This window comes from Eschscholzia californica, unplaced genomic scaffold (genome assembly GCF_041429995.1).
Source record: "Eschscholzia californica isolate CP2 unplaced genomic scaffold, dmEscCali1.0.p SCAF_1, whole genome shotgun sequence".
Taxonomy (NCBI): Eukaryota; Viridiplantae; Streptophyta; class Magnoliopsida; order Ranunculales; family Papaveraceae; genus Eschscholzia; species Eschscholzia californica.
The window spans coordinates 83930963-84036862 of NW_028238198.1; the positions used below are offsets into that span (position 1 = coordinate 83930963).

A 105900-nucleotide genomic window follows, 5' to 3' on the forward strand; every position below is an offset into this window, starting at 1 on the left:
ACTCGACCACTCCATACTTCTTTATCAACAATAAATTAACCGTATTGTTTCTAATCTCACTACTTAGGCAAGGGCATTCTCCAATTACATCCAAGTCGCAATCACTCCAGTCAGTGGTAGGTAATGGTAGTTTATTAAATTTCTCGTCAGAAACGTTGAAAGAGTACACGAAGTCTTCAGTAATCCAATAAAAACTTCCATAAACAAACACCCAAACGAATTCATTTAGAGTATCAAATTTTATGGTTCGCCATGAATTTGATCCCAATGTATAGGCTTGTACTTTAGAATCATAGAGTGGAGGAAACCTTACTTCTCTTACCAATAAGTAGTCATCAATGACAGGATCATAACTAAAACCATAATGTTGATTAAATATTTCTTCGCCTTGAAATTTTGTTGGTGAAGGAATTTCCTTGAATTCACTTGTAGATGGATTCACAATGACAAATTCATGGAATTAGTTTTTATGCAAATCAATCCGTTACAAGAACCTATAATATCAAACCCATTATTACCAAGGGATTGGGAAGAAAATTTAATAGGGTTATCATATGAAGATGGTAATGAAGACGGATTATAAGCAATTGAGTAAAGGTGTTTACCACCACTAAGGATAAAATTTAAGTTGTTGTGTTGGAAAGAGTATTGCATTCTAAGAAAATTAGGGTTTGTTATTAGATTGGACCAGGAATTGCTTACACACCTAAATCTGATTAGAGATTTTAAAGGTACCCACAAGAGGATGTTGAAGATGATATCATCTTTTATACCATCTGGTAGGAGGATCTTCTTCTTCATAGCTCTAGGGCTTATCCTCACCCAATGATGCAACGCGTAGTAAGCAAGAGATTAAAAAGTATAGAGAGCGCTCCTCTATGATAGATTAAATCAAACAAAACTTTATTCAAAAACTAAACTCCCTTAACAATGAAAATAAAAGATCTATTTATAGGCTTCAAATCCTAAAATAATAGAAGTCTAAAATTACTAAAACTCTAAAATATTCAGAATCTAGAAACTACTAAAAACTAGGAAAACAACCAAAATCGAGAAACTATCAAAAGCTAAGAAAATAACTAAAACTGGAAAACTGCTAAAAACTAGGAAATCTTCTCTAAGAGCATCTCCAATGCAAAACTCATAAAAATCTCTATTCATCCTATGTCTAGTTCCAATTGAGATTCTTACTCCTAGGTGGTCCTAGTAGAGATCCTCAATTTTTTTTGTCTCCAATGCAAAACTCTAAACTTATCTTATTTACTTATGTGGCGTAGTTATTTTTGTCAATAAATAATTAGTTATTTTAGAAAATATAGAAGACTCGATTTCTATTAGTTGAAAATCAAATAGAGCGTCCTCTTGAGATATCTCTATTCCACCCTCGACACGTCACCTTAGAGATCCAAATAGAGTGTTGCATTGGAGATGAGTTTTAAGAAAAAACTCTAAAAATCCTAGGTGACACTCAGAGTTTCTAAGATTGAGTGTTGCATTGGAGATGCTCTAAAGCAACTAATATTCATATTAAGTGAAAAACAAACGGACTAAAATTGTCCTTCCGCACTTATTAAGGGAAAATCACTTAATAATTGCAAAAATCAAACACCCTCTAAGTTTCTAAGTCCAACATCAAACCCTAAAACAAATAAAGCCATCCAAGACCATAATCTGAATAGTAGCGCCCTCTAAAGAGCCTTGATTTTATTGTCTAATTCAAGCCTACCAACATTGACTTGTGACAACTACATTCACTACAATTTCAAAATAGAATTAGAGCCAATGGAACAAGAAAAAAATAAGCATCAAAGCCCACCATAAAAAAGGGCCAGTTAACCATTCAGCTACAAAACCAACATGAGCCCTTACTCAATATTTCCTTTTTCTTTTCTGTCGGACAGTACTTCCTCTGTCGGATGCCTCTGTTGACATTAGTTCTATTGTCGGCATGTAAGTGCCAGATTGAAGAGAAAATGTACTTCTCCCATAAGTCCCCCTAATATACATTTTAGGGGTATGGGGAACCTTCACCAATCGAAGTGTTTCTTGCTCAGAGTCGTATACAACTAAACTGTTTTCTCCACCATTTAGATTAACAGTGATGAGGATATGCGAACCCCTACAAATTTCAACCATAATTCCGCATGGAATATCCATCGGCATATAATTAAGTGACAGTTTAATCCAAGACTCGACTACTCCATATTTCTTCATCAACCATAAATGAATAGTATTGTTTTCTATCTTAGTAAGTAGGCAAGGGCATTCTCCAAATACACCGAATATTATTGAAAACCTTACTGCATTCTCCCAGTTCTCCAGGTTATCAGGTAATGGTAGCTTATTGAATTTCTCATCAGTAACGTTAAAAGAATATACGAAGTCTAAGTCTTTAGTAATCCAATACAAACTTCCATAAACAAACACCCCACGGAATTTGTTCCGCTCTAAAATAAGATCAGATAAAACATCGAGATGAATGGTTCGCCATGAATTTGATCCCAAGGTATAGACTTGCACTTTAGAACCATAGAGTGAAGAAAACCAAACAATTCTTACCACCAAGTAGCTATCAATGAGAGGATCATAACTAAAACGATATTCATGATTAAATTGTTCTTCACCTTGAAATGTAGGTGGTGACTGAATTTCCTTGAACTCAGTTGTCGACGGATTCAAAAGGATAAGTCCATGGGAACAAGTTTCTATGCAAATTAAACCATTACAATAACCAATAATATCAAACCCATTAGTATTACCAAGGGATTGGGATGCGAATTCAATTGGCTTGTCATATGAAGATGGTAGTGATGATGATGATGGATTATAAGCAATTGAGTAAAGATGTGTACCAAACCCACAAGTAAGGAAAAGATTTAAGTTGTTGTGTTGGAAAGAGTACTGCATTCTAAGAAAATTAGGGTTTGTTATTAGATTGGACCAGGAATTGCTTACACACCTAAATCGGATTAGAGATTTTAAAGGTACCCACAAGAGGATGTTGAAAATGATATCATCTTTTATACCATCTGGTAGTAGGATCTTCTTCATAGCTCTAGGGTTTATCCTCACCCAAGCAGGATAACTTATAAAAAGGAAGGGAAGATGGAAAAACAAAAACTAGGGTCTGTTAAAGATGAAGATACATACCTCAACACATTTAGTACAAAAACCCTAGCAGATTCAGGAGCTTAAATCCCGACTGAAATCGATTAAAAACCCTCCAATATCTTATTTTCGCGTGAAGAAGAGAGGGAGCAGCTGGGGTTACATTCTGAACCGTTGATTAGAAGCACGCCGGGGGGATCCTCCTCTTTGGAGGCTCCTCTCTATCTTTAAAACTGTTTTTCGGAGAGAGTATCAAAGGAGATCTTGTTTTACGGCGGAGGTGTCCCTCTGCCGGAATTTCCTTCACAATTGAGGGAGAGTTGTCCCTATGACCCAAAAAACAACCCCTAATAACACTTTTAATCCTCTCTAATCCTGTAAAGTTATAAAAACCAAAATATTAATACAAATAGATATCTAGTCCATTTGGGTCCATCTAAAGAGAAAACATAAATTCCTAGAATACCAAACAATTTATAATACCTAAACTAACCTTCCATATATATAAGATCACATCTAAGCTCAAATCAACTAAAATTCGTTTCCCTTTTTATCTCCCTGTTTCTCTCTCTAATTACCGGCTCTAAAGGAAGAAAGAAATCGTGATCTTCCTCAAATTTGTAACTGAAACCTTCTTGTCTTATCTTTCCATCTCTACATCTTAATCTTCTGAAACTATCCTCCATTAAAAAAGAAACCTGAGTTTCTTAATCAGGTAAAACACAAACCTATTTTTATGTTTTCTAGTTATGTTTCGATTGAAAATCTTCCACTAACTTGTTTTATGATCATTAGAGCTATTCAAGATCATCATCTTAATTGTTAATCAGGTAAACAATTTTCTTACTTGATGATTCTGTTTCAAATCGAGAAAGTTATTATTGTCTATCTCTCTCTAAAGATTTTATTAATGATCACGATCTTGATGAGATTAATACTTCATTTCTAAATCTTACAAATTGAGTTTACTTATTGTTTGCAATCAATCGTCATATCAGTTATCAATAGATTTGTAGTTTATGCAAAGTATGATATTCAAATTTTCTTGAAATCTGGTTTTTTTTTTTCGTACAGATTGATGAAACGAGATTTTTTTCGTACGGTTACTCATAACAGAATTAACATTATATATACTTTAGAATAAATTACCATAATGTAACGTAAATTATACTCCATCCGTCTCAAATTAAGAGACCCAGTTTCCCTTTTGGTTTGTCCCAAAATAAGAGACTCATTTCCCTTTTTATCATATAAAATTCATTAAATTTCCAACATTACCCTTTATCTCTATATTACACGTTTGTGCTCAAATATATATTGGTCAACAACCAAAAAGGTAACTAAATCAAAATTACTTAACTAAGAATACTTACTTAATTTTTTTTTACTACGAATATTTTGTTCTTTAATTTTATTCGATTAATACATGCACCAATTAAAAAGAAACAAACAAATCAAATTAAAAGACAATGACATCAATTGTTTAAAATTGACTAACAAATACGTGGAAGTAAGAATGATGGGCCTAGAAAGTTTCCTAAATAGGTCACCACCCGCAAGTATACGGGCGTCAAGTGATAATTCCGGTAAGTCCGGTTCGTTCCTCAGAGACTAAGTTAATCTATTCTAAATCCTATGACTAATAAGGTTTTCCTTGAAATTGGTTTTTTTTTCTTTGTGATAGAATACTTAAAATACTAAAATAACGAGGGCAATTAATAACGATGAGAGTAAATCAGTGAGATGGAAGTCTAGGGTTTGAATCCATTATAACTAGGCATAAATATCGACCTAAATCTTATATCGTGTATGACTCACTATGATTGATTTTCTACGACTCTAACTATTGCCTATCAACTATCAAGTATTCTTCATTAAAGGACTTAACCTAAATATGACGAATCAAGACTTATGAAGCATAGACAATGAAAGATTTACACACGTTTTCAACATTCACCTATTAACTAAGGAGTATTGGCCATTAAAGAGATTATCTAAATATGACTAATCAACTCGGAAACATAAATGAAGAAGAAATCATGAGAATTTATGGAAAATCAATGCATGAGTTGCTTATCAAAATACTAAGATATTAAGTGAAAATTTATATAAAATCATAATTTCATCGAAACCCTAGATTAGATAAATTAGTTACTCATAACTAAAGAGATCATATTCATGGTGGGAGAGATAAAAATTAATAACATTAAAGAAAGAAAAAGATTCGGAGAAGAAAACACCTTTTTTCGCTTTTTTTTCCTTCTGCGCAGCCAAACAGAACCTTAGGGAAAATTATTTTCTCTGGTTTTTCTCTTTCCTTCTCTGTTTTCTATTTCTTTCTCACTCTAAACTTTATCTTTATCTCTCTAAACAATAATATAGCTCTCTCTTTCTCTATCTAACAGAAACAAGAAAGGAAGAAGAAGAAAAAGATGATTTAAACTTGATTTTATAAATTGATTTCGATCTTTCTCTCTCTACAGAAAACAATAGTTCTCTCTCTCTTTAACTCTCTCAATCTATTCCTCTCTCTCTCACAAAGAGAAGGACGACAGAAGAAGAAAAAGAAAACAAAAAAAATACTCTTCCCCCCCCCCCCCCCCACAAATCCGAGATACCTCCTCTGTTTTATAGAACCCAGCTGTTCTCCTCTTTCCTCCTGTGTTTAAACAAAGAAAAAATATCTTCAGTGATACCTTGTTTCTCTATTTAGCCGAGAATACCCGTTTCTCTCTCTATCTCCATTATCTTCTATCAATCCCTTTCTTTCCTTTTATGGCCGAGCTCTTCCTCTCTGTTTTCTTTCCTTCTCTATGAAAATCTCTTTCTCTCACTACATTCTCCTCTTTCACAATCTCTCGATTAGTTTTCTTTCTTAAGAAAACTTTCTCCATTTCTCTCTTTCTATATACGGTTAAAAGAGATGAGAGAAAGGAAAAGATTTGTTACCATTCTCATTTAGGCAAAGATTGACCAGTACATGGCGTCTATCACAACTGTTGTCTTTATCCATTTAATAGGGACGCTATAGTGTTACGCGGACTACTGAGAAATACAAAGAGAACCGTCTGATCTTCATGGGAATCGCGACATTCGTCGGATATACAAGGGAGTATGGAAGCCTGGATGCGCCCGAGTACCGTATCATGCTTCCAGGTAAGCCCCGAGAGCCATCCCATGGAGCCCGAAGCTGTACCACACACAAATCTTACCGTCCATCTCCTTTGCTGGAACCCGCCACGTGTTGATGAGAGCTCTATATTGACCTTCGGTCAATTAATTTTTACTTAAATTTTGACTAATCATAATTCTCCTTTCCGAACTCTGATTGGACTCCCGTTTTCGCCGTTGGATTCGTTTTGAACTCTACTTTCATCTGAGTATTAAAGTCGACCAGGATTAGCATAACCAACAAATGACCAAAATGCCCCTCAATTGTGTCTTTCTTCCAATTTTAGCAATTTTTCGCACCGAACTCCGTAAAAGATACCTGGAAAAGAGAAACAAGTAATTCATGAGAGTAACTGCTCAAAATAGACTAACTAGCCCAAATTAAGAGATTCAAATGAGGCATCTTCATGACTCATCAAAGAACTTTGTCAGACCATTGTTCCAAACTTGATTCTGCAGAAATTCTAAGACATTATCTAGTAAAACACGGTCACATTCAAGTTGAGAAGGAAGATTTCCATTGTTTTCTAATTGTCCTTTACTCATGTGTGGGATCTTATAGTTATTGCCCCCGTGCACTTTCATTATCTCGATCATACATTGTTGCATAGTTAGAAAATTACGATTGAGGATCTTTGACGGTAAGTTGTTGAATGACTTCTCCACTGCATAAATCAACTCATCAATGTTCTTAGGTCCTTCTTGATGTTGTAATGACTGAATAGCTCGAAAAAAATCCAAGATCTAAAACGTTCAAATCCGGACTATTTGGTGGCTGGCAACCCAATTGAATATCAAGTCCAATGTTTGAGACGGCTTGGCGAAACTCAACATCATTTGAGTTAATGTGAGGTTTTGCATTATCTTGTTGAATATAAATGGTATCCGAGAGACTATCAAGCGGTCATTTTTCTTTTATTGTCGGCAAAATTTTTTCAATCAAGAAAGATCGAATAACATCTTTATTTACAGATGTTATTGGTTTCGTCTTTAAAGTACCGGCAACACGATTTGTATTGTTTTTCTTTGCCGGCACTTTACATACCAATGGAAAAATTCCAATTTTTCCTGAAAATAGTTCATTACCTTCGAAATCAGTTTTTGGTCTACCGACAGCTGCAATAAACATAACCTTACTAATAAACCGTTTACTTTGACAAGTACGATGCGGTTCTTCTTCTCCGGGGAGGAGGTAGTATTTTTGAGTTTCTTTGGTCATGTAAAACCATTTCTCATCAATATGGATATAGTTGTACATATTGCGAAAAACTGGATTGGTAGTAAGACTATTTGGATCAAGCATCGACAAACAAAACCGAAGAAGCCTTTTCCTTGTTTTCATTTGTCAAAGACGGTTTTATAGCATTTGAGTGTGGTACAAGCATACCTTCTTTTATTCGTCTATGAAGTGTATCTTTCGAAACATGCAAATCATTTGACATGGAACGAATATTTGTGCGCCTTTGTGGACGAAGCTCTTTAATTTTAGCAGGATCTATTTGAATTCTTTTTCGACCAACACGCCTAGAAAATCGGTGAGATACGTCAACAACTTCTCCTTTAGCGATGCATTCTTGAGCACGATTTCAAATTCGATGTATGGTTTTTCTATCGTGAGAAAATAAAGTTGTCGTTTCACTAATTGTACCTTTCCGTAGTTTGCCATTATCACTTCTTATCCAGAGGTAATCTAGAATATTTTGACGTTCTTGATTTGAAACTTTTTTCTTAGAACCAAAGTTAGAGGGATTCAAGTGGAGATCGGACATCGAGAACTAAGAGATTTAGAAAGTATGGACTTGAATTTCTAGTTGGGTAAACAAAAATTTACTCTAGCTAAAGGGTACACTGTGTATGAAGATGAAAGTCATGACATATATAGAGCTCAATTTTTTGTATTCTTTGTCTAAATCAAGTTTTGGCGGCATACTTTTTTATTGATTAAATCTAATTTTACTCTCAAAAACAAAATTTAAGTTTCAACCAAATTTTACCTCCAAAAATTTTTATTTAAGTTGGATCTAAATTTACCTCCAAAAAAATTTCAAGTTTCAACAATTTTTTTTGTGAAAATATTTGTGGTAATGTAGGAATTCTATAGAAGTCTATTTGTATTTGCTTGATTATTGGTAACAATCTAACTTGGAAGAAAAAATACCATCCAATTTAAAAGAAAAATACCATCTAATATTAGGAACAATTTATGTTGTTACCCAAAATAATTTGACCATTAAGTTGAAATCTAATTTTCCTCCACCTATTTTCGGTAAAGAAATTCATTTTAGATTTAGTCTAAAAAAAGAATCACACGAATCTAAACATTAAATGAGGGTATAAGTGGAAGAAAAAATACGTGAAAATTTTGAAGGATTTTAGGTCTGGGTCTCTTAATTTGAGACGGAGGGAGTATAAACTTCTCCCCTACGATGTTTATCAAATTGAGAACATGATATATGTCCTGGTTCTGCAAATTATATATACTTTTTCACGAATGACATTAACATTATATTATTTTGTATAAACAATACGTAATTTATGGAACATCATGTATGATTTAATATCAAAACAGTTCTCGTTTCATTATTAGAACATCTTTGAAAAGTACATGTAATTTATTCAAATATTCATATAATTTACTGTAAATAATATACTTGTATATATAATTTATCTGAATTAATCTATCTCACTTTGTTATCACAGATGGAGTTCCAGGCAGAATCATCAAATCAAAATAAGGAAATCAAACTGAAATCAGATGGTTGGGATAAGATATTTACAGAACCAGGACAGTTATTTTCTGGGGGTGCAAAAGCTTTTCGATATGCTCTTAGGCGATATGTTCTTATGTGAATACTTACCAGGAACATATAATGCTCGTGGCAAATTATGATGAGCCACAAACATTTGATGAAGGGTCAAAAACACTTCCACCGTTGATTCGTCGAAGACCTGGTAGGCCATGAACAGTACGGATCGAGAGCTCAGGCAACATTCCGAGGAAATTGAGGATATGTGGTAGGTGTAAGCAACCTGCCTACCACAATCAGGCCACATGTAGGGTTAATATTTGATTTTATTTCTCCCGTTATCGTATCTACAATGTAATTCATGTTCTACTGGTAACAATCTAATGAGTAAAATTTCATTATTTTTGATAAATGTCTCATTATTATTACAAATTATACATAATACCGTATTTAGAGTTTAGGCACTTCACAGTTATTAGTCAATTTTTTTGCTATTATCATTTGTTATTTATCATAAATTACCAAATACTATTGCAAACCATGAATAGTTATGTGGAAATTATACATACTTTACACAACATGATGTTATACCAGACAGAAATTATATATCATTTAAATGACAAATTAAACATTTATAGTTCCTGAACATATTTAATTATGTCATAAAATAGCAAACATTCAAACACTTAGAGTGAATACATTTGAGTTTTTTTTGCAGGAACTATTTTATCCACTATTGCTTTTCTTTTTTGTGGACTCTTTCTAACAGGAGTATTATCTTTCGCAGCTTTTGGTGTCGTTTTTGTTTTAGGTGCCATAGAACTCTTCTGCAAGAAAATTTTCAAAAAGTTTAGATACTTTCAGAACCCAAAAAACACTTCTAATAATAAATTATATGTAATTTGTACAACATAAGCAACAAAATTAGTAACGATATGAAATAACAAATCAAAACCCCTAAAACACACAAAATGTTCACTAAATTAACAAAATATCAAAACCAAACCCTAATCCCCAAAAAGAATGTATCATAAAAAACGAATCATAAATTATAGTTTTTCACAAAAAAGTTTCGATACTTTATCAAACAGATCTCAACAAAATTGATTTTGACGAAGCTTTGAACATAAAAAAAACTTTATCACAACATAAAATACCCTAAAAATCAACCCAAAATCTCACCATACTGTTGAAACAAACTTCTTAATGATGAAAAATAAACATGCAAGCTCGTTTTTATATAGATTTTCACCTGAAAGTGATGATGGTTCAAAACCAAAACGATTCGTTAAATCTTTTCGTTTTAATGCATTTGGTATCTATTCACCTGAATCGGAAGCTTGAAAGATTATGAAGGTTGAAGATTAAAGTCTGTATCTTACCTTCTGGTAGATGGCTGTTCGGATTTCTCGTCAGGATTTTGGTCAGTTTCGATTTGGGAAATTTCTGATCTTTGCCAAAAGAGTAAAGATGTAGAGAGAGAAGATCGTGAAAGAGATTTTGTTTTGAAAGGAAATAGCCCAAAAATCACGGTAATTTTAACCGTTACATTCGCTCGGCCCCACAAATTACAAATCCCGCTCAAATAGAAAAAGGCACACAACTGGGAATTAAATAGATATGGTCAGGTTTTTTTGATCAATTTGTAAAAGTTCAATTTTTCAATTTTTTTTGTCCTATATACCCACCGACCCTTTCTAATAATACCTATTACTATATATTTAATGATAACTTTATTTAAAGTAAGTTCAACTTTTTCATTGTAAATTAAAAAAGTTAACGAGAATATTAGAATCCATGTTATTTTTGAAAGTCAAGCTCTAAGTAATGATGTTCCTTTAAAAAGTTGGGCTTTCAAAATAGGTCATTCATTTTAAAACGGAGGGAGTATTAATTTACTTTTTTTTTTACATCTTTCTTCGTCTCTTAGTGATGAGGAAGGGAGAACAATTGCAGTTGATAGGATGGCAGTTCTTTGATCTTTATTGGTTCTTCTACTTCCATTTCACCAAATCGAAGATGTCTTACATAAGGGAATGATAGATGGACGTCATACAACAACTTTGATTTGATTTTTAAACGAAGATTCGTTTGTGGCGGTGCGACCTGTTGGAGGATTTCGTTTGTGGTGATGCGGTATGATTTTTGGTTGTGGTGGTGGTGGTCAGGTCTGATGGTGTCTTCAGCGGTGGTGGTGGTCGCGTCTGGTGGTGATTTATGTGGTGGCGGTGGTGGTCGGGTCTGGTGGTGGTTATGTGGTGATGGTGGTCGGGCCTGGTGGTGTTTTATATGGTGGTGGTCGGCCATGGTGGTGTTTTATGTGGTGGTGGTGGTGGTGTGGAGAAAGGACATCATCATACATATTGCGTTTTCAGGATCTCTCAAGAAGATAAAGTTATGAAATAACTCAATCTTCTTCTTTAAAATCAAATGTCAATGTCTCCGGTGACATGCATATTTCGATCTCCTCCGAGAAACTTGGTGGTGTTCTTGATGCAACTGTCAATCGTCTCTACTTGCTGCATCCTTCTTCATTTAAGTATAATAATGTTCACGACCTTAAGGATCTTCTCTTTCGTGATCTTTAGGATCTTTTTATTTTTGACATTTAGGGTCTTTTTATTTTATTTTTGCAATATTGTAATCTTTTCCTTTTATGTTGTCTTTACTTTTATAAGTTTCATGTTGTAATTTAGTTTAGTAAATCCATGTTGTACTCAAAAGAGTCAAAAGTTTCAAAACCATGTAATGTGTTAGATTGAATTCCTACGTATGAATGAGAATTTTGGTTTAACTCAAAAAAAAAACCACGCCAGAGACCAAAAACGGAAACCCGAGGGTTAAGTTGCAAATCGAATAAACCAATGCTTCCTCGTAATTCTTTGCTCTTCCCCAAATAGGTACCAGATTTAAGAGAAACTAGACTTTCTGCGTAAGCCCATTCAATAAAATCCTTAGGCCATGTTTGGCGCGCGGGAATGGAATGTGATTCCTGGGAATCACATTCCTGTAACATGATCTCTGGGAATCAGATTACTGTAGTTTGATATTTGGTTTGACCAAGAATGAGAATTTGATTCCTAACATATTCCTAATTAAATGTTTGGTTCGTATAGGAACAAGAATGTAAATATTATTTGTAAAAGTTCACTTTTACCTTTACTTAAACTATATAAAATACATATCAACTTTTTTTTTGCATAAAATATACACATCAACTTTTTTATATATTAAAATCAGTATTATCTTTTCAAATTCGTAGATATGAAATAATAACATGATACATCAAAGGGTTATAATTTAAAGATAATAAATAAATGTCTTAATAAAAATTTTGTTTGTAAACTTTAATTTATCTAAAATAAAATTTTGTTTGTAAACTTAAATAGAAATTTATATAAAATTAAATTTTGTTCATAAACATAAGTAGTACTTATTAATACCAGATCCTACAAAAAATATGGTAATTCAATATTTTGTTAAGGATATATTTGTCAATAACTATTAATATATGTGATTCCGGGGGAATGGGAATCACAAACCCACCTCCCCTGGGTTTGCTATTCCCCTTTTTGAGGGAATCACATTTCCGGACCCACACTATTCTCGCAAGCCAAACAATTCCATTCCCGCACCATTCCCGCGCGTCAAATATGGCCTTAGGATTACCAGATACGTCGATAATTCTACCTCTTCCGTTCTCATACTTGTATGACAAAGTATAGTTGATGATTCTACCTCTTCCATGCTCATTGCAGTCCCAACGGCCATATAGTTGAACCACAAATAATATGTTTCCCTTATTGAAAGATAGCATTTGTTTAGTCTGAGATATACTAAATAGTGGATAAACCATAAATGTTCTAGTCCATGATTCCCCATGTAATTGAGGATTTTCATCATCTTTAGATAGTGGCAGGGATGGAATAACCTTGTATTAAGTAGTATAGAAGAATTCAAAAGAATTAGGTCACCAAAAAGAACATGTTTTATGCAAAGAAAGCCATTACAAGAACCAATATTTTCCTTTCATAAAAAAAAAAAAAGAACCAATATTTTCAGCCAATAATGTGTTAAGGATATGGACTTTAAGTTTAGGAAAAGATGGTGATGATGGATAATAAGGAATTGAGAAGAAGTGGGTTATTTCCCAAATAGCCTCCGAGTTTATGACTAGTTTCGGACGTGTCCCTTAGTTATGACCAGTAATTCTTTCACATAGTTAACTCCCCCCCTCTCTCACATATCATCTCTTTGTCCTTCTCTTCTTTTTTATCTGTCTAGAACTTCACTTTTCATTAGATACTCAAATATGTACTCAGATTCAACCAAATTATTTAGTTTAAGTTACTAACCAGTTTCCTTTGTCGTCTACTAAATTTTGTTTTTTTAAAGTGCCGTCTACTAATAATGTTGTATTTTTTTCATAAAAAAAGGTTCAATTTAGATTGATTGGACGGGTTCATGTGATACTAGCTACTTCTACTGCTTGACGGTTTATGTTATCGTTCAATCTACGAGGAAATTACATCCATAAAGAGAAAAAAGTGAGTTGTAAATATAATTCAAACGTAAAATTTCAAAAAGGAGTGAGTAAACAAAAGAGAGAAAAGAAAAAAGAAAAAGATGCTTCACCCCCAATCTCTACTTGAAGATTTTTTTAATTTTTTTTTCCTTTAAATTCTTTGTTCTTTCCAAATAGGTACCAGATTTAAGAGAAACTAGACTTCTTACATAAGCCGATTCAACAAAACCCATAGGATTACTGGGTACGCCCATAATTCTACCTCTTCCATTCTCATACTTGTATGAGAAAGTATAGTTGATATATCTACCTCTTCCATGCTCATTGCAGTCCCGACCACCATAAAGTTGAACCACAAATAATATGTTTCCGTTACTGAAAGATAGTATCCGTTTAGTCGGAGTCTGAGATATACCAAATCGTGGATAAACAATAAACATTCTAGTCCACGATTCTACCACTCCATACTCATTCATCACCGACAATTCAACACCATCGTAGGCAACGTTATCGAATAGGCAAAGACAATCTCCTAACACACTCAACTCTGTCCGAAACCTGGTAGGTGACCACTTAGCTGGTAAGGGTAGCTCACGAAATTTCTCATCGACAATGTCGAAAGAGAATATGAAGTTCTTGTAGTGAGGGATCCAATGAAAAGCACCATTAAAGAACAATGCCGATAAGCAAATAGTACTCCGTTGGATATTAAGAATATATGGAATATCGGTTTGAATGGTTCGCCATGAATTCAATCCCAAGGTATAGACTTGAACTTTAGAAACATTGAGTGAAAAATAACTCACAACTCTTACCAATTTGTAATCATCAATCACATTGTCATAACCAAGCCCATATGATTGAGAATATTCATTATCTTTAGGTAGGGGTAGTGATGGAATAACTTTGTATTAAGTAGTAGATGGATTCAAAAGGATTAGGTCATCTAAAAGAACAAGTTTAATGCAAAGCAAGCCATTACAAGAACCAATAATATCAGCCTCTAATGATTTAAAGATATCGACTTTTTGTTTATTAAAAGAGGGTGAAGATGGATCATAAGGAATGGAGAAGAAATGGGAGTGCCTAAAGTCGTAGGGGTCGACATAGTCATTGCAAAGCAAGAGATTGAATTTGTTGTTTTTGACAGAGTAATCTAATTGCATCTTAACAAAATTAGGGTTTGTAATTAGGTTAAACCATGACTTGGATACACACCTGAATCGGCCTAGAGATTTCACAGGACAGTTTAAAAGGATGTTGAAGATGATGTCCTCTGATGGGCTCATCATTGTTCTGACTCACACCCCCTGCTTGCTTCTGGAACTGAGTTTGACTCGCTTCACTGATACATGTGCAGATGATGTTTCACACAGAAATTGAATTTATTGGCTCAGTAAAAGTAGATACAAAGATCTTGCTTGATTCTTTGAAAGGGAGATTTGTGTTTATCCAACTTTTAGAGCAAAACGAGTCAGGATGGGGTTAGGGGTTGGAAAAAAAGGTCAGCAGCCCAGATCCGCCCACCGACTGGCCAAGTCCGATGTGTTCACGGACGTCTAGTGTCCAAGACGGGCACTATCCGTCCGGACTGCCAACTTTAGGCGGACAGACACGGACAAGAAGCTCTCGTTTCTAGAAGGATAAAGAAGTTTCCCCATTTCTTTCTTGCTTGCTTTTCTCCCGAAGTGGTCTTTGTTGGGTATTAGTCAATGTGATCTTCCGTTCCGGTCGGTAGACGATTTTCTTTTGTTTCATGAAGATTTTGATAAATCTGACATCCATTTGTGGTGTTCTTCAAAATTTCATAACAATGCTCGAATTTAAAAGCGTTGCCTCAATAATTCTTAGGTCCGTGCTATGTTGTATTCTCGTTATGTATCAATGTCATGTAATGGTAATAGCTAATTAAACCCATATTTTTACATTGTTTTGTTTAACAAGCAAAGAGAAGTTAAACATCAAAATCTGCAGCTGAGTAGGAAGATTAACACATCTTCTAGCTTGATGCCAAATTATATAGACATTTAAAAAAAAAATTGATATAATTATGTATGTTTGTTAGTACAACTTTGCTTGGTTGTAAATGTATATTTCAACAATCAAAAATTAATTTGGCCAATTTATTTCTCATCTAAACATTCAAAGAAGAAATAAGTAGACCAAAAGAGACCATAAAAAGTTTTAAACGAGAAAGTAGTTGAATTGACCAGAGTGACAGACTACTTCTTCATCTACAAATTCTTCTTCGTCAAAACGTAGTAACAAAGACACCGACCGTGTATATGATAGATCCATGGGAAACTATTCAACAAATTTTATTTTCTTACTATTCCTTTGTTCTTCCTCAAATAAGTACTAGCTCATATGATAGTAAACTGTAGTCTTTACTCCCTTCATATAGTTGAACCACAAATAAGATAATCTGTCCCATTCTTGAAAGATTGTATTGTTCTCCAATAAACCTTTGTTAGTGGATAAATGATAAACATTCAACTCCAAGATTCTACCACTCCATACTCTTTCCTCAACCATAATTCAAACGATCCTGATGGACGTTATCGAATTGGCAAAGGCACCATCCTAACACACTCAAATTGTACTCGTCCGGTAATCTTTCTCAGGTAATGATAGCTAGCTCATAGGATTTCTCTTCAACAATGTCAACAAAAATACGGCGTTCTTGGAGATAGGAATCCAATGAAAAGCTCTATAGAAGAACACCGGCAAGCAAGTACAAGTAGAAGTAGTACCCTATCCAAAGTTAAGAGTATACGTAATTACAAGATGAAACATATATCTAGGACATTATTCGTGCTTAACTTTAAGTGGGAGATGGAATTTGTTTGTATTCAATAGTAGATGGATTAAAAAAGATAACGTTTTCGAAATCAATACTTGATATGCAGAGCAAAACAATACACGACCCAATAATTTATGCAAGGATATTATTTTTGATGAAAGTATTTTAAAGATCTATTTTCTGTTTGGATATGGAAAGATGAAGACGAAATGTAATGATTTAGAAAGCAAGAGATTGAATTTGTTGTTTTGAACAGAGTAATCTAGAAGATTTCTAATAGAAGTATAAAACCAGGGCTGGTCCTGATTTTTGTACGGTCCCAAACGAATAAGAAAAATGTCGCCTTAATTATGGTGTATATGCATTTTACAGAAAAAACTACAAGTACCTTACAATGTTTATTACACTAGCCTGTAGACAAAGTAAACTGGTAATTATAAAAACTTCAGTATTGTTTGATGAGACACGGTTTTCTTTCCATTAACTGATTTACTCGTAATAGGAAACTAATCATAAGTTGACATAAACTCTAGAAACCCTGAAGGTCTCAGGTTCGATTCACAGAGGAGGTGGAATCCATGATTATTGAATTTGAGTTATTAAAGGTATAAGTAATAAGTTTGTTGGGTTTTAGGTCTCTTTAGTTAGTATGTTGTTGGGTTTTAGGCCTCTTTCATTCCTAGTTTAACTTAGGCAGTCATGGGTGCTTATCACCTCTTAATAATGTATCAATGTCATGTAATGACTAACGTAAATAGTGGTCCATATTCTAAAGAAAAAAAAAATAGTAGTATAATTATTCTAGCAACATTCAAATGACTAAATTGGCTTTGGTCCATTTCATATTTGAAAATCTGATTTGTGTACGATATCGACTTGATTCAAATTTGAGAATATGTTTTGTTTATCTCGACTCTTGAAAATACGAACTCATTCATATGACTTATCTAAAGGGTTGTTTCAAAACTGTAGGTCAGAAGTTTGAAATGATTATTTTGTTCTTTACCGAACAAATCCAATTCAAGGTAATCCAATTCAAATAAGTTAATGGTGTGTTTGGTTGCAGGATTCCTATCAAAAGTGGGATTTAGTAGGAATCATGAATCCTTAGTCTCTTTGGCTACCAAGAATCCTAGGACTCTTGAATCCTAAGGATTCTTAATTCCAAAATTTGTATTATACTAAAATCCCACCCTACCCTACCTCCTAGGATTTGATAGGATTTTGGATTAATTTATCTAAATTTCAAACTAAAATAAAAAAAAAAAAATTTCCTTCGACAAAATAATTATTTTTAAAATATTCTTTATTTTCAAAAACTAAAATCATTTTTTTCCCGAAAATCATTTTTTTCAAAAATCAATTTTTTCCCCGAAAATCATCTTTTCTTCAAAATATTACTTTTTTTTCTCAAAAATCAGTTTTCCCCAAAAATCATTCTTTCCCCGAAAATCATTTTCTTTTCTCGAAAATCATTTTTTCTTCAAAAAATTGTTTTTCTCCAAAACCCGTTTTTTCCCAAAATCTGATATTTCCTCTCGAATGAAACGATATTTGAAAAAACGAGTTTCGAGAACAAGGTTTATTCAATATTTTTTCTAAAGAAGCGTATAAAAATACTCAAATAATAGTAAATCATAATATTCTTATTAGTTGCCAAACAAACCAAAACATATTACTTGGATTCATGAATTCGCAGAATCATGAATTCCGAGGACTAATGAATCCACGGATTCATGATTCCGTCATCCAAAGACACCATAAGATTAGACAAGCATAAATTAAGACAAAGAAAACAAAAGAAAAAAAAAACACACTTATAGAACATTGAAGTCGGTGGAAAGATGAAACAGAACAAAGAGAGTATGATTATAATGTGATGGACTCCGAGGCCGATCGAAAGGCTATTAGTTATTACTAGGATTTTCATATATATACTCAATTCTCTCACCAGTTCCCACCACCACCATTTTGTTCTTCACACTTCTTCTCCCTTTTGTTGTTGTTCTAAATCTCACTCTCTTGGGCTATCAATTACGAACAAAAACCATGCGAAAGAAAAGGTCTACAACCTAATGTTTAAATCATGAGAATAATTTGAGATACGATCTAACAATAACATATTCAGATACTTATACTGCAGTATAATAAGCTTACACAAACTAATACAAGTACCCCTCTGTAATAGCTCTCTCTCTCTCTAAGTGGTTTGTTCTGTTTGTCAATGCGCACCTCTTGGTCCCATCTTGCTACCTTCTGCAGTATTTTGTATATTTTCAACTGGAAGAACAGGTGGAATGTCAGATAACCCACTATCTCCTCTTCGGTCACGAGGTGGTGTAAGAGAAGTGGTATTTGATGCTGATTGATAGAAGGTAGTCACTGGGTCATCATGAAGGGGGATGGAAACATCTAGACTTGAGTCAGTAAGAGTCGGGTTATCCGAAAATGGCATACCCATGTTGGAAAAACTAGGTATTGAATGAAATGCTGGATTAGTTAATCCAGTCATTCTCTTAACGGTTTCTTCCGCCATCTTCACCTGTTTAAATTCAGATCAATATGCAATATCAGTGATGATTGTCTCAAAAACAAAGATAGACCCATAATATAGAAACAGTATGGTTGACTTGTCTACCTTTGCTCTCACTGTTTCAAAATCTGCTTTCAAAACTCTATTGTCAACTGCAGCTTCAGTGTACTTATGATTAACATCAGTGAGACGCTTTACTAGAGAAGAGTTTTCAAGTCTTAATTGTGCCACCTACACCACAATGGCCTCTAACTTTGGTCAGCTACCGATTATCCCATTAAACGAGCATCCCCCTAATTCAGCTCCTGGGCGCTTTGGTGTTTTTTTTACTGTTCAGTTCTACCCTATTGACTCCCTCACGTATATCTCTTCACAGAAGGTCAATTTGAGACGGACAAAAGGGTAATTTTCATGCAGAACAGAGCACCAAATGGCACCAAAGTTGTTAACTGAACCGTTAAGAGGATAAGAACAATGGGAGAAACAATCCTAAATAATATCTCTTCCAGAAATACTAAATGGTAAATGGAACAATGCTCAAGCTTCCGCCTTTTTAACATAATAAGCCCATAAACTTCTAGCACCTTTTTAACATAGTACTCCCACTATATGCTTTTTGGTTGAGAATTGTGGTTAAACGCCCATGGTTCTTGAAGTCGGAATGATAGAAAAAGTAACCACATATTTGAAGCAACTAGAAGTAAGACAGATACCAGACCTGTGCCTCAAGTTCACTCAGATGAATGCTCAGTCCTGGCATATAATTGAGGGGCAGTTCAATCCAATACTCGACCACTCCATACTTCTTTCTCACCAATAACTTAAGGAAGGGCATTCTCCAATTACACCCAAGTTGGTACCACTCCAGTTAGCAGGTAATGGTAGTTTATGGATTTTCTCATTAGAAACGTTCAAAGAGTATACAAAGTCTTTAGTAATCCAATAAAAATTTCCATAAACAAACACCCCACGGAATCGGTACCCCTCTGTGAATTATCGATCTTGAGTGATTGGGAGAGAGAGAGAGAGTGAATCTAGCAGAGAGAGAGAGAGAGAGAGAGAAAGATTGGTAAAATATTTTTTGTGTATTGATACAATGTGAGTACAACCTATTTATAGAAGTACAATAGTAATCCTAATACAATTAGGAATCCTAGTTTGATACATACAAAACTCATATCATGGTTATCTTAATTAGTGATAAACCATGCAAACCTAAACTACTATAACCGGCCGGATCGGTGTGACCCAGCCGGGTCGGGTAGCCCATACGGCTACCCTAATACTCCCCCTCAAGTTGGAGCAGTAATGTCAATGAGGCCCAACTTACGGATATTCTTCTGAAAGGCTTCAGCTCCTAGCGGCTTCGTAAAGATGTCAGCAATTTGTTGGGAAGTTGGCGTATATTGAGGGAGAATGAGATTAGTCTTTATCTTCTCACGAACTAGATGGCAGTCGATCTCAATGTGCTTGGTACGTTCGTGAAATACTGGACTGTCAGCAATATGCAAAGCTGCTTTGTTGTCACAATGTACAAACATTGGATGATTGTGGGGTATCCCGAAATCGTGTACGAGAGATTTGAGCCATTGCAGTTCACAGGTTAATGTGGCTAGGGCTCTATATTCTGTTTCAGCAGATGATCTTGCAACAATGTGTTGCTTCTTGGATTTCCAAGAAAGTGGACTATCTCCTAACATAGTAAAATAGCCAGTAGTCAAACAACGGGTGGTAGGACTAGGGGTGGGAATCGGTCCGAACGGACGGGAAACATACACTAACTTAACCGGTCCGGGCGGAACGGGCACAATTCTTAAGTGTCCACTCGGACGTCCGAACAAAACGGGCACAATTCCTAAGTGTCCACTCGGACGTCCGGACAAAACGGACGGACATTTCGGATTTTTCTCCAACAAAGTGCCTGTCCGTGACCGTTTTGATAGTCGGGCAAACCGGGCATTGGTCGGTCAGACCCGGTCACTAATGAACAAATAAAAAAAAAATTATTCAAAATTAAAACTCTTTAGTAGCTAAATACAACTTTCTAAACTCCCACTTTACAATTCCAAAAAGTAAATGATGATATAACCATTGATATTTCTCATGGATTATGATCGATTTTATTCTTCTTCACATGGATTACGATCGGTGTATTGTGAATTTCTAAAGTAAATGATGAGATATTGAGATTTTGGAGGAGAGAAAGACTAGAGAAGTAGAGAGGCGAAGACAAGATTAAGAAAAGTGATTTCTAAGGTTATATATTTTTACTCTTGAAATCTAACGGTTGTAGCTAACCCTAGAGATCTAAAGTCTTAAAATCAATCATATAGGCGAATGGGTATAGCGAGCAGGATAAACGGAAAGGTATGGACGGGTTCGGTCGGGCGGACTCGGTCGCATCACCGGGTAAGGACCTATGCCCACGTCCGTCCGCTTAAGCTCTTTCGATCGGGCGGGTACGGACCGATTCGGGCATCGGACAGCCACGGACCCTTCGGACTCGGACGGTCGTGGGCGGGTCTCGGATTTTCGGGCCAAAATCCCACCCCTAGGTAGGACAACCTGCCCAATCAGAATCACAGTATCCCGAAATTGTCAAGGAACTGGAAGCAGAGAGGAAAATTCCTTTACCGATCGAACCTTTTAGGTACCGGAGAACGCGATGAGCGACGTAGAGATGGAGATCGGTCGAGTTCTGAAGAAACTGACTCAGATTGTTTACTGCAAAACATATATCTGGTCTGGTTACAGTTAAATAGAGGAGACGGTCGATAAGACGGCGATAGGAAGAGGGATCTTCTAAGGGGGAACCATCAGTCTCTGAGAGAGGGGACTTTTGTTCCATAGGAAATGAAGAAATCTTCGCCGCCGTGAGGCCGGAATCTTTGAGAATGTCGAGAATGTATTTTCTTTGACAAAGAAAAATACCATGAGAAGAGCGGAAAACTTCTATTCCCAAAAAATATTGTAGACGTCTAAGGTCTTTGAGAGAGAATTTGTTTGCCAAGAATGTTTTTAACGCGGAAATAGCCTTGGTATCGTTTCCGGTAATAACTATGTCATCGACATATACCAAAACATATATGCGGACGGATTTGTGAGTGTAAGTAAATAGAGAATAATCACTGAGAGATTGTGTGAAACCGTGAGAGATGAGAACGATAGAAAATTTCGAAAACCATTGACGAGAGGCTTGTTTAAGGCCATACAGAGATTTATTAAGTTTGTAGACACGAGTCTCCCCCTTAATGGAGAAATCCGGTGGAAGTTTCATGTAGACTTCCTCATCGAGATCGCCTTGCAAAAAGGCATTGTTCACATCAAGCTGATGGAGGGGCCATTCATTGATGGTCGCGATAGAGAGAAGGACTTGAACAGTAACCAGTTTGGAGACTGGTGCGAAAGTGTCGTGGTAGTCAAGTCCTTCGATTTGAGTATATCCTTTCGCTACTAGGCAAGCTTTGTGACGTTCAACCGAACCGTCAGATCGGAACTTTATCTTGTAAACCCATTTACAACTAATGGGTTTCTTATTTGGAGGGAGTTGCATGAGAGTCCAAGTTTTATTGGATTCTAATGCCTTGATTTCTTGAGACATGGCATCTCACTAATGAGGAGAAGTCATAATTGAAATTTTTAGGCTCGGACGTCGATAAGACAGATGTGAGAAAAACCTGATGAGAGTCCGAAAAATCGGATACCGAGAGACAGTGAGACAGTGGATGTCGGACCGGACTTGTAGGATCGAAAAAAGGAACCGATGTTTGATTACACACGAAATCGTCAAGATGAGCTGGCCGGCGGTGAGTCCGTTTTGGCCGTGAGATGACTGCTATCGGATCGACAGTAGGTGTTTCGAGAGGGGCACTGTCGACAGGGACAGTAGAAGTGGCGTCTATAGCAGAATCGTGGAGTGGAATAGCCGCTGTTGGATCAGTGGTGGTGCCTCTGGAATCAGCAACTGGGCTGACAGTGGACTTGTTGTCAACAGCGGTGTGAGGAGTGCCTTCAGGAGGAATCCGGCCTAACGAAGGGTCGGTTGATAGAGGCGCTTTCGAAACGGAAGGAGGCCCACTGATGGCCGCGGGTTGTGGATCAGGTGGATGAAGGCGCTCCTTTGTAGAAGAGTCGAGACCTGATTGGTTCGGGGAGAAGCCGAAGGTACCGTCGTCTGGAATGGAGACGAACAGTCGGATGATGGAAGAGTCTGGAGGAGGATCGTGCATGGGAAACACGTTATCATGAAAAGTAACGTGACGAGAGGTGATAATTTTGTTTGAAGAAGGATCAAAAACACGATAACCTTTTTGTCCATACGGGTATCCAACAAAAATACCCAAAATCGTTCGAGAATCTAATTTTGATTTTATATTGTTGTTGTGGACGAAACAACGACATCCAAAGACCCGAAGATGATCGATGGTCGGAGGAGAACCAAGGAGTTCATGGGGAGATTTGCCATGTAAAAGAGGAGTGGGAAGTTTATTTATTAAATCAACTGCCGTGAGGACACATTCTCCCCCAAAAGAGAGAGGGAGATTCGCTTGAAGGCGAAGTGATCGTGCCACATCAAGAATGTGACGATGTTTCCGTTCAACCACCCCATTCTGTTGAGGGGTGTATGTACAACTTCGTTGGTGTAGGATACCGAGATTTTGAAACCAACGTTGTAAGTCACGGGACATGAATTCAGAACCATTATCGGAACAGAATTTTTAAAGAGACGGGAAGAAGGGGTCGCCTGACCCGTAATGAACGGAAGAGATTCGTATCCGTAGTTGAGTATTGATGTAATTGTAAAAGTTAGATAATAGACGTTTGGTGTCGGATTTCGAGTGCATGAGAAATACCCACGTACATCGGGAATAGTCATCAACCAATGTAAGGAAAAATAGACAACCAGAGAGAGGGGACGGAAAAAGGTCCCCATATATCGGCATGAATTAATTCGAAATGTCGAGAAGTACGTGAAGTACTACGTGTGAAAGGGAGTCGTGGTTGTTTAGATAAAGGACAAATAAAACACTGACTCAAACTATTATTGACTAATTTCGAATTAACACATGGAAATTTGTCTAAAATAAACTTAAAACGATAAAAAGAAGGATGGCCACGACGCCAGTGTCAAACATCAAAATTACTACTACTACTAGATACTGAAATAGAAAAAACTTTAGGCTCCGTCCTTAGAAAGTACAAGCCATCCAGTTGATCACCAATTCCAATCGTCTGAATCTTCTTTGGGTCCTGAAAGACACAAGAAGATCAGTTAAAAGTGACATCACATGATAACGATTTGGTAATTTGGGAGACAGAGATTAAATTGAATTTGAAAGTAGGAATGTGTAAAAGAGACCGTGCCGATATGAAAAACTCGACAACGGGACCCATCTGGTAGTTTGACAAAATATGTCGGAGGAGCAAGGACATAATTTGTGAAAGAAGAAAGAGAAAAGCAAATATGCTTTGTCGCCCCTGAATCAACAACCCACGGAGATGGGGGAAGCAAAGTACATGTTAGATTGATTGGCGGGTCAAGAAAGGCCGAAGGATCATCGAATATACCTGCCAAGTTCACCGAAGTATCCTTGGGGGTGCCTGCAGACGAGTTCGTACGATTGTTGGTCGGGTTGCTGACGTGGGCGCTTTGCTGGTCCAGGAGTGTGTTCAGAAAATCGAACTGCTCCTGGGACATTGTTGTTGCTAAAGGCGCCCCTGAACCGGTTGAAACTGAGACGATTGCTGATGTCGGGTGGCCGCGATTCCTTGGCGGATAGCCATGGATTTTGTAACAAGTCAAACGGGTATGTCAGTGGATCTGACAGTGATCACAGAAGGGGCGGGCTCGCATCTGTCGTGGTCGGTCTTGGCGGTCCATCTTCTCGGTCCGAGAAGGGTCAAACCGAGAGACGGCAAGTGAAGCCGCTTCGGTTTAGTGAGATGTATCATGGATGATATTTTGTTGAGTTTCTTCTTTCTTGATCAAACTATGAATCTTTAAGAGAGAAGGAAATGGGTCCATGAGGAGAATTTGACTACGAATAGCCGAAAAACAGTCATGGAGACCTTGAAGAAACTCCATGGCCTGATCTTGATTTGTTCGATCGAGAATTGATTTGCCTTGTCCACAAAGACAAGGTTCCAGAACCATAAGTGACTGTAGTTCTTCTTGAAGTGTTTTAAGCTTCGTGAAATAGGTAGAAACATCCATTCCATCTTGCTTAAGAGATGAGATTGCACGTTTAAGTTGGAATACTTTAGGTGCATTAGTTTGATGAAATCGTTCATAGAGATTTTGCCAAATAGCGGCAGCCGATTCATCATAGAAAATGGATTAACAAATATCCGGAGTAACCGAATTAACTAACCAACTTGATACTAAATCATTGCAACGTCCCCATGCATGTAATTCGGAGGGAGATGATGGTTTTGGGATTGTTCCATCAAGAAAACCGAATTTATTTTTAGCCCTTAAAGCCATCTTCATCCCACGAGGCCAAGAGGCATAGTTATCTCTATTTAATAGTGGGGTGATGATAATTGATGTAGGAGAATCCGAATGATGGACATCGAAGATAGTAATCGGAGTAGTTTGAATAGCTTCGGAAGATGTGTCATGAGATGAAGCCATGATGAACAAATTGAGAAAAAAAAAATATTAAACCAGGATTTTGAATAATTAAACTTGCTCTATTACCATGTGAATTATCGATCTTGAGTGATCGGGAGAGAGAGAGAGAGAGTGAGTGAATCGAGCAGAGAGAGAGAGAGAGAGAGATTGGTAAACTATTTCTTGTGTATTGATACAATGTGAGTACAACCTATTTATAGAAGTACAATAGTAATCCTAATACAATTAGGAATCCTAGTTTGATACATACAAAACTCATATCATGGTTATCTTAATTAGTGATAAACCATGCAAACCTAAACTACTATAACCGGCCGGGTCGGTGTGACCCAGCCGGGTCGGGTAGCCCATACGGCTACCCTAATAAATATAAGATTAGACAGAATATCGAATTGTATGGTTCGCCATGAATTTGATCCTAAGGTATAGACTTATACTTTAGTATCATAGAGTGAAAGAAAGTTTACTACTCTTACCGATACGTAGTCATCAATGAGAGGATCATAACTAAAAGCAGATTCGTGAGGAAATTGTTCTTCGTCTTGAAATTTTGTTGGTGAAGGAATTTTCTTGAATTCAGTTGTAGATGGATTCACAATGACAAATTCATTGGAATACGTTTTTATGCAAAGCAAACCATTACAAGAAGCAATAATAACAAACCAATTATCAAGGAATTGGGAAGAGAGTTTAATAGGCTTATCATATGAAGATGGTAATGAAGATGATGGATTATAAGCAATTGAGTAAAGGTGGTAAATTGTCGATGGGTGTTCACCAACAAAGATAAAATTTAAGTTGTTGCGTTGGTAAGAGGATTGCATTCTAAGAAAATTAGGGTTTGTTATAGGATTGGACCAAGAATTGCTTACACACATAAATGGGATTAGAGATTTTAAAGGTACCTTCAGAAGGATGCTAAAGATTATATCATCTTTTATACCATCTGGTAGTAGGATCTTCTTCATAGCTTTAGGGTTTACCCTCCTCACCCAAGCAGGATGAGTCACAAGGAAGGGAAGATGGAAAAAAAAAAAACTAATATCTTAGTTAAGTGTGGAGAAGAAAGGGACCAACTAGGGTTTTTCGTTTTGGGAGAGAGAGGGGTTCTATACGTGAAAATTTGGGTTATATTAAGAATGAACCGTTTATTGGCATCAGCGGCCAAAACTGAAACGCGCCAAAATGAAGACCAGAGGATTTTACAAGGGGGAAACCAAAACAAAGATGGGTTATTTCCCAAATAGCCCCCTAATTTTGACCAGTTTTCCATGTGGTCCCTTAATTTATCTAAAATACCTATATGGTCTACTTTTCTTCCTTTCTCTTTTTTATATCTCTCTTAGAACTTCACTTTCATTAGATACTCAAATATGTATTCAGATTCAACCCAATGATTCAGTTTAATGGTGTGTTTGGATGGCGGAATCATGAATCCGCGGATTCATGAGTCTTTGGGATTCATGATTCTACGAATTCATAAATCTAAGTAATATTTTTTTGGCTTGTTTGGCAACTAAGAATCCTATGATTTATTATTATTTGAGTATTTTTAAACGTCTTTAGAAAAAATATGATTTTTTTGAAAAAAATAATGATTTTGTAGAAGGAAATATTTTTTTTTGTTGATTTTAAGTTTGAAATTTAAGTTCATTAATCCAAAATCCTAGCAAATCCTAGGGGGTAAAGTGCGATTTTGGTTCGATACAAATTTTGGAATTAGGAATCCTTAAGATTCAAGAGTCCTAGGATTCTTGGTAGCCAAACAGACCAAGGATTCATGATTCCTACCAAATTCCACTTTTGATAGGAATCTTACTTAGGAATCCTGCAACCAAACACACCATAAGTTACTTCTCATTTTCCTTTGTTCGGCAACTAATCATGTTGTATTTTTTGCAAATTGCCCTTCAGAAAAAGGTTCAAGTTAGATTGCATGGACAAGTTCATGTGATACTGGCTACTTCTACCACTTGATGGCTTATGTTGTCGTTCAATCAACGAGGAAATTACATCCATAAAGGGAAAAAGTAAGTTGTAAATATAATTCAAACATAAAATCTCAAAAAGAAGTGAGTAAACAAAAGAGAAAAGAAAAATGAAACAGATGCTTCACCACCAATCTCTACTTGGAGATCTCTTTCCTTCGTAGTTCTTTGCTCTTCCCCAAATAGGTACCAGATTTAAGAGAAACTAGACTTTCTACGTAAGCCGATTCAACGAAACCCTTAGGAGTACCAGATACGTCGATAATTCTACATCTTCCAGTCTCATACTTGTATGACAAAGTATAGTTGATGATTCTACCTCTTCCATGCTCATTGCAGTCCCAACGAGCACATAGTTGAACCACAAATAAGATGTTTCCATTATTGAAAGATAGCATTCGTTTAGGCTGATGTATACAAGATAGTGGATAAACGATAAACATTCTAGTCCACGATTCTACCACTCCATACTCATTCATCACCCACAATTCAACACCATTGCTTAAAACGTAGTTGAATATGCAAAGACACCCTCCTAACAGACTCAACTCTGTTTGGAACCTGGTAGGTGACCAATTAGCTGCTGGTAAGGGTAGCTCACGAAATTTCTCATCGACAATGTCGAAAGAGAATATGAATTTCGTATCGAGAGGGATCCAATGAAAAGCACCATTGAAGAACAATATCGGTAAGCAAGTAGTACTCTGCTGTCGGACATTAAGAATATACGGAATATCGGTTTGAATGGTTTGCCATGAATTCAATCCAAGTGTATAGACTTGTACTTTGGAAACATTGAGTGAAAAATAACTCACAACTCTTACTAATTTGTAGTCATCAATCACATTGTCATACCCAAACCCATAAAATTGAGAATATCCATCATCTTTAAATAGTGGTAGTGATGGAATAACCTTGTATTCAGTAGTAGATGGATTCAAAAGGATTAGGTCATCGAAAAGAACAAATTTAATGCAAAGCAAGCCATTACAAGAACCAATAATATCAGCCACTAATGAGTTAAAGATATCCACTTTTTGTTTATTAAAAGACGGTGATGATGGGTCACAAGGAATGGAAAAGAAGTGGCAGTGCCTCAAGCCGTAACTGTCGACATTTTCATTACCAAGCAAGAGATTGAATTTGGTGTTTTTGACAGAGTAATCTAATTGCATCTTAACAAAATTAGGGTTTGTAATTAGGTTAAACCATGACTTGGATACACACCTGAATCGGCCTAGAGATTTCACAGGACAGTTTAAAAGGATGTTGAAGATGATGTCCTCTGATGGGTTCATCATTGTTCTGACTCACACCCCCTGCTTGCTTCTGGAACTGAGTTTGACTCGCTTCACTGATGCATGTGCAGATGATGCTTCACAATGAAATTGAATTTATTCAGCATCTGGTTTTAGGCCATTTATCTAGTTGGACTATAGGCCATGTTATGTTTGAGTGGGCTATAGGCCAGGTCATGTTAGAGTTTGAGTGGGCGAGTAGCAAGCTTATCATATCTTTGATGTATTCAATGCCAATTGTACGACAATGTAATCGGTTTCCAAAAAAAAAAAAAAAAAAATATTCAGCATCTGGAAGTGAGAGTCGTGTTTATCCAACTTTTAGAGTAAAAATCCACCCTTGGTGCAGCGGGTAGACACCCCGCTTAAACTCAGAAAGTCGTGGGATCGAGTCTCAGTGGAAGTAATTTGCCATCAAAATTTATCCTATGTAATTTTGGTAATCTATAAAGCAAATAATATACTATAATAAATTAGACAGTTGTCGTACTCATCACATCTTCATGATTTATCAATGCCTTGTAACGAGATCGTAGTCGATTTCTCAAAAAACAAAAAACTTTTATAGCAAAACTAATATGATGGGGTTGGCCCGGTTATTTTAGGAGCCCTAAATTTTTTCGATTTTGATGTCGGGCTCCCAAATAAGGAACTCCCAATTCAATGTGTTGGTACAAAATGTTGCGGTTCGAAACTATTAGTAAATAGTTAGAACAACTAATAAACCTTAAATGTCCACTTACTACCGAATTCGGAGCACAATATTGTTCCACGAATATATTTTTTGGTATGAAGAACAGGTTGCATGGGAGACATGTTGGGTGAATTTTGTCCATCAAGTTACCCCATCAAATTACCCTAATTGCATCCGCTTATATTCTAGATTTTCTCTTTGTGACAACGTCGTTTCTTGAAGGTCTTTTTTTCTCAACTTCCAGCTTCTTTCCCATTTCAAAACTAAAATGTCATAAAGGAGGAGGAACTTTCTCCAGTTTTGCCTTTATTTTTATTTTTTTTGCTTGTTTTTCTCCCAAGCGGTCTTTGTTGAGCACTTACACAGTGTGATCCTTCGTCCGAGTCGATAGAAAGTTTTCTTTTGTTTGATGAAGATTTTGATAGTCTGACATCCATTTGCGGTGGTCTTCAAAATTTTATAATAATGCTCGAACTTAAAAGCTTTGCCGCTATTGTTTTCGAGTTAACAATGTCTGTCTGCATCTCTTGCGACCGTAGCTGCTAAAGTTTCATGGGGTTTAAGCGATCCATCCATGTTTATTTTGATAACTTCCTCGGCGGGGGAGACCATCAGATGGATCCCCAATTAAAAGTAAGATATTAATTTCTGAGTTGAGGATTGAACTGTCGGGAAGTTAAACTTTCTTAGTATTAATATGAGATATTGAAAATTGGTTGCAAGGACAAATCAGAAGTAATTCCAGTTCCCATTTCAAAATTAAGAAAATCAGAAGTAATTCCAGTTCCCATTTCAAAATTAAAAGGCTATTAGTTATTACTAGGATTTTTCGTATATATACCCGATTCTCTCACCAGTCCCCACAACCACCATTTTGTTCTTCACACTTCTCCCTTTTGTTTGTTGTTCTAAATCTCACTCTCTTGGGCTATCAATTACAAACAAAAACCACGAGAAAGAAAAGGTCTGCAACCTAATGTTTCAATGATGAGAATAATTTGAGATACGATCTAACAATAACATATTCAGATACTTATATTGCAGTAGAATAAGCTTACACAAACTAATACAAGGTCTCTCGCTCTCCCTTGGTTCTGTTTGTCAATGCTCTCCACTGCTTGAGTGGTTTCTCTCTCCTCCCCAACCGGTTCCATTCCACTGCACATGAGCACCTCTTGGTCCCATCTTGCTACCTTCTCCAGTATTTTGCAGATTTTCAACTGGAAGAACAGGTGGAATGTCAGATAACCCACTATCTCCTCTTCGGTCACGAGGTGGTGTAAGAGAAGTAGTATTTGATGCTGATTGATAGAAGGTAGTCTCTGGGTCATCGTGAAGGGGGATGGAAACATCTAGACTTGAGTCAGTAAGCGTCGGGCTATCCGAAAACGGCATACCCATGTTGGAAAAACTAGGTATTGAATGAAATGCTGGATTAGTTAATCCAGTCATTCTCTTAACGGTTTCTTCAGCCATCTTCACCTGTTAAAATTCAATTCAATATGCAATATCAGTGATGATCGTCTCAAGAACAAAGATAGACCCATAATATCGAAAAAGTACGGCTGACTTTTCTACCTTTGCTCTCACTGTTTCAACATCTGCTTTCAAAACTCTATTGTCAACGGCAGCTTCAGTGTACTTATGATTAACATCAGTGAGACGCTTTACTAGCGAAGAGTTTTCAAGTCTTAACTGTGCCACCTACACCACAATGGAGAAAAAAACGTTAGTTACAAAATGGCCTCTAACTTTGGTCAGCTGCCGATTGTCCCATTAAACGAGCATCCGCCAAAACTACTAATTCAGCTCCTGGGCTCTTTGGTGCTTTTTTACTGTTCAGTTTTACCCTATTGACTCCCTCACGTATATCTCTTCACAGAAGGTCAAGGAGAGGCGGGCAAAAGGGTAATTTTCATGCAGAACAGAACACCAAATGGCACCAAAGTTGTTAACTGGACCATTAGAGGATAAGAACAATGGCAGAAACAATCCTAAATAGTATCTCTTCCAGAAATACTAAATGCTAAATGGAACAATGCTCATGCTTCCGCCTTTTTAACATAATAAGCCCATAAACTTCTAGCACCTTTTTAACATAGTACTCCGATTATATGCTTTTTGGTTGAGAATTTTGGTTAACCGCCCAAGGTTCTTGAAGTCGGAATGATAGAAAAAGTCACCACGTATTTGAAGCAACTAGAAGTAAGACAGATACCAGACCTGTGCCTCAAGTTCACTCAGATGTGCTTGTTTTCTTCTTCTAGAGCGTCTGGCTGATTCTCTATTTGACAGCATCCTGAATACATTTAACGAACAAATTCAAGAAATAGAAGTTTTTAAGAAAAAATAACTAGAGAATCTAACAAACATGTTAATGAAGAACCTTGAATCTGCAGATTAACCAATTGGAACAGAAACTAAGTTATGCAGAGATGCACTGCTAAGGATTTAGAAGTGTGCCACTTCTAAACTTCTGCATTATTAAAGATAGTGTTTGATAGCTCATAAACCAGCAATACATGTCAGATGCCAAGAACATCGACAAACAGAAGTCTAAGAAAATAGCAAGTAAATTGATGGTTGATGCGAGAAATGAAATAACTACGTGATGTTCAGATAAAACATATTATGAGATATTGAGATGTGCAGTAACCAAGGGAAACCTACCAACTATTAGAGCCATCACTACAAATGATATTAATAACTATAGTTACCTCCTCACACGTCTCACATCCGAAGGATCCATGTTATCTGTCATTTCTGTTTCCCCTTCAAGATCTTCATCATCTGACATCTCTCTTGAAGAACCACTAGTTGCTGGCCTTACCTGTACTGCTGAAATTTTCTGCATAGCAGGTAAGGATGGAATGCTTGTTGCCCCGCCAACGGCCTTATTTTGAGCACTGGAAAACTTATACCCAGATCCTGCACAGTTAAAAAATGAACCTTAAAGCGTTTAAGTTTTAACTTGTACATAATTTGTATTATCCACCCAGTGATGAATATAAAGCTCTCAGTATGTTCACACAAACCAATTATGCACAAATCATCTTTGTTTCACATTAATTTTGTAATTTTGGTGGAAACTGAAATAATATCTAAAATTGTAGCTTTCCTTACTCGCTTCAAGTTGCAACAGAAAATGAAGTCTAATTTCTTCTTAATTTAGTCTGCAAGTAAAAAATTTACTCATTCTGGTGGAATTGTGCCAAAATTTAGTATCATACTACCTATTCTAACTGCTTGCAACATATTAACAAAATATCATGCAGGAACCATCTTGACCACGCATGCCGCTAAACTGAAAAGTTCTCACAAAAAGAAAAAACACACCTTTAGTAGAAGCTTGAGATTCCAACTGCATGGCATTTGAAACTTGTGCTACAGTGTCGGGTGAACATTTAGTATCTTGAGGTTTTACAATGGACGCCTGCTAAGACAGACAAAATTACTTTTTGAGCTTCACAAATCGCAAGTATACATGATCAATATAAAGGAAACAAAGGGGAAAAGTCCAATTGACTCAATGGTGAATTGGATGTGGATCTGTCTGGAGAAACCTTCCGTCATTAGCAGTAATGGTGTGCAAGCAAGTGCAATATTGGTGGTAGATCGATATCTTGGGAAAAGTTCTCATTGACAGCAGGTTTCTTGAGTGGATCTTTTACACATGTATCTTGTCAATTGGTATTAGACCTTCAGCCACGACATCACAGGTTTCAGTCTTACAGACTTACGGGCATGTTCCATTAAAACATGACGGCGTTATGTAAGGGTTAGTGTTGTGGAGTCGACATTGTGAGAGTGATGGAGAATCAACACTGGTGCAATACGTTTCCTATACGGGCCAATCACGGCATGATGGAAGACACCGACATATAAATATGCTCAGCTCTCAGGCATTAATCCATTGTAAGGTGATTTTTAGGGGTGAATCTACCCATTTGTTCATATAACAAGCAGTAGTGATAAGTGCTCACATGAGATACAGTTCATGCAAAAAAAAATTGAACTTAATTCCCAAATTCTCTGCCCCTACCCCATGTAAATTAGTATTAGGTAAAATAATGTTGTAGTAGTCTAAAACAAGAAAACCACTAACCTAAGCAATATGAATAGAACCAATAAATTTCATTAGAATCAAGAAAAATAGAACCCTAAATCCAACAAATCAACTAAAACCCACAAACACAAATCAACTAAATAATCCAAAAACACAATCAAAACCCAAAAAAAGGAGAATTTTTTTTAAAACCAATACCCTAGTCAACGCAGCAGCAGCAGCGCATTCCTGGGTTAGTCGACGCTTGAGAAAAGCCTGGTACTCCTTAGAATCAACAGGAACATTAAAAGAAGGATCAGGGTTATGATCCTTGATCTCCACAACATCTTCATCTCCATGATCGGTGGTTCTTCTGGAAGAAGGTGATGGGGAGAGATAGGAAGAAGGGGAAGGAATAAGAAATGAAGGAAGAGGATGAGGGGTTGTTGAAGAAGAAGAGAGAGAAGATGGGGAAGTTACAGTTTGTTGAAGGAATCTTTGAAAAGCCCATTCAGATGAACTTCGATTCATTCCTGTTGGATCTTCAACTGGTGATCGAGTTTGTGGTGGTGTTGATTGCCAAAATGGATCAGAGATTTCTTCAACTGAGAACACCCTCTCCATCTCTCTCTCTCTCTCTCTCTCTCTCTCTATAGTTTTCCCACCCACTTTCGCTCACTTATGGTGTTTGTGATTTCGGTGTATTGTCAGTGGACGAATTCCAGTCCATGGTTGGGTGAAGTTGGCCGCTTTTTGTCCTGCTCTGCCCACGTAACACTAATAACTAACCAGAGTCATTGAGCCAACCCCGGCCCCCGGGTAGCCGAGCTGGTAGTGCATCTATTCTGCAATAAGGATCTCCGAAATTCGATTCCATGAAAGTACAAATCCAGAATTTATTGAATTTGAGTATAAATAAAATTGTTAGATGCGTTTTTAAGCTAATTGTTTAGTTAGTCTTTAGGCTCGTTACTTTTTTTTTGAGAAATCGACTACGAAGATCGTTAGTCGTTACAAGGCATTGATACTTCGAGACGATGTGACAAGCACAATAACTGCTGAAATACTACTAGTGAGCCTAAAGTCTGGCGAATGAAATAGCCCATAGCAATGAAATGGCCTAAAGCCTACATACGCACTGACCAACTGGGCTACCAGTGGTTGCCTTTAGGCTCGTTACTGTAAAGGTTTAAATTCGACAATTATCATGTTTCTCACATCATATTGATGTATTAATGGCACACTAAAATTGGGTCAGTTCCAAGGCAGTTTAGCAAGCCTAACCACAACCATCCTTTTCAATTCTACAACCAATTAGGCTTAATGTCTGGCCACGGCACAACACGGTCCGCCCGCTTAATGGTCGTCCTAACAGCCCACACCAAGCGATAACGGCCAATCGAGCAAGTCAAGTTGTATGAGATCTACCCTGCAAAAACAGTTGGGGCTATATACTAGTAATGTTGAATCCAAGAAGATCCACCATCTATTTATATGTCATGTTTGATGAGCAAAGATAGAATGCGAGTATGCCACTACTAGGAATCATATTTCAAAATGTTATTTGGTGTGCGGAATTGCATGAGAATTCACGTTGGGAAACCCAGAGCTAGGAGTGGGTGGGTTTGCGATTATTTCAGTTGGAATCATAAAATCATATAGTACAAGATTCCCATATGGGTTATTGGAATCGAATAGAAGAAAATCGACTTATCGGATTAATAAAGCTTTGTAAGAATGTAAATCAATTAAAGAAAGTTCAAGCTTATTTAGTGATAAATGGGCAATCTCAAAACAGTTTCTTGTTGACAAAACTTGTTAGAGAATTTACAAGTTTGGGTGATTTAAAACATGCTAGAGACATTATAGAACATGTTGATAAACCAAATGTTTACTTATGGACAGCTATAATCAGGGGCTACTCTCTTCGACCCGAATCGAAGTCTTCTTGTAGAGAAGCTTTATTGATTTATACTCGAATGCATCAATCAATTGATAAAGCAATGGTTGAAGATATAGCCTTCAAATTTACGTTATCGTCTGTGTTGAAGGCGTGTGCAGGTTTAATGGCTCTATCAGATGGAATTCAGGTTCATACTCATATTACTAAATATGGGTATCAAACTGATATTCGAATTCAGACTTCTTTGGTTGATTTTTATGCAAGATTTGGGTTAATGGAAGAAGCTCAAAGGGTATTTGATAAAATGACTGAACGAGATGTTCAAGCATGGAATACAATGATCATAGGGCACACAAAGTGTAGAAATATGGAAGATGCTATGTTGTTGTTTCGACGAATGTCGGAGAAGAATTTGTTTACGTGGGAGGCGATGATTACTGGGTATGCGGATAACGGTTTGATGGATAAAGCACAAGAGCTTTTCGATGAGTTAATGGGAGGAGAGATGAAGATAAATCCAGTCATTCATACAGCTATGATCATGGGTTATGCAAAATGCAGTAACATTTTAACTGCAAGGTTAATCTTCGATAAGATGGTGGAAAGGGATACACCATCATGGAATGCAATGATACATGCATATAATCGAGTAGGACTTTTTGATGAAGCTATAGATCTCTTCCGACTTATGATAAAGGTCGAATCAGGAAATGTTCGACCAAACCAGACAACAATTTCTGTAGTAGTTTCTGCTTGTGCGCACCTGGGTTCGATTGAGTTGGCGAAATGGATCAAAGACTACATTAATACTAACAAGAATGAGCTAATGAATACCCACACGGTGACAGCTCTAATCGATATGCATTCTAAATGTGGAGAACCAGGTGAAGCTTATGAGATATTCAAGAACTGGAAAAACAAAGACTTGGTTTGTTATAGTTCAATGATGGCAGCGTTCGGTATGCACGGATACGGACTCGAGGCTCTAAAGATTTTCTCTCACCTTCTGGACGACAGGTTAAAGCCCGATGGGATTTGCTTCATTGTGGTTTTATCTGCTTGTAGTCATGCAGGTTTGGTCGATGAAGGGCTCAAGTTCTTCGAGTCGATGCAAAATCAATACCGAATAGCTCCGACCTCTGACCATTATATGTGCATGGTTGATCTGTTGGGCCGGGCTGGGCAGATTGAAGCTGCATATAAGATCATTACTGAAGTCATGCCTCCTGTTAAACCTCATGCTGGTGTTTGGGGAGCTCTACTAAGTGCCTGTAGAATTCACAACAATGTCCAAATTGGTGAAGTAGCAGGATGGAATTTGCTACAGATAGAACCTGAAAATGCTGGGAATTACGTGCTTCTTTCAAACATATATGCTAAAGCTCAGAGATGGGGTGATTTCTCAAAGGTGAGATCGTTAATGAGAAGCCGAGGGATGAAGAAACCACCAGGTTGGAGTTGGATCGAAATAAGTGGTAAAATCCACAAATTCATGACAGGAAATGTGAAAAATCATCTAATGGAAATTATGATGCAAGTATTGGCTGGAGATTTAACGGATCAAGGATGCAATTGTGGCATAGACCACGAAGACTAATCATTTTTATTGTTAAACGACATTACTCACTAAATCTTGTCGATGGAAGATTACAAACTGATACGAAGATCCATCTGATAAACATTAATTAATACTAAGCTCAAAGATTATTCTTTCCCGGTTTCGACATTGTAAAGATATTTGAAGAATATAAGAATTACAGTGTATAACGTGACAGTATAAAACTCTCGTCAAGGTAGTGCAGCTTTTAGAGACTTTGTGAAGGTTGCTAGTTCCTTCAGCCCTTCCTCGGGAGACTTTGCTTCGCCCAACAACTTCACCATAGCACTACCGACAATCACACCATCTGCTCCCCATCCAGCTACCTGCTCCAAACAGGATACATGATTAATGGTTAGTTGCCGATATCAGGAAGTGATGGTACTCATATGGTTTAAAATTTCAGATTCCGGTTTTGAAATTTACGAATTCAGTTATCATTTTTTCAACTAATGGAGGTTTGATTTGATTTTAAACCTTAGCTGCCACTTAAAGTTAGTAAATAGACAAGATTGGCCATCTAGACGCATCAGAAACTAACCTGTTTAACATGCTCTGGTTTGGATATGCCGAAGCCAACCGCCACCGGTTTATTTGTTGCCTGTTAAAAAGTTCAAGAAAACTAGGCAGTGAGGTGAGGGAAGTATTTAGTGGAGCCTAAAAGATCTATAAAGAAAAAATCAGCATTTGGCAGACAATGTAGTGAATGAATAATGAAGTCGAACTTTTCAGCCAACGAACCACTTCTGGGATAATAGTATAATGTGGCTGTAACAATCAAGTCTGTTTTCTACGAATCTTTCCTTCTAGTTCGTAGCGAGTTAACTATAAATTATCTCAGGCTCAGGGGTTGCCCGAGGCTGCCTAAGCTGACCTCTGTGTTTCTAATGGACATTGTTGCACAGCGTGTAATGTGCGAGTGAACCGAGTCATCTAAATAGTTGACTCGCTTAAGTAATTTGGTTCATATCTTAACATTCGTTTTCTCTTTCAAAATAGAGAGCAGGGGTGTCAGTTCTTCTGCTAGAACGGAAGATTAGGGTTCTGATCTGATCGACCATAATCTGTTCAAAAAGACACATAGCTATATGATTTTCCTTCTTAATTTCATTGAAGAAACGTCTCAACATGCCCGAAAAGAACCCCTTCAGAAAAAGTGTAGAAATATTAAATGAGACAAACCTCCTTAATTTCCTGAAGAAGTGATTGAACACGTGAGCTAACAGATGATCGAGCGCCAGTAACACCTATTGAGCTCACCTATGGGATAAGAATCAACGATTAGAATAACAATTCAGTAACAAAAGCAACCAACATTTTGTAGAAAATAAAAAAGGAAATTCTCTCAAGGGATACGAAGCTGCTGAGGGTCACCCGTACTCTCAAAGGCTAGAATCCTCTTATTGATATGACCCAATAATCTTTTTAGAAGGCCTATATATTCGTAAGGAACAAATACTTTCTCGTTAGTTCTAGCAGAGACTAAAATTTCTTGCAGCCCTAGGTCGACTACAGCTTATGCAAGTTCATTTCAGAATCATAAAAGTTCTATACTAGGTTTTCCGAAGTTTATTCAAGTTTCAAAGTTAAAGCCTATATATTGGTTCCAGACTACGAGTTTCACATCAGTGAGTTTTCAACATGGCAAAACGACTAGAAAAGGCCAACCAAGTGAATAATCAAACCTCAAGAATATGTTCAATTAATATACTGCAGAAAGGAACTTACAAGATACACAAATCCTTCTGAAGCTTCAACAATGGGCTTCATCCGATCTTCCGGAGTAGTGGGTGTCGTGAGCAGTACCTTCAAATTTCAATCAAGTAAGTGAGCCAACTTAGATTTTGGTAGATTAAAGTAAGGGAACAAAGGAAATAAAGCAAGTAAATAAGTAATCAGCTTCGTTAAGTAATTCTTGTAGTACTCAGTGAGCAGAAAATGAGTCTCTACTTGCAAAACATATATATACATAGGGCAACTACATGCTTGTAATTTTTATGGCCAGTGTTCCAAGGAAATAAGCGAAGTTTCCGGGGCAATAAGTTTTGGGTGGAAACAAATTTTTTTTGTTTCCTCCAAACATCACCCTTTCAATTTTTTATTCTTTCTTCTTCTCCTTTCGCCTCAACCAAATTCCGGCGACTTCCACCATTAATGCCAGCGACCTTCACCGGATTCTGGCGACCTCAACTAGTTCTCTCTTCTTTCTTTTTTTTTCTTTCTTCTCTCTCTTTCCTTCTCTCTTAGCCTCTCTCCCTCTTATCCCATCTCCCTCTCACGAAAGTTCCGGCGAAGGGGATCTCGCTTCGCCGGAAACTCGTCTGGATCTGAAGGAACCAGATCCAGACGAAGGAAACCCCTTCGCCGGAACAACAAAAAAAAGAGAGAGAGAAGAAAAGAAGGGAGAAGGGAAGGAGAGAGAAAGAGAGGTTGATAGAGGAGAAGAGAGAAATTCCGACCGGCTAACTTTTTTCCGGCGACTTGAGGGGGAGGGAGTGTTTGGTTTGAGATTTTTTAGGTTTGCACCGTCTTCCCCGGAAACATTTCCGCTTTCCCCAAAACAGTGGCCATTTTTATCTTTGGGGATGCTAGACCATCGTTATAATTACTTTTTTACAATTTTGGTAAATAAAAAATTTCTTTACAAAAAATAATTAAAATTGAATGAAATTTTGGTTGAGAGGAAATTTCAAAACAAAAATCTTGGTATGTCAAAAATCTAAATTTTAAATCAAAGTCAGCTTATTTTATTGTCTTGATTTCAAAAATCATTTGTTTCTTTCTGTGGTTGTTGATTGTCGTTAATATTGATTTTACTGTCCTTTAATATAAAATCAAATATGGCATATTCTCTCTTATTCCTTTGATATTCCTTCTTATATCAACGGTTAGATCTTCAAATCTGATATAGTTGTTGGATTCCTGAGACTTTGTTATCAAAATCTAGACTGTCCATGTCGAATGTCTACATTATGTCACATAATAACTGGACTTCCAACACTATATGAAAGGGTCCTCCCTTTTGGTTTATACACAGAAAAAATCTACTACTTTATCTCTTATTTCTTCTACATAGTTCTCTTCTCAAGTTTTACTTCTTTTCATACATTGTCAAGATCTTACAGATTAGAGACAAAGAATGTTATTGAATTTCTGATTGACTGTTGAATTCTAGAGGCAAACGTCCAATTAACTGCACAGCATTTCTAAGAAGAGAGCAGGGGTGAATTCTGTCTTAAGGACAACATGTTGAACACGTGCCTCAGTCGATTTTTTCATTTTTCACTTCTCTGTGGTTGCAGGAATTTTTTTTCACGACATTAGACTTCTCTGTCTTCTACAAAATAGATAAGTTGTCTAATTTTTCATTCAAGTTTACATAAAACAGATAGAGAAAATTATTTTCAGTAGTATATAACTAACAATCCTAAGACAAATTTCTTTTTTCACTTTTATTCGGTTTCAATTTCTCTTCTCTGTTTTCATCAAAAGAAACCCAATTTTACTTACTTACCAAGTTGCTTATTTGTTTAATATGGACTACAAAATGAGTTTTGAGAAATCAGATTTTTTTTTTTCTTTTGATCAAACTGAGAAGAGAAAATAAAACAGAATAGAATTGAAGAATAAACTTTTGTCTTAAGATTGTTAGTTATATACTACTAAAAATAATTTTCTCTATCTGTTTTATATAAACTTGGATGAAAAATTAGACAACTTATCTATTTTGTGGAAGACAGAGAAGTCTAATATCCTGAAAAAAACCTACAACCACAGGGATGTGAAAGATGAAGAAATTGACTGAAGCACGTGTTCAACACGTGGTATATAAGTCAAAATTCGATCCAGCTCTCCTCTTAGAAATGATATGCAGTTGATTGGACGACTGCCTCTAGGATTCAACAGTCAATCAAAAGTTCAGTAACATTCCTTGTTTCTGATCTGTAAGATCTTGACAATGTATGAAAAAGAAAAGAACTAAAACTTGACAAGAAAAACGTGTATAAAAGAAAAGAGATAAAGTGGTAGATTTTTTTTTTGTATAACCAAAAGGGAGGACCCCTTTATATAGTGTTGGAAGTCCAGTTATTATGTGACACAATGTCGACATTCTACATGTCGACATTCTACATGGACGGTCTAGATTTTGACAACAAAATCTCAAAATCCGACGACTATATTAGATTTGAAACCTCTGATGTAACGGTTGAAGTATGAAGAAATATCAAAAGAATAAAAGAGAATATGTCATATTTGATTTCGTATTAAATGACAATAAAATCAATATTAATGACAAATCAACCAGAGAAGGAAACAAATGATATTTGAAATCAAGGCAATAAAATAAGTTGACTTTCATTTAAAATTTGATTTTGAATTTTGGATAGATCAAGATTTTTGTTTCGAAATTTCCTTCCATAATTTTCAACCAAAATTTCAATCAATTGTAATTATTTTTTAAGAAATATTTTATTTACAAAAATTGTTAAAAATTAATTATGACGGTTAAATCTATAATTAGGTCAACTAGATAAAAAAAACTCAAGAACAGGAAATCCAAAACCAGGCATGACAAATAAACTAGACAGTTTCTTGTTTTCGTAATCTAGCATATACGTACTACTTAATATCTTAACTCGCAACAAGTTAAGATCCTTCAATTGTTATTAGAGTGGTAGGCACAAATCTATACGAAAATGGGAGTGAAAAAAATGAGAGGTAACATACTAGTTCAATGTTGTTCTTCGAAGCTTCTTTCCTCAAAATTTCAGTCTCTTCAAGGGGCACATCTGGAACAACAAGACCTGAAAGTATACCATCGAGAAAGAGCAATACTTAAAACTAATTATGAATCACTTCTCAACTAAAACGAGTAAAACCAACGTTAACAGATACGATGATAGACTAAGAGATAAAACCAATGGTGTCAGTATTTGGACTTGAATTTTTAAAGGGAAGAGTTCAAGTTTTTAGCATTACCATGTACACCAGCATCTCTTATTGTAACCATGAAATTTTCAACTCCACGTTTTAGTATCGGGTTGTAATATGTAAACAATGCAAGTGGACAAGATAATTGAGGCACCACCTGTTTATTCGACAATTAAAGGCCTTGTATTAGCATTTTATGGGACACATTACAAAGTCTAAACAGTATACAACGTGTCTAATATGTTTACAAAATATGTGTCCACGTCAGGGGCGGAAAAGCCAATTGGCTCCACAGTGGTACTTTGTAGACTGGTTAGCCTACTGTTGGTTCTCTTTAGTGATAGTCGACTAGGTTAAACATTTCGGACATACATAAGTAGTCCAGGTTACTCTGCCCATTAAAGTAGCATACAACAACTGGCCTTCGTCAGTACAAATTTTAGGTTCCACATCTACTGTGTGATTGTGTCTATGGGCTGGAATAGGACAACTCTAATGATCTAAAGCTAACTTCGGCGAGTGCAAACCTAATCATGTTGCGGCTGAAATGAATGAGCGCAAATTTAACGATCCTGTGGCTGAATGGGCGAAAACCTAATGATTACGCTAACAGCTTAAATGCTTAATGGTGCATGCTAGGATAGTGGTAGCTAATTGGGTGGGACAGGCTTCTCCACCAGGTACTTTTCGGGCTCGGTCAGGCTCTTGATGCACTTCGTCATCTGAGCGCAGCCTACTAATTTTAGATAGCAGGGGGCGCTGCCCATCTTCGGGCATCAGGTGTCCCGTAAGCTCTAATGAGCTCCGATGAACAGGAAACGAATTGGGCCTATGGTCTATTCTCGCACCTCTAAGTGTCCATGTCGAACCTAATATCTACTATGAGTATATCAGCAGTTTATGGTGATGAAACTTGACAGTGTTTGTTAGAAAGAGATAGGGGAGGCAAAAGTAGGAATACATACCCCTTTTAGCATGGAGAGAATTGAATCAAAATTGGTGCCTCTTGCTAAAGCTCGAGTTGCAGCCGCCTACATAATGATGAACAAAAACTACTGAGTAAAGATTAGTAAAAGGAAAAGAATAGCAGAAGAAACAAATCAGGTAATTCAAACCTGGATAACTGGACCATCTGCCAAAGGATCTGAGTATGGTATACCCAATTCAATAATATCTGATCCACATGAATCAAGCACTTTCAATGCTTCAGCTGTTGTTGATAAATCAGGATCGCCGGCGGTAATATACGGTACAAATGCGACCTTTTAATCGAATATATTGATCATAAAAAATAACTTCATTAACCACAAAACCAACAAGATAATTATAATAATAATAATTCTATTGTTTTGATCAATTCTTAATTTATTCACTATTATTACATGATTAAACAGATTATAAAACAAAACCCAGAATAGCCATATTTAACCCTAGAATCCTCATTAAGAAGAAAAATTAGAAATCAACCACATTGAATACCATAAGAACTTGAAATGCTAAAACCCCAAATAAACCCATTAAAAAGGTCAAATGGGAAGAGAAGATATAATGACTCAAATTTGATGATACCCAGAAAAATTAAAACAATTAGAAGATGAAAAAAAACTTACTTTGCCTTGTTTTTTTAATCTGGTGAAGGTTTCAGAGAGTCCAACGGCGGGGGCAATGCTAAGAGAAGCCATTGGAGTGAATGATTTGGTAGAAACAGTAGATGATTTTTGGGTTGAGAGATGAAGAAAATTGGTTTGAGATTTCTTGGGTTGGAGAAAGATTGTTGTTTTCAGAGCAATCGCCATTTTCTCTCAGTTGAAAAGCTTAAGTTGTTTCTCCAGACTCCAAATCTCCAATAGGTTTGAAATGAGGAAGCATGAAAGTGTTGGTCCCTCTCTCACCTCACCATCTATTTATTGTTGATACTAAGGGTGGTGTTATTTTTTCCAAAATGAAATCTTCGAAGAATGTTTGTTTATGTCTGACTCCTATTACTAGTTGATATCAGTAGAGTTTAGATGTATGAGTCAAACGATTCAGACGCCGGAAATAAGCTACTATTGGAACATTAATGAATTGATGGACATAGATTCAGATGCCGGAAATAAGCTACTATTGGAACATTAAGGAAAAAAATCATTATCTCGATCTCACTCGGATGTTGATAGGATAGTAGATGAGATGGACATAGATTCCTGAGACGGACATAGATAATGGGTAATAAGCTACTATTGGAACATTAATGAATTCGAAGAATGGGATAAAAATGCATTATTTTCTTGATTCTCTTACTATATGGAGAGACAGTTAAATAAGGAAAAACTTTCTAATTAGGGCAAGAATTTAACTTGTTTCGTGACTTCATCAACTTTGGAATTGTCAATGTGTATATGGTAAAATAGCAAAATCTGAATCTGATACACAAGATTCCTTCTCCAAATTCCATAACAATTGTAAGATTTCAACATAATCATAGAAAAGAAATCATGTGCCTTCAATAGAAAAGAATAATTTCCTTTCGTCAGTGATCGATGTTGAATTATCGACTACTTCCACTCGAAGTCTATAACGAAAAAAAAAAAGAGTCATGCTTCCCAAAATACAAGCCCCATAACATAGTAACTACATATTATGAGATTCGAGAAGTAGAGTTTTGAGCTCAAGGATAGTTGTTGAAAATCTTCAAACCACATCTACCTCAGGGCTGCACTTGGTAACAGTTATTTTTCTTCAGTGTCCTCATTTTTCTGGGCGAATCGACGATTGAACTTGGCAATCTGTCCTTCACTTTGGGCCCTCTGGCGTCGAGCTCGGAAATGGTAAACTTTACCAGCATTGTGTATTTTTGTCATCATAACATTAATCAGTCTTCCACTTTGTGTTACATAGGATATCCATTGCAATTGAGGGTGGAAACCCTTCCTCATATCTGACTGCATCGAACAAAACGAAACACTTAGTTTACGTGCATATTCAACTAAAACAATAGACTTTGTCAAGATTCAAAAACCCGCGAATAAAATCAATGAAGTTTGTCAAGATTTCAGTCACTTAGAAATCGAGTATGCTGCGAAGATTAATATACAAGAAGTAACGGAAAAACTAAACAATAGTAATAGGTGAAAAAGCTTTGAGTTTTGTCTTCCTTTCAGAATATGATTGTGTTTCAATATAATCCCATGCAGAATCAATCAAAAATCAGTATATCTTGGAAGAATGTGAGTTCAATTTTCAATGTTAAATAACATATAAGAGTTAAGACTATACGAACCCGAAATGGTAAGGCGAAGATCAATTAGAAATTGAAGTATGACGACACAAGCACTCCAAAAATTGCGTTTAGTATCAAAAGTATCAAGCGACAGCAGAGAACTTTCTTCACAAGATAATAACCTGATCAGAATATACAGCTACGAATATACTAGTTGATTAAAAGTTAAAAACCCATAAATATGTTTCAGATATGAGCCGATTGATATAAGAAAAGATTAACATACTATGGCAAATATATACATGAAAGCAAATGAGAGTCCTCAGAGAGGGCAATGTTAAAACAAAAGAAACCTTTAGAAGATCCTTAGGGAAAGAGTCATACCGGACGGGAGAGACAAAACTAAGTTTAATGTTGAAATCAATTATGGGTTCAAGATAGTTTTCTTTTATAATCCTAGCCAGTAAATCATTTTGTTTGTACGACAAGCCTAAGGAGGAAAAGCGTTGCTTCGAACACTCAACACGAGACCTTCACCCGAAACCATATCTTTTATCAAGACCCTATAATGAATGAATTGATACTCAAAAGAAATCACTTTTTTCTGGTTTAATTCAGAGAGTATTAAGTAAATTCTAGAAATAGTTAGAAGTTATCCTGTGTCAAGAACATATTAACCATCTTACCCCCGGAATCCCTAAAATCTGAAATCAATTTAAACAATCACAATTTGGGGAAAATACCCATTTTATCAGCCATTTCATTTACTTAAGAGCTAAAAACCCATTAGTTCTTCCTCCTTCATTCTCTCTTGTTTTGAGTCAAAAATATACTACTACTACTACAACTAAAGACCAAAACCTTTGCTATTAACAAATACTAGAAAACCCCCATGTTTGAATCTTGAAGAAATTAAACATTGGGAGGGTTAGCAACAAAATGCATAAGACATCATAATAACTTACAGATTCATACACAGAATAATAATTGAGAATGAGTCAAGCAAGTAGTAGAAACCCTAGAGAGAGAAAGAGAGTTAGATACCTGTAAGTCGAAGCTACTCCTTCTGAAACAGAGAGAGTGGTGGAAGAGCTACTACTAGGTTTGATTAACAGGAGGGATTGGGGGGCGTCAGATTTTGGGGGGAGGGGAGACTTGGACGAAGAAGAAAGGGCTGTAATATGGGGAGATGTTTTTCTCCTATAGGGAAAGTTAAGGTTTTTTTTTTTGTTGAACTAAGTTAAGGTATTCTTTTTATTCGCTCTCATTTTAACAACTGTAATAAGGAGAGCCATCTAAGATTATGGGAGAAATCAATATACATACGAAAATTCCCAAATTTTATAATACTACTGATGATCCCTAATCATAACAACCACACAAGAAATCTCTATTATTGTAATTGTTTTTTTTTTTTGTTGAAGACCATTATTGTAGTTTAATAGGAGAATCTTCTTTCTTACCTAGAATTACTATTTGTTTGTAACATCTAAAACCATACTAATATCAGTCAGTCTCGAAAAACAAAAAATATAACTTGGTCGCTTTATATGTTGCACGTGAGCAGAAAAATTAATTAAGCTCTTTCAAGGTTTATCTGATAGAGATTGGGCGTGGGCACCCCTTTATTGGAGGCTAACATTGGAATATATTGTTCTCTTGATTGTAATCTAGTGTGTTGGCACGCTATGAAACAACAAACTATCGCGACCGACTTTGTGTTTCTTGATGACTAACAACAAGATCTCTTATGACTAGGGATGGGAATATTATCCGCGAGTCCGAATCCGCCCACGAGTACCCGAGCCCATATTTGACCATGGATACCCGCTACCCGTCGCGGATAGAACCCGCCCGGCCCGCTGAGATTTGGAGGGCGAGCTCGGGTTGAAGTCTTTGCCCGACCTCCCGCCCACACTCGAGCCCGATAGGGCAAGCCCGATGGATGCTTATACATTTTTACCTGTTTGTAGATAGTTAGGAAGCCCAAAAGAAAAAGAAAAAAAAAACCCACTTCAAATTAGGGAAAAGACGTTGGCCATTAGATGAAGGAACTCTTAAGTATTTTTCATCGCCTAGATTTAGGGTTATTTAATCCTAAACTACCAAAATTTGAGGGACTCAAAACAAAATAACCGAATTCAAACTAAAACAGTTGACAATGTGTCATGTTATGCCCGGGTGGCGTGCCACGTAAGCACGCCGAGATTGGGCTGGGAGGGATTACCTCCTAGGATAGCATCATTCTTGCTATTCTTATAACAATCCATCGTAGCCCACCGAGACCATGTGATATTTACCCGATCATAACAAACACAAAAACAAGATTTCAGTAAGTATCGATTATACAATGACATCCCATTATGGATGTGGTTAGGGAGCTTTCGCAAGAATGGGTGCCAAAACCTTTAAATTTGCCAACAATTGTTATCCCAGTCAGTAGTAAATCTACTCTGAATACAAAAGTCTCAAGTTCGATCTCATGAAAGTGTAAATAAAAGATTATTGAACTTGAGTGCCAATAAAAGTAGTTAGATCGACTTTATGCCAATTTTTTATATGAACTTTGGTAAATAGTTTAATTTTTAAATCCGCTTTTATAAGGATTTAATTTCTACAATTGTCGTGCTTGTCACATCGTAGTGACGCATCAACACCTTTGTAATGACTATGGTAGTCAATATCCTAAAAGAAACATTAAAATTTCTTCTTAATAAGCTATAGATGTCAAAATCAAAAGATGGCTCGAAGTCACAAATTTGTATTTTGGTCATAGCTCTTTTTTTTTTTTTTTTGAAGGTTGGTCATAGCTCTTATATCAAGAGATCTCTCAAAACAGTATTGCAATCCAATCTATCAATTGAATTCTAAAATGTGTTTCATTTACTTAGACTATCTATTTTGCTGTTATATTGAATACCATGAAAAACCCTAAAGAACTATACTTGCATAAAATACAACTACGGGTAGTTTTCGGATCTTGATGAATGCAAATGAACAACGCCTGCTTACTGAACTGGACCTACAATGAAGATATCACCGAGAATTTGTAGCAGCAACATGCTGAGATTTGTACATCTACGATAAGATCAGGAAAGAGACAGAAAGAGAGTTATCATCGTATAATACTAAAAAAGCTTTCCTCTGCACTAGATCCACCAAGAAAGTGGACCCAAACCATCAAAATCAATCGTCGCCTGCAAAACCCATCACAAAGGAACACAGTTAGAGAGAGAGAGAAAGCTCTTTGAAATACTCAGTGCAAAGAACAATGTAGCGAAGTTCATATTTCACAACGGTACAAGGGAATTTCTTAAGCTGACGCAAAATCGAGTAACAAGTTTCAGATAACGGTTTTAATAACAAGAAGTCGATACAAAGTCAAGGAAGCGAAGTCAATGCGAAATGTAGTGAAATTCCTCCATGGGTAATGTGAATTGTGCTTAGGAAATGTTAACTTAAAAGTTAGAGCTTAATGATGCAGAAACTTACATTAATCACCATGGGAGCAAATGCCTTTTCATCTGGCTTTTGTTCGACCGGAACGGGAGGATATGAAATGTTGTCAATCTTAAATCGAATCTGCATTTCGACAGAGAAATGTCATTGTTTCATTGTAGCTAGAAACAGAGGATTATACAAGTATTGTCAATTCCCTAAGATTCTTAGAAAAGGGTCATACCTCTTCATCGTGTTCTACAATAAGTTCTACGTCTTCCTGATATTGCCATTTCCATCTACCATCTTCACTGCGTTTTCAATAAGAACAAGTAGATAGATAGTGTTCAAATAAGGGGAATTATAAGCAATGTTAAACAATTTCTAGAGTAAGTTTTCCGATGAAATCTCATGCAATACTAGGTGAGAATCCTTACAACTTATTTGGGCTTGGCAGAAGATGAATAGGTACGAAAATGTCTTTAAAGAAACCGAGAGACACTGCCAAAGATTATGAAACTAGGTCTAAATTATCGCAACATCAACTCATTAAGAATCACAATCACAGAAAAGAGATAATAAGATATTCACACTTATTTCAGAGTTCATATGGCCATTAAAGTTTCATATAGTTCACAAGAATGCGGAAAAATAGTCAGCAACATACATCTTAAACCATTAGCATCTGATCCTTGAACCTTCCCAGAAAGAACCTCTCCTACGAAAGGACGAAACATGATTAACCGAAAATTTACCTGCAAAAAAAAAAAAATGAATTCATATACCAAAAACATGATAAAACTCGCAATACCATAGACTTTGATAAGCTATGACACTAAAAACAACTCTCATCTTTCTAGATATCCATCCCAACCATAAATATTGTAATTTGAAGAAGTCCTAATAATCTTCGATTGTCAAATATATAGACATCGATAATATAAGAGTTCATTAAAAAGTTAAGTATAACATCATATTTATCTAAAGCATATTTAAGATACCGTGTAAGTCGAACCACCATCTCCAGCAAAGATGAAACCACCTTTAATGGATCTAATGTCGTAGACAGAGATGCATAGCCCCAAATTTGGAATAACCTTCATTGACATAATTAATTGTTCATTAAACATTGCAAAATCCGATCAATCAATAAGACAATATAATTCTAAGAATAACAATCAAATAAATAGTTCTTACTTTATCCAAAAACAAAGTCTCAAGCTCTCCCTTTATTGCTTCTGGAAGTGGAAGCCTGAGGAGATTAGGAGGTAACCTCAATGTATGCTCAATTAAGCTTAGAAAGAACATTGAATCTTCTTCAAGATAGAATTTCACAAGAAGAACCAACAATTGTATTCGTTCCAAGACAATTGATCTTTGATTGAGGCTCAAACGTCGACTTTGCAGATTTTGTGTGAGATCTAACAAGTTCTCTGAAAAATAGCAAAATACCATGAAACTTAGAAAACATCTATACATCAAAGTGTAGTACTAGAGTGTTAATCTAAATTCTAAAATGGCTCTTCTCTAGCTCTACTTAGATATCATATTTCAACTTAATGATTTCTTATCCATAGTGGCATCATCAAGATACTAGTATTTGCTAAACTGAATGAGTGATTCTGTAAACGTGTCTCACAAACTAAACTGAAGATGACAGCAAAAACTCAGAAATAACTTTGAAGCACTTATACAAATTTAGTTCACAAGGACCAAATACAAGTTCAAAATCATCAATAGAAGAAAGAGAAAAGGTAACTGGATATAAAACCTAGGATTCATTTTTTCATGGAATTAGAAACTAAAGTAATATAAAAATCTTGAGTTTTATGTCTAGAGCCTACAATCAACTATATCAGATGTGGCAGATTGTGAAGCAGCATTGATAACTTACTGTGACCAAATCATATTGGTTTTTGAAATCTAGGGCACAGGCAAAACTTGGACTTCATACAGGGGCGGGTTGTAATCTGAAGTAAATATTACCGCACAATTTCGATGTTCAAGTGTATAGCCTATAGGAGAGACATTCAAACCTAAAACATCATCTGTGACGAACTTCAAGAGAACCACATAAATAAAGAAGATAATGTGTGGTGTTTATATCAATCAAACACACACTAATCCTTTACAAATAAGATGAACACTATTCTTACAATTATATTACAAAGAAATTTTCTATTAACACATCAATACTAATAATAGGCTATTAGAATATATATGAACTACTTAACTAGGGTTTTCACATCCTCATTTCTGGATTAATTTTTCCCCAAACCAGTTTTAAGAAAGTTCAAACCCCCACAACCATAACCATATATGCTGGGAAGTTTTCCAAGCATAATAAATCCTAAGAAAAAAAAAGGATTTTAGAAGTATTTGGACTTTTAATAAAAAAAAAAAAAAAAAAAAGGAAATCCTAAGATCAAAGTCAATAACCTAATTACTCAAAAAAATTGATATTGAAATATTAGAAGCTTTAGAAAGAATTAAAAAAACAAGAGGGAAAACATATCACTTACCTAGATGGTAGATAACAAAGCTTTGTATTCCTTGATTAGTTGATTTTGTTTTTGTTTATTAGTGAGAAGATGAAGAACCCTAAATTTCACTTTGAATTTTAACTTTAAACCCTAGTGATTTTTAGAGAAGGTGATAAAGTAAGAGGGAAGAACGAGATGATAAAGAATTAGAGATTAGAGAAAGATGATGAACAGGCTTCGTCTTCGATCACGGCTCCTTCTCTCTCGGATAAACGAATTCCTCTCTCAAGGTCACCACCGCTCCTTCTCTCTCTCGTCTATTTTTCTTCCAAAGCTTTTTCCCTTTCAGTAAAAAAAAAATTGAACCCCTGGCTAAAAATACGAAATTAACCCTACCCTCTTGAAAATATAACGGAACTAACCCTGGCTATAGCCACGGATAGTCTACTTGTAGTTCCGCCTACGGCTACGGGAAGAGAGGGAGAGGGACTGATTTCAATCTATTTGGTCGAAATGAACTTCCTAATTCTTGAGTATTTCTTTAAACCCTAGGGTTCGGTTTTTCTGCCAAGCCATACACCTGAATAAAAATTTAAATACGAGGACCTGGCTTTCGGGGAATAGGCTTACGGGGTGTCAGATTGAGGGGTGGGGGCGTTAGATTTGGGGGGCATCGGCACTCATCGGGCTAGGACGAAGAAGAAAGGCCTGTCATATGGGGAGCTTTTTTCTTACGTGTAATTACTCTTTGTTTGTAACATCTAAAACCTTGCTCGTATCACCCGTCTAGAAAAGCGAAAAAAACATAACCGAGTGGCATCATATGTGGCATCTTGCAAAAGAAAAATTAGTTAAGTTCTGTCAAGGTTTCTGTGATTCGGATTGGGCACGGACACTCCACTATAGGAGGTCAACATGGAAATATCTTGTATCTTGATTGTAATCTAGTGTGTTGGTACGCTAGAAAGCAACCCAGTTAAAAAGAAATCCTCTGTGCGTTTGAGGGGCGGCATACTGAAAGGAATGTGAGAGAAGGCCACTTGCTTGTTAGGTTGCCGCCAATCCAACCAATGGCAAATCCTTTCGAATTTATTGGGCAAGATGAGGAACTACAAGGATGAAATGAAAATTGTCTTAGTACCCTTATGCCTGATGTCCCACTCGAGCAATTTGTCATTCTCTGGTTGATTCTTATCTCGTTTCTTCTTCATTATCAGCAGAAATGCATTAGCAAAAGTGTTCTTCCATACAGGTCGTCGTGGCATGAACTAATTTTTGCGTTTCCTCATCCCTGCCTGAACTACTTCGGTGGGCTTCCCCTAAGATAACACCGAAGGTCTAGCATGCTTTTGTCTGCCCCTCCCTCACCTCCTCCATGAGGTTGATTCACAGATTTATTGCACCATCACGAACATTGAGGAGATTTCAACAAAAAAAAAATCACGAACATTGAGGCATCCGCCTAACCACCGGCTTTGTCCAGCTTTTATAAGCTTACGAGCACCACGATTGGATTGGAAACTATGTCGTAGTAGCTTGCAGAGAAAGAGCATCAAATTTGGGTGCAAGTTGCAGCTTAATCTGTCTGGTTGTGCTTCTAGTGAGAGATCTTCACTTGTTATTTCTTCATGTTTCACCTAGTTTATTAATAAAGTTCTTCAGAATCCTTTTAGCTTGAGGGGTTGGTTACTCATCAAGAAAACAAATGCATGAACCAAATAGCTTCATTATTTCTCGGATAGGTTTTGAACTAAAAAAACAATTAGTATTAAATAAAAACAATGATTTCTATCGGCATCTTGTTCATCATGAAGTATTATTATGTTACAACAACAGTGTCCTGCCTCAATGATTTAATTTTTAGCTAACAATGGCAGATTTTTTAGCTGCTCGATCGAGAGCGAGTTTGTCAACAAGGCAATTAGGGCATCTGTCGGCGAAAATTTTCTTTCACGCATTTCTCGAAGTAGTTGAATTGCTTTATCAACCTCATTTTCTCGAAGAAAGCCCTGAATGATGGTATCATAAGTGACAAGATTTGGTAAGCAACCCTTCTCTTTCATCTCGACGAGCAATTTGTTAGCCTCAAATGACATTCGCTTCTTGCAAAAACCATTGATCATTATACTATATGTAACAACATTAGGCACTAACCCTTTCTCAGATATTTCATTGAATAATCTCTCTCCATTTTCAAAATCTCCAACCTTCAATAACCCGTCAATAAGCATACTATAAATTTCAATATTAGGTTTAAGACCAATACTCCCGAAAGACTCGAATAATTCCAAAGCTTCGTCAATATGTCGATTCTTGCAGAGACCATCCAAAACTATACCATATGTAACTATGTCTGGAGATCCACCATTAGATTGCATTTCATCAAACATTTTTTGTGCAGTTTTAACTTTTCCACTTTGATAGAGTGCAGTCATTATCATCCCATAAGTGGTTTTTGATGGCTTAAAACCCTTTTCATCCATTTTCTTAAGCAACTTCATAGCTTTATCCACTTTGCAACTTTTGCAGTATCCATTGATCAACGCCGTGTAGCTATAAAAGTCGTGTTCAAGGCCCTTATCTGCCATTGAATTGAACAAATTAACCGCCTCCTCTAGTCGACCGATCGACCCTAAACCATTGATAATAATATTGTAAGTATACTTATTAGGTTCCTTGCCCGACTTAATTACATGTTCAAATATTTCATAAGCTTCTTCCACATTCCCTTCTTTACATAGGGAATCCATTAAGATTGTGTATGTTACAAATGTCGGTAAGATCCCTCGATCGATCATTTCATTTAAATACCTTCTTACATCGCTCCACCTACCATAATGACACAACCCCCGAATTAGAGAATTATAAGTAAGTATATTAGGTTCATTCCCCAACTTAATCATCAAGTCGAGTACCTCACTAGCTTCTTTCAGCTTCCCGTCTTTACAGAAAGCATCTATAAGTATTGTAAATGTCACTAAAGTGGGGGAAATACCTCGGTGCACCATTTCATCGAAATATTTTCTCGCTTCTACCCACATACCATTTTGACATAGACCATGGATGAGAGTATTATAAGTGACTAGATTTGCCGAAACTCCTTGACTAGCTAGTTTATCGAATAGGTTTATGGCTTCACTTAATCTGCCTGAAATGCAGAGTCCATTAATCAGAGAACTATAAACAACCACATCAGGAACAATGGTAGGATCATTAATCATTTCTTTGAAGAGATTCAAAGCTTGATCAAGTAAACCACTTTTACATAAAGTATCTATAATCACACTATAAGTAACAATATTAGCTTTGCAATTCCATTTCCCCATCTTCTTGTGCAACTCAAGAGCAAGACCAACTTCACCAATTTTACAAAGCCCACTAATAAGAACTCCACAAGTAATGCCATCAGGACGAATACCTCTCTCAGTCATTTTGTCGAACAGTTGAAGTGCAAGAGTAATCTTCTCTTCTTGGCACAAACCCTTAATCAAAGTACCAAAAGTAAATCGATCAGGATCATAACCCCTCTTCAAAATTTCACCCAACAAACAAAACCCATAATCAACTTGATTTAATTGACAATAACAATTAATCAGAATATTCAATGTAATGAAACCAACTTCAATTCCAAGCAAATTCATTTTCTTGTACAATGAAATAGTATCTGAATGGCATTTCAGTTTAGCAACATAACTTAATAGAAGATTGAATACATTTTTAGATGGCAATGGGTTCATTAAAACCATTTTATCAAAGTAATTTAAAGCATCACCAAGCTTAAGATTACCAGACTTACATTGATCTTTAAGCAAAGTTTCGAAATGGGTAGTTGTAGTTGAAGTATGATTTCTCACAATTTGTTCTGCTGATTTTAGAATCAAATTGGGAGAAAGATTAGAGGAAAATAACAGTCTTTTGAGCAGCATTGATTTGAGATTAAAAAATGGAAGATAAGAAGAATTTCTTAAGATGATTTTGAAGATTCAAGTTGGAGCATCTTCTAGTAGAAGGAGGTTCTCCAATTGATTCTGGTTTAGAGAGAGAGAGAGTGACAAAATGACAGAACTAGAATGTGGAAAGGTAATCCAACTATACAAGTGATGATTCTGTTAGTTTGGGGGGTTGAAATTGAATTTCTTATAATAGGGTTCTAAAGGATGAGTTGGTCACAACATGAAAGCAGAATGGAAATTAAACATTTTTATTTTATTACAATATTGTAATTATTTCTTATTACTTGTAATATTTTTTAATTGTAAATTTATGAAAATAGTAAAATATTGGAGATTATTCACTTTACTCAAAAAGATTTATAGATGATTTCATACTATCCTGTGATACCGTATTTTACTGGTAAATGGTCGTCTATTGGCGTTAGATAAATTTGTATTGCTTGACCTAAAAGAACACTTATTTGTAGACTATAATTGGAAATTTGGTCGAGGACTCTATTTGTGTTCTTCTTTTTGTTGAAAGCTCAAATATTTGCATTCTGTTTGGTTAAAATTCAATATTCGTTTCAGATCGGTTACAGCAGAAGACTTAAGAAAATCAATAATTTTTTTTAACAAAGTAAAAACTTTATAGGAAATTTTGACCAACAAACAAGACTAAATGAAAGACTTCAAAGGTCGTACAATGAAAATATCATCAAGATCGAGAATGAGAAGACCTTAAAAGTTATGAAATTTATTATACTAATTATTATTGAAAATACTTATTCACATCCATATGCTTCCAATCTCCACACCACCACCACCACCACCACCACCACCACGATTGAGGCACCGAACACACTACTTGAACATGTGAGGAGGCGTAACATGGTGAGAGTTATATCTATTTTCTTTGTGTTTTGAAACCAAATAACCCCACTTTTAATTATTTCATATGTCGGTAGGGCGCAGAACGTCGCCTTCAGGTCATCTCTCTCTCTCTCTCTCTCTCTCTCTCTCTCGAACTCGATTACAGATAGTGATCGCAAAAAAGAGATCAAAAAATAAGAAGATAATCACAGATCTGATATGATCTATCTATTCTTCCCTTTCTCTCTTGAATCAGTGATCGTTTGTAAAACAGAAAAATGGTAGATAGAGATGAAACAAAGCCTCTAATTGGATGTAAAAGATTTAAAATTAAATCAAGAAACAAAACCTCTCTGTAACTGTTACTTTCTCATGAACACCAAAATAACGAAATGGTTTGTGAATAATTTCATCTCTAATAAGATCTGTGTTTCGGAGATTCAGTAAAACCTTCAAACTTAATCAAACAGCTTGGGAGAATCTCGTGTCTAAACCTTGCATGATTGTCTGTAATTCATGTTAAAGCACTGTGTAATGACATCTGCAAATGAGAGAAATGTGATATGAATCAATTTCAAGTAACAAATTACTGATACACACAAGTAAAAGACCAAAATGACGATAAAATCATAAAACGGAACAAAAACAATGTGTGCTCTCTAATCAACAATTATTATATTATAAACCAAAGACGTTGGCCTAGAGTAGTATTTTATGATCCTAACATATTATACACCAGATCTCTCTAATCCTGACATCTCGAGACATTATGGATCCGAACAGAGTATTATTCTATAAACTAATACTGACGTCCAAAAAGAATGAAAGATCTTGCAAGCCGTAAGAAGAGAAGGATGCCCATTTGTTTCCATGGTGATACAGACAAAAATTTGTGAAATTATTTTCATAGGACTTCACAGCAGATAGCTCACAGACGTGCCCAACATTCCTAAGCATGAATCTAGCTAAATTATTGGATTGAGAAACAACAAGATTAGTATAACAAAGATGAGATTTACATAAATTACCTCCCAAGGCATTCCTTAACCATCTTCCTGCGCTCAATTGCTTAAATTGTTTGTTCTTGCCCAACAAAAGTACCCGAGTTAAGTGAAACTAAACTCTCATAGTAAGTATATGGTGTGTTGAATATCCGATGCTCATTACTCAAAACTCTAAAATTCTCATGATTGGGGTTATACAAAACAAGGGTTTTCCGATCCATCTCAAATAAAATATCACCATTCTTCAAAGAGTGTAATAGAATCAAGTAGTTAAAGGATTTACCAAGTTTTTGTTTGTCAACGGTGAAAAGCTTAGTCCAAGACTGTCTCACTCCATATTCCTTCATAACCCATACCTCTGTACTAATCGTAGGAACATTAAGAACTAAGCAAATACACCCATCCAACACACTCAAATCAATCAACTCCAACTTGTCATCCAGATCTTCAGGTGGTAGTAATTCGTCGAATCTCTCCGTGCTCATATCAATAGAAATTACAACAAAAAAAGGTTTGGATTTTCCAATTGGAGTTGCTATCCAATGCAAACATTCGTTAACAAACACCCCATTCCCCTGTCTTTCACTAAGTTCATATGGAATACCTTCAAGAGTTTTCCATGAATTGGAACTTAATGAATAGACAGAGACATCAATACCATAATCATTATAGTATCCAACAAGTTTAACCGCCTTGTAATCATCAGTCTTAGAATCAAAACCAAGCCCAAAACTATTATTACAACATAGATCGAAATCGGAAGGAAAATTAGGGTTATGTAATGGAAGTGGTGGCATTTCCTTGTATTCATTTGTAATTGGGTTCCAAAGCCAAGTGATAGACCAAGATGTTGTAATGAAAAGCAAACCATTACAAGAACCAAAAACAAAAAGATGATAATTTTTTCTAATGGAGGTGGTGGCATTTGTATTGAATGGGTAATTATTGATTTCTACAAATTTGTCAAGTGATGAAGAATTTGTTGAGCAAACTACATGACCTTTATTAATTGAATAACAATCAATCATGAGATTAAAATTGTGTTCCTGAATAGTATGATTAAGATGCATTTTAACAAAACTAGGGTTCCTAATAAAATTGCACCAGCTCCTACATACTAACCTAATTTGTAAGAGGTATTTAGCAGGTAACCTTTTAAGGATAGTCATGATCAAATCATCTGGAAGCCACAACATTCTGAATCAATCTCTCTCTCTCTCAAACCCCACTGTACAACAAAAGCCCTAATCTTCCTTCTTCAATTTGTTTTCTCTACTTCAGCTCCTCTCGTTCTTTCTGTCTTTCTATAGTCTACGAGCAAGTCCACGAACCTAGGTGCATGGGCTCAAACTTGGGAGCTCCAACCCATCCTATTGGACCTCTACCCGGAACCTCATCCCCTCGGGCTCCCAACTCCAAAATCCTACCGATGGGGTCCCATCCCCTTGGACCTCTACCCAGAACCCCATCCTCCCGGACTACTAGCTCCAAAATCCTACTGTTGGGAATCCCCAACGATAATATTGAGGTTAGGGGTGGAAAAAAGATCCGGAAGACCGTTATCCGACCCGTTCGACCGAGATAAAAAGTGTCCATGGACACCCGATGGTCATAACGGTCAGTGTCCGACCGGCCCGAAAGAATTGGCGGACGGTCACGGTCAAAATTCTATGTCGAAGGACCGACCGCTGACCGATCGGTACGAGTGACCGAATAGGTTGACCGACTAAACTGTCCTCATTTTTAGAAGTTGACCGTTGAATTTTATAGACATATGAATATATGATGATCGTTGGCTATAGTCATATAGTCCTCTGGAAGACCAAACATTAGTGCATGGCTTAATTATATCTTGTCAAATGATGATCCACTGTGTTTTTTCTTTTTTATATTTACTTTTGATTTCTTGGCTAAACATCTTCATTTGTAAGTAATTTTGTTTGTGGTAATAAAAATAAAGTTCTGAATTAAGTAAATTTATTGGAAAGTCCGGACCGAGACCGTCCGGTGTCCGACTGGACCGGTAAAATAAACGGTCTTGGACGGTCAATGGACAAAGAATTCTTGAGAGTGACCGTCCGAGTCCGCCCGAGTAAATAGGTGGTCACCAACAGTTTATGTCCGAGTCGACCGGTTCGATGAAGTTAGAGTCCGATACCGACCGGTCCGGACCGATTCCCGCCCCTAATTGAGGTGGATGCCTCCCAACGATAGGATTTTGGTGGATCCCCTAAATAGGGCATCCACCCCAATATATCTTCCATCACTTTCTTCATTTCTCCCTTCATCGACTATTTCTCTATCAATTAAGGTTTATTTACATATTGCCACCGATACAGTTATTGGAAATGATCAAAGATGAGGTACTTTTTGGAACAAAATTGCCGAACACTTCAACGAACGTACAAACTAAAATCATGATCCGAAAAGGAGTGAGATTAACAAGCAGTGTTTAAAGTTTTATGTTCATTTGGCATTGTTGCAAAGAATCCCAAAAGGAGAAGAAAATGATAATGGTCAGGTAATTACTACTGATATTACTATTTTGTTTAGCATAGTGCCTTTATTTTTTATTATTGACAACTTTATGAACTTTAAATTTTCTATTTTGTAGTCGAAGTCTGCACATGAATTGTTTAAACAAAACAATGGGTGAAAACTTTTAAGTTAGAATAATTCATGTTATAAAATTTTGAAAGACCTCCTAAATGGTCATCAAATTTATCTCAATCTTCATCAAACAAAAGAAAACCTTCTTTCGACTAAGACGTCTTCCTTTACAACCGAGCAAAGACCACTTGGAATAAAACAAGCAAGGAAAATAATAGAGCCAAAAGTGGTGAAAGTTCTACAACTACTGAGTATTGAAAGAGAGAATCGTGAGTCATGAGTCTAGAGATAACTTTATTTAAGATTCCATAACGTCGCAAAGTAAAAAATATAGATTTGCAAAGCAAAAATATAGACATTCAATGTCAAAATGCTGAAAACGGGTGGATTCAATCAAGGAATGAAATTTCGGTTTTGATGGAAATTTCGGCCAGTCTAAAAGTGGAAACGTTTCGGTCTGTGTGGAAATCTTAGAAATCTGCCGAAATTTTATTATCTTTATTAACGTTTATTTAGTATGAACGGTTAGTATTTTAGAGACCTAATATGCAATAAAATAGAAGTTAGAGGGCTAATATGACTTATTCACCTCTAATAACCCAAAAATAGTTAGTTTATGGGATAAGTATTATCAAATTTTAACCATTCTGTTCATTTGAGGGACTATATTCACTTCAGAAATGTTTTAGGGGTTAAATAATAATTAGATTGAAGATTCCAGAGCACCCCTACAAACTGTTACTGGCACCCACGTAGTCATAGGGACAGTGAGAAAGGGGTGCCAATAACACATTTTCTGGATGTGCTTTTAGACTTATACTTTTTAAACCATAATTTTTATATTCTTCCTCTTCTTCTTCAGCCGCAACCCCTTCTTCTCCTTTTTCCCCATCTGAAACACTAACCCATTTTTCTTCTTCACCTCTACGATCACCTTAAAATCTGAAATCATATAAATCAAGGAGATAAGAAGAAAAATATCAAGAACATACGATGAATAAAATAAGAAAAAATGGTGAATTAACTGAGTTTTTCTTTAATCTTTCAAAATCTCTGAGCTATTTCGAAATTTCTATAGATCTCGATTTTTTTGGACGAAATTTTATAGGAAACATTTGTATGCTCCATTTCGTGCACCTAATCTCAAAAAACAAAATATTTCAGATTTTTCGACCGAAATATTTCGATATTTCTGTCCTTGATGCAAATAGGGTTAGAATTGATGAACAAAGATAATTCAAACATGTCTCCTGCACAATGTGTTATTCATAAGAAATTGATGGAAGACTGGGTCAATAGGATTTTTAATTTTAATTTATTTTTAAAATTTTATTTTAGTTGTTCTAATTATGTATGAATTTTAATTACAACAATTGAAAATTAGATTTGGGAGTCCCTGTTGTGAGCTCGACATTGGAGTCGAAAAAAATAAGGGGTTCCCAAGATTAAGGAGCTTCCAAAATTGGGAGCCCGGACCCCTACATTGGAGTTCCTCTAAAATGGGACTGAAACAAGGAGTAAACTCGTATAAACAGTAATCAATCATCCATCAAGTGTTCACAAAGAGAGTTAAAAAGAGTTGATTTGAGGAGGAGACCATTGATTTCGTGTAGGTGTGGAGTAAACTTTGACTTGTAGTATCTTTTAGTATTATATTTTTATTATTGCTATGCCATTGCCAAACATAGTGAAATAATTGTCAATACGCCTGATACATATCCTGACCGAAGAATGTGTAGTACTTGTTCTCTCTAAAGTTTCCCCGGCCTTGCATACTCCGACCGACATTTCAACGTGATATGTGTCATGAAGAACATGACAGTTGAAATTAAAAATACAAAATTGAATACTTGAATGTTTGTGTTATTATAATAGACTAGGGCACGAACAGTTGTTTTAATCAAATGTGACGAAATTCTAACCCAGTGTTTCTAGAGTTAGCCCATAGTATTGTTTAGGCGCTCTATCCAAATGTGTCACCCGATTTTCCGTATTTAATATTGCTATGTTTTGGATACCCTAATTTTTTGGTATTATTTTCTTTTGTTTCTTTTTCTTAAATTAATTATTATTTTATTAAGAGATACCTTAGTTTCTTTTTTTAACCCTTGAGATAAATTTTCTTGATCAAAACCATACTTTCATTCATTAGTGAACATCACAAAGTACATGGTAGAATTCTTATTCCTCTCTGAAAACTTCATGAGAGTTACATACTTTCAAATGCAAAGTGCCTCATGAAGGGAAAAGAATTGACTAGATACAGACACAAAGATCCTATAGATCGAGAGTTAAAGACCCTAAAGGTCGACAAAAAGAAAATTACAATAAAAATATTAAACTAATAAAAGTGAAATCTTGATAGTTCTCTTCTCTTGACTTGTAATTTCATCTTCAATCTTCTTGAATTGTTCATCGTAGAATTCGACGATATTGAATCTTCTTTAATGTCTCACTTACATCTTTATCCATACTTCCATTCCTTAAACATATAAAATCACCAACAAATGGATTACATCCATCACCGAATTTAATGTTTGTAACTTTAAGAAATGAACATATGATCCATGTTGGAGAGAGAAGAACAAGAAGAAGAGGAAGATCTGAAAAGTAGTTTAAGAAATAGAGAGAAAAGAAGAAACAATTATTTTCCCTTTTTAAAGTTCCCCACCCTTTGGTCTTCCCACTTTTTTACTTTTTTCTTAAATTAGTTATTTTTTTTTCTTAAATTAGTTATGTTTTTCTATGAACACGATTATTTTTTTTCTTCAATTATGTTATTTTATTTTTAAGAAGGACTATATTTTAAATTTTGAGAAGGACTTCAAGACGATATCTTTTATTAAAAAAAAGATGTTTACCTCCGTCGTCATTTTTCCTTTTGTTTTATTATATAGATATAGAATAATGTATATGTCTTTTTGGCCCAAGATAACTATTGGGCTAGTGGACCAGTTGTTTGGGAGTCGAGTTGAATTTAGAACCTGTACAGGATCCACTAACCCTCTTACACTGTTCGAATTAGGTCTTCTAAGACGAAGAACAACTTCCTATTAGCACACAGTGCTTTTATAAGTGAACATGTCACCCAACTTTCATATTTATTATTGTTATATTCAGGATACCCCTACTTATTGTTTATTTTATTTTGTTCTCTTTCTTCTTAAATTAGTTAATTTATTGAGAGAAAGAGATTTCAATTTTTTTTTAAACTCTTGCAATATCTTTTGTTTCTTTATTTCTTAAATTAGAGTAGTGGAGTATTTTATTTCTAAAGGCACAATTTTTTAAAATAAGTTAGTTCATACTAAGGATTATATTTTAAATTTTCGAAGGCCACGGCTTTGGGGAATAAAAAAAAATCTCCAGGGAATAAAGACTTTGTCAATCAATATTGACTTAAGGAACCTATTTATTTTTTAGCCCGAAATTTTTTCTGATTGTGTTTAACCCCCTGATCATCATCTCCCCCATCGTGTCTCTCATTATCAAACCAAGTGGTCACGTTTGCTCTGAGTCAACTTGTTTAATGTTTCTGGTTAACTCGTTTCCCTTCAATTGCTTATGAAGTTTTAATCCTGAAACACTAAACATGATGCCAATTTGGCAGTAATGGGGGAGAAAATTTTTCACCAGCAGTGAAGGAATCACTAAAGAAGTAACCAGGTCGGAGAAGATGGTGGAAACAAGTACCTCTCTGAAACCCTAAGAAATCTAGGGCTTTGTTTTCCCTCTTTTTATTGCCTTTTGCTACTCCCAGATTAAAATTAAAATTCCTAATCTCTAAGTTATTCATCATTACAATAAATTATATATGAGGATGAGAGGAATAAAGTACCAAATTAAGAAGCACCAAACATCTAACTGAAGCTACTGAAGGTAAAAATTGATTTCTCTTGGTTATGATTATTGTGGGTTGAGGTTAAGATTTATATCTCTTGAGGAAGGAAATTCTGTTGTTTTAGGGTTCAATGGATGTTACCATCTATGTACCATTAAAGTTTGATTCTTTTTCAGTTTAGTTTTGCCGTATCTTCCATAGGTCCAAATGCATTTGACTTAGAACTCTGATGTAGGTGGTTGAGAATCACCATTGATGTTACAGAATGGGTAGGTTCTAGATGTTTTAGAGAGAGAGATAGTCAGTGTAGTGTGTGAAGTTCTCGTGGGGGAGGAGATGAAGATGAAGATGAAGACTGGGAGACTAAAAACAATCAGTTGAATTTTCGGACTAAAAGAGAAATAGGCTCGCTAAGTCAATATTGATTGACTCAGTCTTTATTCCCTAGAGATTTTTCTTTATGCCCCAAAGCCGCGGCCTTTTCGAAAGGACTTCTAGACAATATCGTTTATTGAAAAAGGATGTTTGTCTCAGTCATCGTTTTCCCTTCTGTTTTATATAGTAATAGATAATAGATTCATGTGGAGTTATTGGCTAGACAGAGACTCAACTTGTGAACGAGGTTACTCAGCAAACACAAACTACACAGGCACCATATTGATTGTCTTCTGAAAAACTAACCCTCTTTATATCTTAAAACATATACGAGAACTCTTTCGATGTTTAGATAATTGCCAATAAGAATATTCAATAGACACCTAAACTCTTAGAGTTTACTACCTGCTGGTGTACATAATAGGACTTCTCGTACGAAAAAAAATCGAACTATATATATATCAATGTTTTAATATTCGCAAAAATAACCATAAACATAGAAAAAGTCCGATTCTTTGGAGCATCACTAGCTTCTTGTCAATTCATCCTCAATGTTTCTTCATCTTCCATTGTTTCACAATTTCTTGCTTCAAGTAAGTTTCAGAGTTGATCGAAATTAGACTTCCCACACAAGTTACTGCTTCTATAGCTCCACTCAACTTAGCAGTTGTAGTTTGTTTTAGGGTTGGATCGTATAAAACTAAATCTTTGTTATTTTTATGTAACATAATCTTACTATTAAGAAACTCTAAAGGCTTCCTCCACTCAAAGAGTGAAGGAAATTTGTCGGAAATGGCGAATAGTTTCGTCCAAGGCCCACTCGTCCCATCCTCCTTCAATTCCCATATTTCAATAGCATCCACTTCAAAGTTGTAACTAAATATGCAAAGACAACCTCTCAAAACACAAATATCTATATTGGGTGTTCTTGGAGGACAATACAAACTCAATGGCAGTGATATTTCCTTAAATCTCTCATCAATCAAATCAAAAGAAACTATAACTCTAGTACTTCTGCAATTACTCACACTTGGATTTGCTACCCAATGAAGAGCTCCATTAACAAACTCCCCATAACTATCCTGAACTGTATAAGGAATCGTCTCAATCAATTTCCACGAATTAGAGCTTAAAGTATAGAGCTTAACGGCACTGAAATAATGATCATGACCGTCGGTCATGTCTTGAATTCTCACTAACTTGTAATCATCAAGCTTGCTATCATAACCAAACCCATGCGAGACCATCCCAAAAGGAAAAAACACACCATTTTCATTATGTATTGGTGGCTGTGGTAGTGGTGGCGGCCCAGGTGAAGGTAAAACTCTATATTCATTAGTAGATGGGTTGAGAAGTTGAATTCTATTACCATTAGAAGTAGTGAAGCAAATTAAACCATTACAAGAACCTAATAGGCCATGAACTTTAGTTTCAAAAGAGATGAATGGGTAATCCGTAACACGAAGAGTTTTACTAGATGATAAAGAATCGTAATCGATATCGTATAGTCTACAACCATCATTGACAATAAGACTAAATCTGTTTTCTTGAATAGCTTTACTATGGTGAAGTTTAATGAAATTAGGATCAGATAATAGAGATGACCAAGTTTTGCATACAAACCTGTATCGTAAGAGAGATTTGACTGGTACCATCAATAAGATTTCGAAGATGATTTCTATTGGGAGGGTTGGAATTGAAAATCTCTGTGTTTCCATCTTTCTCATAATTTGATTAGAAAGAACGAGTTAACCTATTAGTATTATTCTTAATGAGATTCGGTTTACAACTCAAATAAGGGTTTCCTTAATGGATTAAATTCTAATTTTGTCCTTTAAATATGACCAACTATCAAAGATTCAAAATAGTCCTCTAAAGATGAACAACTTTTCATGTGACCCTCTTTTACGTTTTATATCTTGTGTATATCCTTAACTTACTAAGGGTTGACCTTAATTGATATATTTTATTGGCTTTATGTGATTGAAGGATTGAATAACACTATCTTTCGCAATGGTGAACAATTTACTCCAACACTGTCTCACCTAGGGGTGGGAATCGGGCGGGTATGGGCGCCCACGGGTATACTAGCTTCGGGTTCGGGCTGGTCGGGTAGATTAGGTGTTTGGCTATTAGGGTAATCGGGCGGGTACTTTTCAAAATTCTCTTACCCACAGCCCGCCCACACCCGCTAATATAGTCGGACCATCCGGGTTCGGGCGAATCGGGTGTCAGGTTAAAAGCTAGCTTGATTAAGGCTTCCTACCTGCTGCCGTGATACAACTCCATATTCTCAGCCCAAACCTGTGTTATAGAAGTGATACACACTTCACTCTCAATCTTGGATCCGAGCAACATAGTTTGATTAAAGAAATAACCTCCTACCACTTTATAAAGCTTTGAACCAAACTCTCACTTGTAAAGGGACGTGGGACTATGTGAAATCAAGTTACCTTGAGTTGGAAATCTCCTATGGAGATTTGAAGATAGTCCCAAATGGGGAACAGAAGGAAATCTTCCACGGAGATAGACTTATAAAGTCAACCCCAACTCTTGAAGCCTAGTTTCATTAGTGTTCATATCAAATAAGACATAATTAACACTAACTTTTGCGGGCGCCCAATGGACAATATGACTCGGGCTCGGTCGGGTGTGAGCGGGGATGCGGGTAAGGCCTTCCACCCGTGCCCGCCCACTATTTTTCATCGGGCCGGGCGGGTTATGCCCGTTTCGAGCATGGACGTCCATGGGTTGTTTCGGACACGGGTGCCCGTAGTGGGTAGCGGGCAGCCGGGTAAAAATCCCACCCCTAGACTCTCACCCCATACCCTTTCATTTCCAATACTTGAAGATGAAGTCTAGAACTATTAGTCTATTAGATACTGTCTCACAACACCAATTTCTATACATGTAGGTTGAGGATTTCTTATTTATTTGTTTTAGTAGTAGTAGTAGTATTAGTATTTCTTTGAATATCTCATCAATCATATCAAAACAAATATAACATTATGTGAGACTTTTGTTCATTCTTTGATAATCGGAGTTGCTATCCAAGGACAAATACACCAGGGTGACCAATAATGTTGACAAATATAACATTATGTGAGACTTTTTAGGTTTGATCCCCTCTGGAAACGCTCCAGATTAGAAACTTGCGCAGGGACTTAGAGCGAAATGTGAGAATTTCACGGACTGAAGTTGAAATTCTAAAAGATTCAGCTTTACAACTTGGAAGGGACACGCTTCATGTTTTCATTCGTTATGTTTAAAGTACGTCGCTGAGCTTCGCCCTTCCTAGTATTTTCGTTTTTTTTAATGAAAAATGGCAAAAGAGGTTTCGAAAACAGACCTAAGCAGGAATGGATCGTTCATCAAGTGTCAAAAAGTTTATCACGAGAGAAAAAAAAAGTTGATTGAATTGAAGACCGTTGATTTTGTGTATATTTAAAGTAAAATTTGACTTATAACCTCTTTTAACATTACTACTTTAAATTGCTATGTCAATGATAAAAACAATAAAAGTAAATGTTAGTGTGCCCAACACATCCTAGTCGGGTATCAAGTACGTGTAATACTTTGTTCTCTCTAAATTCTCTCTGGCCCGGATACTCCTCTCAGTATTTCATCGGAAAATATGTCGTGCAGAGTAAGCCACTTAAAGGAAAAGGTGAAAAGTTATTTACATGGATATTTGTTTCATATATTGTATTATTGTGGAGTTATTGGCTTGATAGAGACTCAACTTCTAAACAGTGTTACTCAGCAAACACAAACACTATATTGATTGTCCTCTGAAACACTAACTCTTTATATCTTAAAACATATAGGAAAACCCTTTCGATTACTAGAACTTTTTGTATAGATAGTCGCCTAGAAGAGTAATCAAATCCAGGGAAACTCCTAAATTTTACTATCTGGCGGTGTACAAAATAGGGCTGTTTGTTCGAAATTAAAAAAAATATATAAACTCTATATATATATCAAAGCATATTATTCGGAAAAGTAATACCATAAACATAAAAAAAAAAAAGTACTACAATTCTTTGGATCATCACTAGCTTCTTGTCTAACTTATCCTCAATGTTTCCTCATCTTCTATTGTTTCGCCATTTCTTGCTTCAAGTAAGTTCCAGAGTTGATTGAAATTAGACTTCCCACACAAGTAACTGCTTTTATATCTCCACTCAATTTAGCAATTGTAGTTCGTTTCATGGTTGGATTATATAAAACTATGTCTTCGTAATTTTTCTGTAACAAAATATCACTATTAAGAAACTCTATTGGCTTCATGAAATCCGAGGATTGACCAAAATTGCCTTGGGAAATAGTAAATTGTTTTGTCCAAGACCCGCTCGTCCCATCCTCCTTCATTCCCCATACTTCAGTAGCATCCGCTTCACTATTGTAAATAGATATGCAAAGATAACCTCTCAAAACACTAATATCCATATTACCCATTCTTGGAAAATTCAAACTCAATGGCAATTGTACTTCTTTAAATCTCTCATCAATGAAATCGAAAAAAACTATAACTTTACTCCTCATATTCACACATGAATTTGCTATCCAATGAAGAGCTCCATTAACAAACACCCCAGATCCACCCATAAATATATGGAATTATCTCAATGAATTTCCACGAATTCGAGCTTAGAGTATAGAGCATAACCTCACTTACATAGTGATTATGAATGTCAAACATGTTTTGAATTTTAACCAACTTGTAATCATCAAGCTTGCAATCGTAACCAAACCCATACGAGACCACCCAAAAAGGAAAAAACACATAATTATTATGTCTTAGTGAATGTAGTGGTGGTGGTGAAGGTAAAACTCTATATTCATTAGTAGAAGGGTTGAGAAGTTGAATTCTATCACCATTAGAAGTAGTGAAGCAAATTAAACCATTACAAGGACCCAATATGTCATTAACTTTAGTTTCAAAAGAGATGAATGGGTAATCGGTGATACTAAGAGTTTTGTTAGATGATAAAGAATCGTAATCGATATCGTATAGTCTACGACCATCATTGACAATAAGACTAAATTTGTCTTCTCTAATAGCATTACTAAGGTGAAGTTTAATGAAGTTAGGATCAGATAATAGAGAGGACCAAGTTTTGCATACACACCTGATTCGTGAGAGAGATTTGACTGGTACCATTAATAAGATTTCGGATATGATTTCATCAGGGAGGGTTGGAATCGAAAATCTCTGTGTTTCCATCTTTCTCGTAATTTGATTAGAAAGAGCGAGTTGCAAAAGAGAACAAGTGTTTTACTGAGTAGATTAACCTATTAATATTCTTAATGAGTTTCGGTTTACAACTCAAATAAGGGGTTTCCTTAATGGATTCATTCTATTTTGATCCTCTAAGATGACCAACTGTCAAAATAGCCCCTTAAGATAACCAACTTTTCATATGACCACTGATATTTTCTTTTCCCTTTCACTCTGTATTTCCTAATTGATTGATATCCTTTTCTCGTTTTCTTGCCCGAGACTCCGAGAGGGTAGCCGTTAGATTGTTGTTGGTATCTTGCCGGCGACCCCTTCACGAGAATTTTTTTTCCTTATCCCTCTCTTTTCCTTATCTTGCCCGCTACCTCTTCACGAGAAAAAAAACCTTTTTCTTATCTTGTCGGCGGCCCACATCAGGACCGCTGGGTCAGCAAGAGGGTCAAGGAGGTACCAGAAAAGGTGTAAATATGGATATAGACAGAACATCATAATTAAGAACAATTCTTCCCATTGAAACAATACATGATCGAGTAAATAAAGTGAGAATTGCATCACTATAGTTTGAATACATCCCAACTAGGTTGGCACCTACTCAACTATCATTCATTTGCATCACTCACAATCCCATACATCAATAACAAAAAATGGCGAAACATAGCACGAAAGACAAGAGAGTAAGCAAAATCTTCACTCGGACATCTTGTTTTCATCATCGTCTTGACTGGCATTTAGGTTCAAATATTCTTCTGCAAAATCGTGAAAGAAGTTTTGTTCTCTATATTTTGCATCCTCCCAGTCTTTCACGCATACGAGTGCCTCCAAAATATGAGAATTCATATGACATCTTTCTAAGCTCTTTATCATCCTTCCACCGGTTGGACTAAGAGCATCTTCCGACGATATTGAAGACACTGGAAAAGTTAGTAGATCACATACCATGGTAGAAAGTACAGGAAACTCTTTCCTATGAGTTTTCCACCATGACAAAAGGTCAAAATCTTCTTCCTCTAATCCACCGAGAAAATCTGTATAACTAGTCTCCAAATACTTATGAAGTTCATTCTGTGCCCGAGCCTCAGTCGAAGTACTAACCTTTTGTTTCTTTAAATATTCCAATGCTCTATCATTTTTCTTCAATAAGGGTAATGTCAAAGATGATGATCTATTTAAAACATCTTCGTATTTTTGTTTATATGAATTGAACATAGAATATAACATATTGACTATTTCTTCACTTGTAATCGGCAGATTCATATTTAAATTTTTAGAGATGCCTTCCATTAATAATATCGTATTATTTAGTTTCATCCTAGGGTCCATGACAGAAGATAAACAAAAAATAAGCGGAAAATTTTCCCAATACTTTTTAAATCTTTCTTCCATCACTACACAAACATTTAAGTAAATCGGGTGATTTCTACATTCTACAAAAGAAGCAGAGACATTATATATATGCTTAAGGACGATACTGGATGTAAGGTAATAGATATCAGATAATGTTTTTGTCAGTACATAACAAGTTTCCAACAATGACATGAAATTAAAAGCACATTCCCATTCTTTATTTTCTATAACCAAGTGATCGTTTTTTGTGTTAAAATCAGAAATTACATTTTCGTAACCTTCACACGATTTCAACATAAAATATTTTGTGTCCCAACTTGTAGTATCTTCATAATATAATTTTTTAGGTTGTACACTAGAAGCGACACAAAAATCATTAAATTCTTTTCTCCTGTTTCGTGTACAAACAATTAAGAGAACACAAGATGAAATTTTTTCAAGGGTTTCTTTCATCAATTTTAACCCATCTTGTACCATCAAATTAATCATATCACATACACATCTAACATTAATAAATTTCAATTCATATGGTGGAAAATTTTTAGTTTTAAATAAATCCATAGCCGCAATATTCTCCTCGTTTTTATCAAAAGTAATGCCAAAATATTTATCTCCAATTTTATATTCATCAAGTATACTCGAAAAAAATCGAAAAATATTTTCACTAGTAAAGGGGAATTCCAACATACGATATGCAATAATTTTTTTATTTAACTTCCAAGTGTTAGGATCAATATAATGAGCAGCAACCGAAAGATACCTCATACCGGTTATAGTTTCCCATACTTGAGAAGTAAAAGAAATCATACCCTTATGACTAGCTAACTCCGAGACTAGAACCTTTTTTCGTTCACGAAAAACTTTGATTAAATCTTTTATAAGGGTCTTTTTAGGAACTTTTGTAAATTTGGGGTTGGACAGAAGTTTGTATATAATGTAGAAATCTCTCATCTTCACCTAAATTTAAAGGGTTTTCGGTAACGGCTATATAAATGGCTAATCCTTCTCTCAACTTAAGTATATTATGACTAAAATTTGAAAACCAACATGAACATTCTCTACATACAAGTTTTTCTACCATTACTCCATCAAGTTCAATCTCTCTAATAATATGTTCACACTCATGAATTTTTCCCTTCTCTTTATATTCATTACTAAATGAAGATGGAACATTTTGAGAACCCATATCTATTTCTTTTTCAAAATACTTATCCTAAGACAAAAGTAATAACTTTAAAATACCTCAACCATCAATTGACTTGCTCTGGACTTGGAATTTGATCTTGAATCAAATCAAGAAATCTTGAATATTTGATTGCTTGATTTTTGGGGAAGAGAACTTTTGCAGAGAGAAAATTGGGATGGAGGAGGAGAATTTGTAGAGAATTCTATTTATAATGGGTGAAATTTTTACGAGACGGTCAAAAATACCCCAGAAAGTAGCTGTTGGCAGGGGTAAAACAAGTCATTTCCCCATCAAACTAGCCGTTAGGGCCGGGCCGTGGCGTTCCGTGCCCGGCCGTTCCTGCCGTGTCGGGTGTACGGAGTATTCGGGTCGGGTCATCTAGACCCGGATTATCCTTTGATCTCTAATGAAGGAGTTGTGGGAATTTTAGGGCATTTCGAACGGAGGGAGGAAGTAGATTTTGGGGGGAATTTTAGGGCATTTCGAAGGGAAGGAGAAAGAGTGATTGAATCAGAATGATGAGGCTTCCAGAAGATATCATCACGATGAGTATCCTGAAGAGATTACCTGTGAAACCTCTCTACCGATTCAGGTTAGTCTCAAAGAGCTGGGGGGATTTGATAATTAGCCCTAATTTTGCTAAGATGCATCTAAATCATACTATTGAGGAAAAGAAATGTAATATGATGCTTAGTTGTTTTTCAATGTTGAATGGTTATTCAGTTTACTCAATAAATTCTGATTCATTTGATAAAATTGTAAAAATTGATTACCCATTAGAGCATCTTAATTTTACATTTTGTAGATTATTAGGTTCATGTAATGGTTTGATTGGTATTAGTCAACAATCATCTACCGTTTGTGTTTGGAATCCAACTACAAGTGAATACAAAGAGTTGCCATTACCACCAATGACTAACCCTTATTTTCCTCCAGATTATGAGTATTTTAACGATGTTAGTTTTGGGATTGGTTATGATTCTAAGAATGATGATCATAAGTTTGTGAGGCTTCTAACTTCTTCAATTGGTTATGGTATTGGAGCTCAGATCTTTTCACTAAAATTGAATTCATGGAAAACTGTTGAAGGTATTCAATATGATCCCCTTTATGTTCAAAGTCGACCGGATATTGGTTTCGACGTTTTCGTTAATGATTGTCTTCATTGGATAGTAACTCCGTCTATCGGAACTAAACCCTCGAATGTTGTAATTGCTTTTGATATTGTCGAAGAGAGATTCACAGAATTACTACTCCCTGAAGATTTGGATACGAAATTTGACTCGATCAATTTGTGTGTTTTGGACGGGTGTCTTTGCTTCGTTACTAATGTTTATGACAGTTGTACTGAGGTATGGGTCATGAAGGATTATGGAGTTCGACAGTCTTGGACTAAAATTTTCACCATAGACCAACGAAAATTTCCTTTATCTATTCAGTACTTGATTCCTAAACAGTCTTTGAAGAATGGTGATCTTTTGTTGGAGACGGATGGACACAAGCTGATTTTGTATGACCCATGTCATGGAACAACTAAGGTTTTGAATTTTAATGGTATTTTTCCAGGTTTCGCAGCAGTGAATTACTTGGAAAGTTTGGTTTCACTTAACTCGGGTACTTTTGTGGGGCAAAAAGAAACAGATGAAGCACTTCAGCAAAGGAGGGAGCGCCAGGATGGCGTTATGAGGTAAATCTTATTTTTGTGATACTAACGTTGTTTGTATCTCTATCGAACGTTTTATTTCATTAGCTTTGTTATCTATGATTCTCTTTGATTATCCTTAATATTAGTGAAAGGGACTTGCAATTTACATGATCGTTTCAAAGCATCAGAAGAGATTGTTAGTTATATTTGTTGTGTGTGACTACTGACTAGACTATCTACTTTTCTTAAATTATTGTTAGATTGGTAATCTTTGGCACAAAACTTTTTTCCTTTATCTTTTGTATAGATTGACTAGTAGACAATATACTGTCGAAAAAACACGAAAACAAACGAGGACAACTATTTGTGGGTACCTAGTGAACTTGCAGTAGCTGTAGGAAAATACAATTTGTAGAAACGAAAATGTCTTGATGATAAAGTAAATGTTCGGTCCAACCATATCTTCATGAGATAAAAACTCTTTTTGTCTCGGGATTTCATTATGCAAGAGATTTGGCTTCTTACTAATTCTTTTGAAGTCTGTCCATCAAGTTTACTCCTATCGAACAATATTAGAACATTCACATTAGTGTTAGCAATATACCATGAAAATCTTACTTGACATCTACCATGATAAACTAGAAAGGCTATTGTTTGATATTGTGCTACATGCTTGTACCTATATGCATTTACATTATCGAATGACTATTTGACTATTATCATGTGTGGAAATTTGTATGCACATTGGGACTGTAGTATAATTTTCTTACCAAAGCTATAATTTGTCATTGAAAATTGATTCATTGTCACATTTCTCTTATCGGCAGGTATGAATGGCCTCGTGTTAGAATTTAACCATCTCCCCGATATGATCGAGTAATGACTTGTCTCTACCGATGATCATGCAAATGTTCAGAAGCAAGATTCTTCCAGTCTCTTGATTAAGGTTTGAAGGTTATACTGAATTTCCGAACTAATTTTTTTTTATTAGTGATGAAATTATTTCGTGAACCTTTATCTTTTTGGAGTTTTGGAGGTATAGAAATTAACTATCAATGTTTATCTTTTCGGTAATTAGCTTAGAAGTTTAGTCCATCCATCTGGTCATAAAATACTATCTATTAACAATAATTATATTATATTTTAATAAATTGAAGCATAAAACTAGAAAGTTCAGGAAATAGATAAAAAAGAAAGTACCTAGGTGCTCCATTTTTTTAACTGCTCGTAAAACCAACTGTTTTAACAACATAATGGATAAAATTAACAATAAACCAAACAACTGGTCTTTAAAAACCTTATTACAATAGAACTCAATATTGTTATATCTGATGTCCCCTAATTTTTCTTATCCTTAAAAAGACCTGTAAAGACATTGAGACTACTCAAAGGTTTTTCTGGTGGGGAAAAAAGGATTATTCCTAAAATCCTGGAGCACGCTAACTAAACCAAAAACATTAGGAGGACTAGGGATTCATGATCCTAACTTGATAATAAAGCGGTGTTAGGAAAAGTTGCTTGGTGTATTCTAAATGAACCTCAAAAACCTTCGTTCAGATACTAAAAGCGAAATATTTTTCCCAACTCACCTCCCTTCACTACCATAGACAAATTCAAACAATCCAATCGCATCTACTTTGGGAAGTCGACAAAGGAATAAAATAAACATTTGGAAAGATTAATGTATTCCGAAAGAAACTGATTCATGATCCTAAAGTTGATAGTAAAGGGTTTATGATCCTAAATTTGATAATAAAGCGGTGTGAGAAAAGCTGCTTGGCGTATTCTAAATGAACCTCAAAAACCTTGGGTTCATATACGAAAAGCTAAATATTCCCTAACTCACCTCCCTCCACTACCATAAAAGCGTCGTCCTCTTGGAGTTTGGAGGGTATACAAAGACAAATTTAAAAGATCCAATCACATATAGTTTGGAAGTTAACAAAGGAACAAAATAAACATTTGGAAAGATAAATTGATTCCAAAAGAAACCAATACAATCCAAAATATAAACAAATTTCCTCTAAATCAAGTTAGTGAACTCATTCATGATGGAAAATGGAAAACACATGTTATTTAATCTATAGTTGATCCTTCTGAAATAGAAAAAATACTTAAGATTCCTTTAAATCCGAACAAAGAAGATGTGATGAGATGGTCTCTCACAAAATAAGAAACTACACGATTACTTCTATGTACAAACAACTAGCTACAACAAATGAACTGAATATGGAAATTACCAACAACGTCAAGAATCCAACTTTTTATATGGAAACTACACGATTACTTCTATTTACAAACAACTAGCTACAACAAATGAACTGGATATTGTTATATCTGATGTCCTCAAATACCAATTGTCTTGTTTTCTTATCCCTAAAAAGATCTGTAAAGACATTTAGACTACTCAAAGGTCTTTCTGGTGAGAAAAAGAAGGGATTATTCCTAAAATCCTGAAGCACGCTAACTAAACCAAAAACATTAGACTAGGGGTTCATGATCCTAACTTGATAATAAAGCGGTGTTAGGAAAAGCTGTTTGGTGTATTCTAAATGAACCTTAAAAACCTTGGTCATATACGAAAAGCGAAATATTTTCCCAACTCACTTTCCTCCACTACCATATAACCATCGTCCTTTTGGAGTTAGAAGGGTATACAAAAACATATTCAAACAATCCAATTCGCATCAAATTTGGGAAGTAAACAAAGGAATAAAATAAACATTCGGAAAGATTAATGTTTTCCGGGCGAAACTGATACAATCCAAAAGGGATTATTCCTAAAATCGTGGAGCACGCTAACGAAACCAAAACACACTAACTAAACCAAAAACATTAGGTGGACTGGGGGTTCACGGTCCTTAACTTGATAATAAAGCGATGTTAGAAAAGCTGCTTGGTGTATTCTATATGAACCTCAAAAACCTTGGGTTCCGATACTAAAAGCCAAATATTTCCCTAACTCACCTCCCTCCACTACCATAAAACCATTGTTCTCGTGGAGTTAGAAGGGTATACAAAAACGAACTTAAATTATAAAATCACTATAATTTGGAAGTTAACGAAGGAACAAAATAAACATTTTGAAAGATAAATGGATTCCAAAAGAAACCTATAGAATCCAAAATAAACAAATTTTCTCTAAATCTAATTAGTGAATTCATTCATAATGGAAAGCGGAATGCACATATTAGTCAATCTATGGTTGATCCTTCTAAAATGCAAAATACTTTCGATTCCTTTAAATCCGAACAAAGATGTGATGAGATGGTCTCTCACAAAGATAGGAAACTACACGATTGCTTTTATGTACAAACAACTAACTATAACAAATGAACAACAATGGAACTGGATATGGAAATTATTGACAATGTCTAGTATCCAACTTTTATATGGAAATGCGTAGCTAGAGCTCTTCCAATAAGAAATCCACTCAAGAAATTCTTAAAATTAGATAATAAATGCCCTCTTTGTCAAAAAGAAATAAAACTGAAACTCATTTATTTTTATATTGTGACATTGCTAGAGTTATCTGGTTCTTCAATAGAAAATCTGATCCTTTGAACAAATTTTACTTCTTGGATATTTTCATTGACATCTAAGTATAAGACACGTAAACTTAATTTTGATCACTACGGTAATCTGGTTTATTTGGAAAACTATGTGTTATTATATTGATATATTTAAAGCTCACTAGCCCTAGATTTGGATCAAATACCCACCTTATACTTTCTAACGGTTTCGCCCACATTCCATAAAACCTCTTGACTCCATCTCAATCTTATACTCAACCTTCTCTAACAAATTTTGTTAAAATTAACATTGGTGCCTCATATTTTGAAGGTAATCATAATGTAGGTACTGGCATTATAGCTCACTCTTACTTCTACATATTTATAGCAGCTCACTAGAGTGGAGCAGGCACGAACGATGCAGCGAGGAAGGAAAAGGTAAAGTGGGATTAAATTGGGCAAAGGAACAGGGCTGACCAAATAGTCATAATGGAAGGAGATAACTTATCTATAATTAAAGCTCTACTAGGTCATCATAACTCCTGTCGTCACTGGATGACTAAAGAAACTACGGTACGAATTTTCTCACTTCTTCCAATTTTCCAGCAAATTAAATTTTCTCATGCATCCCGTTCCTTAAATCAGTATGTGCATATCTTAGCTAACTATGTATATAAAACTTCAAAGTAGGTTCCTGTGTAAATAGTTTGGTAGGTAATCCATTGTTTATATAATAGCCCCTTTATCAAAAAACAATAAAGTAAAATAACGATTCCTCGTGGTATTATATCACTAACCTCTTGTTAGTTTTCCCTTTTTAGCTTCTTCTCGTCTTCTATTGATTTTCTAATTTTTGGCTTCATACACGTTTGAGAACAGAACTAAACGAGTACAAGACTCCTCAACAAGTCACTGCTTCATGTGATGTTCCACTAATGATTGTACTTGTTTTGTGCTTCAAGTCATATAAAATTAAGTAACCGTCATCTTTGAGTAGCAAAATGTCACCATTATTGAAATACTCTATTGGCTTCATGCGATTAAAGTATTGAATATCATTATCTGTAGTGATGGTGAACAATGTACTCCAAGACCCACTAACCCCATACTCCTTCATTGCCCATACTTCAATTTGAACATTAGGTATAATACCAAAGATGCATAGATACTCTCTCAAAACACTTAAACACCAATGTCTTTGATTAACAAGGAATTGCCATTGAGATTATCTGGTACTTTTATATATTTCACCTTTCATGATAAACTGAAAGGTGAAATATTCTAAGCTAGGGAAACGTAGTATGCTCCGATGTCAAGATTTTATATATTTCACCTTTCATGATAAACTGAAAGGTCCATCAATTGTTGCTTACCTTTTAACATGTCTATGCAAACATGGGGACTCCTCATAAGTACATTTTGCCCTATACATACTAGTATTAAACACTCCGATGTCATTGTTGAAATAGTCATATATTGTCTGTGCCTGTTTTGCAGTTTGTGTGTAGTTGGGTTTCTATATATTTAAAACAAATGAGAAAATTCGAGAGTGATCCTGACTCTATGGCTCGACTGGGACTCAACTTGGACTCCCCTAGCAGGCCCTCAAGGTACTTGGGTACTATGCCAAGCTCGCCTAGAAACACTCTAGGTTAACTTCATTAGAATATAATGTAATAATTGGTTATCCCAAACATATACAACGACAGAATTGACTCAAAGTCTGAATGGACTCGCGTCAAATTTCAGAATGTTTGTCTTGTCATATGATTAGCTCGTCTACTTTCAACAAAAAAAATATTGTCCAGATAGATGATTGAAGTGGATTCATAGTCCGTTAAATATAAAAGATTCAAAATCAACTCAAAACAAATGAATCAGTTTCAGACGAATTAGAAGGAAAAAACACTTATTAGCTAGGAGAAATTTAGAGTCCGCTGAGTCTGAAAGCAAAACAGTTTTGCTTTAACAGTCTATTCAGGTTGAATTCTTCTCAATGGAAAAAAGAACAAATAACATTATAACAGATAGAAAAAATGACCTATCTATTAACTAAGCCCTCCCGATAGACCCGAAGATCTCCGCCTAGACATTTTTCCCATCAACAAACTTTTTAGTTTACTAGAATAAATATTGAGAAGTTAAGAATAGTGTTCGTATTTCCTCGAAGCTAAATAACCTTTGAATGTTGAAGTCTTACCTGATGAATAATCATTTATATCCTCATGAGTGGATGGAGAAGGGAAGATAGCAGTGTGCAGCTAAAATGCTAAATACCCGAAACAAACAAAGAAAAAAAGAAATTACCGACAATGTCAAGAATCCAGCTAATAGTCCCTTTATCAGAAAAAAAAATGAAGTAGAAAACTAATAGACGCCAAATCGTAAACAAAAAATAATAATATGATTCCTCGTGGTATTATCGCTAACCTCTTGTTAGTTTTCCCTCTTTAGCTTCTTCTCGTCTTCGATTGATTTTCTAATATTTGCTTCATACACGTTTGAGAACAGAACTAAACGAGACTCCTCACACAAATCACTGCTTCACATGATGTACAATGAGTAGTGATTGTACTTGTTTTGTGCTTCAAGTCATGTAAAACTAAGTCACTGCCATCTTTGAGTAGAAAAACGGTACCGTTATTGAAATACTTTATTGGCTTCATGTGATTAAAGTGTTGAATATTATTATCTTTAGTGATGGTGAACAATTTACTCCAAGATCCACTCACCCCATACTCCTTCATTGCCCATGCTTCAATATGAGCATTAGGTATAATACCAAAGACGCAGAGATTCCCTCTCAGAACACCGATGTCTTTGATTACCGAGGGATTGCAATTGAGATTATGCGGTATAGTCATTTCCTTGAAACTCTCGTCAACTACATCGAAAGAAACTATAACATGATAGGAGGGTTTCCGTTGTTGTTGGGCAAGTGGAATGGCTAACCAATGGAGAGCTCCATTAACAAACTCACCATTGGTACCACCGGAAACATCATAAGGAATGTAGTCAACAGATTTCCACGAGTCGGAGCCTAAATTGCAGAGTTTGACTCTAGTATGGAAACCGAGGCCGTTCCATTGACTTAGAGTGTCCACCAACTTGTAAGTATCAAGCTTGGAATCATAACCGAACCCATAGGAGGGCACTTTATTATTTTCGATAACCAATCTAACTTCATAGGGTGGTGGCCGAGTTATTAGTTTGTATTCAGCAGTATATGGGTTTACAAGTTGAACTGTATAACCCTTAGACATGTAGCAGATCAAACCATTACAAGAACCCAATATGTTCACGGGAACCGGGTACTTCATATAACGAGGATCTCTAATATATGAATCCGGGTTACTAATACGATCAAGAAGTTTAGGAGGAGATAATAACGAATCATAATCGATGGAGTATAATCCGCGCCTTTCATAAAAGCACCTTTTATGAACAATGAGACTAGATTTATCTTCTCGAATAGCATGAGAAAGATGGAGTTTAATGAAGTAGGAGCTAGAGAATAAAGAGCACCAAGTTTTGCATACTAACTTAAATCTAAAGATAGATTCCACTGGTAACATTACAAGGACATTGTCGGTGATAATTTCTTCAGGGAGGGCAGACAATGAAGATCTCTGTGTTTTCATCTTTCTCTTTTTCTTTCTTCTTTTTTGAAAAACCATCTTTCTCATACAGGGAGAGAGAGAGAGAGAGAGGAATTGTGAAGAAAGGTGGAGATTTAGGTTTACATAAGCATGTATGGGAAATAATGGGGTGACCTAATATAATGAAACTCTTGTTTTAATGGGATTCTAATATCCTATTTTATCAACTGATTAGAGAGGAAATAAAAATCAAAGCTGTTGAAATTTGGTATTATTGATAAAAACGGTAACTTAAAAAAAGAATTCATTCCACTTTGGCTCCCATATTTGTCCATTTTTCTAGTTTGATCTTAAAATCATACTTTTATTTTCTCAAATTTAAAAATTAGTATTTTTTTAATATTCATATTAGTATCTAATTTTTTTCGTCCTACTCTTGGAAATCAGTCGCTCGCAAAGACTTGTTTCCTTTTAAAATTCATTACATTAGAAGTCATGATTTACATCATATGCAGGGCGGGCTCCAAGGGGCAAGCCGAAAGCCTCGTTTCGGGCCCCCAGAGCCAAAGGGCTTCATAGGATGATTACAACGAACGAAAGGATTAAGGGGTTCTGATTTATTTCATCTTTATAAAAAGATATTACAAAAATAACAAGTAGTTTATTTTAGTTCAATTGGTAGAAAGCATGTTAGAGAGTTAAAACACCTCAAGTTGGATCTCAAGCATAAACATTTTTTGTTATTAAATTGTATTTTTTTTTTAAATTACTTTACTTGATAGTTTTACCACCACCCCGATGACTCTTCTACCATTGTACCTCTACTATCACCATGATTACTCTTCTACCATTGTACCTCTACTACCACCACCGTCGTTACTAAACCTCAACACCACATCCACCACCATCAATAAACATCCACACTACAATCACCATCAAACCAAGACCAACACTGTCACCATAATCACCGAAAAAAGAAGGTTGAATTTCTTTGCGCTAATTTCTCTGAGAATCATTTTCTTATTTTTTTCTCCTGATAAAAAACGAAGAAGAAACCGAACAAGCTGCCGACTTCCCGAGTTTTGAATCTCTGAACCACTTGATCGAGAGGTCGATTAACGGCCGACGAGGGCTCTCTGAACCCGAGTCGATATCTCACATTACGTGCAGAGAAAAATTGGAAAGTTTCGATATACGATTTTTTTTTGTGAAACACGTGTGGGCTACATTTTTAAAACTCGCTTCGGGTCTTCGAAATCTCAAGACCGGCCCTCATCATGTGACATGCATACCACAAAAATGGATACCCAAAGGATGTAAACTAGCCCCCAATATTAAAACTAACCCTAGAAGACACCATAACAACTTTCATGTCATGCTTAAGTGTTTACTTATACCTCAAGATGAAGGTTGTTCACTTTACTCCACAAGTTCTCCATCATTTGATGAAGCTATTGAAATCTATTACCCATTGAGGGGACTATAAGAAATGTTTATGTACTTCATTGGAGATTTTTCTTTGTCTCAAAATCGGCAGGGAAGAACTGAAAAACTCCTATTGATTATTTTCTAAGTTTTGTGAAGAAAAAGATGGAAGAAAACACTTAAAGTTTAAGTGAGTATGAAGCTTAGGGTAGTCAAATTAATGAAGTGTTATGCTTTTAGCAACACCATCTTTGTTACTGGTTTGTTTTTACAAACTAACATTCTTGATTTAGATTTCTCTTCGATAAGTGACTACTCTTTTAAATTTGGTCTCTTGCCATTGTGAAGGTACCATGTCTTATGGTTTGGGGCTATATACATTTTTCATCATATTCACAACAATATGTTTAGAAATTAAGGCCTTTGGTATAGGAAGAGCAATGTTTAGTAAAGGCAGTGCATTAGAAAGGTCAATTTATGTATTTTCTCTTCCTTTACCAAATTAGTTTAAGGAGGGCGTTATAAGGATCATTTAATAAATATTGTTAAAATATAAGGACTTCGATAAAAATTAATAAGAAATCTAATGTTCTATTCACTTGTAGTTTTCTCTCACATAAACAACGTCACTACTATCAACATCACCATTAGTATTAAAAAACTTGCAAAGTTTACCATCACTATAGTCTTAGTTTCAAGCTTTTAATGATGTCGCAAGATCTCATGGATGAGGAACCACCATTAATGAAGAAGGAGACAACCTACATCAAGAAAGAAGAGTCCTTTTACTTAAACGAAATCATCGACTTAAACGAAATCATCGACTTAAACAAAGACATATATAATGAAGATAATATGTCTCAGGTAAAGGAAATAATTTTCTTGTCTTCCTCTATGGTTGAACAAACGTTTTAGGGTTTTAGGTCGTTTTTGTTTCGTAAAGGATTTTCGGTTGGGTCGACTGAAAAAAAAAACAACAAATTTCGGTCGGGCTGGTTGAAAAAGACAACAAATTTCGGTCGGGTCCGCTGAAAAAACAATAAATTTCGGCCGAGCCAGCTGAAATTGTTCTGTTTTTTCATCTGCTCTGGATGAAATTTGTTTAAATTTTCAGTTGTTCAGGATGGAATTATAACCGAAACAAATCAATCAGTTCAGAAGATGAGGAAGAACTCTTACCTTTCTTTCTTTGTATTCATCATTGTAATATTGATACTTGAAATCTTCGAAAGTTACTTTAATCAGTGTTAAAACCCTAACAATGTATGGAGAAATCAAACAATAACAAGAATTACAAACCCCCCTATGGAGATGAGTGTTGTGTTAGTCATCTAGGATTTAGATTTCCATCTCTATCTCTCTCTCTCTCTGATCGAAACGAACAGGTTTAGGATTTTCTCTCTCTTTTGGGTGAACATGTTTTAAGGGTGTTTATCTCTCTGCTCTCGCTTTGATCGATGAACAAGTTTTTGGCCGAACATGATTTTTCTCTCTTCTCTATCTTTTGTTCGAAAATAATTTGAGGGGATAGACCAAAGTTTAAAAGTGAAATATTTTAGGGCCGCGGCTTTGGGGAATTGAAGATATTCTCTAGGGAATAAAGACTTTAGTAAATTAATTTTGACTTAGAAGTATTCTTGTTTTAAGTCCAAAAATTAGTCTGTTTGCTTTTCAATCCCTAATCTTCATCTTCAACAACTACCACTTCTGGCCACCACAACTAGTTTATCATCATAAGTTTACCATCGTTAGTTTATCATACTTCTCAAATAAAAAAGATGCAGAGAGAAACTCATTAGCAATTGGAATTCATAAAATCCACTATCATACATGATACATCAATAGAAATCTCGCTACCATTGAGGGATTCTTGAATACAAACCTAAACTTATATAATTTCCACAAATTATCTCATGACCAGGCAGAAATCAAATGAAAAGAAAAACCAAATTTTGTTTTGAAGAACTCATGGATCAATCTCGCACACCTTTGTTTGACCTAAAAATTTTCATGTGCAGTGGTATTTGATGAAATTCCAATCTTAACATCTTCACAGAAAACCCTAATCAAATGACTCCTTATTTCCCAAGCTCCAGATTTAATCTAAGCCAACATTTCGAAATTCAAAGTCACCCCATTACCATGATCTCGAACCCAACAATGGCTTTGACCATTTCTTCATCAATTTGAGTAGATGAAGCAGTAAACAAAACTAGAATTTTTGTTTCATTATTTTCATTGAGAGAAAATGGTGGAAGGGTTTTCTTAGAGAGAGACAGTAAGAAAGAGAGAGAGAACAGTAGGACAGAGAAGAGAGAGAAAGACATGAAGGAAGATGAAGGTTAGGGATTAAAAAACAAACAAATTAATTTTTGGATTTAAAACAAGATTACCCCCAAGTCAAAACTAATTGACCAAAATCTTTATTCCCTAGAGAATATTTTTGATGCCCCAAAGCCGCGGCCTATTTTAGAAAATAGTGTTTATCTATCCCTAATTTAAAAAGAATGTTCTACCTATCTAATGCACTGCCTTTGCTAAAAATTGCGCTTCCTATACCAAAAGCCAAAACTAAAAGGTCCATGCTCAACAAAAAAAACTATAAGGTCCATCAATTGTTGTGCACGGGTTCAACAAAAAAAAAATTGTTGTGCACGTTTTAACATGTCTATGCAAACATGGGGACTCCTCATTAGTACTTTTTGCCCTATACATAATTATTTTTTTGTTGAACTACTTGCCCTATACATACTAGTATTAAACACTTGGATGTCCTTGTCATATAAGTCATATATTGTTGGTGTCGAATAGTCATATATTGTCGAAGCCTGTACGAGCCCTATACATACTATCTGCAGTTGGATATTTATATATTTAAAACAAATGCGAAAATTCGATAGGGATCCTGACTCTATGGCTCGACTGGGACTCAACTAGGACTTCCCTAGCCGGCGGCCCTCAAAGTTATTGGGTACTATGCCAAGCTCGCCTAGAAACACTCTAGGTTAACTTCATTAGAATATAATGTAATAATTGGTTATCCGGATACATAAAATACAAGGACAGAATTGACTCAAAGTCTGAATCGACTCACGTCAAATTTCAGAATGTTTATCTTGTCCTATGATTAACTTGTCTACTTTCAACAAAAAAAAAACTTGTCTAGATAGATGATCCAAGTGTCCATTTAATTCAAAAGATTCAAAATCAACTCAAATCAAATGAAGGTAATCATAAAGTAGTAATTGGCAAATTAGCTCATTCTTACTTTTGACATATAATAGTCCCTTTATCAGGAAAAAAAAGAATGAAGTAGAAAACTAATACACGCTAAAGTAATATCATAAACAAAAAAAATATATATATATGATTCCTCGTGGTATTATCACTAACCTCTTGTTAGTTTTCCCTCTTAAGCTTCTTCTCGTCTTCTATTGATTTTCTAAATTTTTTTTCTTCAAACACGTCTGAGACCTAAACGAAACGAGACTCCCCACACAAGTCACTGCTTCATAATATTCTGAGGTGTCAGTAGTGATTGTACTTGTTTTGTGCTTGGAGTCATATAAAACTAAGTCAATGCTATTCATAATTAGCAAAAACTCACCATTATTGAAATACTTTAATGGCTTCATGTCATTAAAGTATCCAATACCACAATCTTTGGTGATGGTGAACAATTTACTCCAAGACCCACTAACTCCATACTCCTTCATTGCCCATACTTCAAATTGAACATTAGGTGTAATAACAAACACACAGAGATTCTCTCTCAGAACACCAATGTCTTTGTTTAACAAGGAATTGAGATTATCTGGTATTGTTATCTCCTTGAAACTCTCATTAACTACATCAAAAGAAACTATAACATGATCATATGTGGGTTTCCTATTTGGGACTGGAATGGCTAACCAATGAAGAGCTCCATTAACAAACTCACCATTATTGGCATCACTAGAGATTTCATAAGGAATGCAGTCAACAGATTTCCACAAACCAGAGTCCAAAGTGTAGATTCCGACATCATTATAGAAAACAAAGCCCCTCCATGTACTTATAATTCTCACCAACTTATAAGTATCAAGCTTGCAATCGTAACCGAACCCATACGAGACCTCTTTATCAATTCCGAATTTATGAAGTGGCGGTGGCAAAGTTATTTGTTTGTATTCATTAGTATATGGATTTAGAAGTTCAATTGTATAATCCTTAAAAGAGGTGCAGCAAATCAAACCATTACAAGAACCTGATATCTTCATGGAAGATGATAAAGGGTAATTGATACGACAATGAGGTTTAGTAGATGAAAAAGAATCATAATCAATGTAGAATAATCCGCGGCAGTTATGAACGATGAGACGAGGTTTATCTTCTCGGATAGCACGAGAAAGATGGAGTTTAATGAAGTAAGAGTTAGAGAATAAAGAGCACCAAGTTTTGCATACTAACTTAAATCTTAAGATAGATTTCAATGGTAATATCACAATGATATGGTTGGCGATGATTTCTTCAGGCAAGGTAGACATTGAAGAGGGGAAAAGAGAGAGAGAGAGAGACGGCTTGTGAAGAAAGGTGGAGAAATAGGTTTACATAGGCATGCATCCCAAATAATGGGGTGACCTAACAGGGTCCACCGGTTTTAGGCCCAAAATAAAATTCAAAAGAGTTAATTCCTATATGGCCCCCTACTTTGTGACCAGCTTCCTTTATGGCCCCCTTTTTTTTCGTAAATTCAAATATGACCCCCTATTTTCATGGAAATGTCCTAACTACCCTTCCTTTAAATCTTTTTTCAAAATAAAATAAAAAAAACAAACATAATTCCACCTCACTTCCCTCTCCACCACTTATCTCTCTCCACCTCACCTCTCTTTCCAAATCATCTTTCTCTCTCTCCAACTCACCTTTTTCTCTCTCCACCTCACCTTTCTCTCTCTCCACCTCACACTATCTTCTCCGACGAAGGTCGCCGGCCGGAAAATTTTCCGGCCGGCGACCTTCAACCTAAAAAAAAAAAAAAAAAAAATTTTTTTTTTAACTCTCATCTCCCTCTCTCTCTAAAAACTCCGGCGAAGGGGGTTCCCTTCGCCGGAGTACGGGTCTGTTGAAGAACAGACCAGATATCAGCATTTTTCTTAAACATTTTTCTGTTGAAGAACAATCTATCTTGAACATTTTCCCCGCGCGCGTTCTCTGTTATGTAAGGAAACAAACGAAAAGAAAGAACTTCCATCTTCTTTCTGTTTCTCTTCTCTCTCTCTCTCTATCTCATCAAGAACACCAAGATCCCCTGACTCTCTCTCTTTCTCTCTCTACAACTGGAATGCTCTTTTCATCAAGAAGACCTCTGATCATTCTCCTTCTCTTCTGATTAAGTAAACCTTCTGGATGAATGTCTTTTAGTTATTGCTCATGGAGTCGATCTCGAGGAGTCATATTGACGTTCCTCACGCCAATCATTTCTTCATCGCTATCCTCTTCGCTTTTGGTTTTGTTGCAGCAAGATTCTTCTTTCTTTATAAGGTAATACAGAAACAAAAATCTAACCTAAGTTTGATTCCTCTGACAGTTTTATCGTTCAATTAACTTTAGATTCAAAGAATTGATGGACAACGACTCTTCTGAATCTTGATATTTTGTTGTAATCATAAGTGCCCTAATTTTATACGATATTTCATAAATTTAGTTTGTATTATCTTGAGGAAGAACGGAAAATTTAGTAAAAATTGTTGTGATGAAGCAATGATTGTATGTGCAAAATGCTGATAGCTTGTTTCTTTTTATTGTTTTTCTCTTTTTTTTTTACCATTAAAATTTCAGAGGTTGTCAATCTGGTTGTTGAATAAAGGTAATCATTAACAAATAGGTTGTCAATTTTTTTTTTTACCATTAAAATTTCAGAGGTTGTCAATCTTGACGAGTATTATAATCCGCCGGTGTACAGATCGCCGCTAGATTAATCATCTACACCACAAAAAACACATCAAAATTAACAAAATCAAATAAATCAAGAACGAGAATTAAAGAAGAAGATCAAATCGAGAAGATAAAGTACCAGATCTGCCATTTTAATAAGTCCTTCAAGTCTAGAATCATGTTTAATATTGATTCAATGAAATTGAATCCTTCCAGACCAAGGTAAAGTATCAGGTTCTAAAAGATGTTTGATTTTGTCATTATAAACATCAACAGCTAAAACAGTATGAGAAGTTTCCGACATTATCTTCTCGCAGAGATGAGAACCGATGAATCCACCAGCACCGATCATACAGATCGTCATTGGCTTGATCGGATTTCCATCTAGATCTACTCTTGCCGCCATTTTTTCGATCGTGTTCGTCTAATGTGTAATGTGCGCGGGGGAGATGAAGAAATGTAGAGAGAGAAAGAGAGAAATTCCAGGGAAGAGAAGAATTGGAGGGGATTAAATTTAAAGAAGTGGGGAGATGAAGACCAGTTCCGGATCGGGTCTGTTCTTCAACAGACCCGTACTCCGGCGAAGGGAACCCCCTTCGCCGGAGTTTTTAGAGAGAGAAGGAGATGAGAGTTAAAAAAAAAATTTTTTTTTTTTTTTTTTAGGTTGAAGGTCGCCGGCCGGAAAATTTTCCAGCCGGCGACCTTCATCGGAGAAGATAGTGTGAGGTGGAGAGAGAGAGAGGTGAGGTGGAGAGAGATAAGTGGTGGAGAGGGAAGTGAGGTGGAATTATGTTTGTTTTTTTTATTTTATTTTGAAAAAAGATTTAAAGGAAGGGTAGTTAGGACATTTCCATGAAAATAGGGGGTCATATTTGAATTTACGAAAAAAAGGGGGCCATAAAGGAAGCTGGTCACAAAGTAGGGGGCCATATAGGAATTAACTCAATTCAAAAATAGATTAAGGTCAAATCTTCCCAGAAAAAGAGATTTTAGTCATTTTTCCTTTTTGAAGAAACATTGTTGATACATAATGTGTTATGTATGACCCGTATAAAAAAATGAAATAAAGTATGAAACTTTAACAATAAAATAACACGTTATTTATGAAACAAAACAAAAATCAATGAACGGAAAAACACTGTAACTTTGACATCTAGATATACTTTAACTATACTAAATGTGTTTTGTTGTATAAATATACGCAATTTATACTAAATAACGTGTATATTGCGAAGCAGGTAGTAAGTTTGAAATCAATCGAAAAAAACGGAGAAATAAAGAAAGAGAAATTTGGGGATTTGTTTTCAAAAGTGGATTTTTTTCTTATATAAAAGGTTATAATAGATATTATGATTAAATAGAAATGATGGAGATCTATTTTTTCTATAGAGATGGGTCGATTTGGACTAAATATCCATTATAATTATTATTTTAGCTTAAAATCCTATATTAATATTAGGGTGGACTAAATGTCTGTTTAGGTGTAGATTTTTGTAGGGGTGAGCAACGGTCGGTTTTTTTCGGTTTTGGCTCGAGCCGAAGCCGAACCAATAAGTGACGGTTTGATTAAATCGTCGGTCGAAGTCGAGCCGATCATTCGGCCGGCCGACATGATTCGACTCGGTTTGGTTCGACTCAGTTGAGTTCGATTGATCGGTTTAACCGACAATTTAGAGAAAATTGTAAACTAATGTCATTCATTTCATTGCATACACCGAAAATAAAAATTAAGAACTCATCATATTTTTCCACTATTACATATGCTGAAAATAAAAATTAAAAATTCATCGTACTTTTCCACGATTACAAAAATAAATAAATAAATAGAAGTACGAATACAAAATCTATAATTTTAAGTTATTAACTAAGAATAGGTTGTGGTAAATAGAAAATCAGTGAAGACTTGCCTTTAAAACCTTTCAATCAAGTTGAATAGGTGGTTGATGAAGCCGACAACAACAACTAGGGAGGAGGACGGATAGTAGTATGGAAGATTCGATTAGGGGTTTTCTAATTTTTTTACGTTTTAGTTTAGCACTTTCTAACTTTACAAAATTAGTATTTCATTTTTCCTTAGGGTTCGGTCGGTTCGGTTTGGGCGATTTCTAGAAACTCAAGTCGAGGCCAAACCAAGCCGAATTTGGGTTGTTCGGTTTTTCGGCCGAACCGAGTCGAACGGTGATCGGTTCGGCCCAAAAATCGGTCGGTGCGGTTCGACTTGGTTTGGTTCGGCCAATTGGTTCGGTTTTTGCTCGCCCCTAGATTTTTGGACTAGGAACCCAAAAAAGTTGTTTAACTTAAGTTTTCTATAAAACGGTAATTTAGAAAAGAATAAATTCCGCTTTGGTCCTATATTTGTCCATTTTTCTAATTTGGTTTCAAAATCATAATTTTATTAGTCAAACTTAACAACTAATATTTTCTTAAGCCCACTGTTTTGGGGAAAGCAAGAATGTTTCCGGGGAAGACACTGCGAACCCAAAAAAACTCAAACCAAACACTTCCTACCCCTCAAGTCGCCAGAATAAAGTTAGCCGGCCGGAATTTCTCTCTCTCTCTCTTCTCTCTTCTCTTTTCTATCTCTCTTCTCCTTTCTCTCTTCTTCCCATCTCCCTTCTTTTCTTCTCTTTTTTTTTGTTGTAGTTCCGGCGAAGGGAACCCCTTCGCCGGAAACCTTCGTCTGGAAACCAAACGAAGGTGTCTGGATCTGAATCTTCCAGATCCATACGAGTTTCCACTTCCAGATCCATACGAGTTTCCAGCGTAGGGAGATCTCCTTCGCCGAAATTTTCGTGAGAGGGAGAGAGCATAAAAGAGAAGAAAAGAGATATAAGAAAGTAGAAGAAGAAGAAAGAAGAGAAAACTAGTGGAGGTCGCCGGAATCTGGTGGAGGTCGCTGGAATCCGGTGGAGGTCGCCGGTATTAATGGTGGAAGTTGCCGGAATTTGGTGGAGGTCGCCGGAATTTTAGTTAAGGTGAGAGGAGAATAAGAAAGAAAAAAAAAATTAAAGGGTGATGTTTGGAAGAAACAAAAAAAAAATTGTTTCGACCCAAAACTTATTGCCCTGGAAACTTTGCTTACTTCTCCGAAACACTGGCTTTTTCTTAATATTCATTTTAGTATCTGTTTTTCTTTTGGTTTTACTCTTGAAAAGCAGTCGTGCTAATAGTCGGTTTTCTTTTAAACTTCATAACACGAGAAATCATGATTTACATGATATGGCATGCATACAATAAAAATGGATACCCAAATGATCTAAACTAATAAAAGCCACGATAACAACTTTCATGTCATGCTGAAGTGTTACTTACATCTCAAGATGAAGGTTATTCAATTCAACTCAGCAAGTTCTCCATCATTTGATGAAGCTATTGAAATCTATTACCCACGAGTCCACGAGGAGGTCCGTAGAAATGTTTATATACTTCATTAGAAATTTTTCTTTGTTTGAAAATGGGCGCATAAAAACCCTTTTTGATTACTTTGTAAGTTTTGGGAAGAAAAAGATAGAAGAGAGCACTTAAAATTTAAGTGCTTTTAAAATCTTCATGTCGTCAAATAAATAAACCGTTTGCATATAGCACAAAAGTTGGGTGTTTTTAGCAGCACCATCTTTGTTTATATAAATACTCCCTTTATTAAAAAAATATAAATAAAAATAATGTTTCTCTTGTTAGTTTTCCCTCTTTAGCTTCTTCCCGTCTTTGGTCAATTTTCTAATTTTTGCCTCAAATACGTTTGAGCAGGGACGATGCCACCTTGGGCCTATGGGGGCACATGCCCCCACAACCCAAGGTGGAAAACCATTTCACCCCTCTAAATTTAGGAGTATGTGAAAAAAGAAGCATTGTTATACGGACAAGCAAAGTTGCTATGTGCAAACCTAGCAAATCGTATACATCAATAAACTTTCTTTATATCTCTTTTATACTTACTATTGAAATTCCAATTAAATTCTATTTATTACAATTTCTATAACACAATGAGTGTGTTTTTCATTGTTGTGGACGGTATAAAATCACACAATTAACAGAATTTCGATCGGTGTGCAACCGACAACTTGGACTTTAGACATCGAGACGGACGAAGTTCCGGTTGGACCTGTAGACAGACAAAAACAAGTAGAACCGTGAAGTCTTGGGGACACCGAGATGGTGTCTTGCCAAGGGCACTCCGACGGTCAAGTCAGCAAACTATAAATGATAAATATTAACTGATGGAATGCCGAAGGTGTCACCGTATTGTATCGTCGGAGGGTGGCTAGACTCGTAGAGTGGCCGGAGCTTCGACTCTACGGGATAGTTGGTCAGGTTGATCTCCTGGAGCAGGCTGAGAGGTCGTCTCGATCGGAGATTTAAGGTAATGGAGAAGTGGGTTGTAACAGAGACTTTAGAAGAACTTCCAGAGTGATGGAACTCGAACATAATAGTACATTACACCAAAATTTAAAATGTTTCAAGATATCAAAAAATTTCAAAAAATATCAAAATATAAAAAAAGATCACTTAGAATATTGAAGTCTTACCTAATGAATTATAATTTTATATCCTCGTGAGTGAACGGAGAAGGGAAGATCGCAGTGTGCAGCTAAAATGCTAAATACCCAAAGCAAACAAAGAATAAAAGAAATTACCGACAATGTCAAGAATACAGCTAATAGTCTCTTTATCAGAAAACAAAAAGGGGGAATGAAGTAGAAAACTAATACACGCTAAAGTAATATCATAAACAAAAAAAATAATATGATTCCTCGTGGTATTATCACTAACCTCTTGTTAGTTTTCCCTCTTACGCTTCTTCTCGCCTTCTATTGATTTTCTAAAAAATTTTTGCTTCAAACACGTCTGAGACTTGAACGAAACGAGACTCCCCACACAAGTCACTGCTTCATATAATATTGAGGTGTCAGTAGTGATTGTACATGTTTTGTGCTTGGGGTCATATAAAACTAAGTCACTGCGATTCATAAGTAGCAAAATCTCACCATTATTGAAATACTTTATTGGCTTCATGTGATAAAAGGATTGCATACCACTATCTTTGGTGATGGTGAACAATTTACTCCAAGACCCACTAACTCCATACTCCTTCATTGCCCATACTTCAGTTTGAACATTAGGTGTAATAACAAAGATGCATAGATACTCTCTCAAAACACCAATGTCTTTGATTAACAATGAATTGAGATTATCTGGTATTGTTATTTCCTTGAAACTCTCATTAACTACATCGAAAGAAACTATAACATGATCATATGAGGGTTTCGTATTTTGTTGGGCGACTGGAATGGCTAACCAATGAAGAGCTCCATTAACGAACTCACCATTGGCACCATTAGAGATTTTATAAGGAATGTAGTCAAAAGATTTCCACAAACCAGAGTCCAAAGTGTAGAGTAGGACATCATTATAGAAACCAAAGCCGCTCCATGTACTTATAATTCTCACCAACTTATAAGTATCAAGCTTGCAATCGTAACCGAACCCATACGAGAGCGCTTTATTATATTTTATCATCGATGTTATTTCATAAAGTGGTGGGGAAGTTATTTGTTTGTATTCATTAGTATATGGATTTAGAAGTTGAATTGTATAACCCATAGAAGTAGTGCAGCAAATCAAACCATTACAAGAACCCAATATGTTCTTGGGAAACTGGTAATTGACATCACAAAGAGATTTAGGAGGATTTGATAACGGGTAATTGATAAGACGAGGAGGTTTAGGAGATGATAACGAATCATAATCAATGTAGTGTATTCCGTGCCAGTTACGAACTATGAGACTAGATTTATCTTCTTGAATAGCATGAGAAAGATGGAGTTTAATGAAGTAAGAGCTAGAGAATAAACAACACCAAGTTTTGCATACTAACTTATATCTAAAGATAGATTTCACTGGTAACATCACAAGGATATGGTTGGTGATAATTTCTTCAGGGAGGTCCCACACCGGAAACTTTTGTATTTTCATCTTTGTCATACAAAAAGGGAAAGAGAGACTGACTTGTGAAGAATTGTGGAGATATAGGTTAGGTTTATATAAGCATGCATCCGAAATAATGGGGGGGTGACCTAATATAATGAAACTCTTGTTTTAATGGGATTCTAATATCCTACTACTATTTTTTGTTTCACCTATAAATAGGCTTCCTTTCTAATATGATTGTACTTCTTTATGACTTAAAATATAAGTATCTATTTATCAACTGAGTAGAGGAAACAACGATTTAGTCAAAAAGATAAAACCCTGTGCCACACTTCAAAGCTGTTAAATTAGGTGGGCCTTTCGTATAGGAAGAACAATTTTTAGCAAATGCAGTGCATTAGATAGAGAGAGCATTCTTTTTAGAATAGGAAGAAATAAACACAACACTCGTCTCCATAGAGGGGTTTGTAATTCTTGTTATTACTTGATTTCTCCATGGATTTTTAGGTTTAACACTGATTAAAGTAACTTTTGAAGATTCATAAAAGAAATTTCGTTTAGCATAAACAAAAATTCATGAATGAAAATAGTGAAAATTTTCATCCAGAATAACTGAAAATTTAAACAAATTTCGTCCAGAGCGGGAAAAAAAGAAACAAAACAATTTCAGCCGAGTCGGTCGAAATTTATTGTTTTTTTCAGCGGACCCGACTGAAATTTGTTGTCTTTTCCAGCCATCTCGATTGAAATTTGTTGTCTTTTTCGGTTGATCCAACGAAAACCCTTTACGAAACAAAAACGGCCTAAAACCCTAAAACGTTTGTTCTATCATAGAGGAAGACAAGAAAATGTTTTTTCTTTACCTGAGACATATTATCTTCATTATATATGTCTTTGTTTAAGTCGATATCTTCGTTTAAGTCGATATTCTCGTTTAAGTCGATATCTTCGTTTAAGTCAAAGGACTCTTCTTTCTTGGTGTAGGTTGCCTCCTTCATTAGTGGTGGTTCCTAATCTATGAGATCTTGAGGCATCATTCAAAGCTTGAAACTAAAACTATAGTGAGGGTAAACTTTGCAAGATTTTAATACTAATAGTGATGTTGATAGTAGAGACGATATTTGGATTGGGTTGTTAATGTGAGAGAAAACTAGAAGTGAATAGAATATTAGATTTATTATTAATTTTTATCAAAGTCCTTATATTTTAGCAGTATTTATTAAATGATTCTTATAACGCCCTCCTTAATCTAATTTGATAAAGGAAGAGCAAATCAATAGATTGACCTTTCTAACGCACCGCCTTTACTAAATCTTGTTCTTCCTATACCAAAAGCCATTAGGTGTTATCAATATAAACTGTGACTAAAAAAGAATTCATTTCACTTTGACTTTTATATTTGTCCATTTTTCTAATTTGATCTTAAAATCATAGTTTTATTACTCAAGCTTAAAAACTCATATTTTTTTAATATTTCCTAGAGATTATTCTTTATTACTCAAAGTCGCGGCTATATGAAAAAGAATGAGTTCCTCTTTGGTTACCATATTTGTCTATTTTTCTAATTTGCTCTCAAAATCATAATTTTATTAGAGCAAATCCAGTCCCAGTCTGTCTTAGGCTGAAAAAACCACTTTTTCACCCAAAATTTTCAGCCTCAGCTCAGCCTCAAAAATTCAGCTACAATTCCAGCCTCTCTTGAGGCTGAAAATTTGTTCATGTGGGAAACGCGTGCGCGGTCTTTTTGTTGGTGTGCGGAAAAACGTGTGTGGGTTTGAACTATTTTCGAAATAATATTTTTTTTTCAAGGTTGAGAAATAATTTGGGAACCGACATTTTGGTGGGATATATTTTAATTATTAATATTTAAGTTTTTTAATATTAATTTTCAAGTTATTTTAATTTTTTTTTATTAATGTTTTTATTTAATTTTTAACTTATTTTTAATTTACAAAAAAAAAGGAAGATCTAACATGACCCCCAACGGTCATGTTCGGGACCCTTCAGTCGCCCTTAATGTTAGAGGCGACTGCAGCAGTCGGTTGGGGAGCCCAACCGACTGTGCATGGAGCAACAGGGTGAGCCAAAACTTTGAAATTTTAACTTGCCTCACACTAGAGTTGCTTTTAGTCAAATTTAACAATCAACATTTTCTTAATATTAATTTTACTATCTGTATTTTTTTGTTCTACTCTTGAAAATAAGTCGCGCAAGACTCGGTTTTCTTTTAAACTTCGTAACATGAGAAATCATGATTTTTTTTTTATGAAGGGAGAAATCATGATTTACATGATATGTCATGCTAACAATAAAAATGGATACCCAAAGGATGTAAACTAGCCCCAATATTGAAACTAATCCTAAAAGCCATGATAATCCTTAACAAACAAAAAAAAAGCCATGATAACAACTTTCATGTCATGCTGACGTGTTACTTATATCTCAAGACGAAGGTTATTCAATTTAACTCAGCAAGTTCTCCATCATTTGATGAAGCGATTGAAATCCATTACCCATTATGGGGTCGGTAGGAAATATTTATTTCATTATAAATTTTTCTTTGTTTGAAAGTCGGCGGGAAGAACCATTTTTATTACTTTGTAAGTTTTGAGAAGAAAAAGATACAAGAGAACACTTATAAACTTAAGTGCTTTTAAAGTCTTTTGGTTGTCAAATTAATAAACCGTTTGCATATAGCACAAAACTTGGGTGTTTTTAGCAGCACCATCTTTGTTATACTTGCCATGGTTTGTTTCACAAACCAAGTTTTTCTTAATCTGGTTTTCTCTGCCATAAGTGGCTACTCTTCTTTTAAATTGTATTTCCTACCATTTTGAAGACAACTTGAAGTTACCATGTCTTATGGTATGGCCGTATGGGGCTACATACATTTTTCGGCGTTATTTATATTCAAAACAATAGTCTTTGCAAAGAAGGAAAAGCTAAAGCCATTCAAAACATTTTTCGACATTATGGTATGGTGTTAATTTTCTAATTTTTGCTTCAAACACAGTTTTTGAGAAGTGAACGAAACGAGACTCCTCACACAAGTCACTGCTTCATAAAGTTTTGTGTCACCGATGATTGTACCTGTTTTGTGCTTCGAGTCATATAAAACTAAGTCACTGCCATCTTTGAGTATCAAAATCTCACCATTATTGAAATACTGTATTGGCTTCATGTGATAAAAGTGTTGAATACCATTATCTTTAGTTATGGTGAACAATTTACTCCAAGAGTCACTAACTCCATACTCCTTCATTGCCCATACTTCAATTTGAACATTAGGTATAATACCAAACGCGCAGAGATTCTCTCTCAGAACACTGATGCCTTTGATTAGCGAGGAATTGCAATTGAGATTATTTGGTATTGTCAGTTCCTTGAAACTATCCTCAACTACATCGAAAGAAACTATAACATAATAGGAGGGTTGGGTATTTCGTCGGGCAAGTGGAATGGCTAACCAATGGAGAGCTCCATTAACAAACTCACCATTATTGGCACCATTGGAGATTTCATAAGGAATGTAGTCGGTGAATTTCAACAAACCAGAGCCGAAAGTGTAGAGTCTGACATCACTATGCAAACCAAAGCCACTCCATGTAGGTATAATTTTCACCAACTTGTAGGTATCAAGCTTGCAATCATAACCGAACCCATATGTGGCCGCTTTATTATATTCCAAACTAGTTTTATAAAGTGGTTGCGAAATTATTCGTTTGTGTTCATTAGTATATGGGTTTAGAAGTTGAACTGTATAACCCTTAGACATGTAGCAAATCAAACCATTACAAGAACCCAATATGTTCATTGGAAACGGGCAATTGACACGACGAAGAGATTTAGGAGATGATAACGAATCGTAGTCAATGGAGTATAATGCGCAACCGTCACAAACAATGACACTAGATTTATCTTCTCGGATAGCATGAGAAAGATGGAGTTTAATGAAGTAGGAGCTAGAAAGTAAAGAGCACCAAGTTTTGCATACCAACCGAAATCTGAAGATAGATTTCGCTGGTAACATCACAAGGATATGGTTGGTGATAATTTCTTCAGGGAGGTCCGACTTCGGAGATCTTTGTGTTTTCATCTTTCTCATACAAAAAGGGAAAGAGAGACTGACTTGTGAAGAAAGGTTGAGATATAGGTTAGGTTTATATAAGCATGCATCCGAAGTAATGGGGTGACCTAATATAATGAAACTCTTGTTTTAATGGGATTCTAATATCCTACTACTATTTTTGTTTCACCTATAAATAGGCTTTCTAATTTTTTTGTTGTTGTTGAAAGAATAGGCTTTCTAATATTTATTTTTTTTTGAGGGATTGGGTCAAGGGTCCAAAAAGAGGGAGTTTATAGGCATCCCATCCATGGTAGCCCATAAATGAAAAGGAGGTCCAAATAGTCAGAGCCCCACGCGAAAGTACCGTAACGACCTTGTTTTTTCATCAAATTTACGAAATCTGCCACCCAGAAAATTACGGAATTGCCACTCTGAAAAATCACGGGATTTACTTTCTCTCTCTACTCTGCGTTTACTTTCTCTCTCTACTCTTTTACTTTCTCTCTCTAATTTTGTTTCCAGATTTATTTCTCTTTACTTATTTAACCAAATCCTAATTTCACTCCCAATTTAACCAAATTCTAACTAATTTAGATTTTTTCTCTCTCCAAATTTAACCAATCTAAACAAATATTTTCAAATTGGTTCAAAATTCTTTCTTTTTTTTAAAGATTTGTTTCTTATCTCAAATTTTGAATTTTTCTTGATTGGTTCAAATTTCGAATTTTTCCACATTGGTTTAAATTTCGAATTTTTTCAGATTGGTTCAAATTTCGATTTTTTCTCTGGTAAATTATTTTATTTACTAGGAATTTTCCTGGTAAATTTTTTTGTTTACCAGAAATTATTTTATTTATTGAGAATTTTATTGTGTACTAGATACTTTTGTACCGGGAAATTTTCTTGTGTACTGAAAATTATTTTATTTACTAGAAATTTTCTTGTGTACTAGACACTTTTGTACTGGAAATGTCATTGTTTACCGGGAATTTTTTTATTTACTGGGAATTGTATTGTGTACTAGACACTTTTCGAACTGGGAATTAAATTATGTACCGAGAATTGTTTTGTGTACTACTAATTAGGTTATGTACTGACATTTTTGTACTAGGAAATTTTCTTGTGTTCTAGAAATTTTATTGTTTACAGAGAAAGTGTAAAATAAAATGAAAGTATTTGAGAAAATAAAGTATTTGATTCAAAAGGTAAAAAAATCTAGAGAGAAATATGATAAAGAGGGAAGGAAAATCTCGAGATAAATCTAAAATTTGAAAATGAAATCCATCCAAAAAAACTTTAAGTTTAAAAAAAAAACCTTCCTAAAAGAGAGATAAATTTACCGTAAATTTATGAGAGAAATTAGGGGGAGAGATAAATCTGGAGAGATAAAGATCTTAGCAGAAATCTGAAGGCGGGATCCTACAATTTCGCCAAAATTTCTAGAAAAAACGGCCAAAAATAGTGAGAGAAAAACTGGGAAATTTTAGAGAGAGAAAGAACGGAAAGAGGGAAGTAACGAAAGTAGTGACTCTCTTAGGGTTTTAGAGAGAGAAAGAAGACGAGAAGACAGAGTTTGCTGGACGAGATCCCAAAATTTCGGCCAAAAATTTCGAATTTTCAAAAAATTTTACTTTCCCGCTTTATATTTTCAGAAAACACCAGAATTTTCCGTCCAAGGGTAAGAAGGGGAGAAAAAAAATAAAAACCAGGGAATAATGAGTTGTCCCTGACATTTGGACCTGCACTCAATATTTTGCCAAGTTTGGATTTTTTTTTGTTTTACCCCCCACTTTTTGGACCCCTGGCTCAAAAATCCTTTTTTTTTTTATGAGATAATAGGTTTTTTAATATGATTGGACTTCCTTTCAACAAAAAATAATGATAGTACTTCTATATGACTTAAAATATAAGTTTCTATGTATCAACTGATTAGAGAGGAAACAACGATTTAGCTCCTATATTTGTCTATCGTTCTAATTTGGTCCGTGAAAGCATAATCTCATTAGTCAACAATTCCCACAAATCGGTTTCTCCACCTCCTAACCTCCTCAAAATTGCAAAACCAATTGACCTAGAACCCCGCGTATAAATCAATTATAAACGTTGTGTCCGTTCAGATTGTTTATTCAATTAATAGATCTTGATATGTTTTTGTACTATCTTATTCGTAATATACTAATATATCTTGAATTAATTCTTGCCTGCCATGTCTTAACAAAAAATTAGGGGAACAATTTCATCCATGGGTTTTGGGGGATTCTTACTATATGCCCATAAATGTTGAAGCTTGAAGAAGATGATCATGAATATGCTAAAAATGTTACGTGCGGAGTGTCTCTTGCAACTGAGGTCTTTTTTTTCGTTGAAAGGAGTCTTGCAAACGAAGTTGGAATGAATTGATGCAATTTAATCACCAACCCTTATTTTGTTAAGATTCATCTCAAACCATGCTTAAATGTGTCATTTGATGAAGCTATTGAAGTCCATTACCCATTGAGGGGTCTATACGATGTTATATGGTGGGGTCAAAGTGAAAGTCAAAAAGGCTATAATGCCTAGCTTTGAATTCACATGCACAAAACATGGGTTTTACTCTTTACTGATGGGAGAAGAAAAATCCATCTCTTCCTGGATTTGAGGAAGACTTACTTCCCATGCATTAAATGTGAAGACTTTTGTTGCCAAGTATTAAATGCTTTGCTTTTGATCTTACGGGTGAGAAGGTTATAAATAGCCAGAACCATTCTCAATTCTTATCATCCCATTTTCTCAAGTCTCCTGGATAAGTGAGAGAGTGAGAAAGAGTGTGAGATCAGAGAGTTGAGTGAGTGTGTGAGGGTGAGAGTTGTAGTGATAAGATATTGTAATCGGGGAGTACACTAGACTTTGTGTACGGTAACTCGGGTAAGTTGTAACTTCATATTCATAGTGGATTTGCTTGGTGCGGCTGAAAGAGGACGTAGGACTTGCTCCGAACCTCTATAAATCTTGTGTGTCATTATTCTTTATTTGCTTCGTGGTTATGTTTGATTTATTCACCATTTCATCCAAGATCCTGGTTTTCTGCATTAGAGAAAAACTCTAAGTAGACTGATCACCTATAAGGAGTGGTTATTTTTTCTCAACAACTGGTATCAGAGCTTCCGGGTTAGGAATTGCTGAATTTTTCTGTTGTCGGTGGACGGAGTTACTATTCACGTGAATAGTGTTTTTGACGTGAATAGTGTTTTTCGGCGTGAATAGTATTTTCGCCGTGAATAGTGTTTATATCGGTGTTGGAGCTATGGATGATAAATCAGATAACGTTGCAAGGGTTCGGGTTTTCAACGGTAAAAATTTCTCATATTGGAAATCACAGATGGAGGATTATTTATATGAGAGAGATCTTCATGCTCCATTACATGGAGTGGAAAAGAAGGGTAAACTCGATGATGAAGAATGGGCTATTCTTGACCGCAAGTGTGTTGGCGTGATCCGTAGGTGTCTTACGGAGGAAGTTTACAACAATGTCGAAGAAATATCTACAACAAAGGACTTAATGGACACTTTGGAGAGACTCTATCAGAAGTCGTCAGCCTCAGGTAAAATTATGTTGTGTGAACAATTATTTAATTTAAAAATGAATGAAGGCGAGACAGTATCTGCTCACCTTGGAAAGTTTAAATCAATTATCTCCCAACTTTCTAAGGTTGACATTACATTTTCGGATGAGGTTAAAGCATTAAGGTTGTTATCATCATTACCGTCGAGTTGGGATACGGCTGTGACGTCTATAAGCAACTCGGCGGGTAGTGAGAAATTAATGCTAGAAAATGTAACGGCTATGATACTCGGTGAAGAAGAGAGGAGACTAGAACGAGGCTACACCGCTTCTAGCTCTTCTTCAGGATCCGTCTTAAGCATGCAATATGAAAGAGGCAGGAATTTTAATAAAAATTCAGATAAATCTAAAGGTAAATTTAGAGGTAAATCTAGGGGGAGATCAAAATCTAGACCTAGAGTTGTGTGTTGGACATGTAATAAAGAAGGGCATATGAAGAAAGACTGTCCAGAAAGAATGGGTGCTAACAATACGGGAAACAGGGGTGATCAAGAGGTCCATGTAGTTGCAGCTGCAGAGGACGATGCAGTCTTCATTGTTAATGACAACAATGTGATCACCGAGAGTTTCCTATTACTCTCCGAGGACGGTATGAACGAGTCTTGGATAGTAGACTCAGGAGCTTCTTTCCATGCTACAGGAAATAAGGGGATCATGACCTCTTACAAGGAAGGGAACTTTGGCCAAGTCTTCCTTGGTGATGGTGAAGCATGTGATATCATCGGTGTAGGTGATGTGAACGTGAAAGTCAATGGTTCGACGTGGAAGCTGGAAGATGTGCGACATGTTCCAAATTTGACGAGGAACTTGGTTTCTGTGGGCCAAGTTTGTGACGACGACTGTGAGGTTCACTTTTCTAAGACAAATTGGAAAGTGACCAAAGGAGCTATGGTATTAGCTCGAGGACTTCGAAATGGTACTCTCTACCGAGCTTCAGAAAGACCTACTCTAGCAGTGGCTAGCAGTGTTGAAGATGTCAGATTATGGCACAAAAGGTTGGGACATATGAGTGAGAAGAACATGAAGATTCTGCATTCGGCGGGTCATTTGCCGGAGGTAAAATCTGTAGAAATGGGCTTTTGTGAAGAATGTGTTCTGGGAAAGCAAAAGCGAGTGAGTTTCAACAGAGGTGGCAGAAGCTTAAGAAAAGAAAAGTTGGACTTGGTTCATACAGATGTATGGGGACCAGCTGATGTCTCTTCTCATGGTGGTGCTCAATACTTTGTTACCTTCATCGATGACCACTCGAGAAAGGTATGGACTTATTTTCTGAAACATAAATCTGACGTGTTTGATGCATTTCAGAAATGGAAGGCATTGGTTGAAACAGAAACTGGTCTGAAGCTAAAATGTATAAGGTCAGATAATGGTGGTGAGTATGATAAGAAGGAATTCTTACAGCTCTGTGCTACTAATGGGATACGTATGGAGAGGACGCTCCCAGGGACACCACAGGAGAATGGAGTAGCTGAGCGTATGAATTGGACGCTAAATGCACGAGCAAGGTGCATGAGACTGCAATGCGGGTTGCCTGAAGCTTTCTGGGCACAAGCTGTAGAAACGGCTGCTTATTTAATCAATCAGACACCCAGCAGTCCATTAGATATGAGGATTCCAGAAGAGGTTTGGACCGGCAAGAAGGTAAACCTCTCTTATCTGAAAGTTTTCGGATGTGTTGCTTATGTTCATCTTAATCCTACAGAAAGGAAAAAGATAGGGCCACAGGCAAAGAAATGCATTTTCATTGGTTATGGAGGTGATGCATTTGGATATAAATTGTGGGACTATGAAAGTCACAAGGCAATCCGGAGCAGGGATGTAACCTTCAATGAAGATGTATTATACAAGGACAAGGATGCAACACAGGTCATAGGTGAAGGATCAATTACTCAAGTCGACAAAGAAAAATATGTTGACATGGGTGATACTACAGGGATGACAAGTAGAGTGGTGGAAGAAGCAGAGACTCCAGGTGAAGAGGAATCTCAGATGCAACAGGGAGACACTCCACAAGCAGTGGAAGTTTCTTCCCCAGCTCCACAAGACCAGTCAGGTGTTCAGACCGAGACATCTACGGTGTTCGTCCCAAGGAGATCATCACGTGTACCAAAGCCGAATCCAAAATATGCTAATGTGATGGATCATTTGTTACTGACAGATGATGGTGAGCCAGAACATTTTGATGAAGCACTACAGAACGAGGACTCAAACAAGTGGGAGTTTGCCATGAAAGACGAGATGGATTCACTTGTGCAGAACGACACATGGGTGTTGGCAAAATTACCAAGAGGTAAGAAGGCATTGGAGAACACGTGGGTTTATCGGAGAAAGTCTGAAGCAAATGGTGACATTCGCTACAAAGCGAGATTAGTAGTGAAGGGGTTTCAGCAGAAACCAGGTATCGACTACAATGAAATATTCTCCCCAGTTGTGAAGATGACAACAATCAGAGTGGTACTCGGTTTAGTGGCTTCAGAAAATCTCTTCCTCGAACAGCTAGATGTAAAGACAGCATTTCTTCATGGAGACCTTGATGAAGAAATTTACATGAAGCAGCCAGCTGGATTCGTTGAAGAAGGAAAGGAGGAGATGGTATGCAAGCTTCAAAAGAGCTTGTATGGTTTAAAACAGGCCCCGAGGCAATGGTACAAGAAGTTCGATAACTTCATGCTCAGGAACAACTACTCAAGATGTAACGCAGATCACTGTTGCTATGTTCGAAGGTTTGATTCTGGTTACATCATTTTGTTACTGTATGTTGATGATATGTTAGTGGCTGGAACATCTCTACAGGAAATCAAGAACTTGAAGGATCAGTTGGCAGGTGAATTTGTCATGAAAGATCTTGGTGAAGCTCGACAAATTCTTGGCATGAGAATCAGCAGGGACAAGTCTAAGGGTACACTTATGCTTAGTCAAGCTGAATATATTGAACGGGTTCTGAAAAGGTTTAATATGGAGGGTGCCAAACCAGTTGGTATGCCACTTGGAAGTCATTTCAAGCTTTCCAAGTTGCAGAGTCCTGTGACAGATGTGGAAAAAGAATTTATGGCAGGTGTGCCATATGCATCAGCCATTGGGAGTCTTATGTACGCTATGGTGTGCACAAGACCAGATATTGCCCATGCAGTGGGAGTAGTGAGCAGGTATTCTAGCAATCCTGGTAAGCAACACTGGGAAGCGGTGAAATGGATTCTCAGGTACTTGAGAGGATCCACGGATGTACCTTTATGTTATGGACGGGGAAATTCTGTTTTAAATGGATATGTAGATGCAGACTTCGCAGGTGACCTTGATAAAAGGCGAAGTACGACTGGGTATGTTTATACCTTGGGATCGACTGCAGTGAGTTGGAACTCACGGTTACAGAAGCTGGTAACATTGTCAACAACTGAAGCAGAGTATGTAGCAGTGACAGAAGCAAGCAAGGAGATGATATGGTTGAAAGGTTTATTAGCAGAGTTGGGGCACGAGAAGAAAATAGTATTTTGTACAGTGATAGTCAAAGTGCTATTCATCTTGCCAAGAACTCAGCCTATCATGCAAGGACAAAGCATATAGATATTCGCTACCATTTCATTCCGTCGCTTCTGGAAGATGGTGAGCTACTACTACTGGAAAAGATTCTTGGTTCGAAGAATCCAGCAGACATGTTTACCAAAGGGGTCACAATTGAGAAGCTGAAGCTCTGCAAGGCTTCAGTAGGTCTCTCGGTCTGAGAGAGCCGGATAGCCGCATCATGAAGGTTACGTTAGCACCAATCCAAGTTGAAAGAGAAGTGGATATTCTACAATTCCAAGTCACAGGTTTATTTGACCCCAAGTGGGAGATTGTTATATGGTGGGGTCAAAGTGAAAGTCAAAAAGGCTATAATGCCTAGCTTTGAATTCACATGCACAAAACATGGGTTTTACTCTTTACTGATGGGGGAAGAAAAATCCATCTCTTCCTGGATTTGAGGAAGACTTACTTCCCATGCATTAAATGTGAAGACTTTTGTTGCCAAGTATTAAATGCTTTGCTTTTGATCTTACGGGTGAGAAGGTTATAAATAGCCAGAACCATTCTCAATTCTTATCATCCCATTTTCTCAAGTCTCCTAGATAAGTGAGAGAGTGAGAAAGAGTGTGAGATCAGAGAGTTGAGTGAGTGTGTGAGGGTGAGAGTTGTAGTGATAAGATATTGTAATCGGGGAGTACACTAGACTTTGTGTACGGTAACTCGGGTAAGTTGTAACTTCATATTCATAGTGGATTTGCTTGGTGCGGCTGAAAGAGGACGTAGGACTTGCTCCGAACCTCTAATAATCTTGTGTGTCATTATTCTTTATTTGCTTCGTGGTTATGTTTGATTTATTCACCATTTCATCCAAGATCCTGGTTTTCTGCATTAGAGAAAAACTCTAAGTAGACTGATCACCTATAAGGAGTGGTTATTTTTTCTCAACATACGAAACATTTATATACTTCATTGGAGATTTTTCTTTGCGTGAAAATCGGTTGAAAAGCACTTATTGAAAAATTCGGGTTCAAAATAAAATAAAAAAGAACACGGTTTACAAAACAAACAAGGCTATAAGTTGACTAGTGCTCTTTTAAATTGTACCTCTACCATTGTGAAGACAACTTGAAGTTGCCATGTCTTATGGTATGGGGTTACATACATTTTTCGCCATTAGTCAAATATTATCATACTAG

The 105900-nt window shown here is 35.9% G+C and overlaps 15 protein-coding genes, 1 long non-coding RNA gene and 2 pseudogenes across 32 annotated transcripts; 2 read left to right on the forward strand and 16 right to left on the reverse strand.

Annotated features, from left to right (window-relative positions):
• Positions 1-1672: 1672 nt before the first annotated feature.
• Positions 1673-3439, reverse strand: LOC147570198 (F-box/kelch-repeat protein At3g23880-like). The gene has a single exon (XM_086656743.1). The coding sequence runs from the start codon at positions 3049-3051 to the stop codon at positions 1870-1872; it is 1182 nt and encodes a 393-aa protein (XP_086512869.1). The 5' UTR covers positions 3052-3439; the 3' UTR covers positions 1673-1869.
• Positions 3440-6684: 3245 nt separating this feature from the next.
• Positions 6685-7498, reverse strand: LOC147570199 (uncharacterized; annotated as a pseudogene).
• A 6172-nt stretch (positions 7499-13670) lies between these two features.
• On the reverse strand, positions 13671-15017 carry LOC147570200 (F-box/kelch-repeat protein At3g06240-like; annotated as a pseudogene).
• Positions 15018-27494: 12477 nt separating this feature from the next.
• LOC147570201 (F-box/kelch-repeat protein At3g06240-like) lies at positions 27495-29656 on the reverse strand. Its single transcript, XM_086664138.1, has 3 exons — positions 29652-29656; positions 28737-28884; positions 27495-28423 (listed from the first exon to the last, which is right to left on the reverse strand). The coding sequence occupies exons 1-3, from the start codon at positions 29654-29656 to the stop codon at positions 27647-27649; spliced, it is 930 nt and encodes a 309-aa protein (XP_086520264.1). The 3' UTR covers positions 27495-27646.
• Positions 29657-30456: 800 nt separating this feature from the next.
• Positions 30457-34431, reverse strand: LOC147570202 (light-inducible protein CPRF2-like). Of its 2 annotated transcripts, none has more exons than XM_086656748.1 (6): positions 33766-34431; positions 32838-32934; positions 32219-32429; positions 31725-31800; positions 31080-31205; positions 30457-30983 (listed from the first exon to the last, which is right to left on the reverse strand). In XM_086656748.1, the coding sequence occupies exons 1-6, from the start codon at positions 34168-34170 to the stop codon at positions 30603-30605; spliced, it is 1296 nt and encodes a 431-aa protein (XP_086512874.1). In that variant the 5' UTR covers positions 34171-34431; the 3' UTR covers positions 30457-30602. The 2 variants fall into 2 exon arrangements, with proteins under 2 accessions (XP_086512874.1, XP_086512873.1); XM_086656747.1 differs by having other exon boundaries at positions 32838-32937; positions 33766-34340.
• Positions 34432-34852: 421 nt separating this feature from the next.
• LOC147570203 (pentatricopeptide repeat-containing protein At1g08070, chloroplastic-like) lies at positions 34853-37522 on the forward strand. The gene has a single exon (XM_086656749.1). It carries the CDS (start codon positions 35223-35225, stop codon positions 37044-37046), a length of 1824 nt encoding a protein of 607 aa, XP_086512875.1. The 5' UTR covers positions 34853-35222; the 3' UTR covers positions 37047-37522.
• LOC147570204 (tryptophan synthase alpha chain-like) lies at positions 37032-44255 on the reverse strand. Its single transcript, XM_086656750.1, has 9 exons — positions 43589-44255; positions 43094-43240; positions 42944-43009; positions 42027-42135; positions 41775-41851; positions 38775-38852; positions 38229-38306; positions 37588-37647; positions 37032-37372 (listed from the first exon to the last, which is right to left on the reverse strand). Exons 1-9 carry the CDS (start codon positions 43772-43774, stop codon positions 37238-37240), a joined length of 936 nt encoding a protein of 311 aa, XP_086512876.1. The 5' UTR covers positions 43775-44255; the 3' UTR covers positions 37032-37237.
• Positions 44256-44384: 129 nt separating this feature from the next.
• Positions 44385-46473, reverse strand: LOC147570205 (uncharacterized). Its single transcript, XR_015231400.1, has 2 exons — positions 46225-46473; positions 44385-44902 (listed from the first exon to the last, which is right to left on the reverse strand). It is a non-coding gene; the product is annotated as an uncharacterized LOC147570205 (long non-coding RNA).
• Positions 46474-48021: 1548 nt separating this feature from the next.
• On the reverse strand, positions 48022-52117 carry LOC147570206 (uncharacterized). Of its 5 annotated transcripts, none has more exons than XM_086656758.1 (8): positions 51550-52117; positions 49816-50122; positions 49620-49715; positions 49286-49373; positions 49056-49119; positions 48863-48929; positions 48673-48762; positions 48022-48377 (listed from the first exon to the last, which is right to left on the reverse strand). In XM_086656758.1, exons 2-8 carry the CDS (start codon positions 50095-50097, stop codon positions 48330-48332), a joined length of 735 nt encoding a protein of 244 aa, XP_086512884.1. In that variant the 5' UTR covers positions 50098-50122; positions 51550-52117; the 3' UTR covers positions 48022-48329. The 5 variants fall into 5 exon arrangements, with proteins under 5 accessions (XP_086512884.1, XP_086512883.1, XP_086512882.1 ...); XM_086656757.1 differs by having other exon boundaries at positions 49816-50129; positions 51566-51889; XM_086656756.1 differs by having other exon boundaries at positions 49816-50077; positions 51118-51836.
• Positions 52118-52807: 690 nt separating this feature from the next.
• On the reverse strand, positions 52808-55175 carry LOC147570207 (uncharacterized). Of its 3 annotated transcripts, none has more exons than XM_086656753.1 (2): positions 54017-55175; positions 52808-53930 (listed from the first exon to the last, which is right to left on the reverse strand). In XM_086656753.1, the coding sequence occupies exons 1-2, from the start codon at positions 55025-55027 to the stop codon at positions 53901-53903; spliced, it is 1041 nt and encodes a 346-aa protein (XP_086512879.1). In that variant the 5' UTR covers positions 55028-55175; the 3' UTR covers positions 52808-53900. The 3 variants fall into 3 exon arrangements, with proteins under 3 accessions (XP_086512879.1, XP_086512878.1, XP_086512877.1); XM_086656752.1 differs by having other exon boundaries at positions 52808-54583; positions 54898-55162; XM_086656751.1 differs by having other exon boundaries at positions 52808-55167.
• Positions 55176-56215: 1040 nt separating this feature from the next.
• Positions 56216-58197, reverse strand: LOC147570208 (F-box protein CPR1-like). Of its 2 annotated transcripts, none has more exons than XM_086656754.1 (2): positions 56935-58197; positions 56216-56447 (listed from the first exon to the last, which is right to left on the reverse strand). In XM_086656754.1, the coding sequence occupies exon 1, from the start codon at positions 58104-58106 to the stop codon at positions 56976-56978; it is 1131 nt and encodes a 376-aa protein (XP_086512880.1). In that variant the 5' UTR covers positions 58107-58197; the 3' UTR covers positions 56216-56447; positions 56935-56975. The 2 variants fall into 2 exon arrangements, with proteins under 2 accessions (XP_086512880.1, XP_086512881.1); XM_086656755.1 differs by lacking the exon at positions 56216-56447 and adding an exon at positions 56789-56855.
• Positions 58198-64284: 6087 nt separating this feature from the next.
• LOC147570209 (F-box protein CPR1-like) lies at positions 64285-65391 on the reverse strand. Its single transcript, XM_086664147.1, has one exon. The coding sequence runs from the start codon at positions 65389-65391 to the stop codon at positions 64285-64287; it is 1107 nt and encodes a 368-aa protein (XP_086520273.1).
• A 2437-nt stretch (positions 65392-67828) lies between these two features.
• Positions 67829-71683, reverse strand: LOC147570210 (F-box protein CPR1-like). Its single transcript, XM_086664154.1, has 2 exons — positions 68415-71683; positions 67829-68239 (listed from the first exon to the last, which is right to left on the reverse strand). Exons 1-2 carry the CDS (start codon positions 68961-68963, stop codon positions 67832-67834), a joined length of 957 nt encoding a protein of 318 aa, XP_086520280.1. The 5' UTR covers positions 68964-71683; the 3' UTR covers positions 67829-67831.
• A 235-nt stretch (positions 71684-71918) lies between these two features.
• On the forward strand, positions 71919-81931 carry LOC147570211 (F-box protein CPR1-like). Of its 9 annotated transcripts, none has more exons than XM_086656765.1 (5): positions 71937-73195; positions 73981-74099; positions 77054-77238; positions 80273-80416; positions 81802-81931. In XM_086656765.1, exons 1-2 carry the CDS (start codon positions 72024-72026, stop codon positions 74006-74008), a joined length of 1200 nt encoding a protein of 399 aa, XP_086512891.1. In that variant the 5' UTR covers positions 71937-72023; the 3' UTR covers positions 74009-74099; positions 77054-77238; positions 80273-80416; positions 81802-81931. The 9 variants fall into 9 exon arrangements, with proteins under 9 accessions (XP_086512889.1, XP_086512888.1, XP_086512887.1 ...); XM_086656768.1 differs by having other exon boundaries at positions 77057-77238; XM_086656762.1 differs by lacking the exons at positions 80273-80416; positions 81802-81931 and adding an exon at positions 77545-77740 and having other exon boundaries at positions 71931-73195; positions 77057-77238.
• Positions 78988-80449, reverse strand: LOC147570212 (F-box/kelch-repeat protein At3g06240-like). The gene has a single exon (XM_086656771.1). It carries the CDS (start codon positions 80349-80351, stop codon positions 79179-79181), a length of 1173 nt encoding a protein of 390 aa, XP_086512897.1. The 5' UTR covers positions 80352-80449; the 3' UTR covers positions 78988-79178.
• Positions 81932-84896: 2965 nt separating the features above from the next.
• On the reverse strand, positions 84897-86216 carry LOC147570213 (F-box/kelch-repeat protein At3g06240-like). Its single transcript, XM_086656772.1, has one exon. The coding sequence runs from the start codon at positions 86213-86215 to the stop codon at positions 85121-85123; it is 1095 nt and encodes a 364-aa protein (XP_086512898.1). The 5' UTR covers position 86216; the 3' UTR covers positions 84897-85120.
• A 6165-nt stretch (positions 86217-92381) lies between these two features.
• Positions 92382-93578, reverse strand: LOC147570214 (F-box/kelch-repeat protein At3g06240-like). Its single transcript, XM_086664167.1, has one exon. It carries the CDS (start codon positions 93576-93578, stop codon positions 92382-92384), a length of 1197 nt encoding a protein of 398 aa, XP_086520293.1.
• Positions 93579-96516: 2938 nt separating this feature from the next.
• LOC147570215 (F-box/kelch-repeat protein At3g06240-like) lies at positions 96517-97629 on the reverse strand. The gene has a single exon (XM_086664180.1). It carries the CDS (start codon positions 97627-97629, stop codon positions 96517-96519), a length of 1113 nt encoding a protein of 370 aa, XP_086520306.1.
• Between the last annotated feature and the right edge of the window lie 8271 nt (positions 97630-105900).

What these genes read in the sequence shown, in the direction of transcription:
- LOC147570210 (XM_086664154.1), bottom strand. Translation starts at nt 68,963, where the DNA reads ATGGAAACACAGAGATTTTCGATTCCAACCCTCCCTGATGAAATCATA. An exon ending in TTGACATTCATAATCACTAT is followed by an intron (nt 68,240 to 68,414) that starts GTAAGTGAGGTT and finishes TTCATTGATGAG; the next exon opens with AGATTTAAAGAAGTACAATT.
- LOC147570212 (XM_086656771.1), bottom strand. Translation starts at nt 80,351, where the DNA reads ATGAGAAAGATGGTTTTTCAAAAAAGAAGAAAGAAAAAGAGAAAGATG.
- LOC147570215 (XM_086664180.1), bottom strand. Translation starts at nt 97,629, where the DNA reads ATGAAAACACAAAGATCTCCGAAGTCGGACCTCCCTGAAGAAATTATC.
- LOC147570198 (XM_086656743.1), bottom strand. Translation starts at nt 3,051, where the DNA reads ATGAAGAAGATCCTACTACCAGATGGTATAAAAGATGATATCATTTTC.
- LOC147570211 (XM_086656763.1), top strand. Translation starts at nt 72,024, where the DNA reads ATGATGAGGCTTCCAGAAGATATCATCACGATGAGTATCCTGAAGAGA. An exon ending in CGCCAGGATGGCGTTATGAG is followed by an intron (nt 73,196 to 73,980) that starts GTAAATCTTATT and finishes TCTTATCGGCAG; the next exon opens with GTATGAATGGCCTCGTGTTA.
- LOC147570204 (XM_086656750.1), bottom strand. Translation starts at nt 43,774, where the DNA reads ATGGCGATTGCTCTGAAAACAACAATCTTTCTCCAACCCAAGAAATCT. An exon ending in CAGAAGGATTTGTGTATCTT is followed by an intron (nt 38,307 to 38,774) that starts GTAAGTTCCTTT and finishes CTTATCCCATAG; the next exon opens with GTGAGCTCAATAGGTGTTAC. An exon ending in AACCAGAGCATGTTAAACAG is followed by an intron (nt 37,373 to 37,587) that starts GTTAGTTTCTGA and finishes TGTTTGGAGCAG; the next exon opens with GTAGCTGGATGGGGAGCAGA.
- LOC147570202 (XM_086656747.1), bottom strand. Translation starts at nt 34,170, where the DNA reads ATGGAGAGGGTGTTCTCAGTTGAAGAAATCTCTGATCCATTTTGGCAA. An exon ending in CTGCTGCTGCGTTGACTAGG is followed by an intron (nt 32,938 to 33,765) that starts GTATTGGTTTTA and finishes TGTCTGTCTTAG; the next exon opens with CAGGCGTCCATTGTAAAACC. An exon ending in TTGAAACAGTGAGAGCAAAG is followed by an intron (nt 30,984 to 31,079) that starts GTAGAAAAGTCA and finishes GAATTTTAACAG; the next exon opens with GTGAAGATGGCTGAAGAAAC.
- LOC147570207 (XM_086656751.1), bottom strand. Translation starts at nt 55,027, where the DNA reads ATGCTGCTCAAAAGACTGTTATTTTCCTCTAATCTTTCTCCCAATTTG.
- LOC147570214 (XM_086664167.1), bottom strand. Translation starts at nt 93,578, where the DNA reads ATGAAAATACAAAAGTTTCCGGTGTGGGACCTCCCTGAAGAAATTATC.
- LOC147570201 (XM_086664138.1), bottom strand. An exon ending in AAATCTCTAGGCCGATTCAG is followed by an intron (nt 28,424 to 28,736) that starts GTGTGTATCCAA and finishes ACTGAATACAAG; the next exon opens with GTTATTCCATCACTACCACT.
- LOC147570209 (XM_086664147.1), bottom strand. Translation starts at nt 65,391, where the DNA reads ATGGTACCAGTCAAATCTCTCTTACGATACAGGTTTGTATGCAAAACT.
- LOC147570203 (XM_086656749.1), top strand. Translation starts at nt 35,223, where the DNA reads ATGGGTTATTGGAATCGAATAGAAGAAAATCGACTTATCGGATTAATA.
- LOC147570208 (XM_086656754.1), bottom strand. Translation starts at nt 58,106, where the DNA reads ATGTTGTGGCTTCCAGATGATTTGATCATGACTATCCTTAAAAGGTTA.
- LOC147570213 (XM_086656772.1), bottom strand. Translation starts at nt 86,215, where the DNA reads ATGTCTACCTTGCCTGAAGAAATCATCGCCAACCATATCATTGTGATA.
- LOC147570206 (XM_086656758.1), bottom strand. Translation starts at nt 50,097, where the DNA reads ATGTATAGATGTTTTCTAAGTTTCATGGTATTTTGCTATTTTTCAGAG. An exon ending in ATGGTGGTTCGACTTACACG is followed by an intron (nt 49,374 to 49,619) that starts GTATCTTAAATA and finishes TTTTTTTTGCAG; the next exon opens with GTAAATTTTCGGTTAATCAT. An exon ending in CTGCCAAGCCCAAATAAGTT is followed by an intron (nt 48,930 to 49,055) that starts GTAAGGATTCTC and finishes TTGAAAACGCAG; the next exon opens with TGAAGATGGTAGATGGAAAT.